This window comes from Melozone crissalis, unplaced genomic scaffold, assembly GCF_028551555.1.
Source record: "Melozone crissalis strain CALT ecotype California unplaced genomic scaffold, PUWL_Pcris_2 ptg000019l_1, whole genome shotgun sequence".
Taxonomy (NCBI): domain Eukaryota; kingdom Metazoa; phylum Chordata; class Aves; order Passeriformes; family Passerellidae; genus Melozone; species Melozone crissalis.
Genome location: NW_026535797.1, coordinates 6,761,654 through 6,905,832, shown reverse-complemented (window position 1 = coordinate 6,905,832; position 144,179 = coordinate 6,761,654). Strand labels below are relative to the sequence as shown.

The 144,179-nt window shown below is 41.1% G+C and overlaps 3 protein-coding genes across 3 annotated transcripts; 2 read left to right on the top strand and 1 right to left on the bottom strand.

Moving 5' to 3' along the window:
• Positions 1 to 15,091: 15,091 nt before the first annotated feature.
• On the top strand, positions 15,092 to 19,506 carry KCNK18 (potassium two pore domain channel subfamily K member 18). The gene is made up of 3 exons (XM_054277419.1): positions 15,092 to 15,308; positions 16,346 to 16,501; positions 18,701 to 19,506. The coding sequence occupies exons 1-3, from the start codon at positions 15,092 to 15,094 to the stop codon at positions 19,504 to 19,506; spliced, it is 1,179 nt and encodes a 392-aa protein (XP_054133394.1).
• Positions 19,507 to 48,748: 29,242 nt separating this feature from the next.
• On the top strand, positions 48,749 to 76,520 carry SLC18A2 (solute carrier family 18 member A2). The gene is made up of 15 exons (XM_054277068.1): positions 48,749 to 48,869; positions 50,616 to 50,967; positions 58,694 to 58,752; positions 60,714 to 60,797; positions 63,414 to 63,506; positions 63,915 to 64,004; positions 64,110 to 64,153; positions 64,228 to 64,288; positions 67,877 to 67,972; positions 70,972 to 71,050; positions 71,304 to 71,355; positions 71,765 to 71,828; positions 72,973 to 73,092; positions 74,480 to 74,613; positions 76,408 to 76,520. Exons 1-15 carry the CDS (start codon positions 48,749 to 48,751, stop codon positions 76,516 to 76,518), a joined length of 1,560 nt encoding a protein of 519 aa, XP_054133043.1. The 3' UTR covers positions 76,519 to 76,520.
• A 2,495-nt stretch (positions 76,521 to 79,015) lies between these two features.
• Positions 79,016 to 132,333, bottom strand: PDZD8 (PDZ domain containing 8). Its single transcript, XM_054277215.1, has 5 exons — positions 131,390 to 132,333; positions 114,190 to 114,312; positions 110,106 to 110,208; positions 84,644 to 84,806; positions 79,016 to 83,601 (listed from the first exon to the last, which is right to left on the bottom strand). The coding sequence occupies exons 1-5, from the start codon at positions 132,295 to 132,297 to the stop codon at positions 81,404 to 81,406; spliced, it is 3,495 nt and encodes a 1,164-aa protein (XP_054133190.1). The 5' UTR covers positions 132,298 to 132,333; the 3' UTR covers positions 79,016 to 81,403.
• Positions 132,334 to 144,179: the final 11,846 nt, after the last annotated feature.

Here is a 144,179-nt window from a genome sequence, read left to right as displayed (position 1 = left end):
GGCTCCATCCCTGCCCTCAGGACCTGCCCCGGCTCCATCCCCGCCCTCAGGACCTGCCCCGGGTCCCAGGACCTGCCCCGGCTCCATCCCCGCCCTCAGGACCTGCCCCGGGTCCCAGGACCTGCCCCGGCTCCATCCCTGCCCTCAGGACCTGCCCCGGCTCCAGCCCTGCCCGCAGGACCTGCCCCGGCTCCAGCCCTGCCGCTCCCCTCGCCGCCGCCGGTGCAGCCAGCTTAATTTTCTTTATTTTCGCTTCATTTTCTTTATTTTCTCCCTAGGCTCGGGCGGACAGCCATCCCTGGCGTCTCCGGGCCCGGCCGGGCGCACATCGGGGCCGGGCCGCGGGTGCGGCGGGGCGGGAGCATCCCCGGAGCCGGTGCCGGTGCGCCCAGAGCCGCCCGCGGCTCCGCGCCTCTCCCCGACACTCCCGGGTACGACAAACTGCGAAACCACGGGGCAGCAAAGCCACCCTGGCGCCCTCTCCCAATCCTCGGAGTGGAAAACTCAGAGTGGGGGACCCAAAGCGGAGAGCCCCGGCTGGCCGGGCTCCGGCGGCCCCAGCCCGAGGGCGCTCACACCGGGCAGCGGCCCCGGCGGGGGGGATGCCGAGGAATCGGCGCCTTCTTCTTCTCCCGTTCCCCTGCCGCCGTCCCCCCGTCAGGCAGGGGTGATGCTCTGGCTGCTTCTCCTGCTCTCACCCTCTCGTCCCCCCGGCGCTGGGCGCTCCCGGTGGCGGATGCTGCGGGCTGGGGACGGCACAGCACCTTCACCCCACAGCCGCGGCAGCGGGGAGCGCGGGGGGTGACAGGCAACACCACATCCCGGGGGGTGACAGGCAGCACGACATCCCGGGGGGTTGCATCCTTTCCCTCTGGCTTTCAGGGATCCTCGGAAACCTTGCTGCTCGGGCACGGCAGTGAGTTTTTACCGGAGCCTCTCCTCTGGGCAGGGTGAGGGTCCTTCCAACACCTCCCAGGTCAGTTTCTGCAGAAATGTCTAAATGCAGGAAAAGCCTCTTTCTTCCCATTACATGCACACTAAGGGTGGGGGAAGGAGGCTTTTCCAGAAGGGATGAAGCCAAGGAACCCAGCAGAAGGTCAAGAAGAGCATTTGCCCCAGCCAGCCCTCACTCCCAGCAATGAGGGTACCATGCTGCACTCTGCTTGACTGGGGAAGTAGATTTGCTGCCTCATTCCTTGTAGTAGAAACAGCCCCCTCATCTCTTCCCTGGCAGAGCTCCTGGGCTCAATAATTTTGCTCCCATTGGTCACAACCGTCTGAAAGTGAAAAGTTTCCTTCACACCTTCATGGGGAGCACTGTCAATGTTCAGTGACAGCTTGGAGGAGATGGAACCCTCTTGTCCCCACCCAGGAGGACACAGAGAGGCAAGCAGAGCCACAGGCAGGCCTTTCCCATGCCATGAAGACTGTGCCCTCTTAGCTGACCCATCCGGGCTTTGCAAGCAAACAGCAATTTTCCTCCCAGCAGGGAGCACCACCCTGCCTTGCCCATCTCAGCATGGAAATCTGTGTGTGTGTGTGACACCAGCCCCCGTTCCATCCCCATCCCAGTTGCTGGAATGCTGAAATGTCTTTCAAACCTTTTACTCCTTGCTCCTCACTTGCCCAGGCCAAGACTGTAAACTCAGATGCTGTTCCAAGGAGAGCAAACAGGCTTTACCTTCCATCCCCACCACCTGTAACCCAGTGACTTTCCCCGTGGGACCCATGGAAAGGATCAATGGGAAGAGTGGTTGGTACCTGCTGGAGCTGTCCATTGTTTGGATGTCTGTATCCCAAATTCCTGTCAAAGTGCTCATGGGCAGATACCTGAGCAGAAAATCTCCAGGAGACCTTCCCTTCAGGAAGGGCAGCTCCCTCCCTTCCTCCCCCAGGGGATTCTGAGTGACAAGGATGAAAGGAGAAATTGGGTTAATTCCCCAACACCACCTGTCAAAACATCCACAACCTCTTCCTAGCCCTTCCCACTGCTGTGAAATGATGATGCTTCACTGCCTGGAGCTGTGTCTGGCCCAGGGAGGAGCTCTCCAAGACTCAGTGGCAATCCTGGGTGTGCACCTGGTGATTTCCAGTCAAGGCACAGCCGGCCACCTCAGCAGGTCAGGGACAAGCCTGGCTAGAAGCCTGTGCTGGGTGCTTGGGAGCACACAAGGGGGCGGGAGCTTAAAAGAAGACTTGGAAGAAAAAATAAGGTTGTGATGGAGGTATGGTTTATGGACTCAGGCAAGCACCCATGATGGTAGTTTCTTACTCAAAACTTCTCTTCTCTTACACATGAGGGAGGATGTTGCAGGTACACTCACAGCTCAGAGCTGTGGAGATTTCTCAGCCACACAAATTGCAGCAGTTCCTGGGAAACATTGCTGGTTTGGGCTTGGGCTTCTCTGCTTTCCTTGCAGAGGAAAGAAAATGGCTTGAAAGGGCAGAAGACATTGCATGAAAAGAAGAGAAGGAACTAGAAGAAGTGTCTGTGTAAGAGGGAATGGTTAAGGTGCCATTCCCAGAAGACCTTGGGTAACTTCCCAAAGAGCAGAGAAACCAAACCCAATTGCCTTTCCTTCCAAAACACCTGGGAATCCCCACCAATGTTATTTAACAGAAGATTTTATCCTGACCCCAGCCCTGCTGAGTCCACAGGTACCAAGGCATTATAGGCTTTGGTTATGGCTCTTTCTGATGTTAAGCATTCATTCCTAAACTTATCCAAAGGAATACAGTGAGGAAAAAAGAGCTTGATCACAAGCAAGCTAAGCTCCACCTGCTCTATTAGGCACACCAGTGTTTTTTGCTAAGCATCAACAGGTTAAGAAATAAAATGCAGGCTTTAGAGAACTGTATTTAGATTTACAAACAACACTGTAACTGGATCAACAGGCTATAATTAGAATTTAATAATCCAAATGGAGGAGTAATATGCCCACTGCTTGAAAAATTGGAGCCTTTCTTCTGCAGTTCTGAATATTCAGCTCTGCAGATTGGACTCCAACTTGCTTGACACAATTACTGTCCTAGTGAGGTGAACACGTTACAAATAAGAACAATAAGATCAACAATAGTTTAAGTCTAATACCATAAACAAAGGAAATAATCAGAACACCTCTTGCCCCAGCGCAATCTGTACAACTGGGATGGCAAATTAGCATGGTTATTAGAAAAAATACACAAGAAATGCTATATTTTATGGACTTTTGGAAAGGCTTTGAGGCTGAAAAATATTTTTCAGGCAATCCCATCAGGTGCATTGATGACTTTTAGATTCAGTCTTTGCATTTACTTCTAAAGCCTATATGGGCCAGGGGTGACACAGCACAATTGATGGATGGGGAAAAAATAGTCCTGTGTAAGCCAGATTCCCCTCACATCACACTCAAAGTGTTTAGCCTGAGGTGTGTAATTAAGCAAAGGTTAATCCAAGAAACTCAACACATGTGTGACAAAGCAGAGACAGTCCCCAGGCTGTGTTGGTGTCACAGCAGCCTCTGACAGGACTCAGGCACAAAGCAGAGCCCTGGCCAAGCTCCTGGCTGGGACTGCTCAGTGCTGCAGCTCAGGCCAGTGTCCAGTCCCAGACATTAAAAGGAGACCTCCCCTCTTATTTTGCTTGCTAAGAAGGCATCAGAAGTGATCACCCGCCTGGCTTGAGGTAGGACTTCTTCCCAGTCTTTGGCCAAGCTGGCATAAGGCAGAACTGCTTCCAAAGGGAGATGCTGTGGTGCTGCCATCCGTGGCATCCGTGGTTTCCTGAGTGCATCTGGGATCTCTGCTGAATGAAATGTGAATGAAACAGTGGCTCAAGGGAAAGGGAGTCCTAGCAGCACTGATCCCTGGGCAAAGAGAAGGGACTGCAGAAAGGAAAGTGTTACTTAGAAAAAGTTTTTCTGCTCCACAGTTTTTACCACAATAACAGATATATTTTCCCATTAGGTTGAGAATCCTGTTTTAAAACTCATGCCAAAATCCCAAGAGTAGACCATGAAATATTACATCCATGTGGAAATAAACCATGCATTATTAACTTTCATTTTATATGGTTTCATTTCCATAGGGCAGGAATAATCAGAAAAGGGATTTAGCCCAGAAGGTGATTGGAAGGATACCCTAAGTCAAAAATTCAGTTGAGAGGATGAGATCAGACAATCTCTACTGAGACCCTTGTCAGAAAGGATCGATATTCTCTAGTCTACTTTAAAATTGTTACTTGATTTCTTTACATGCTCTGACTAATATTTGTCTTCTTGTAAGGGCTAGATGTTTGCCAAGAAAGTACTGACATTGTGAAGTGTTTAAAGAGACTTCAAGGTGAAAGATTATGCACATCCAGTGAGCTAGAGGTGACTAAAGCAGACATAGCATGAGGATGAATGTTGGGCTCTGAGCCCTTCAGGCATGCCAGGAACACCCAAATTATCCCTGGGTGCTGGTATGAGCATCCACTCTGCTGGGCTGGCTTGAAGTTGTGCAAAAATCAGCTGATGGGAAGAGCCATGGCTTCTGGCTGAGGGTGTTTCTGAAGGAAACCAGGTGTTGCCTGGGACATTGCTAGCTCTGAAACAGGCCCAGGAGCTGTCATTTTGGCTGGGGCTGTGGGAGCTAAAGGAACCAGCTGAGTATGTTTAGCTGCTGCCTCCTGGGGCAGTAAGGACTGCACCAGTTCTCCTGCATCTTTTGGGACAGAGCCATGCTCCAATTTAGGGACCTTGCAATGCACATTCCTTGGAGCTTGTCATCATTGCATGTGCAGAGCTGAAGCTTTTCTTTCACAGATGGCCAAGGTTCCACTCTTGTGTGCCCAGGCAAGACTGGAACAGCAGCATGAGAGGAGAGGTTCTCTACCACTGGCAGCCTGCAGGGCTCTGTGTGACAGTGGGGAGATCTGGAGAGAAGGATGAGAAAGGAGATGGCAAGGGAGGCAGAGCTTGTAGGCTCTCATGATGTCTCTGCTCCCCTTTCATCTCATTCTAATTTAGAGATCACGCAGTGAGTGAGATCCAGGTGAGATTCAGGGGAAGACTAATGTTATAACAAACTCCAGCTTTTTATGGTTAAAATGACACTCCTCAAACTAGCTGGATAGCTGCAGGCTATTCCCCATAGCTGTACTTCCAAACCTCTAGAGATTTTCTTTCTCACTCTCCTCCCATTGCCAGCAAAACCAGGGGCTGCTCTTTGGTGTGCTGCAAACAAGAGTTCTAAGGAAAGGAACCAGGGTGCCCAGGAGAGCAATGGTGAGCACACCAATGGCACAGTGTCTCCAGTGTACCTCACAATACCCAGGCAGCTGCCTGTCCTCTTGTTTCGGATTGCAGCAGCTGGAAATGGTCTGAAGAACATCCATCTGGTCAACTGACCCAGCACTGACAGATATTCCAGTGGTAATCCATAAAAGAGTGTGTAAGGGAGGTCCCAAGTGATTACGTTTGTGTTTGTGTGTATTTGGTGTCAAGAATTCACCAGCATATTTGTAAGAGTGCACTGACAGCACAGAATCTTAAAATCATAAAATTTTGATTTTGGGGGTTGGAAGGGACCTTGAAGACCAGCAAGTTCCAAAACCCTGCCACGGACAGGGACATCCTTCACTACACCAGGCTGCTCAGAGCTCCATCCTTGAACTCTTCCCGGGATGGGGCATCCACAACTTTCCTGGGAAATCCGTTGCTGTGCATCACCACAGCAATTTGGTGTGTAGCAATTTCCCCCCAAATATTTATTCTAAACGACTATCTTTCAGTTTGGAGCCATCCTGCCTCATCCTTTCACTCCATGCTTTTGCAGAAAATCCCTCTCCATCCCTCTTGCATTCCCTGACTCACTTTTCAAAGGAGTTTGGACCACGGTGATGACACGCTGCAGAGGCTGAGCAGGCTGCCAGAGGTGCTGGGTGTCCCTGAGCCCTCCTGTCCCAGTTTGGAGCTGCTGGAAGTGCTGGGTGTCCCTGGGTGCTCCTGGTCGCTGTCACAGACCCTTAAGAGCTGCTGGGTGTCCCTGGGCCCTCCTGTCACAGATCCTTTGGATCTTCCAGAGGTGCTGGGTGTCCCTGGGCCCTCATGTCACAGTTTGGAGCTGCCAGAGGTGCTGGGTGTTCCTGAGGCCCTCCTGTCACAGATCCTTTGGAGCTGCCGGAGGTGCTGGGTGTCCCTGGGTGCTCCTGGAGCTTGCAGACCCTTTGGAGCTGCCAGCGGTGCTGGGTGTCCCTGGGCCCTCCTGTTCCAGAGCCTTTGGAGCTGCCGGGTGTCCCTGGACCCTCCTGGAAGCTGTCCCAGACCCTTTGGAGCTGCCGGAGGTGCTGGGTGTCCCCGGGCCCTCCTGGATCTCGCAAACCCTTTGGATCTGCCGGAGGTGCTGGGTGTCCCTGGGCCCTCCTGTCACAGTTTGGAGCTGCCAGAGGTGCTGGGTGTTCCTGGGTGCTCCTGTCACAGATCCTTTGGAGCTGCCGGGTGTCCCTGGACCCTCCTGGCCACTGTCACAGACCCTTTGGAGCTGCCAGGTGTCCCCGGGCCCTCCTGGCCACTGTCCCAGATCTTTTGGAGCTGCCGGGTGTCCCGGGGCCCTCCTGGAGCTCGCAGACCCTTCAGAGTTGCCGGAGGTGCTGGGTGTCCCTGGGTGCTCCTGTCCCAGATCCTTTGGAGCTGCCGGGTGTCCCGGGGCCCTCCTGGAGCTCGCAGACCCTTCAGAGTTGCCCGGCTCCCGGCTCTGCTCGGCCCGCGGGCTTCGAGCTCTCTCTGGCGGCAGCACTCGGAACAGGCGGCCGGGCCCGAGCCCCTCCATCCCTCCTCCCTCCTCCTCCTGCTCCCCTGGCCAATTCCAGCCTTTCTCCTGGGAAACACTGCTGGAGGTGGATAACGGGCACCCCGCACATGTTTGCCGCCCCTCGATGAACTCCTGTTTCTTTCAAGGGCTTGGAAATGATCTCCTTGTCACAGAAATACCGGCTCGGGAAGTCCATGAACTGCGAATCGCTGGAGGGTAAGAGGCTATTCTGGGAAATGCCACTGCAGCTTGCCCTGCACTGCCGCCCTTTCCCGGGCAGCTGCTGCTGCAGGCGGAGGTGGGGAGCAGGAGTGGGTCCTGCTCCTACCTGGTGTGGTTTTCCATGCCCCTGTGCCAGGGCAGAGGGCACTGGCACACATTTGGGTCTTTGGGAGTCACCTTGCAACAGGATTCTGCAAAAAGAGATTTTTTTTTTGCCAAGGTGCAATCATAGAATGGTTTGGGTTGAAAAGGACCTTGTAGATGGTCTGCTTGTGACTTCCCTGCCATGGCGAGGGACACCTTCCTCTAGATCAGGTTGCTCAATGCCACACCCAGCCTGGTCTTGAACACTTCCATGGATGGAGCATCCACAGCCTGTTTCAGTGCCTAACTACCCTCAGAGTAAAAAAACTCACCCTAATATATGACCTAAACTCACCCTTCTTCACCTTAATGTCATTCTCCTTTATCCTTTATCCTATCTTCACACAGGGGTTTTTGGGCTGCTTACCCATCCCTCTGGCTATGCCACGATTCACCCTCTTTTGGGTTCCAGAAAAACTGTGTGCAGAAATCTTCTATAACCTAAGAAAGCTAGAATGTCTACAATGGCTTATTAAAAAAAAAAAAAAAAAAAAAAAAAAAGAAGAAAAGCTAATTCTGCTTTCATATCCATTAAACTTTTGCATGAGTTTAAAAGGAAACAGAATCTGACCAAATTCTGCTGCAATTCAGCTATATAAAGGCATTAAGTTGAATGCTTAATTGGTGTAAATGGCACATTTCTGCTATTAGTGTTGGACTGCAGACAGCCTCAGTTTCAAATTAATGAACAAAAATTCTGGTCATTTCAGAAGGGAGAGAAAGATTCAAATCTACAAAGGGCACTCCCCAAGATACTTTTGCTTATGTAAACATCTGACTGCAAGGAAGAAGAGAGGTTCTATGTACTGTTGGAACAAAATTTCAGTTACTGAAGCAGTCACTGTGTGTTTCCAGATGAGACCCACAACGTGTGGAAGGGAGATGATGGGATTTGTGCCCTTGCTCTGTGTTGTGCCTTCTGAGCCAGAGAAGCTGAGCTGCAAATGTGATGTGGGTCAGTTTAGGGGCAAGCATTTCACACAGCTGCTAAGGATGGCCTTCTGACAAATTATTCAGCATGGCGATCGGATATTTCCTCTGGAAAAAAAGAAAAAGGAAGTCATGGCACAGAGGCTGAGAGCTCCTGGCAGCTTTGGTGTGACCCCCAACAGCTGAAGTGAGCTGATGCCATGGGACTGTTGGTTAGAGATAAGAGCTGAGCAACAACTCTTGAAGAATGTGCAAGAAGACAGAAGAGATGGCTACCACTGCAGCTGTCCATCAGCAGGTAGGCTGGAAGAAGGAGGAAATGCAGTATTGTCCATAAGGCAGCTTGTAAAGAGATTCCATCTTGCCCCATGCTGAGGACTGCTGGCAGCTCCAATGTTTGGGGACCCTTGTTTTCCAGCCAGACCCCTGGATGTGGACACACCCTTTGGTTGAGACCTGGCTGCTGTGCTCCGTCCCCCTTCCCTCCTGTTGTTGGTGGGGCCAAGGTTCTCGGTGCTGTAGGACTCAGGAGGCTGTGCTTCTCCTCAGGACCAGCTGTGAGCCCTCATTCCTCCATGGGGGCATGCAGCCACCTCCAGCCCTGCCTGCTTCCCCCTCCATGTGTGAACCACCTTCAGGGCTCATCTGAAATCTCCTATATCTCTCAGCTGCTCAACATTTCATTTCTGATGTGTTTCTGATGTCCTTTTGTTTAGACAAATGACAAATCCCAGGAAGCCATAACCCAAAGCCCCATGTCTCTGAATAAGATGCAACCAGCTGTCTTTGGCTGCCTGGCAGGATTCAAACATTAACCCTCACTGAACTTCCATTCATCCTGCAGCTGAGCTGCCCCACCCTCACATCTCAAATTCCCAAGTGAAGGCCAATGCCATTTAGAAGGATTTCCCAGCAGCCTGAGCAGCAGCAGCAGCCTGGGTGCCAGGCAGTCTCGGGAAGAGCCCTGGGTAAATCCACAGGGTTCATTGCACTTGGGGCCCAGATGGCTCGTTTAGCAGTGCTAAAGGATTTTTCCTTGTGGAGAAAGATATAAGAAGCGACTTCATTCCACATGCAATTTTGTAAGATGTTCCTCAGAAAAGGTGGGCGGTTTTGCATGCATTTTTTCCCCAACCCAAAATATTTTGCAGGAGGAGCTTTCATAGTGTGGCCTTACTCAACAACGCAGGCAGGATCACATCATTGAGGAATTATGTCTTAAACTAATTAGATAGGTGAAGCTACAAGGGCCCAGAACCTGAAAGAGTGTCCCTCCACTAAGGGGGCAAAATGTTGTTTACTGATTCACTAAAAAGCATCTAAGTGCTATTCCCATGAGAGCTAAAACATTTAAAGGGTGAGCAATTAATGGTTTATTAATGGGTGGGACAGGATTTGAAAAGTTCATGTATTCCTGCTCAGAGCTAAAGGAAAACAGCAGAATTGAAAGAAATTTGAAGACAAGTGTCCACTCAATGTTGTCCCAAGGCACACCCATCTGTGAAAGTGTCTTCCACCCCCCAAATCCACAATGACTAAGGAGTGGTGAGATAATGGAGTAAAAACTCTTCAAAGATTACTTTACTCAAAAGGGGAAGAGAAATTGCTTAGTGTCATTAGGAAAACTGGGATGAAAACAAGTGATGGAAAATGTAGCCTGACACTCAAGAAACTCTGAGCCACCGACACGAAACTGTGCCCAGCCTGATTGCCAGGGAGAGGAGACAGAAAGAGGTGTCTGATTGTGGGCATCTCACAGACTCCTGCCTGTGGTTTATAAAGTGCCATGGATGACTGAGGGTAGAAAATGCTGTAAGCAGGATACTCTGGGGATTTACAGTCCTTAATGACCTCAGAGCTCTTCCAGATACACATCTGACCTCGATGTTATCTGTAATACTTGGCCAATGCTGCAGCCTGCAAAGGAAGACTTTTTATCTCTGCTCTCTCAGACTGAACTTGTATGTGACATTGGAAAGAAGATAATTTTAAGATTTTTTTTTTCTCTTAGTATTTTGTATGCTGAGACTTGAGAGTGTCTGTGCCTGTCACAGAGACAGTCTCACATGAATGCTGGTGGATATTTATGGCTAAAAGTTTGTTCTTGTATTTGGGATTTAAGATTCCCCTCTTTCCACCTGCTTATGTACATTTAATGCCACATTAATAGTAATAAGGAATGATCATTTTTAAGAGCAAAGTGGACTTGTCATCCTGAATCCATGTGGGTTTTATGCCAGCTCAAAGAAGTGCAGAATTGCAAATAAATGCAGTGTTGACATGAACCATGATGCTTAGCTCTCATGCAGCATATAATCTCACATACTCTAATGTTAATTAAATTCCTCAGAAGCAGCTTTCTGATCTCTCTACAGGGAGCTTGTTTGCCTTGAAATGAACTACTGTGCTGAGATAGTCTCCACTATACCAGCATTACGTTCACTACATTAACTCAGTAAAGACTTGGCATAAGACTTGTGGCTGAACATCAGTAATCCCCTTTGCTTATCTGGAAACCCAGGGCTCCTGCTCTGTGGGGTCTGGTGCTGGTGACTCGAGGTGACACCAACCTCTCTGCTTGTTCCAGCAACCTGAAATGGTGCCACAGCCCTCAGAGGAGTCATGCAAAGCAATGAGCAGGGACGTGGCTTTGTTTGCAAAGCCATCCCCACCCTGACTGAGAATTGTTGCCCTCTATCCACGGGTTTTGCTGGTGGCCCTTTAGAAAGGGTCTGGGAGAGTGTTGTCTGTCTGGAGCAGCTTCCCCTCCCAGCCCCAAGTGTATTCTGACTTGCCACACGTTTCAGAGAGCAGCAGGAGCAAAGTGGCTGACACAGAGCTCTGCTGTGTTGGAAACTTCAGCCTTGGAGCAGCCAAACCCTCCAGATGAGCTGCACCCCTGGCTACTGGGTGAGGCTCTGGGAGAGAGATGATGTTACCAGTTCCAGAGGGAAAAAAGCTAATATTTCCTCATTTTGGGGGCAGCTTGGCTTCTTCCAGGCTGTTGTGGTTGCTCAGGTTTGGGGAAGAGGAAGGCAAGGTGAAGTGTTTCTGCCCAGGGGATCAAGGGGCTGGTTAGCTTGTGAGCGACCAAAGACTGTGCTGTGTTTAATTACACCTCCCATTAAAGGTGTTTCCCTGTGACTTCATCCCTCTTGAAAAGAAAGAGGAGGAACAGAAACTAATACCCAAGCTTTGCTTGGTCCTGGGGCATATTGAGAGTGTTTTTCTCTTGTAAATTAAATTATGGGACCATTTGCTTGGCTTTGGTGTGAACAAAGAATGAAATAGGAAAATCTCCTATTCAGGGTGAGAGTCCTGAACATCTTTGAATCCACTTAGCATTCTGTGTAGTGTCAGGATGTTAGCCCTGAGTGCTCTCAAATATTCCCAGAGGTTGCAAGCTCAAGCACTCGACTCAAGCAAAAGCTGAGACTTTTAAAGATGGATACAAAGAAAACCAAACCTTCCCTGGGGTATCCAACACACCCTACTGCCAGTTTGTGCATTTCTCTCATCCCAGCAGTGTGAGGTGTAAGGGCTAAGAATGGGAGGTGTCAGGGGAATTCATATTCCAGGGCAATATGGAATGTGGGGTTGTGAGGGGATAAATATTTGCAGTGTGCCTTAAAAGCTGGTGTGGCTCATCTGGCTGGGTGCATTTGCTCTGCACAAGTGTCTTGGTCTGTGCTGGGGCTGGGTTTGGGCCAGCTCTGCTCCTGGGCTGAAATCCCACAGGGAGAGGCCTCAAGGAGCCCCAGAGCTGGGAGGGAGTGGGATAACCATTGTGGGTGGGAGGTGGGAGGACACTGAGGGCGCTAAAAGTGAAACTTCACTGACACCCCCCCCCAGCTGACCTCCAGTGGTGTGTCCTTATGTCAAATCTAATGCTCACACAGCCCTGAGATTGCTTTCTTAGTGCAGCTACTGCTGCCACTCATTTTTTGCTGTTTTGGGGTGCTTGGAGGTGATATCACTGCTATACCAAAACATTCATTTTCTGGGGGGAGCTAAACTTAATGCATTCTGGAAATACTTTCCAGGGGCCTATATTGAGGCAATGGATCAAATCTTCCATGATCCTTGTTAACATTCAACCTGGAATGGAAGGTTTTTAATTGTCCTTGTTGTTAATTGCTGCCAGGCTGAGGTCTCAGTTCCTCTATTAAACCATATTCCCATCAGAATCAATGCCAGGTGTAAATAAAAGCAAACCATTTAATCCATTGCCATTTATTTTTAAAAAGCACTGTCAAACTTCAGGTCACTTTGATTTTCTCTTAAAAAGGATGACATTACACTCTTTGTCAGTACAGAATGGTGTTTCACAGAGCAGGTAACACAGCAGGTCTTTGGCAACATAGCAGATGACTTAATGCAGGGAGAGTTTTACTGATTATTGAAAAACATTTCTCTCTGCCCAAACAAGGACCTTCTGGGTTTAACCTATGTAATTCAGAAATATCAGATAAAATAGCAATTTCATTGTAAGTATATATTTTTACTGGATTTATTTAACCTTGCAGCTGTGGTCAAAACCTTCCCTTTCAAGCAGCACCTTACAGAGCACTCACATTTGCCCTAATCAAAGAAATGGAAGTTGGGACAAGTGCAGGTTTGCTGTCCGTTAATGTGGATAGGAAATGTGTATTGCAAAAATCTCTCTCAATACAAGTACCAGTAACTCAATTTGGAATAACTTGTGGTTAGTGGGATTTGCTTTTAAGCAACTAAGTTCAAATATGTAATACAGCAATAGTGGGAAATGGTTTAGATTAAGCAAATAATGTAAAAATCATTTCTGGTTTTATTTTTATTAAATTTTCTTGTTGTCACAAGCTCAGAGCTTGATGCTGCAAATGGCTGAGAAGCTCCTGGGAATTGCTAAATACTTTGCAGCACCATGTGTAGGAGGAGGCTGAGAAGATTTTAAAGCACTTTGTGGAAAATATGTTTATATCTGAGTTGCAGATGAAAAACTGTGCAGGACAAACTGTATCAGAATTACCATACTGGCCAGTGAAAACCTTTTTTAGAACACCAGTGTGAATATGTAGCCTCAGACAGGGGCTCATTGCCCAGTACCCCATCTTATTTTTACAGCTGCAAGCTATTTGCAGTTCAGGGGGGTTGTTGAGCCCTGTGTGGTTTGTAGTCAGCACTAGTGACTGTTCTTCTAAATACCTCTCCATTCTCTTTCATGTATGGAAACCCAACAACCTTTGGCAAAGACCTTCCTAGCCATGTAAGAAACAATCCTGTTTTGTTTTGGAGCAGATTTCTGCTTTGCTCCTTTTGATGGTCCTCAAAGAGGCTGCAGAGAGCTGATCCCTCACCTACTCCCTCCAGAACTCCTGGCAGACTGAAGAGAGTTCCTCAATATTTTCCCCCCTGGCCAGTGGCTGCTCAGTCATTCTTTGTCTGAAAGCTGTCCACACCTTCAGCCATCCTTGCTGCTTTTGAAATTTTCCCAGTTTTTAACTGTGCTGCTTGAGAGCAGGGTAGCAGAGCCATGCTGACTCCTGCAGCTGTGTGCAGCCCGTGCATTTGGACAGTAATAAACAGATTTCCAATGTTTCAGTCCCCATTGTAACAATTCCCAGCATAAAGGACCCCAGATCTATGTACATTATCTCCAAGCACAACCTCTCAGGAAGTTCTGTTGCTTTGGATTAATTATGAACATTAGCAGTTTTTAACCCTGTGTTTCAGGTCAGTGGGGGAAAAAAAATAAAACAGAGATTGACTGCAATAAGAGGATTTAAAAATCTGTTGTCAAAAAGCAAGACTGAGCCAGCAAGGAAGATAACAAGAAAAATAGCAAGCACACAGGCTTATTTTTGTCTTAGCCCTAAAAATCTCTTATTTTAAGTGGAGTCTTGCATACTGGTGAACATAAACTATGTTCTGATCAAATTTACTGAGAATTTGACCTAGAATAAGTCACTGTAAACATGTAGGATTTCTGTGTGGATGTGTGGACTTCCTCCATACACATAGCTCAGTAGGTCTTGGCTGCACAAGATTGTTTCAATTTTTAATGAAAGATGCCTGGAGATAAAATATTTAATACCTCTTTCTTTAAAGTCCAACTCCTCTTACTACCACTACAAAAATTGCAAAGGGCAGTGATACTGCTTGTTGCTCCAACAAGTGTTTTAGAGCAAAAGATCTTGCTGTTCCTTTGTGTTTTAGAGTAAAGGATGAAAAGAAAGGCTTTATTTTTAAAGTTGGAAATAGTTTGCAAAGATCACTAACTCTGAACTGAATCTTGCAGTCCTGACTTACTAAGATCAGTGAGAATTTCACAATTGAAACTTCTATTTATATAGGAAGATGTTTTTCAAGTGAGAGCTAGGACTTGACTATTGACTATTTTTGACTTGACTATTTTTATTTTCTTTTTTCTCCAGAGAAAAAGAATTTAAAATTCAAAAGACCCTCTCCACAAAGAGTGAGTGGTATAGAGAGATTCTGTAAGCTCTCTGAAAGGGAAATTAATTGTTCTACTGTCTGCCTAGGGGTTACAATTAGAGCCATCCCCTTCTTTTGACTAATTTTAAGTGTTCCTGATTGTTTCTGGGAGAAATCTTTAAAGAACTCTATTCCTTACAGTGCACATTTTCCCTTCTGGGAGCTGGAAGGGTTTCTGCTCTATCAGTGGGAAGCTGCTGTTCAGGAGAAGGAACTTTAAGCACGAGTTGGCTCCAGTGGAAGCTGATAGGAGCTGGTGATCCATGTGCATTACAGTGCTGGCTGATCAATAATAATTCAGGGATAGAGTGGCGTGGCATCCACTGAGAAGTATTTCAGGGTTTGTGCTGCTTTTCCGTGGGGACTGTAGTGCAATCTTCACTTATAAAGACATGTGATCTGAAAGCCTGAGGCAGAACAATCCTTGTTTTCACAGGAGAAGCTTTTCTTGGCTGCAAAAGCTTTTACATCCTCATCTTCCTTTCTAAAAGCCGCGTCTTCTCCACAAAATTATATATTAAAAAAAAAAAAAAAAAAAGACGAGCTTAGGATGGCAACAACATCGCAGCCTCTGCAAGGTAAAACAACATGTAAAAAAATATTTTGGGCAGTGTTTCCTCATGCCTGCTTCATTGTGTCTCTTGTCATCTATGCTTTTCTTGGGGCTCTCATGTTTTCCCACATTGAAAGTACCCGGAAGGTCACAGTAAGTGAAGAATACAGAGCATTTCTGCGGGATCTGATGTGCCTCGCCAGAAAGTTACCAGGTATGTACTGGAATTTCAAAATGACTTACCTGCACAGGGAGCTATTAATTACTCTGCTTTTCGAATGAGTTTTTTTGCTTTTTAAAACATTCTTCAAAATACCAGCAGCTGATCCTGCAAACAGGATTTTCACTCTGCCTAGCTAATGACTGCTGGTTTCTTCTTTAGCTGTGATTTTTGATTGCAAGCTTCCCAGTCCTTGTGTCTCTGCCTGGACAGATTTTCCTGAGATGCCTGTGTTCTCCCTTTTTGCCAGGTTCTTAACGAGCAGCTGACATTCCTGTGGTATTTCCTGCAGTTTGCTGGGGCTGAATCCTCTCTCTCAGAAAGTTTTTCCAGCTGCCTCTTCCCTGCTCTGAGCTTCCCTGCCAGCCCTCTGATGATGGGATGCTCAGAGGGAGACAGGTGCAGTTCTGCACCCCAGACCCAGTGATTGGAGGGAGTAGAGGAGAAAAGAAGGGTCAGAAATCCTCCTGGATTTGTGATGGGGCTTGTACATAGGCTTGGAGTTTCACTCTGGTAGCTGTGCTGTCACAATGATCAATTCTGGGCAATTAAATAATGTAAATAATGTCCTTTCCAGCAAAGCCCAGGCACAGGGAGGAGGATGAAGGGTTGCAGGATTCACAGCAGGGCACTGGGCAGTGACATCCAAGTGGTTCATATTGGTTCCCTGCTGTTGAGCCCACATTTCTTGGTGTCTCTGGGTCAAAAGTAGACTAATCTCCTGGGAAGTCCAAAATGAAACAGGACATTCAGGCTGGAAGCTGCTTATTCAGTCATCTTGTCCTGTTTCTTTATATTTATAGTTTTTTTCCCTGTACTTTTATTCACCAAAGCCACTGAACCCACCTGATTTTTTCAGAGGTGGGGGTGAGAAGCTTGAAAGGGGAGGGTGAGAAGGTGAATATTTTTATCTTTTAAGAGAATATGAGCAAATCCTCAGCTGCAGTGTATTTCACTGGGGTAGCAGGCAGGCTGCTCCCTGAGTGGTGGTCTGCAAACACTCACTGTGCCTCCTGCTGTGACTGTGACAGATAACTGGACAGATAACCTGACAGAAAATGAGACGTTTAACCGCGACATCCATCAGCTTTTGAACACAGCTGACCCAGTCTGGTTTATCAACCCAAAAGAAAGATGGAATTTCTTTGGGTCTCTCTTTTTTTGCTGCACAGTATTCACAACTGTGGGTAAGTACAGAGGTAAAGTAACACCCTTCAGAATAAATTCCTGTTGCTGCTTTCTCCAATGAATTTCTTCCAGAGAATTAAAACCACCCTAAACAAGCAAACAAACAAGCAAACAAACAAACCCACCCCTACTAAACCCAAAGCCCAAATCTCTTTGAATTTTTCCCCTGAATATTGCTGATGAGTCTGCAAGTGGCTCTGCAAACACAGACTGCAGAGACATAGCTGAGTCACAGAAACAAGTCACAATTTAGTAATTAGTGGTGGTACACACTAATTAACTGCATCATTACACATATACTATAATATGTATTCATATATGATGTTGACAGAGCTATTGAACTAAAAAGAAATCTCCATTTTTCAGTCTCAAACCTTATCCTTCTCACTGTTGTGTGTCCTCTTGGGTAATGTTTTCTTCTCTGGAAAAGGTAATTCATAATACATATATTGTTTTTCAATTGCTTCTCAGTTACTTATGTCTAATTCAGCTTTGTTAATCTGTGGTTCTGTAATTAACCACTGTGTTCACATTTCTCTGGGTTAACAGCACATGATAGTGTTTAAGTCACACCTTTGAAATCTTTCAGTCTGACTTCATATTTCAAAGGAGGACCTAAATCAAATAGAAACATCTGCTCTGATTTTGGCTCCCTCTGCATTGCTAAATACAACTCCTCATGCTCATTCCCAAAGCTACTTTTATCCCTTTGTTAATCTTTCTCAAATGCTGGCAAGTACAGGCACTGTCTATCCAAATCTGTCATAATCAAAGCTGGGTGGGAAATATTCCCACAGCATTGTATCAATTTGCAAAGACATTTCTCCGCTGCAGGAGGATGTGCTCAAGATCCCAGCATGGGGATGCATCCTACTGTAAAAGAAAAACTGAACCTTAAAAAGAGCTTTCTTCTACAGTCCTTGTGTGCTGTGTCACAGCTCAAACCTCACACTCTCATCTCTTGGGTGACTGTTCAAATTCAGCTTCTTGCAGTTAAAGACAGAAGTCTGGGTGGCCAGAGACGCACTGGGGATGAGACCGAAATCCTCAGCCCTGTGAATATTTCCTGGAACAAACACAGCAGCCAAGAACTTTTGAAAGGGGATGTTTTATCAGAAAGCTTTGACTTTAGCAAGCTGATGAGAAGGCATATTGTGGGAAATGTCTTCCATGGGCGTATTTACCCACCTCCATTAACATGGGACTTGACAAATGTCCCCATACACACCGACCCAACAAATTTATTTCTAAGCTGCCAGTACTTTTTGCTTTCAGAGCACTGAGTATTAATGCATCTTCCTCAATTTTGATCTGAATTTTGATATCAGTAGAAAGCCTGGAATATTTGCTGCTAATAGATGGAATAGGTGGCTGTTTCCATTGCAGTGGGTTTGTTATTTGCAGAATCAGGAACTGATAAATCACCTTGGGATAGAATCAAATTATCTACCTTGAATTTTCTGGGAGAATTGGGTCATCTAGTCTGAAGTTTGATGGACTGAACTGCATCTCTTTGCTGCCTGGGGAGGCTGCCTAGTGGCTCAGCTGGGAAAGATTTCTGGATAGCTAAATTTAGGCTCAGGATAACTTTTAAGCCTGGAAACTGCACTAGGTATTTTTAATGCACAGAAATCAATTTTAAAAAGAGTAAATAAGATCACTCTATGCAATAACGACAGTAATCTTTCCCAAGTGCTTTGAGAGTTTCCCAGTTTGCCTGTGGGGAAGAGAGTGACCAAGAATAAATTATATTTCAGTGCCTCACAGCAAAACAGGGACTGAGGCTGGGTTCAGACCAAAAGCTGAGGCAGCCACAAGTGAAAACATGCATGGATGAAGAAAATGAGGGAAACCATATCTCAGCATATGAGCTGATAATCTGAGAGGTTAAGTACTTGGCCTAGAAGTTCCTCTAGGAAAAAATGGTCTTTGAAAGGAGAGAAGGAATACTCAATGTCTTCTGAAGGATGAAGAGAAAAATGGTTGATAAAATTTAATACAGTTCCTATAATACCAAATTTTCTCCCACCATAATGGAAAAGCACTGATTTACAGCTTGAGTTTCATATCCGATATGTTAGAGGAAGGAAATATAAATACCCAAATTGGATTTAGGGAAAAGGCATATCTTCTGCTACCAATTTTATGTATCACATCTCTCTCTTTCTCTTCTCATCCCCTTCTTATTCTTGTTCAAGGTTATGGTAATACCTATCCTGTGACACCGAAAGGGAAGTGTCTCTGTATGTTGTATGCTTTATTTGGGATCCCCCTGATGTTCTTGGTCCTGACAGACATGGGAGACATCCTTGCAACTGTCTTATCCAAGTCCTACAACGAGTTCAGGAAACTGCAGTCAAAAATTCTTGCCTCTAAACTCTGTTCTGGATCCCCATGCAGCAAAAGGAATGAACTGAAATCCAGGGAACAGTCTAAAATAGTCATCAACGAGCCCCTGACCATTATGGAAGTGCTGAGAAGTCAGTCAGGTGTGAAACAGGTCAAATATCGCAACGTGGAACTTTTTGAAATGTTAATTGCCAGGGAGAATGAAAACACCCAACCAGCAAGAAATAAAAGCATGGAGAGATGGAGTTCATGTCCTGAACTAGCCAGGGAAAAGACTGTGTCCAGAGTAATCAAGAATTTTGACAACATAGGAAAAGAGTTAGAAAAATTAGATGTGCCCATTGTGTTGATGGTGCTCGTTATCTTTGTGTACATCTCCTGTGCTGCTGCTATTCTTCCAAAATGGGAAAAAAAAATGGATTTTCAGGAAGCCTTTTATTTCTGCTTTATCACTTTGACCACTATTGGATTTGGAGATACAAAGTTAGAACATCCCAAGTTTTTCTTGTTTTTTTCCCTCTACATTATAATTGGCATGGAAATTGTCTTCATTGCTTTTAAGCTGGGCCAAGACCGCTTGATTGTCCTGTATAAAAAGGTGATTTCATTTTGTGCAGAGAAAAATATGCCATCAAAGAAAATATATCCAAAATAAGAGCAGTCATTTCTCCTTCACTTGTCAGCACTGGCCCCTGCAACGAGATGGAATTGTTTCTGTGCATTTCTGCCTTGGGCTGACAGGTGCCGTGTTTTAATCTGATTTCCTCTGAGAAATGACTGTGAAATGGCTGAACACTTCTGGAGGCACCTGGTGAAGGCATCTCCAGGGAAGACTTTGCAAAGGGGTCTCTTCTCCTGAATAATTACAATGCTGCCTGATGAAGAAGGTGAAGGCTCTCCTTGACAGTTCTCCCTGACATATTGTGCAAAGCTCTGACTTTCTGCAGCCTTTCTGTCCCTTCTCCCTCTGCAAGCAAATTCAGGAATTTTGTTTTCTGTACTTGTCCAAGCAAGACCCAGATCTCCTGTAAGGTCCTGTCCTGCCACCTTCTCTGCAGCCAGCTTGGCTGTGTCTGTCTGTCCTGACTGTGACACCCTGCTCGTCATCAGAGTGAGCTGGGGAGGAGAGGTGTGGACCCAGCTGCAGAGTGTGGCAAATATCACACCTGGCACAGATCAGGGAAGTGTCCCATGGAAAGGAAGGACAGAACATTTCCCCATCTCTGCCACCTGTCCAGAAACCAGTCAGAGAATTTCTCATCTGTTCAGGGCTGGAAGCACTCCTGCTCCATCACGGCTCAGGGTGTCTGTGCTCCAGTCAATGTGTGTCCCACAGGGCCCAGCTCCCGAGGTGCTCAGGGCAGGTTTTCTCCCTGGTGGTGTCTGGGGAAGGCACAGCAATCCTGGGGTGGCTGCAGCCCTGGAGTGGTGCTCCATGTCACTGCTGTCACAGGAGCCTGTGCTGAACACCAACCCCAGAGAGCCCCACTCCTCACCCCCATTTCACTCTGCTCCATCTCTGGGAGCTCCCTGACCCACCTGTCTCACCAGGATGTGGGGAGGATCCTCTAATTATAGAATTTTGGAGCACATTAAGATGAGAATATCATTGTTTCTTCAAGATGTTGCTTATATTATTAATAATTTAAATTGTCAGTAATAGCTTCTCATTAAATCAAATAATTTAGAATAAAATATATAATTCATATAAAAGAAATCGCTAACTTTAATTAACCATGTTTAACTTATGATGACATGCTTGCCCACTAAGTGTGAACATCTCTAGATAATAAAAAATGCTTGATTATTTACAGAATGTACAATATTCTCCATTAGCAAATTTACCAGTTGAAGCTGAGATTTTCAGAATATTTACATACCATCTTATGTCTGTTGCACTCCATGTATGTGGCAATATGTATTCAATCCTTATTTATAATTAGATGCAATTAAGCATTGATGATATGCAAGATATATAATGACTGATAGTAAATAGAGAAGTGTTTTATAAGAATAAAAATAAAAAATGCAGAACCTGGAAGAAACTTCAGTTAACTCTGTCATGTTTGCTGTGATTTTGGCCTTACATAGAAAGTCCCTCCTTTCATATCAGTATTCCCATATTACTTAATTTTGTGTCTTCAGATTAAAATCATTGTAGAGCTTTGGTACAGTGTCAGAGTTCTCAGAAATCAATGAAAAGATTTGCATGGATCAGATAACTGCACTTCCTGCCCCTCAAGGTTTTCCTTGTGATATTCTAAACCTGTCAACATTTTAAATAACTGGTCTGTATGTAATTTAATTTGTTTCTGTTACATCAGTGGGATCTCATTTATGGAGAGCAGTTAATCCTGAATTTATACCCTGTATATTTCTCATTGGCACAGTACCTTAATACCTTCCCATTTACTTTATGGATTTAGGGAATTTTGGCTGGATTTACAATAGAGATTCTGCACCAAATCATTCTAGTTATGGTCAAGGGATGGCAGTAAACAGCTTTCTTTCCTATACAACCTGTCAGTTAAGGGGAATAAAAATTGATTTATTAGGAGAGGAAACAAATCACATAACCATTACCCTCTATAAACCAATAATGCACCTGACTATTGAATATTGTGCACAACTCTGGTGCTTCACCTCCCAAAGGATATGTAAATTTGGAAAAAATTTATAGGTTAAGGGTAAAGGATGAACAAAGATAGGAAACAACTTCCATACAAGACATGTACAGGAGCTCTCTAGTCTGGAAAGAGGTGAGAGACTGATGGAGAGATGTGTAACATTACAAGGGCTCAGAAAAGGGGAACAAGGAATGATGGAATGATTTTCAAACATCTCTCATTATGAGAGCTGGGGCTGACAAATGAATCCCACGTGTGACAGGCTTAAGAAAAGAAACACAAAGAAGATAAAATGGTGCTTCACACAAGATACAGTTAAGCCATAGCTATTCCTTGTCATGGGAGGATGTGGCAATTAAAAGTTCCCATTAGATCAATGAGAGATGGGACAAAACCATGAAAGAAAAACAATAAAAACAATTAAATCCAAAGATAACAATTCTGGCTTGATGATCACTGAGTTCTAAATTGGGAGATTAGGAGAACCCTCTCTACAGATTTTGCTGTTCTTGTTTTCTTCCTTTGCAACCTGCTATGCCTCAGAGACAGGAAGTATTCTGTCCATCCTGTTCTGGCCTGATTTCCATGCCTGTAATGCATAGAAACACATTGCTACAGAGCTAAAAAGCCACTCAGCAAATGCCTGAATAGATATTTAGTTTCATATTTGTGTGCCAGGTAGGCAAACCAGTCCAGTCTGATTGTGCAAAACAAATCACCAAAACCTGTGATTTAGGCAACACCACACAACCAGTCTGCAGTAAAAGTAATGTGGTCATTTGGCTTGTGTCATGAACCTAAAGGAGGATGCAGAGTTGGACGCACATTGCATTGTCAGGTATAAAAATGTATTTATGTCTTCTGTTCAGGTGCACTGAAACAGTGATCCCACACAAACAGGAATATCCAGTTGGGAACCAGTTTCCAGATGGCAGAGCAGCAGCTTTGGGCTGACAGTGACACTGCAGAGCAGGATCTGAATGTAAATACAGTAAATATAGTCACAGCTATTGAAAATGAAACAAAGTAGTGATTAATGGCTCATTTAGTGCATAAATATTTGTGATTTGACTGTTCTTATCATGGACTAAGTCCTGGAAGAATTTACAGTCTCTGCCCACAGAAGCTTTTATTCAACAAAATTGACGTGGAGATCAGCTTTGTTTGCTTCAAAGCAGTACAAAATATTGCTTTTCATAAATTTTCCCCATCAGGATCTGCATGAGATGGCGGATTAGATGTGAGGGGCTTCATTGAAGAACTCTTCTATCAGGAAAGACGTGACTGATGGGGAAGGAGCTGCTTGATGTGTAACCCACAGCGGATATGAGTTATTACAGCCCCAGCTGGAGAGCTTTACAGATCAAATGCACTTGATGCTGAAGGATGCTGGATCAATCACCCTTGATTGGGCCAAGATGGCAGCTGTCACGAGCACTTAGGAGCAGAGGGCAGGGTATCCCTGCTCTGGGAATCACAGGGAAACAACCATGGGAATGAGTGGAAGGAGTGGAAAATAATCTTTGCGCAGGAGGGTTGGGAAATGACAGCAGCAGTGGAGGAAAAAGCCTCCACTGTGTAGACATAAATATGGTGAAGAGATGCTTGAGACTGAAAATACAGTGGGGGCTGGTTGCTGTGGCTTGGGAAGGTTTGTGCAGCCAGCTTAGTTGGAGAGCCCTTCTTAAACCAGCACAGTGGTCATGGGTGATGGGCTCCAGCACAGGTCTCACCACCAGCAGCCACAGCAGGGCAGAAAGTCTGTGCAAGGAATCCCCCTGAGAGATAAAACAGTGTCAGAAAGAAGATACAGGGTCTGGATTGAAAAGCCATTAATGAAACCATCAGAAACACTCCTCTCACCCTCTGCTTTGTCATTCAAAGGATGACATTTTGTTCACAAGCATCTTTTGCACGAGCAGTAATTCTGAGGACTCAGGAAATTCTTAATGGGATGTAGGACTTGTCATCTGTGTGCCAGTAATTCAGATGTAGTCCAGATTTTAGTGGGCTCCATTTTGATAACATCTGATAACACTTTGATGGCTTTTATGCTTTTTCAACTTGTTCCAGGTGGTGATGCACCCACATCACAAAAACACTGCCATATAATGAATGCTAATTGCATGTGTGGTGGCAGGCCCAGCACAGGCCAAGGCTGGGACTCCAGCTGGGAGCAGTCCCTGCAGTCCCCTTTGCTTCCAGGTTCCCAGCATACCTTGTGATCTGAATTTCCAGACCACAGGGAGCATCAAATGGAGCATGTGTGGCTGTTGCATGCAATCTGAGTGTTTTGTGAACCTAGAGGGATGGGTCTTATCATTTAACCTGCCTCTCTTAAATGAAACACTCTTTGAAAATTCATTATTCTTATATATAAGTAACAACAATATTTAGTTGTTGTTGTTATTATTACTATTATTAAGCAACTCCACAGGCTGCATTCAGCATATTCTGCCAGGACATGCTATATTCTAAGTCCAACTTTAGGTATTTAGCTGGGCTATATTTCCATTTCTTCCTCACCTTATGCACCACTTATAAGTAGAAAAAATATTTTTCAAGCCGTCTGACATGGCAGCCTGCATTTACATACAGAGCAAGGGAGATGAAGTTGCTCAGGATAAATTTCAATTGTTTCTTAAAGTACACAGGCACAGATAGCAGTAGAAATACGAGGAATTTTCTCCATCACTCATATAGCAAATCATAGCTATGTGAAGACAGCAGATCTCTCATATATGAAGCCAATATTTTTAGGATAGCAGTCTGAGGTCAAATGCAAACCTTCATGAGCAATGGAGTCCATGAATGCATTGCTTGTACGTGCCAATAGCTGATTGTCTGCACGTGGTTTTCATTAGAGAGTTTTAGGAAGTGCTTGAACAAATGTTACTTGGCTTGTGTGCTTATGGGTTTGCATGTAAATCTGAGCTTTTTTATTCTCTTTTTTTTTTTCTTTGAGTTAAAAAATCAGTCTCTGAGTAGTTAAAATGTAGTTCTTTTGAGATTAGTTCAGGCTTTTTCAAACTGATGAAGTTCTCAGTGTCTGGCTGGGGGCAGAATCCTTCCAACACTGATCTTGTGCATAAAACTTTATGTCTGTGCATTTTCAGGATGCACAAAACTCCAGAGGAAAAGGAAAGCAATGGGAAAGAAGGGAAAGGGAAGCAAGAAGAAAAGAGTAGAAATTCGACAGTGAAAAATGAATTTCCATGTTAAGCATCCACTGATGAGAAATCACGGTAACGATGCTACCAACACTGATTCATTACATTATCTGCTTGCACAAACCCCTGTGTGAACAGGAAAACGGAGTGAGAGAACACCACAAAACCAGCAGATAAAATTGCCAGTGTTCTTGATGTGCTGCTGGAAGAGAGCTCCTTGATCTGCTGTGCTCTGCAGACTGTCACCGTGCTCTGATCTGTGCCCTGTGGGGGACACCCACCCGCTCGCTGCCTTCTGTCACACGTGGCAAAAAGATCTGAGAAACAGAACCAGAGCTGCAGGCTGGGGTTCTCACTGTGGGTACCAGACACTCACTTTCTAATATTTTCCCCTCTTTACACTTTTCTTGTGGAAAGTAATAGGAGATGTTGCTGCCAATGGAATTTGGGAGTTTGGGGAATTTGGTTGTGTACGAATCCTTCTGCTCACCAGCTTGATAATGCACATGGTTTTAGGCTGTTTGTGTCTCACACAAGCATCCAAATTCTCAGGAGAGCACTGACTGCCTGGATTTCATTGGTGCTTAATGGATGGTCCAAATACACTTGCCAGCCAAAAGCTGCAAGTGTTTTCAAAGCAAATCTGAGTGTAGGGTGGTATTTTTGGCTGAACCACAAAATGCTGATGATGAAGAGAAGACTTTTGGAAAGGCTTTAACATTTCCACCTTTAAATAACTCTGTGAATTGAGCCATTCATGTCAGTAAGAAGGGAAGGAGCTGAAGGATAAAGCTCTTTGTGATCCTCCCATGCTGTCACTGTCACTTCTGACATGAGACATGTCAGGTCGCACTGCTTGTGAAGGAGGGCTGGCTTTCTCCAAGGCTCATTCCAAGCTCTTCCATATCCCCAGGAGAACACCAAACAGTGGTATGATCTACTTCAGACAAAGCAATATATGTAATCTTTTACTAAAAAATGTTTTTCAAACAGTTTAAATAGCCTTGTGACAAGACAGCCTTGTGCTTCCTGGGAAGAGGAAATCAGAGAGCAAATGGAGGCTCATGAATTTTCCTTGGAGTTCAAGAGCAGGACATAATTTTCTGCACTAAGAAGTCTGATTTTCTGAATGGGTCTATAAGTAGTGAATGCTTGGACTAACATTTGACAGCCAACAGAACCTCTGTTCTGTCTTCCCTGCAAGAAATGGTTTTTACAGAAATTTTCTCTGCCAAGGAAATGAACACATTTTGTGCTCAGAGAGATTAAGGACTGGCATGGGTACATGTATTTGCCTTCTAAAAAAGCCACTTATAAATGCAGTTTAAGAAGGAGAGGGCTGAATTCTGATCTTCTTGATATCCATGGCAAAGCTCACAGTGCTTTAGAAAAATCAGTTTGGAGACAAGTGACAAATAGAATATATTTTGCCATTAATCACTTTGATCTTGGTTTTAGAAGAGTCATTTCATGCCTAAACTGCCCTGGCATGGGAAGGTTTTGTTTTTCCTACCAAAAACTGCCTAAATTACTGATTATTTGTCTTTTTTTTCTCTTGAAAGGACTACATATTTTTCCAGGTCAGCAGCACTGACTTGGAAAATGATTACAGACTCTGAAGAAAAGGAAATTTCTAAATAAATCCAAGTTCTTCTTGACCAAAGCCAGACAAACATTGAGGTGTGTCTTATACATACATTAAGCAGTCATGTGGTTATTAATTTCTTTTTGTGGCTATGTTTGCCATTGGCTTTGAACAGAACTCCCTGTCTCAGAGTTTTCAGCATGTCCCTGGGTCCTCAGGAAGAGCCTGAGTGTGACATTCTCTGGGACAGGGCTCACCCTGCCATGGGTCAGAGATTTAATTCTTCCTTGGAGAAGCATGGATATATTCCCTCCTTTGGCCTTGTTTTCCATTAAAGAGAAGCAGCAGCATCAATAATAACAACACTACAAACACAGCAACTAAAGTAGTCATTAAACTCAGTCTCCAGGTGACTTTAAAATAGATTTTAGGGATGATGTTCCAATAAACACTTTGACTTGAGCTTAATTGAAGTCCGGTGTTTTCAGAGTCAGGTATTTTATTTGTTCAATTATAGCTTTTACTGATGGGAGCAGGAAACCATGCTAGAAACTGTTCTCAGCATTTCAGTCTTTGGAAAAAGGGGTCATAAAAAACCATTAGGGATTGGGTTCCTGTAAAATTCTCCAGCCACTCCACACAGAAGGATTTGAAGTGGCTGACTTTGGCAAACGCTGCTTTGATCTAAAATCTCACCTGCTTTTTAGTTTGAATAGCATCACCATGGGGCTATACAACCTTTCAGTGCAGCTCAGTTATAAATAAGGAGACCAAAAGATTTGGTCCCTGACTCTGATTACACTTCCAGTTTCAGAGGGAAGCAGCTCTATCAAAGTCAGAAAAAATAATGAAATTATAAACCCAACATGGGATTGAGGTCAGGCTCCTTGAATTCTGCTAATAATTATTATTTCTGGAGTTTATTATCTTTATTATGGCGGTTCCTTGGAGCATCTTAGACAAGGACTTTAAACCCCCATTTATCTGAGAGTTTCGAGCTGCATGCCTGCTGCAGAGTGCATCTCTGTAGCTAAAGCAGCCCTTATCACTTCCTGCCTGTCCTGGCTGAGCAAGAAAGAGAAACTCCTCATGGCACGTGCACAAATATGTGTCACTGGGTGATGGAGGGGATCTGCGCAGCAGCTGCGGCGCGTTTCAAAAAAGGGGAAACTCAGTGAAATAGGAGCTGTGAATGCAGAAGCCTCCTGCAACACCATGGAGTTCCATGACACAGGAAGTGTCTGCACTACCCATCTGCCCTGCTCCAGCTGTGCCACTTCACCCCACCAGCTGTGGCCAGCTCAGGACACTTGGGCTGGCCAATCCATCATTGAATGCCTGACCAATGCACTGGCTTTGGGAACTAGGATTTATGAATGTCTTTGTGGCCGTGTTTGTGGGTCCCCAGGATGAGGGAAGAGATGAGAATCTTGACTCCATGTTTCAGAAGGCTGATATATTAATTGTATTGTATTGTATTGTATTGTATTGTCTTGCATTGCATTGTATTGTATTGTCTTGTATTGCATTGTCTTGCATTGCATTATATTGTATTGTATTATATTATATTACATTACATTACATTACATTACATTACAGTACATTATATTATATTATATTATATTATATACTAAAACTATACTAAAGGAAGAGAAAGGAGCCATCAGAAGGCCTGCAAAAGAATGAATAATAAAATCTTGTGAATGACCAGAGTCCCAACACAGCTGGACCTGTGATTGGTCATCAAGTAGAAACAATTCACATGAGACCAATCAAAGATGCACCTGTTGGTAAGCAACCTCCAAACCACATTCCACAGCCATCAGATAATTATTGTTTACATTTCTTTTCTGAGGCTTTTCAGCTTCTCAGGAGAAAAATCCTAGCAAAAGGATTTTCATAAAATATGTCAGTGGCATATCTTTATAAATACCTCTGTACATTAATCTCTTGGATAACTCTGAATGCTGAGGAAACACGAGTCTGTCAGCCTCCAGACATTAATTTATCTTTCCTGATGTTGGATAGCTCTTTTTCAAGGTGCTTGAAGCTGCCTGGAAAGCTGGAAAAGTGGAGTAACCCAGCACAGCAATAATCTGACAAGCACAGATTGAGGAAATCACTTTTCCCCTCTCCAAAGTGGGGAAAAAAAAATGTGATAAACTTGCAAAATTTCAAATCATCATCACATTTTATGAGGCTGGACTAGAAGGCATGTGTGTCAGAGAAGTACATGCGTAGGAGTGTTTATAGTCATATTATTATATTGCTCAGATTAAGTGATTTATAGTAAAAGAATCTGCACCCAGGGGTCCATGAGCATCACTTCTTCACAAGGCAAGAGTTGCCTTAGGACTAAAATGAAGCAGGTGCAGAAAAGAGATCAGTCAGAAAAGCAACCACACTTGAACGCCTGTTATTGTTGAGAAGACACTGAGACACCAATTGACCCTTACAGGAGATGTTTCAATTCAGAGCCCTCCTGGCTCACTCCCTGAAATATTTGTCAAAACTGTACAGAAGGACGCTCAGCTGCAAGAGAACTTCATAGCAAGAAGGGCTTGAAAGAACATTATTTAATGAGAAAGAAAGAAGATCAAAGCAAAGCAGATTCTAATGTCTGAGAGAGAGCTGAGCAATGGTCTGATAGTTACAGCTGTCAAACGTGGGAGGGACATGAACTCCTGCAAGGCCCTCCCTTCACTTCTGCAGGTCTGCATGGCTCTCTGCAGACAGCAAAGCAAGAAGCATCCTTTCATCCCTTTAGCTCTACAGAGAGGTCTCTGGGTCTCTGCAGACTGGGGAATGCACCTCTGCTCCTTCCTGCTAGATTAACATAGGGATAACCTCTCTGGACTATCTGCCTTTACAAATTTAACTTTTAGTCCCAGAGAACACAGTGAGTGAAGGGATGTTAAATTTGTATTTACAAGAGGAAAGCAATATGCACAGAAAATTGTCCACTTGAACTCACATTCTCTTAAAGCCCCAGAGTCTGTTAAAGCAAATAGGCTCCTCTGCAAGGAGCACACTAAAAACAAACACTTCATGGCAAGCAGCAAGTGCTTAAATTCCTAGAAAAGCTTTCCAAGCCATGGTGTGCTTCTGCACAGCCATGACTCAAAGGCTACCCTGAGTGAAGAATATGATTTACAGAGAATTCTGTGCAGGTGGATCAGCAGGTCATGTGTTTCATAGTGGATGTGTTCTACTCTCTATGTATGTTATGCTGTCTTGAGGAATGAATCATCTGTACTTGAAGAAGTCCTCAGGCATCCATCAAACATAACCTGGAGCTTCACAGCCAAGTGCCTCTCTCTTCCTGGAGGCTTTCCATCCTCTGGCACGGTCATGGATCTCCATGGTGAGAGAACAAGGGGCTGTTAGCTTAGCTCAGGTAAATTGCTACACTCAGAGTGACTGGCAACAAAACTCTCATTTTCTTCAATGGAAAACTGTAATGTGACTCCATCCCTGAATAATGCAGCTCCTGTCATTCCAGTTGTACTTCTGAAGTCTTTGCAGATGCTTTTCTTTCCATTCACTCAATAAGAGTGATTAGACACTCTGTAGCTTTGCTTTCACAGCTCTGCTTCTCTCTGGAGGGAAGCAAATCTGTCCCTAAGCAGCTGCAAAAGGAGGGATAATGTGTGATAATGATCCCAGTCTGACCTCCACAATATCGATCCTGGCTGTGAGATTGCATAGATGCCTTCTTTGCTATTGTTGTAGAAGAACTTTCTTCCTTATTTTATTTCTTAAGGATTAAGGCTTTTCTGTGTTTGAATGGTGATAATGGTAAATAAAATTCGTGGTGGGGGGGAAGAAGTGATTAAGAGAAAATTCTCATTTTATTCCTGGAGGTAAATGTGCTTTTTTCATTCTCTGTGTTCACTTAGAGTTACCTGAAGTTGCAAACGCCTCATTTGTATTCTTATTCCTCAGGCTTGCTGGGGATAGAAAATCCCTTGCCTGAAGCCACTAGATGGTGCAAGCAGACCTCGTTGCTGCGGGAAGCCCAGCGCCAGCAGATGGCACGGCTGAGATGGACTCAAATCCTCCCATTTGCTCTTCAGCTTTCTTCTGCCTCTGTAACCAGAGAACGCCTTGGAAAATTCTGTGCAACATCAGAACAGTGAGATTGTTAGCTGGGGACTTTAAAAGCACGAGGATATGAATGAAGTTTGGGAAGGAAAGAATAACAAAATACTTCACACAGAATAGCCAATCTGTTATTGGGTTTAAAGCAAAAAGGGGCCACAAAGATGATTTGATGTGCTGCCCTACATTTATTGTCACAGAGAGAGCACAGATTTTAAGATGCTCCTTGATCAGTTCTTATCCATGTCACACCACAACAAGTTTTTATTTTAACATTCCTTTTAGAGAAAAAATATATAGGAAGTATTGAAAAATCTCAATTTCTTGATCATGGCCAAATGAATGGGCAAAGAGAGGCACAGAAGACTTGGAGCCACACAGCAGCTCAGGGCCAGAGCCAGAACCAGCAGCTGGGTCTGCAGTGCTGCTGCTCCTCCTGCCTCTCTGCAGTTCCTCTCCTGTTCCTCAGGAGGTGGAAAGAGTTTCCTGCAATGGAAATCGCTGCCCAAAGCAGGGACAGAGGAGGTGACAAAGCATCAGTTCCTGAGCCAGGCCCACCCAAACCCACATGGGAGGCAGGCAGTAAAAACTGAGACCTTGGCAATCCTTGTTCATTCAGGGAGGGTAAAAGCACTGCCCACATTGCTCTGCATGCAATTCTGATGGCAAGAGAGGCTGATGTAGAACAGGGCATTTTATGCTCTGGTTTTTATTTTAATTTGAAAAAATGACCTAAAGGAAATGACAGCCTCCCTTGGCTTTATTTGCCCTCATCCATTGAAGTGTGGTAATAATACCTTTGAGGACTGTGGCAAAGCCTAATATGCTGTTTGCTCACCATAGGATAAAAGATTTAATTAATACCAGAGGAGGAGCTAGATTCCAATTCTTTGTTCCCATAATTGATCTCTACAGGCCTTTCTAGCATTAGAAAAATGAACATCTCAGACAGAAAGACTTATTTTGAAGCTTATTGTCTTTCACTGACAAAAAATCACTGGATGCACACACAACATTTTAAAAAGTCAAACCAAACCACCATCCATCACACTGCAATTAAAATAATGGTCAAACCAAACCCTAACACAGCCAGAACAATGCTGAATTCAGGGTGTGTTGGAAGACAGGGGAGTTCTTTAAACTCATATCACCAAGCACAGCCCATGCACAGTTGGTGGTGCGAGATGGGTAATCACTTCAGGATCTCAGTGGGAAGGTGTTTGTTACAATTTCAGGGTCAGGAACACAGAAAGAAAAATGATCTGGTTGAAGGATACCCCGAATGCACAAGTTTTCTCTTCTGGCAGCTCAGTTCTCCCCTGCATTTCCCACCATGTCCATGGAAACAACCAGCAAGGAGGTTTTCACAACCACTCCTTAAACTGGTGTCACAACTCAGCAGTGCCAGGAGCTGCACTTGGTGACCCCTGTGAGTCCTTTCCAACTGAGGATATTCTAATCTGTGAATACAAAATACCACAATGCATCCTGGATGTGAAATTTATGTCTCCACTCAGGTTTCAGACTGAAAACCATCCCTGAGATATCCCCCTCAAGGCACACTGTGCCTTTTCTCCTGCTTTGGTCTTTGATGGAAGCCTCCAAACATCATTTTTGCTTCCTGAGTTATCTCTGCCATTTCCATCCCACTGCAGGCAGTGATTTTTCCTATTCTGCAGCCAGTCAATATTTGAATTGGCAGGAAGATGGGGTGTTTCAAAGGACAGATAATCTTTTATTTGTTCTCTTCCATCCTTGCTTGTACTCAGCCCAGACTTCTGCTTAAATGTCTCCAGTTATTGTTATTTTTAGTGGAATTTAAGTTCCAGTGGTGGAGGCCACGGGACTTGAGTCATTCCAGCCCCTGGTCCTGCTGGCATGGCTGATTATAAGTGCAGCAGGCAGGTCTGATGCAAACACACCAAATGTCATCTGCTGCACCATAGTCCCATCCCAGAATAGCACCGACCTCACCACCCCTCCAAATGCTGCCTGGATGCTGAACTTTGCCTGCCCTGAGTGCAGGAGGAGGAAATGCAGTGCTCAGGGAAGGAGGATGGCTGCCAGCAATGACAACCAGCACACCAGGCATGGCTGATGGGGCTGTGAAGGAAAGGGGATGCTGAGCAGTGGTGACGTGCTCCTAAGTGTCATTCCCAGGCCATGGAGGGGACTGTGTGACCTTGGGGTACTTCCTGAGAGAAGGAGGGAGGAGAATGGGTGCAGATCCCTTCTGCTGTCCCCTTCTGCTGTCCCTTTTGCTGCACCTGGCAGGGGTTTCTCTGTGTTTGCTTCAGGAGGAGAGCACAGAGCAGGGGCTGAGGATGCAGAGCAGATACAGCAACCACAGTGCCCTTCCCCTGTCCTCCCTGCCTGCCCTCTTCCTGCGGCCCTCGCCTCCTCCAGGGCAATTCCCACATCATTTCAGACACAAACCCGGGCAGAAATCAGTGTGGCAGGGAGAGGCATGGATTTACAGCCAGGGCTGCTGAGAGGGACAGGACAGGGCAGCATCAACACTGAGCCCCTGGGTATGCTCTGCAGATCCAGGGGTGAAACCCGACCCAAATCCATCTTCCCCACACAGATTTGGGCAGAAATCAGTGTGGCAGGGAGCAGCATGGATTTACAGCCCTGGCTGTCCTGAGAGGCACAGGGCAGCACCGGCACTGAGCCCCTGGGGATGCTCTGCAGATCCAGGGCTGCACAGAGGGGTGAAACCCGACCCAAATCCATCTTCCCCACACAGATTTGTTACTCTGGGCTTCCTCAGAGCTCTCACTCATGTTTGGCTGTGACCTGGGGCTGCAGCAGCCTCTGCTTTTCTGGGCTGGGGTTGTTGGCAGATAAGAGCAATACACACCACAAGGGCTGCTCACACATGGAGGGAGAGCATGGACATGGACAGAAAATAAGCCTGTTATAGGTAAAAGTAAAGTTATGTTAAATTAGGGTAAATAGTTCAATTATATTGTATTATGTTCTATTAATTGCATTATGTTAAGATTGGGGGGGGTGTTCATATTCATAACAAGCCCAAACATTCATTTTTCTGCCTGCCCAGTGAATGTTGCTTCTCTTGTTAGAAAAGACTGGCTGGAAAGCTGTAACAAAAGGCTCAAGGGTTATATCAGAGCGAACAAATTGTTTTGGTGAGTATTAAGCAACATTTATCATTTAAATTTTTTTGGGAGAAACAAATTTTAAAAGGAGCAAGATCTGTTACCTTTGAAACACCTATCACAAAAGCAGTGTGCTTTAATAAGATCATATATCCATAGGCAATTCTTGGCAAGGCTTACAGGACCCAGAAAGGAAATGTTAACATTTAAAAGATGTCTTTGTTGCTGTTTAATGATCTTTGCTATACATTTCAGACCCTACTCTCTTTCTGACTCTAGAAGTTGTGTATATAAAACTGACAAATAGAAACAGAAACATGTTATCTGTGCAATCAAATTGGACTAACCACACACAAAAGGGTTTCTAATATTATTAGCCTTTTACACTGAATGGATTATTGTCTCACAAAGAAATTCAGCTGGATTACAACATTTGATAAACAGCAAGAAGGGGAGCGTTCTGCCTGTGCGATACCCACGAGGAGCAGTTCCAGCTCCAGGATATTGTTCTGCTTTTGTAAACATTTCCGAGGCAGCCCTGCTGAATGGTTGATGGCAGCGCTGTTTGTGCTCAGGTGGTGATGCTCAGGTGCAGTGTAACAGCCTGCTCAGCTCAGGGTGCCTGATGGAGGTGCTGCAAAGGGCACTGATGAGCCCCTGTTGGGGCTGACTCTGGTGGGAACTCAGCACATCATTCCTGATGTCCAGAGTCACCGAGACAACCCTTGGGGGGCTCGGAAGTCCTGGAGCGTTGCCAGACGTGTTTGGTGGCTAGACTTTGATCCTGCACAGGAAGCAACACCTGTATGAGGATGGGAGGATCACACGGGGATAAGTGGTGAAGGGATAGATAATTTATAGAGTGAAAGCACAGGTTTTAGAATCTCGGTACAAGGGGGTTCTAGGAGACAAGATGGAGGAATTAGGGCGTGTCCTGTCCTTCTTCTTCTTCTTCTTGTCATCCATCTTCAACGGTGATGGTGGCACTTTGAGATTGGTTCTTACTGAATGTGCACTTGTCAATAAGGGTGAAAGGTATTGGGAGGAAAAGGTAAATATCTTACACGTAGTTTTTGGTATAAAAATAAGCGGCCGCCCCGAGGGCTCTCAGTGTGCTCATGGCTGGCTTGCTGTGGGGACCTCTGTTGGGCCGGGAGAAAATATTGTAGACAAGAATTAATAAACAACACTTAAGAACTGAAAAACCTGAAGACTCCTTTCGTCCTTTGGAGCGCGGGCTGCCTCAAGGCCATCCAGAGCCTTACCAGGCCATTTGAACAGCCGAGACGGGACAGGCTGTGATGTGGAGGGAGCCTGCAGCCCCAGCCAGGCACTGGGAGTGCTTTCTGTTATGTACTGCATAATTAAATAATGGAAAGGCAATTCCTGCCCTGAGCAACACCTGATTACTCCAAACAGCACAGGGAGGGCTGCATGCAGGAGTGCAAGGGGGACTGGCACTGCCTGGGGTCAACAGGCAGCGATTTCTGTGTGCCAGGATCTTTGTACTCACGGGCTGAGGGAGGACGACAGAGTTTATTTAATTCTTCTTTAGAGAATATTTTTGCTGTCAAGAACAGCAGAAGAGGAAGGGCAGTATATTTATTAACAGCATAACAAGTGTGAGATCAGCAGGCGAGCATCCTGAAGCTGGCAGAGAGGTGCCCCAGGCCCACCCTGAGCCAGGCTCTGCTCTTTGCAGCACCCTGGTTACTCTGCTGCTCCTGGACACAGCCCTGCACTTTCCAGCAGGTGCAGTAAATGCAATTAGTTGCTATGGATATTGATCCTGCCTTTGGAGTCTAACTTTGAAGTTGGTTTGGGTTATCTGAAAAACAAAGATGTAGCACGATGCTTCGCCTTCACTAGGATTGTAAATTATTTCTTTTATCTTCAAATTTTCCTTTTGTTGCTTTGCTTTCTCTCTTTTATTTATTCTTGTGAAGAGGCAGTCTGTGAAATATTGTGATTTGAAAACAGAGGCAATGGAGACAGCCTATTGAAATCTCCTTTCATGTAGATGCAGGCTCAAAGCAGAGCTAAATCAGAGTTTTTTGTTTGTTTGTTTGTTTTTTTTGCAAAGAAGTGGGAGCACTTGATTATTTTTGACAAAGAGAAATGATATGGAAAGGAAAACATAGTATTTAATTGCAAGTGAAATTCTAGAAGTGTTTCAAGATACAATTTGATCCAAACTGAGACTGCAAACAGCCCAGAATTCAGATGTCCAGCTTATAAAAAAAAAAAAGGGCTATTTAGAAATATCAAGAATTGCATTTTGAATTTCCAGAACACTTGAAGATTACAGGAGCTTGATCCTCAGATCCTTGGTTTGCCTGTATCTTAAAGTTATGAGGGATCTCCTACTATATACTTGCATGAAAATCTAAGCAAAAACAGGAAAAAGGTTTTACATTTTAAAAAGCATTATTTAATTTAGGAAATTAAAAATATTTATTTCAAAAAAATAATCTGTTACATATATACAATGTTGAAAAACTGCCCAGGACGTGAAAAAAGGTCATTGATTTTTGGTGCTTCATTTTTCTTATCAGAAGCTTTTCCTTATGGTGATTGTTCACAATGTAGAATTTCAAAAGCATGCTTAATTTCCTCTGGAAAAGGATTTTAAATCAGAAATCAGGAAAAGTTATTGGGAAGAACATCATTACACAGAAGTCAACTGGCATCACTTCTTCACCTTCTTTATTGCAAGCAATCTAGATAGTTAATTATAATTATAATTATGGTTATAGATAAAATTTGCAGCTTTCAGTGGATATATCTTACCTGGATTCCTCATGGAAAAGGCACAGAAAGTGAAGGAAAGACTGAATGAAAAAATGCTCTCCTGTTAAAATCCAGAGCCTTTTTCCCATGTCAGGGCTTTAAATAATGAATTAAGCCAAAGCAGATATTCATCTTTAGTACAAGTCAGTGTGATGCTCAGTCCATTTCCCTTTCAATCCAGAATATGTGGTCAAAATGGGATTTCTGCTTTAAATTTGCATATAATTCTTGTGTGAAGCATCTGTAATGCCTGGATTTTATCCCACTAACTTCAGACATTTCTGAAAAGGCAAAAGCAGCTTTCTTTATGTAAGAATTTCCTTTAATAAAAACCAAAAAATCCTAGCCTGTAAACCTGGGGCTGTTTATTTTTTATAAAGCTGTTCTTGTCCATAACTTCTCACATATGATGGGAGTCCCTAGAAGCTAAAAATCAGAAAATTGTGCAAATATTCACCAGCACAGAGTCATAAAACACAGTGAAGGACCTGAAAGTTGGAAGGAAGAGACTATGAACGTGGTTCTCCCTTAATTTAGCTGAATGAAGCAAACAAACCTTTGGAAAATGAAAATGAAGAAATCAGATAATGAATAACAATAAAGGCTCATTAAAACTTAGACGTGCGCCCCTCAAATGTAATTACCTTTAATATGATTTCATCAAATGTCACACTGAAGAGCTGGAAACTCATAATGGTGGAACACTTTTCATCAGCGAGGAGGTCTCACTGGGCTCTATAAATATTGACAGTGACTCTTCCTGCAGGGAAAATCTGGTGCCTGGAGATGTTTGATGTGATAGAGAGCCCAGGCGGCGTCACACGGGGGGTGCAGGTGGGGCCCCTCCACCCCACACCTGCAGGATGGAAACCTCCACCCAAATTCACACTTGGGATGCTGGACATTTGTCAGAGCTGAATATCTAACTGTGCAACCTCCCTCCCCTAGAATGTTTCAGCTTCAGAAGGATTAACTGACCTGCCCTGGGTCCAAACACCAGTTGTGGTGAGCTGCCCTGTAGAGCAGAGGAGCTAGAAGGACTTATGACTTTGGAAAAGCTGTTCCTAAATATTTGCTGTGTGATTGGCTTTGTTTACACAGGAAAGTGGAAGGAAAAATGATATAAAACTGTGTAAACTTTATAAAACTTTAAACTATATATAAACAATATGCTATTAACTATAGTATATAACTATATAACTTTTAAGCTATAAACTATATAAACTTTACATAACTTAAAAAAAAGCCAGAATTTTGTTTATTACATATGTAATACATGTTTATTATATAAACAAACATATATTAATTATATTATTATATATTATATAAAACATATATTAATTATACAATTAGATGTTATATAAATATGTATTATATAAATAGGTATTATATAATTATATGTTAATTATATAAATATAAGTTTATTATGTAGAGCCAGGATTGTATGGCAAAGAAGATAACAGAATGTCACATGTCACAGAATCCTGATTTTACATAAGTTCTCTTTCCTTTTCAGAAAGGCAGAAATGTTATAGAGTGAAAATTTAATACCTTTGATGTCATGCACAGTGGAATCCCTTCACTCCTTTTGCAGAAATACTCCCTTGCTCATGGGCTGCTCCCTGGATAAAGATGGATGTACTGAAGGTTTTTAAAGTGTTCAGCAAATCACATTTTTCGATTTCATGGCTTCTGTGGTCTTATCCATTGTGTTGCATTCTGTTCTATTAAAGAAAAAATATCTCTTGTTGCCAAACTAAGCCTTTTTAAGGCTGTCAGGAAAAGCTCTGGCTTCAGCTTAGTTTTCACAGTTCATGGCTTCTCAGTTTGAGCAAATGCATCTTTAGATTCATCACTGGCTCTGTTATTTGTAGTGAACTTTTCAGCACCCAAGGCCTGAATCTCTCCCTTTATCTGTAGTTAACTTTTCACCACCAAAGTCCTGAATCTCTCCCTTTATTTGTAGTTAATTTTCAACATTCAAGGCCTGAATCTCTTCCTCCCAGGACCCTGAGAGGAGGATTGGTGCTGACCAGGGCTCCCAGTGACTCAGTGAAATCTCACCTGAGAGCTGCTCCAAACTCCCCTCTCTAGGGGGACCCTTGCTGATCTCTTTTCTCCCCTGTGGGAAGGCTGATGGCATTTTGTTACCCCTGCACTCCTCCTTTTCCACCTGCCAGACACCACCATGGAGGTTCCTTGCCATTGTACCTGTTAATTCCTGGTTTTAACCACCTCACACCAGGCCAGCTTTGCTCCTCTGTTGTGTTACTTGGATAAAATGGCAAAAACGAAGGCATCTGAGAAAGTGCAGGTGTAAAGAGGTATTCTATTGAACTGGTTTCCCCTGGAAGATCCATGGAAACCCTCCAGCCCATGTACCAATGAGGGCTCATCTAGGGCTCCTGTGGCTCTGAGGAGCTGTCACTAACACACCAGGGAAGTTTTGAGCCTTAAAAGTGGAATATCACATAAAAATATGCAGCAAGTTCACTGACAGAGAACTTTCTTCACTGCTTGGAGCCCTCTGGCCCATATTTGCTTCCTCTTTTTCTGAATGCATTCAATGCAGCTTCATGCTTTTACTCGTTGTGTTCCCTTGGAAAATGTCCATAAAGACACCAGGAAAAGCTCAATCAATATAAATGTCCAGTTGCAGCGCGTACATTATATAGTTTTTTTTAGTAGGATTGAAAGTAAAACTGCAGATCTCAGTTTATGAATATATTGTATCCACACCTGCATATAAATACATGTGTTTATACATCAGTGTGACATTACATGTCTGAGCTCATGGACCCCTGCACATACAACACAAAATTATCTATCACATTAAGACTAGAAAAGACTCACAAAAGCTTGAAAAACTGACAGAAAACAGAAGGGAGCACAGCCAGTTTTAATGGCTTCTGACAATAAATAGTAACCTTTATTTTTAATTTACATAGCACAGGCCACACATCACATTCATGGGCAAACCCTGCTATAGCCAATGGAAATATATCCATTAACAACACCAATTTATTCCCCTTTCATTTCAGGCTTCTACAAAGCAAAATAAAATATGAAATAAAGCAGGATTTATGCTGAGGGAAATGAATTTTTTAATTTGAATGCATTGATCAGGAATGAATAATTTGCCCCGTGTTTTGGGGTCATTAGTGTGGGAGATAGTGCAGTGCAGTCCAGCAGAGTCTAAGTTTAGCAGTGGTATTTCTCATAGAGAATGAAGCTAATTAGTCCCTAAGAAAATTCCCCCTCAGTCCCTTGTGGATTTCTTTCTGGAAAACCTCAGAAAGTCAATACAGAAGTTCCTCTTGATGCTATGCAGTTCTAGTTATCTCTTTATTTTTTGGTGTAGGACCAGGAGAAGTGTGGCAGTCTTGAAGGTTGCTCACTGATAAATACACACATTTTTCTGGGCTCTATAATTGCAGCCATTAATAAGGAGAAAAAATTGGGGAGGGTTGTCCTGCTTGGATTTTCTATTGCTAAAGCCACTGCTGAAGGAAAGAGGGTGTGTAAGAACCCCAGGATTTGCACCTTCAGGCCTGGGCACATGAACATCCACCAGCACACGAACACTGCTGAGAAATACACCATGGATTTCAGTGGATCCCCAGGGAAACCAACAGCTCTACTCACAAAAAAGCAAATTATTGTACCCCAGTTTTCTGCTGCTTCCTTCACTTCCCTTCCCCTGTTCTCCTTCTATCCTGCCCTGCTTCCCATGCCCATCATTAATTCTGCCACCTCAAAGGCTTTTGGAGAGCAACCATTATGGGGACATTTCTGCCAAGGGCAGCCCAGACCAGGAGTTCCAGCCCTGTTGCAAACTCACAATGATTTCCTTAGCACTGACATGGCTCCCTTTCATTTGAGCAGCTGTAAAAAATTACAGGCTCTGAAATCTCTGTGTATTGTTCCCTCTGTGAGTGGTAGGGATGTGCTGGAGCCAAGTTCCCTTCCATATGTGTAAACTGCTCTCCCCAGGAATACTCCTGCTAACTCTGCTCTAACCAGCCACTGCCAGATTATTTCTAGGCTTTAAAAAGATTTCCTTCAACCAAACACATTTAGGATTTTCTAATAGCAATTTCAACCTAATCTGAGAATGCCTGGAAGTGGAAAATGACTTCTACATGCTGGGGATAGTGTTCCATTACCAGTAATTTATTGTCTTTAAGAGCATCACTGGAACATTTATTGACACAACAAAACACAGACATTTCTGGTTTATTGTAAAATCTCATTGTGCTCAGCCATTTGTGACTAAGCACAGCAGTGCAATTTGTACTCCCAGGCAGGGCTTCCTATTTTTCCAAGTGTGTTTAAACTCATATGAAAATTATACAGTCCAAGGGACAAAAAAAAAAATCTCCTGTTGGAAACCAGAGTAAAACCACAAGCTGTATTGGTGGAAGAAAATCAATTAAGATCTTTAGAAAGGAATTTGGCTCAAGAAATTTACTGCAGCATTTCCAGCTGGGTATGCTGGTATCTAAGAGATTGTGACTGGTTTGTTGAAGCAAAGGGTCGCAGTCATTTTAGATTGTAAATAATGGTTTTCTGTGTTAAGAATTCAACAAACTCATGTAGGATACAAACTTAGTATTTTTTCTCTTCATTGACTCTAGAACAGATATTTCAGAGAAATACAATTTCTAATTAAAAGTTACACAATAGGAAATGCTTTTTAAAAAAATACTTATATATTTATAATTATTGCTAAGACATTTTAGATCGAGTCCTGCAAAGTCACATCTCGAAGTCAGAGATTAAACATGTGGGCAACTTTTAGGTCTGTCAGAGTGCTAGATTGGAAATCTTTGAATTTCACCCATTGGCAGTGGGAGATCCTGAGTGAGTTACAGTGGCTGAGAGGTGCAGCTCACGCACCCCACATTTCACTGATGTTCTACTGCATTGTTTAGAACAGTCTCAGAACTGAATTTTGCAAGGATTCAGAACTGTTCAATGTCAATTTTTAACCTTCAGATATTTTAGAGGCTCTCGTGCATTTTTATTTTGAATATATTTATTTCTTGGTAGATTTCACCAATCAACTTGACCTCTATCACCTACCAAAGGAAAAGCCCATTGACTTCTTAGGTTTGCTCCTACTTGCAGATGTAGGTGGGTGGCAGAAACCTCTTCTTCTGCCTTCCCCTCTTTCCTGTAAGACCAGGATATTTCATGTAAAGCCTTGTCCTGTAAAACTAATGTGATTTTCTCCAGAGCAGGCAGTCAACATTTCTCATTGACTGCACTTACATCTAACATATTGCATAAAGCTCTGAAGAGATTTCATTTGTGCCAGCAATATAAATAAGGCCATACAAAAGCTTTTTGTCCCCAAGCTGATCTAGTATCTTTGTTCCTGCATTAGAGTTGTTTGTTTTCTTGCAAGCTCTGACTGTTTCTTTGTGCTCTTATCCCATAATTATTTCATTAGGACCCATGAGGCTGCTGCATCAGCAGAGCCCATTCAGCCCAGGTGTGGCTAAAATGATAATCTGTGGGAAGCAATCACAGCATTCAGCAGCCTGCAGGTCACACCTGCTCAGGGTGGTGGGCTGGTTTTGCATTATGAATTTTCCACAGGGTTTATTCCAGGATAATACATTTAGAGGTAGGTCTGGCAGGCAATTCAAGGATTTTAGAGTGGATTCACTTTTCATGATGGATAGGATTTGCAATTAAATCTTATTAAGTAAGGCAACTTTTTTGAAGCCTCTTTCACTGATGATTGTGTACGTGAGGGACTCTACTGTGACATCATAATTCTTAAAAATGCAGATGAACCTTATTTTATTTAATTCACACTTAACTTGCCCTTTAAAAAGACAAAGTTACAGCTTGGTTTAACATTCTTAAAGCCAACTGCATTAAAAATGTGTTAAAGAACAAGGAATGTTGTTCTCCACCAGAATTCCCAGGGTGAGTGGGTTGTGCAGCATTACCTGGATAACTGATCTTAGGCACACAAATCCCTTTATGTACCTGTGTCTGTGAGCACAAACTCATCCTGCATTCTTAGTGCTGAACAGTTTTCCTTATAAAAGGAGTTCACAGTTGGTGCCTGGAGGGAGCTGTGTTTTCCTGCAGAGCCACCTGGAAGACACCAGTTTCAAAGACATGTAAGCAGCCAATATAAACACAATTCATGTGCAATGACTGAATTCCTCTGAGCTCCAGGGATAAGAAGGACTTTTTTTTTTTTTTTTTGTCAGAGGCTTTTTAGTTTCAGACAGATTTCTGAAGAAAATAATTAGATTTGTAAAACTGAGAGCAGCATTTCTCCCCATTGATCACAGAGCTAAGAGTGGCCTCAGGGCTGCGTTCGCTCCAAAGGGAAAACCAGCTTGGAAAGAACAGATACAACAAGGTGTTATTTAGCCCAGTTATTTTCCAGCTTTTAATGTGCTTGGCAGAGCCTCTTTTTCTTGTCAGATGAAGCATGTCAGAGGCAGATCTCTCCATCACTAACCTGTGGTCAGTAACACCAGAGTGCTCAGACAAAACCTGCCGTGGAAATGCTGAAAATAGCTTCCCTGGGCACCTTGCAGGGTGATGGCTCTCCTGGACAGCTCATGAGCACAGAAGCATTGAATTCTCTGCCCCATGCAGCTCTTGGCAATGTTTGCTCTCAGGAATGAAAATATTCTGGGTGCAAGAAGCCAGCAGAGAAATGATGATGCTGTGGGGTGTGGGATGGGCACTGCCTCTCCTTTCTCTCCTGTCTCCTGTTCTTGAGGTCAAATTCTCAGGCAAGTCCAAAAGATGAGGATATACCTGGAATACCTCCAGGTATATCTTCATATCCTATATATATATATAAAGATATAAAATCATTGCCACTGATGAAGCATTCATGGCGTTTATTCTGTCATTACTTTAGCTACCATGTATACATGCAGACAAATATGTTCCCATCTATACCTAAACATTCTTTTCATGCTGTAACTCATTTAAGTGTCCCAAGTGATGTTTTTTCTTCAGGGGTTTAGACAGGGAGCAGGGTTAAGTGGTGCTTTTCTACTCAAGCAGTTCCCCAAGTACAGAATTGTCAAATGCTTTATTCTAATATAGATATCAAAACACTTTGAAAAATAAAGTTTAGAGACATTTTACCATAGAATACAATTTCCTAAATGTGAAATGCAATGAAAATTTCAGACCTTCATCGAAACCCTCACAATATTGTGTTTTTTGATTTGTTTTCAGTGTGAATTTTACGAAGCAAACCTGAAGGAACACCATCTCAGACTGCTACTACTATTTTGGATCAAGACTACGTGTGAACAATATTTTAGAATAAGTGCCCTAACTTGAAAATCTTTTCTTTTGAAGAGGTCAAATTATTTAGTGCATATAGATCTGCCATTATGTGTAGAAGTCCAGGATTTTGTCCATGACACATACATATATGTATGGTCTTCCAAAAGCATCACAACAAAGAATCACCTATTTATGTTCATATTTCTATCTACTCTTCCACTACAGCTTTCCTACATATTTAGAAACCTCCTGCACAGTTTCTTGGTGTATGGGGAAGTGTCTGCCCTGTATTCTGACATTGAAATTAATGTTGTTATTTCTATTCAAAGGGAACAAGTGATATTTTACTCCTTTTTAGCAGAAACACAGGAGCTGTTCAATCTCCTCCTACACCCCCTTTCTCCACCCTGAGCCTTTCCAGCTTTAAAAATTGCCCCCTCAGAGCATGTCAGACCTGGTTACCACACACACAGCTGTTCAGCCAAATAGATGCTTAGCATTATTGATGAACTGGTCAGTGATTCTCTCACAAGCAAAATTTCTGCTTTTTTTTTTCCCCTCTCCTCTGAACATTCCATGCCATAGTGAGCAGCTGTGTATATAGAAATACACGTCCACTTTTGTATATATAGAAATACACATCCACTTTTGCGAATATAGAAATCCACATCCACACATACACTTTCTGTAGGTTATGATTTCTGCAGATTAAAACACAATGCACACCCTGAGTGCCTGGAGAAGAGGAGATGCATTATTCAGTGGAACTAACTCCCACCTAGTCTCACTGCAGACTAATTAGCAGCATGACTGTCGGGCACAGAGGGGGGAAAAAAGTCTGGAAAGGGCTGCAAAGGATGAGAAAAGCTGGCTAAGTGTATTACTTGCTATTAGTAAAATATAAGCTGCCAGGTATGGCTTCCAACTTAAATGGTAAGAATTATTTATAGCAGGAATTTTTCCCCAGCAGCAATAGCTGCCAATGATTAATTCATACAGAAAGCTAAGTTAATTATGAAGTATTGCAAATTAAAACTCCAAGCACTAAAAATAAATGTAAATCTTAAAAAGAGACAGCTTCAAAAGGGATTATTTTCCCAAAGAAGTCAGCAAGGTAATGCACTTCTCCGACTGGACTGTGAGAACCACGAGGACTTTTTCCTAAATTTCAAATTTAGGCTAATGAGCAAAATTCCACTTCTCCCTGGTGCTTGCAATGGAATCACAGAATGCTTTTGGTTGGAAAGGGTCTTAAAGATCATCTCATTCCACTTGACCAGATTGCTCCAAGCCCCATCCAACCCAGCCTTGAACACTCCCAGGGATGGGAAGCATTTATAAGTCCTGAAAATTTTTATTTCTAATGCTTTTGGAACTAATTTCAGAGTTTATTTATTTTAAAATGTTCTTATTAGAAGTTTATTTCATATTAATTTCTTATTAAAATTAATATGGTGATCACATTATTAAATATGGGTCTAATAAGCATGTGTATAGTTAAAGGAGTCAAAGCAAATAAAATGGAGCTGACCAGCATTTTTCAAAGCATGAAAGCATTTGTGCTCCACTGTTCTGTTGAAAGCTAAAATAACAACAGGAAGAAACAACTCCCTGGCTTTTCTTCACTCTTTTTTGAGCAATCTTAATTAGAAATTACAGAATAGGAAAACCTTATAATCATCAACAGCTGATTTGGCTGTGGCTATTCCTTTTCTGCTTGTTCTTCAGTAGACACAGAGATGGCAGAATAAAGACAAATAGGTATTAGTGAGGGAATCATTTTTGCCTGAGTGCAGTTCACACCTGCAGAGCAGCAAACCTGGCAGGCTCTGCCCTGCTCCCTGCCTGGGGAACCTCAATTCCATCAGCTGGATGGGGAAAGCAAAATATCCAGGTACCAACAGGCATCTTCACATGCAGATGGGTGGTTTTGAGGGCTCTTCTGTCTATTCATGCTAATAGAACAGGCATGATTCTGCATTTAATATTTCAGCATATTTTATCAAACAGTCAATTAGCTGAGGGCAAGAGAAACCAGGACAAAGGGAGTGATGTGAAACTCCAGCAAAGTGAGCAGATATTGTCAGTGTGTTGTGGCACCACAGCAAGACAGGGGTGAGGAGGAGAAAAATGCCACAAGAAAGGACTGAGAGAGGAGGCACGGGAAAGGAAATGTCATTGTCATTTCCCCCCTGTCATGTCATTGATTCCAAGAGATAGAAATAAATTGCTTCTACAGTCATGCCCCTCTTTAGGAATGATCAGAAAAACATCTTATTTCTCTCCACATCTGCTTTTTGACAGGTGACAAAGCAACAGCATTGCTGTTGATTCTCTCTCCTGTGATCTGTTGAGAGAGAATCAACAGTTCAAAAATACCCAGGCCCACATTTTCCTGGTAGAATTATTGACATTCCACTGACATGCATTCCATATTAATGCTGCTCCTGCTGCTGACCAGAGCTGCTGCTGCCCTCCTCCTACTGCTATCCATGCAGGCTGTCAACTAGATAATGTCACTTTTTGACCAAGTGCCTTCAGTATCTGACACCTGAAAGATGAAACATTTCTTCTCACTTCAGTCCAGTTGATTGTATTTTTTTCTATTTCCTCTGAATACAGAAGTCCTTTTTTGAAAATTCAGCTTCAAATGTGAATGTGTCCAGCTGCTGAAGCTGCTGGTTAAAAAAGTTTAACAACCCCAAACCAATTATAAGCCACCATTCAAGAATCAATAACCTATTAATAGCTTTGGGTGATACTTGCCATGTGCTGGCATCATAGGTTCTGTATACAAATAATATGTGGTGGACATTTTAAATAAAATCAAAGCTACCTGCATGCAAACCAAAGAGTGCTGAGCTGTCAGCAGATCCTCTCCCACTTTTCACTCTTTTTAAAAAAATCTGTGTATAGCAAATAACCCACTGCCCTGAATATTTATTCCATTTCCAAGACCTGTTAAACTTCATCCAGAGATGGGTTAAGACCCAAGAGAGCAATTTAGACCATAAACATTTATCTCCTGTTATAACTGACACTGGCAGAATTCCAGTGTACATGCTTTTTGTTCCCAATCTGGGTGTTCACAGCAGGAAAAGGCTGCTGCCACAGAGGCACCAGCAGAAGTTTGAGCACTTTCCTAAGAAACCTGCATCAGCAGTGAAATCACAACACGTGGGAGATGGAAACACTAAATAGATTAAAATGCACTGCAGGCAATGCAGCTACAGAAATAAATGACCTGTGCAGTGATGATGTCAATATCTTCAGCATGACATTTGGATCTGGGGCTACTGAGCTCCTCAAGAGACTTCTCCCTTTGGTTCTTCCAAAAGTGAAGCAAAGAACAGTTCACAAAGCTCAGTATTTGGTGACTAAATCAAAGTAGTGTGCTGTGTGATGTGAAAGACAAGAGTTTTACAGAAGTGGAAACCTTTGTTAGAATGTGTTCTTGGCCAGTTCAATGTGGTTAACCTCTTTTTTAATATAAATTGAGAAGAAATTGATAAGGCTGAGTCAAACACTTGGAATGCCATGAAGAGAGGACAAAAAAAAATTGAAAGGAGACCTCATTGTGGTCTTTAATAACTTTATGAGGGGCAAGTATGGATCTCTTCCCTCTCATCATCAGTCACAGGACTCAAGGAAAGACATGAAGCTGAGTTAGGGGAAGTTTAGGTTGGGTATTAAGAGGAAGTTTTTGACCAGTGGTTGGGTATGGGAATAAATCACACGGGACTCCATTTTCTTCATGATAGAAAAATGCCATTCTTTATTCACATAACTCCTTTTTATACAGTTTTGCACACTTTGTGTGGGACCCCAATTGTTTGGTAACTTTCTTGCCAATTTCCTTTATTGGTTAATAACAAGTTGTTATTCTGCATTGATTGGTCACTCAAACCCTTGGTGTCTATGTGTAGGGACAGTTGTTTGTGAAAGATAATTTTCATTTTTCTAACTGTATAAAACAGTTTATGCAGGTGCAAGTTATTTTTTTTCCCCAGGAATAGCTTGTTATGTTAACAAATTGCTCACAACAGGATTGCTTCCACATGGGAACTCACAAAATGCTGGCTTTGACAAGGCCAGCACTGATTGCAGGAGAGCAGCCTTGATTTTATGAAGCCTTTATTTATGATTTTTTACCTTGCTGTAAGAGTTGGGCACTGAGGCTCCCCAGGACAGTGGGCACAGCACCGAGCCTGCCTGAGCTCAGGAAATGTTTGGACCAAGCTTTGGGCACAAGGTGGGATTCTTGGGGTGTCCTGCACGGGGCTGGACTCAATAATCCTGGTGGGTCCCTTCCCATAGTCTATGACTGTATGAAATTCCTAATTTTAGGCAGTTCTTTCTTGTGGCTCACCAAAGGTGGCACTGATGTGCTCTGGTGTCTGAGCACAAAATCTGAGTGACTTTGCTGGGCACACAGAGGTTCCCTGGGCATGCAGGGGTGTGCTGGGCACACAGAAGTTCTGGCACATCCCATTGGGCACACAGAGGTTCCACTGGGCACACAGAGGCTCTGGCACATCCTGCTGGGCACACAGAGGTTTCACTGGGCACACAGAGATTTTGGCACATCCTGCTGGGCACACAGAGGCTCTCTGGGCACACAGAGGTTCTGGCACATCCCGCTGGGCACACAGAGGCTCCCTGGGCGCCCGGAGGTTCTGGCACATCCCGCTGGGCCCACAGAGGCTCTCTGGGCACACAGAGGCTCTGGCACATCCCGCTGGGCACACAGAGGCTCCCTGGGCACACAGAGGCTCTGGCACATCCCGCTGGGCACACAGAGGCTCCCTGGGCGCCCGGAGGTTCTGGCACATCCCGCTGGGCACCCAGAGGTTCTGGCGCGGCCCCGCCCCGGCTGTCCGGAGCATCCCCGCCTGTGCTGGGGTCGCACAGAGAGGAGGGCAGGGCAGAGCAGAGGAGCGCCCCGCGCCCCGCACCGCTGGCCAGCGCTCCCCGGCTCTCACAGGGACCAGAGGAGCCGCCCCTCTCCTCCTCCTTTCCTCTCCTCCTCCTCCTCCCGCCGCTCCTCCTCTCCCGCTCCCGCCGAGCAGCGCCGGGGTCGCGCCGGGAGCGCAGCGCGGAGCGAGCGGGGCTGCAGGAGCGCGGCTGCCGCCGGTCCCCGCCCGTGTCCTGCCCGTGTCCTGCCCGATCCCCGCCGGTCCCCGATCCCCGCCGGTCCCGCGTGTCCGCGCCGGGCCGGAGCATGGCTTGGGGCGAGCTCGGGCTGCTCCGCTGGCTGCGGGAGAGCCGCCAGTCCCGCAGGCTCATCCTGCTCATCGTCTTCATCGCGCTGCTGCTGGACAACATGCTGCTCACCGTGGTCGGTAGGTGAAGCGGGCTCGGGCTGCTGTCCCTGCCCCGGCTGCTGCAGATGTGCTGCCCGAATGCCCGATTAATGCTCTCAAACCCAGCGTTTTCAAACTCTGATTAATTTTGTTTTTAACCGTGAATTACACTGCGGGCATTGCAAACGCGCCGCCGTGGACATCAAAGTCTTGCTTTATTTCCATGTTAATTGCGAGATAAGGAATGGTATAAAGAGGTCTTAATAACTCCTTTTTTCCTCTTTTTATTTTCTATTTTTTTTTCTTTTTCCTGCTAAACGCCACTGATACTTTGTAGAACGACAGATAACAGTATTTTTAGCTCATCATCGTTTTTTCTCCTGTGGTCGTGCAACTGAAACAACAGGCTAGATAACATTGGAGGTGCCTGTTTCCTTGTGATAGTTCTGTTTCCCCCACATTGGTCTTAAAATGATAGGTTAATAAGAAAACTATCTAGGTCACTTTTAAGAAAAGCACTTCCATGAGTTAGTTTAATAAAATAATAAAAGTTTTGATCAAAGTCTAAGATCCAACTTTTAATGGCTTCAGTGGCACAGTGTCAAGATTCGGAAATCTACTCAAATAAAACAATTGAGTGTTTTTTACTGGTAGACTTAGAACTCCTCATATTCAAATGTTTATGTGAAATAAAAGAATATAGTCCAGAGGAACCAGTGGCTCATGGAAGTGCACACAAACACACCTGAATGCTCATGGTTCTCCTGGAAGTGACTTGGTCTGTGCAGGGCTCAGCTCTCAGGTGATGCTTCAGACTCAGCTTCTGAATCTGACTCCTGAATTTCTTGAAGGGGTTTCAGTTTAAAAGTTGATGCCACAAGGTAGACCTTAGTTAAGAAAATATCTATTTTTAGCAGTTGATTTTGGAATTTTTTTTACATTAATATATTTCCTTATAATATTAGTAATATTTAATTGTTTGTTTAGTAATAAGTATGCTAGAGGCCCTAGAAATTATTATAACTTGCAGATTTGGGAGGCTGAACTTTTTCTGGATGAAATGCAAAATGGGAAGGGATGATTCTCTCACTTGTGTTAAAATGAATGAACTTGACATCTGTTTTTACAAACTCTAAAATCCTAATGTCTGAGATACATATTAATGCAATTAAATTGCAGCCAAGATCCTAAAACATGTAAACATGGTTCCTTCTGGATGATCTTTGCAATGTAAATTTCAAAATAATGAGACAATTATTGCCAATGCAAATATAGGCATATTATTTCTGATTCCTTGATATAGGTTTGTTACCATTTTTCCTTCTTATGCCTGGTACCTATCAATATTTTGGTTTATTTTAGAAATGTTTTATATAGTATTTTTTTATAGTTTGGTTTAATAGTCATTCCAATGCTCTTCTCATTATTCGTGCTTTCACAGCCTAATAAAAGGACTTGTGCAGCCACGTGCACCAAAGAGGCTTCAGACATGGGTTTTGATACTTTTGATATTTTGCTTAATGATGTATGTATAGAAAACCTTATGGGAATCTTATGAAAACTGGCAAAAAATAAAGATCAGTGTAAATGAACCTTTTGTTTTAAACTGCACTTCTGAGTTACGGGTGTGTTTTTTTTTCCCATGAGCAAATTTCTCTTTCAATTCTGTGTTTCTGAAATACAAAGCCTTGTATTTCCTCATCAATGGCACAGCAAGCAGCTTGGTGATTCCACTTCCAAGTAACCTGACAGTAAGATGCCAATGTATTCTATTTGTTTTTCCAGTGCCAATAATTCCCAGTTACCTTTACAGCATCGAACACCAGAAAAACGCCACAGAAATCCAGACTGCTAAGCCCAACCTCCCCTCAGCAACCATGGACAATTTCCAGAGCATCTTCTCCTACTACGACAACTCCACCATGCTCACTGGAAACGAGTCTGACAGGACACAGCCTGCAGAGCTGCCTGAGAGCCAGACAGAGCCCATGGCTGTCAGGGTGACCGCGGCCCCCTCTGACTGCCCCAAGGATGACAAGGAGCTGCTGAACGAGAACGTCCGCGTCGGCCTCTTGTTTGCCTCAAAAGCAACAGTGCAGCTGATGACCAACCCCTTCATAGGGCCCCTGACTAACAGGTATGGCATTGCTGCTGCTCCATCCCACACTGCTGTTTTAGCCCAGATTAGTGTTTCAAACAGATTCTTCTTAATTCTCCCTGGGTTGCTGCCTTCTGGAGGAATATGTTAGTGAAATCAGTTTGGTGAACACTTCTAAACGCTTACGCCCTTTCCAAAGTAGCTGCACGTCAGCCATTAGTATCTCACACTTTTCCCCCAGCTCCTGAGACCTTGGGTTTCTATAGAAGCCTTTGCAGAGATGGTGTTTGCAGTTTAGGAAGGATGTTGAGATGCGCATCCAGAGGAGGCAACAAGGGGTGAGGGGCTTGGAACACAAGCCCTGTGAGGAATGTTTGAAGGAACTGGGGGTGTTTAGCCTGGAGAAGAGGAGGCTCAGAGGCGACCTTATTGCTCTCTGCACCTTCCTGAGGGGAGGCTGCACACAGATGGGGTCGGTCTCTTCCGCCGGGCAGCACTGACAGAGCCAGAGGGCACAGCCTCAAGCTACATCAGGGAAGGTACAGGTTGGATATTAGGAAAAATTTTTTCACCAAAAGAATAATAAAGTACTGGGATGCTCTTCCCAGGGAGGTGGTGGAATTACCATCTCTGGATGTGTTTAAAAAAAGAGTGGACATGGCACTTGGTGCTGTAGTCTAGGTGAGGTGTTAAGGCACAGGTTGGACTCAGTGATCTCAGAGGTCTCTTCCAACCTCATTATTCTGTGATTCTGTTGAAATATCTCCCATATAGTTATAGGAGGCCAAAAGACACTGCAATTCACAAAGATTGTGAATTGTCAATAATCCTGTGGCACCCACATGAGGCAAAGATGATATTGAAACTGTAGGCAGGGCTCAGATCCCTTCCCTGCTCTCACTGAGATGAGCATCTCTTGCTGTGTGGAGTTGTCTGAGGAGAGAATCAATGGGAAATTTGTGTGGAAAAGTGAACAAATATCCAACTTTGCTGATCCATGTTCATCACCAGGTTCAGTGGGTCCCACATTCCCATTAGTACATGACATTGCCCAGCCTCCTAATTGCTCCCTCTAAATTCTTGCAAATATACAATGTCTTGAACCAAATATGTTTAAATGGGACTTTACAGAAAATTTATTTGGGCCAGGATCAAGCTTATAAACACCAATATCAATGACTTAAAACTCCTCTCCAAATCAAAGTACTGATGATGTTAACATGAAGATTAAAAAGTATATATAGTATTCAAATTTTTGGTGTTAATAATAAATTTGATTTCCCTGTTAGCGTTTTGTGTAACCACTCCCCAGAGAAGTAGCTTCAGTCCTCCCAAATATTCTGTGAGATCAATCTCTGCAGGAAATAAACTCCAAATTGTATTTAGTTGGGTCACTGATTTGCATATTTCATATGTAAGCTGTTTTCATAGAGAATTATTCCTTTCAGAAAATAACATGCAGCAGAAATTTGGAATTGTAGAACACTTTGGTTTAAGCAGTCAGTATGTCCATCATAGGTGGCAATATTTAAAACAACCAACACAATCCAATGACAGGTATTTAATGTTTTGAAGCCAAAACTACCTTGTTTAGGTTTTATGGTGTATATATACATATATATATACATATACATATATATATACTATATATATATATATTTACAGTGGGTGTATATATATACACTATATATATATGCTATTAAATCTAATATATATACTATATATATAAATATTGTCTGAGTGTTTCTTTTCAATCTCATAAAAAGTATCCAGCTGAGGGCTAAGCAGCATTTTTGGACTCACAGTGCTGTGTATGCAAAACCTGTGCTTTATCTGTGGAACTGATCTAAACATAAAAGCTTTAAATGAGGGAGACAGTTTCATTTCTCTCTCATTTCCCCTTATCACCAGTACATATCACCTCCACAGATATAAGTACACCACCACAAAATTACTTTTGCACAAATATTGCTGCAAGTTGAGAAGGATTTTTCTTACCTGTATTGTTTAGTGAGGATGCCACAGCTCCTCTGCAGGTAAAGTAACAAAACATCAAATTATGTTTTTATAATGGTTCTTTGGCTGTCCTTCTAGTTCTTCCTAGCTGCCTAAATGGTTGCCCTATTGATATTTGCTGTTTTTGTGTTATCACTATCATTTCCAGAGCCTGCCACATGAGGAGAAAGGTGTGTGGTCACACCTGTGCCCTGGAGCAGCTCCTGGTGGGTGTGTGATGCATCCCTGGGTTGGCAATGTCCTTGGAGCATCCCCCTTTCCTGCTAGGGGCAGGGTTGGCACCACACCAGAGTGAATTTCAGTGCTGGGAGCTGAGGTTCCCTCCTGGAAACATCCCCAGGTTTTTCCCTGGGGCAGGGGGTGTGACTGCAGGCACCGGGGCAGGTTTGCTCACACGGGTGGGAGAAGGAAGAACAAGGAGCACTTCATCCCATCATCCCACACAGCAAAACTCTTCCCTCATGCAGCTGAAGTGAGTGCCTTAATGGCACAGTGGCCCTAAATTAAATTTTGGGTTCACTGGTTTTCTTTCATGCATTATTTGTATCTTGGTACTGGTATCTGCCTTTGTTCTGAGAAATGTTTAGTGGGAAATATCAGTTAACACATTTATCAACTAACTGTAGAAGTTATTGGGTACCCTCCCCCTCTTAAGCTGACAATTTCTAATAACAATGTATATGATCAGCTGGAATGTGTGATTGTATAAATCAAACAGAAAATATCTGGGTTATCAATAGAAAGACTCTTCCTTACCACTGATGAGCTCTTTGGTTACTGTTAAGCTTTTGCCTTTATTACTTCTACAAAATTCCAGCAATATATCAAAGCTTAGGGAGAAATGATTGCTTCTTTCAAGATCCGTGTTCACAGTTGGTTAAGATGCCCAGTAAGTTTCTTTTTCAGATGAGTAGCACACTCTGTACAGGGATTTTTATTTTTCAATCCAATATAGCTGTACAAGAGGGGTTTAGAGTTTTGGTCAAGTGCTGGTTTTCACCAGGCACTGGCTTTGAGTTTGTACAGCCAGCAACAGGATATTCCACTCATACGAGTCTGTGCAAATAATCACTGTTTTTTAGGTTTTCTGAAAGTTTTGGAGCTTGTTTTCCTTTCTTTTATAATTACTGAGAGTGTAGATTTTCAAAAACCAATTTCGGAATTGGTTTCATTCAAGGAGTATGCTCTGCAAAAACAATTTCTTATTCAAAGCCCAGCTCTTTTCACGGAACACCAGACACACCTGGCTCAGAGAACAGGTTTGCAGCTCCTGAAACAATACAAGTTCCCTCTGCCCTAACAAAGTCCTGGCAGAGCAAACACCAGTGATGGCTTTGCCATAGGAAGTGAACAGTTCACTTCCCACCCTGGCTCACTTTCAGGGCAGAGCTGATAAGGTTTTGTGGGTCAGAAGCACATTATTTTTCCTGATGGTGAAATTTGTGAGGAGCTATCCACAAAGCACAGCATCTGACACAGGGCTCTTTGTGAGGAGGATGCTCTGGGAGGGGAAGAGTGAAGGGTGGGCAAAAGGCTGTGCTGTGAAAGGGTGGACAAAAAAAAGGCTGTGCTGTGAAAGGGTGGACAAACAAAAGGCTGTGCTGTGAAAAGAGTGGGCAAAAGGCTGTCCTGTGAAGAGGGTGGGCAAAAGGTGCCCTTTGTAACCACCTGCCTTATCCTGGCACAGGTGCCCAGAGAGGCTGTGGATGCCCCTGGATACCTAGAAGTGCCCAAGGCCAGGTTGGATGGGGCTCTGAGCACCCAGGTCCAGTGCAGTGTGTCCCTGCCCATGGCAGGGGGTTGGAAGGAGATGGGGTCTAAGTTCCCCTCCAACCCAAATCATTCTGTGGTTCTGTGATTGACTCCAGTGCTTTTATCAATCTCTCTCTGTGAGCCCAGCTGTGCCAGCCCCTCAATCACCAGAGCCAGTCAATGCCTCTGCCATGTGTGTCCCCTTCTTTTTTTCATTAGTCTGAAAGAAAATTTGTAGTTTTAACCTTGTTTTTCTTCATATCAGCCTAAAAAACCATAAAAAAATAACAGCTATTTTCATCATCACCATCCTGGCTACAGCTTTGAACTCCTTAGCATGAGACAGAGAGAGTACTAGGACCAAAATGTGTTCATGCCCAAGACACACACAGAGAAGGAAGCAGAGGCATAAATAACATTTATAACTACGTATTTACAGTTCAGTTCCTGTGTGAGCTTTCCTTTCAGGTTTTGGCAGAGGTTGAAATGACCTGTTCTGTCTGTTCAGGTCACTCTGTCCCTGCTGACCCTACATGTTCTTTTTGAACTCCACACATATTCAGAGGTTCATTGGTTCAGAACCTCAAGGAACATATTCTTGTCATAAATCCTCCCCAGTCCTCACTGGCAGGGAAGAAGAGAGCCAGAGTTCCAGCCAGGACAGAGCCAGCAAGGGGTGCTCACATGGAGCTGTGCGACAGCAAGGTTGGAACCAGCGGATTTGCAGCACTCTAATTGGTAATTAGGCTCTAATAATCCACAGCTGCTCACCTGGTCAATGTAACCTTTATTGTGCTGCTGCACAGGACCAACAATCTGTTGTCTTAGTCTGGAGTAATCTTGTTAATGGGCATAAATCATTTCCTGAGAGCCCTACAAGATGGGGCCACAGGGGCTGAAATGGAGCTCATCTGGGCATCATTCTCCAGCAGTGGCAGCCTCTCCTTTCCCTCCTTCAACCAGTGACTCAGACTTTTCCAGAGATCACAAACACTTGTAATAAGCACTTTTAGCTGCAAGTAGCCTTGGTGAGGCGTGCTGGACTCTGCTTCAGAATTGCTTGGAGGGTTTTGAAAGGAGTGCCCAGGAAAATTATATGTTTGGCCATAGTAACAAGAAAAGATAAGAGAGAGGACAGGCTGTAATATTCTCTGGTGCTGCATACATGCAGAGGAACAAAATGCAGAGGTGATTGTGATGGAGGGTGCTGTGTCATGGCTGAGGACACTTTTCACATGAATGGCCCAGCACCAAGGGGCAGAATCACTGAATTGGCTGCTGCAGGTGGTGCCTCTCCTTTTTATGATTATTTATAGTGCACTTGTTCAGCAAAACCTCCCAGTCTGTGCTCTCCACATCTGTAGAACAGACCAGGGAATGCAGCTGCAGGTTGGACATTTGTGGCAGCACAACTGCCAACTAATTATTGCTGCTATTTCAGGGTTTGCTAAGAGGCAGGGTGTGTTGGGATTGCCCAGGAAAGGACAATCTGCATGTCTAAGGAAATGTCAGCTGGATGTGAGCAGGATTGTCCCCTGAGAAAGCCCAGCCATGGCTTCTAGGGGCTCAGCAATTCCATGCAGAACTGTGCATCTCCACATTTTGGGGGATGCTCTAGGCAATATTAACCTTCCAAAAATATTATAAGTACTTGTTTAACTCCCATCCTCTGCTATGTGTCACTTTCCACCTTGCTGTGGCCCTGTTTGTCCAAGGAAAAGGAAGAATAAGATCTTCAACTGCAAAAATGAAAGAACAATGCCTGAACAGTATTACACTGAGCATTAGAAGTGGCTTCCAAAATGTTTCTTTTCTTCCTGCCTTCAACCACCAGGAAGTTCCCAGGTGCAGGAAGCCCACTGGAAGAGTTGAAATCTCCTTTATTTAGTATGACAGCACTGCTCTGTGTTTAACTTGTGAATGTTTGTGGAAGATCTCACAGCTCATGTGACATTACATTGCCTCCGATATAATGATGGCAATGTGAATGTGGGAGCCAATTTGGATGGCATTTCTCTTCATGCAATAACTGAATATTATTTCAATGTACTTGTAGCAAACTGCTATCTCACAGGCCCTGTGTCAGGTCTATGAATTCCTGTACTGAAATCAGAATTATCCCTCAATTATCCATCCTAGACACATCTGGGATGGCCCTGACAGACCCAGCCCTACTTTACTTCGCAGTGGGGAAAGGCATGAGGACATTCACCTTCTGTTTTAACACTCCAGAAACAGCTGATAATGCCCATCACTAGCAGTAGCCATACCTGCAGAGTTTATTTATTTTTTTGTCTGTACTCCTGTCAGTGCTTTATTTAATTGAAAAACTCAAAATCAGAGCAATTGTGATCAAACTCTCAGTGGCCTGGGCCCACTGGGAAGTGCTCACTTCAGCTCTGAGGCAGGTAAGAATTTGGCAAGAGGTAATTTTTTATTTCCTCATGTACACAGAAACACCAGTGGAGATCAGCACCCCATTGTGTAATCCCTATTACACAGCAAGGGAAAGGCTGGCTTAAAAAAAAAAAAATCATTCACTTTAAATAAAGCAGACAAAAAAAAATATTGCTCTTTTATATAGCATGTGTGAAGGTGCTGGGAGATTAAAGTTATTATCCTAAAGCCACGGGGGAAGTTTGTGACAGGGATTTAATTTGCTTTGGGGACACCAGTTCAGGTGAGTAGCACATGAGTGACCAGGCTCTGCTGGATATTTACAACACCCACTTACGGATTTCAACTGGGAGAATCTATGTTAAAATGTTTTATAATATGTTTTTATCATATTTTAATGCAGTGGTGATTTAAGGCAAAATACCACGTGGAAGCTCAATTTATTTCATTCACAAGAATGAGACAAACAATGAACATTGAGCTCTGCATTCTAGGGAGTTTTCCATTATCAAAGGTCCTTGACTGTATAAAAATATTAATACAAAAACAAAGCTCAGAATAATTATTTTGGTCTGTGTCATGGCTACTGTTATTAATAAGGGCCATTTTTGACCTTTCCATTATTTGATTGACCTGCTTTAGCCAATACTGCCCATTTAAATGTGCAACACTGTCAAATCATTGGAAACTGAAATCCTTTGAAAGTACTCCTGAATTTGGCCATTAAATAATGTCCTGGCAAATACATTTGAGATGCACAATCCTACAAAAAATGAAGCTGTGAACAAAGTGTGTTGGATAGAATGTGCGCTCTGTCTTCAGAGCCACCTAGGTTGGGACTCCAGGGTAGATTTTTATTGGTGTGGAAAATAATATGTTGTGATTTTTATTATTTTTTTGTGGTCGGATTTTCAGTTTTATCTGCTCAAAAAATATAATTGCTTCCCAGCCAGGAAGTTCTTTATTTCCTGGAAACTTGAAAATACTTGGATCAACCAGGCATTTCTACAGGCTCTTTGGAGTCCTAATGAAGAAATGGGCTGATGAAGAAAGCTTTGATCAGCTCCATTTCTGCTCCTAAACCCATGGAAAACAGAAGTATTATTCTCAGGCTCTTTGGGACTCTTCCAGTGCTCCTGAGGCAAAACTCCCAGAAAAGCTGATGACAAATTTTTCCAGTAAAAAAGCCATTGGCTTGACTATGTCTCATTATAATCATTGTCTCACAAGGATGGAAACAGATGAGCGCTGAAACACGACTGGGGTATTTCAAAATTCAGCACACTCATGGAAATCTTCCCTTGGCATATCTTTGGCAGCCTCATGGAGCCCCAGAGGGGTTTTATTTGGAACAATTAAGGCAGAATGAGAACAGGGCAATCAGGGCAATCATGAGAAGGATTTTTTCCAGGGATTTCAGATAAAAAGTCTGCTGTGTCAGATGAAAAGTGGTTTGTGATGTGGAAATATATGGCCATGTGGTCCACAATAAATAGTTCAAAGCCTGCCAAGGAACTACAGGTTGGGTTTGTGTGGTGTGTGAACTTGTGTAAGACTAACTCAAAACCTCAGCAATGTGAATATTCATTTTGTTTTCCAGAATAGGCTACCAGATCCCACTGTTTGTTGGCTTCTGCATCATGTTTGTGTCAACCATCAGTAAGTGTCCATGTCTCACTTGGTCTGGCCTAGGCACAACTTTTAAATGAATGGTCCACAATAATTATCACTAGGAATTCTTCTTGTTGGTGATTGGGGACTGATTCCCAAGGAAAATTTTAGGGGAAATTTGAGGGAAAATTTGAGTCAGCTCCACATTGATGGTGGCGCTGATAAGATTGGACAAGGGAACCTGATCTGAGGGGTCACAACCCTTCATCCCACCTCAGCAGAACCTTCCTTAGCTGAGCCTTTCAGGTATTTCTGATCTGCAGCAGTGCTCAGACATTGTAAATAGCCATGGGAGAGCTGCCTTGCAAGGCCCTGTACAGGCAGATACCATGGGGGTTTATCAGGAAGATTGTGAGGCTGCAGTGGCTCATGAGTGGGGTATGAGTCAACAGGATCAGAGTGTTGCTAAACATCTCTGTGGGATGTGCAAACAGCAGCACAGCCTGCCAGTCAGCTGAGATAATTTCCCTGCTCTAATGGCATTGATAAGGCTTCAGCTGCTGGTTTATGTTTGGCTTTGGCCTGACATTTAAAGCTGTGGTCCAGACAGAAAGAGTACAGAGAACATCAAGGTTCATTAGAAGCCTGTGAGGATCAGTGAAAGAACTGTTTTTAACTCAAAAGGCAGATGTAAGATGCATTACAGCCTGTGACAAAAAGAAAGGAAGGGGACAAACAGTTTTCCAGGTCCTCTGTACATAAAAGAAAGAATAATGAGAGGATTCCCAGAGGGGATGTGGATGGCACTTCCCTGGAAGTGCTCAAGGCCAGGTTGGTCAGGGCTGGAGCAGCCTGGGATAGGGGAAAGTGTCCCTGGCCATGGCAGGGGACTGAGCCAGGTGATCTTTCAGGTCTCCTCTAACACAAAACATTCTGTGAGTCTATGATCCTAAAGCTGTATCATCAAGGGGACTGAAGTACTAGAGAAGATGATCTGGTCCTAGAGCCACTGACAACTCTGTCACCATGTTAGATAAATTCTGGTTGGGATGTAGATAAGAGTAGGGAGCCTAACTCATGGCAGGGAACTGCTGATCTGCTGAAGTCCTTTTTTTCCTTTATTTTTATGTGTTCACACTGTAGGGATTTTTGTGAAATGTGGTGAAAAGCCCCACAGGGCAGGTGGGAGGAGTGGATCCCATGTTTGGTTGGTGCATGACACCTTCCTGCAGCTACAACCTGCCCAGCAAACTCCCTTAGGTGGCCAAGAGATGGGAGCTGAAAAAAAAGCTTTGTAAACTCACTGTAGAGTCAATGACAATGACATGGGCTCTGCAAGCAGGGATGTGGTTGGGTTTCTGAGAAACTCCTGTTTTCCAGTGCTGTGGGTGGAGAATTTAGCCAGGCTGAGGGCAGCACCCAGGGGCTCTGTCCCAAAGGACAGGGAGTGGCTGAGGGTGAGCCCTGGGGTTGAATCTCCTGGGGAAATAAAGTGGCAAATTTCTCTGCTAGAAGCAGGAGAGGGAATTTGCTGAAGGTTTTGAATGGGGGGATCTGCCTTCCCTGCACCTTCAGCCAGCTGTGCTCCACACATCTGGCAGCACCAGGGGAAAACCTCTCTCCACCCGCTCGTTACTGGAGGCAGCATTGGTGCTTGCAGCAGCACGGAGAGGTGAGGCTGCAAAGAAAACTCTCATTACTCCTCCTGTGTGCAGCTGAACCAGAGCAGAGGTAATCAAATCCTGAGTAATTAGTTAAAACTGCTTGGGCTCCTGCATTCTGTGTCACCTGGAGGCTTAGACACCTGGGAGCAATTCAACACTGACACATCCAAATGCAATAAGGGAAAATAATGCAGTTAGCATTGAAAGTGGCACAAGTCACTGTAAACACTTCACTGAATTGTAGGAAGTTTTTGTGATAGTTTCAAGAAATCTAACTTTTTAACCTAGTTATCGTTAACCTAATTTTAAAAATTACCTCTGTTTTTTATTTCTTTTTTCTTGCAGTGTTTGCCTTCTCTGGAAGCTATGCACTGCTATTTATTGCCAGGTCCCTGCAAGGAGTGGGTTCCTCTTGTTCTTCTGTGGCAGGTAGGAGATGATAGAGGAAAATGCAGATAACTTTCAGTCTTTTTTTAAATTGAATTTTATCAGCACATTCAATAATCAATACAAAATATTATATAATTAATATACGCAACATATTTATTATATATTTGTATATTAATTATATAATATTTTGTATTAATTATTGAATGTGCTGACACATTCAATAATTAATTGAAATTATTATATTTATAATGAATATACTCTCTATAAACAAAATATAATTATATTATATAAATATAATAATAGCTATTTATAATTATATATGTATATAGAGTATATACTCTATATATACAAAATATATAATTAATACAAAATATTCAGTTGAATCAATTTCTTTTTTTGTTTTTCTGTCTCTTTCATATGAAGTAGCTCAAAAGCAAATGTCTTTTAAGACTTCCTTGCTATTTGGGTTGCAGTAAGGTAGAACACTAAATGAACTGCACTCTCCCTGGGATTTCTGCACCTGTGTCTTCAACATTTTAAATTCATTTTTAGCCATTTTAAAGGTCACTGGGAACTTATGTTGGTACTTATTACAGTTAGAAAAGCAGCTCTGTCTGTTATGGAAATTTCTGTTATAAAATGTTGTTTTCACGGGCTTACCATGCTGGCTGCCAGTTTAGGTACCAGAGTTCCAAAAAAAGTGTCTCATTTTTAAATGAGTAGGTAGAATGGAGTATGGGTTTTCAGCCCAAATTATTTGAGCATTCTTGAGGCTGAGGCTGGAGAAAATACATTTTGTTCATGCTGAATATTCCAATCTTGGAAAAATTTCCTGCAATGGCAGGAACTGACATCAGTTAGGGCTGCAAGTGAAGCTTTCCCAAGGGAAGACATGCCAGAATGAAAATTATTGTTCAGCTGTAACTCAGCCCCTGTGCAAGGGGGCACCTTCAGCTGTGGGCTCTTAGGTGAGCACAAGATTTTCTTTTTTCTCAGCCAATGAACACAAAAGAGCAGAAAAGGCCAAGGGACCATCTATTCCACCCCTTCCTGAAGGCAGGATCAGCTTAATATCTGTCATTCCTCATGCACACTTGACAGGCCTGACCTCAGAAGCCTCCAGAGCTGCCCTCAGCATCCAGCTCAGTGCTTAAGCGCCTTTATGGCCAGGAAGGTTTTTTGTTCCTGATGTCTCATCTAAAGGCTCTCTGCTGCCATGTGAGCTGATTTCTGCTTGCCCTCCTGCAGAGAACACAAAGATCAGTTTCCTTTCTTTATCTTCCTGGCTCTCTTTTGTATTGCGAGGCTGTTACCACCTCTCACATCGGTTTTATCCTCTGGTTTTGAATTGGGAGTCCTGTGTTGTCCCTCACAGATGTTATTCTGAGCTATTGCCATTCTCTGCATGGTCCCCAGGCAGCCCCAGATTTCTCCCTGTGCTGCACCAGAGCCAGACCCAGCTCTGAGAGAAGCTCTGGCTCCTTACAGGGCCCTCACCCTGCATCTCAGAGCAAAGGAAATTTTGTGAGCCGTTGCTGGCAGTCATTCCCTCCCCTGCATTTGTGTGCACAGTCATTCCTATCCATGTGTGACAGAACACATGGATATACATCTGTGTCCTAGAACTTTGTGTTATGGTCTTTGCATTTCCCCCTCCTTTTTTTTTCCAGAATATTTCCCCAAATCCCACATTCATTGTGAATTTTAATGCAGCTCTCCAGCTGCTCATGCAAACAATTTGATGTCATCCACTCTTTTCAATAAACGTGGTGATCCACTCAGGACCTCTGCTCTTTTGGTGATGGATGGTATTTACTGAGTGATCAACCATGCAATGTATTGTTTTCCTCCTCTGTGTAGCTGCAGAACTTATTTACTGAGTCCTATGTAAATCTTGATTTGAAAACAGAATTATTAATTTCTATAAGGACTCTCCTGCAGCATTTACGTCTGCGGTGTCTGAGTGCTCCACAAAAAGACAAGCAAATTAGGCTTCATGTTTCCTTTTGTGAAATGAAGGCTCATCATCAAGTGCAGAAATAAGGCATGTGGAGATAAAGGTCAAAAGGATCCTTTAATTTTTTTGTGCTGAACTTGAAACACTCATTTACAAAGCAATCAGCTCTGCATAATACCTCATGCCCAGAGCACTGTCCACAGTGGGAGCTAAGTGGTCACCAGACCTTTGTGCACTCTGAGTATGAATAAATGATGGTGAATACTTGTCAGAGGCTTTGATTCTGCTCATTGGAAAGCATCATCAAAAAGCTCTGTGACAAAGAAAATAATAAAGAATCTAACAAATAAGGGCATCACTAAATTACCTGACTAATGCTGCACAATAGAACGTGGTCTTGGGGACCATCAGTGCTGCCAGAACCATTTTTGCTTGGAAGTTGATTCTATGGGAAGGGAGTATACATATATATATATATACAAAAAAACCAAAAGCAAAAACAAACACTTGGCTATTTCTGTATAATGTTTAGTAGGTGTGGCAAATGACGACCATTAACTGTAGCACACATGTGCCTAATTTTGTGCTGTGCTTTATTCTTATGTCTATTTATTTATTTATATTTATTTTATATCTCTTTATTTATTTTTATTTATTTTCTTATGTCTCCTTATCTATTTACTTATTTTTAATTGTAGGGATGGGATTGCTTGCCACTGTTTACACGGATGATGAAGAGAGAGGCAACGCGATGGGAATTGCCCTTGGAGGCCTGGCTATGGGAGTACTAGGTCAGTGAGCTGGAGGCTCTGCTGGCAGAAGAAACCATCCCCCAGCCATCCCAAAGCTTGTTCTTGGGAGCTCTGGAAGCAGCAGAAAGGTCTCCCTTGGGTGTTGTGGCATTGTGTAGTCTCCAGACTGGGTTCATGGTGTATGTGAGGAAGAGCTTTTCCCACAGCAGGCATTCCCTGAGTGTATTCACATGCCAAGCAGTAATCTCTGAGATGTTTGGGTTTTGTTTACAGTGCACAGTGTTTTGGGGAATGGAGAATATGGTTATTGCCATGATCAATGATCTTTGTGGGGATTTTCAAGCTGCATTTTTGGTCGCTGTGTGCCTGTAGCAGGATGCCCGAACGCTCTCAGGGGTTTTGTTGTGTCAGAGTTTTCACAAGTGTGTCCTTTCCTTTCCTTGGCAGTGGGCCCCCCTTTTGGGAGTGTCATGTATGAGTTTGTGGGGAAGAGCTCTCCCTTCCTGGTGCTGGCAGCCCTGGCTCTGTTTGATGGAGGTCAGTAGGTCCCTGCGTCAGTGTCCCCCTGAGGCACAGCCCACTCCTGCTCCTGCCATCCGTCCCCTCCTGCAGGAGAGTCACAGCTTGCCTTTCTTTCCACAGCTGTTCAGTTACTTGTCCTGCAGCCCTCCAGAACACAGGCAGAAGTGAGTATTAAGGTAAAACACTGCAGCAATGGGTGTCACTTTGCCTTTCCTAATCCCAAGTTTTTGTTTCACAGAGTCAGAAGGGGACACCTTTGCTGACACTCCTGAAGGACCCATACATCATTATTGCAGCAGGTACCAGACCTTTTTTTTCCTTCTTTAAACCAACCATGGGTGTCATTCCTACCCTCTTGGCATGCCTTGGGCTGAGCTGCTTTAACAACGTTGTCATTTGCTGGTTTACTTTATGCAAATTTCTAATAAGAATGTGTTGGTAATACAGGATGAATGAACCAGCAGAAGCACAATAGGCAGAAAATCTGAAATAAATGTGTCTTTCCAACTGAGAGGCCACTGATGACTTCCAGGTGCCTGCTGGGGCAATGAGATGTGGCCAGGAAAGTTCCTGTGAGGAAAGTGACTTGGGCCAGGGCCTTAGAGTGAGGGATTGCCAGCACAGCACAGGGAGGCACAGGGAATAGCACTGAACTTTGTTCCTGTTTGAAGAGGGAGTGAGTTTGGTCTCTTGAGTGTGAATTGTTGTATTTCAGAAAAGGGCTGGTGGAATGATGAATGCTGTTTGGTATTATATATTTTTTCTGATGAGCCTTTCTGTCTCAAAAGAAGTTTGCCTTTTTGCATTGCACGTTGCTGAATGTTTATTCTGAAGTCTGTAATTAAGCCTGGCCCTTTCTAATGTTGACAAAACACCAGGAAACAGATAATTATTTTCACAGTTCTGTTACATCATCCTAACTTGCTTGTCTAACAGTGCAATTCTTCCAGACATTTCTGGAAATTTTCTGTTTATTGCTGGTCTTAGGGAATTATCATAACCTTAACTCTGTGACTTGGTTGAGCTGTGACTGAAATTATACAAACCCTTTTGCTTGAGAAATTCTTGCAGCATGAAAAAACCACTGAATAAAAGTATAGCAAAGACAGTTCTTGTGATAAGAGATCAGATTTGTCATTCAGCTGATTCAGTAACTTCTCCTACAGCAGTTAAAGTATATAAAATATGAGAAATCCCCATGGATTATCAGTGGGATTAAGGGGAGCACTTGGGGTCTCTGTCTCCCAGGACAGAGGCTGCTCAGTGCTGTGACAGTACAGGTGATGTTCTCTGACCTCAGCCTCTTCTCCTTGCTTAATTTCCTTTGCAGACCAAATTTGGTTCTGTCAAATGCCCAGGTTTGTGTCAGAGGTGATGCTTCACAGCCTGTGCCATCAGTACCCTGACCAGGCAGAAGAAATGTCCCTGGCATGTTTTGTCCCTGCTGGTGGGAGTGAAATCAGTGTCATTCCTGAAGCCCAACCTCACTGACAGGGATTACAGGAAAATCAGGAAAATCAGTGCTGCTGCCTGACAAAGCTGCATGGACAGACAAGTTGGTTTAAATGATCTAAAAACCAGAGACAGACATCACCATGAGCACACCTTGGGAAGGCGTGGGACAGCTCTGCACTGGGTCCTGCTCTTCCACAGGGAAATGCCACTGATGTCTGTGGCACTCTGCCAAAATCTGGGGAGGTTCTGGGCCCTGGAGATGGGATTCAGCTGGAAGGCTGCAATTTCCCACCTTCTGGCCAACACAGGTCATTTAATCCCACTCAAGGAGGAAAAGATGTAGGATTCCTGCCCTTGACTCATGGCACTTAAAAGTAAGGTCAGCTCCAGGCAAGACTGAGGGAAAGAAATAATTTATTTTCTTTTGGGGAAGCTTTGCTGAGGTAGCAGGCTCTTGCCCTGAGATTGCAGAGCACAGCTCAGCCTCTCACTTTTCTCTTGGGGCACGTTCTAGGTCTGAAGCACCTTTATCAACATATCCCTGAGCGCTTTGGCAAGCTCTGGTGCTGCTTCTTGGCCTAAAGAGAAGCAGGTGCCACAACCAAGTGCAGGCACACCTGTTTCTCCTTCCTTTGTGAGCTTTGTTCAGCATGGAGTAAACTGAATAGAATAGAAAATTTAATTAAATAGAATATTCAATTAAATAGAATATTTAATTAAATAGCAAATCCTTTGCTATTGAAGCTCTCTCAGAACGGTCCTGCTGCCTCTGCCTGCATTTTGTGCAGCCTGAAATGCTTTTTCCAGCATCAGGGAAGCTGTTTGAGCCTGGCTGGTTGTGGCTTGGGAGAGCCCCAAGGAGTTTAACTGGGGCTCCTTGCAGACCCACTCTGGGAGCTTGCACCCAAGTGGAAAGGTTGGCTTTTGTCCTTAGGGCAAAGCAGTGCTGAGCTGTTGCTCCTTGCCTGGGGAAGGGAGAGAGCCAGCTAGCCAGCAAGGTCGTTTTAGGAATAGTCTAATGTATTCTGACAGCTTTGAGCAAGGAATGACATCAGCGCTCATTTGGTTTTGAACCTTGTGATGAGGAACTCCCTCTGAGAGAAATAATGCCTCTCTGACCTCTGAAAAATATGGATTTTTTTTTTTTTAAGGTAGAATTTGTATAGTAAACGACTGGAAGAGTCTAGAATATTTTCCTGAAATTCAGAGATTGTAAATATTAGGAAGAAAGGGAACACAAGTCTGAGGTTGTCACTTGCAGCAGTGATTCCCAAGAGCCATTTTAAAGGGATTAGCAGAGGGGACATGTCCTGTTGCCCTGCATTAAGCCTCGAGTGCCTGAGGGTTTTTTGAGTAAGTGTGAAAGGCATCTTGAATCCCAAGAAATACCGTGGGGTTTCTTAATCCCTGCTCTGGAGCTGAAGTGCAGCACTGAGAGAGATGAGCACCACCCAAACCCAAACTGGATTCTGGCTCTGCAGGCACTGGGGTAGGGCAGAGCTGAGCAGGCAGCCAGGCTGAATCAGCACTTCCACCCTTGTTATCCTTTGTGCTGGGTTATTGAGGGTGCAGGGATTCAAAAGAGATTTGAAATTCACAGGGCTGTGCAAATCTTAAAAGAGATTTGAAATTCACAGGGCTGTGCAAGCTCAGAGCCAAAGCCACGTTTGCTGCCCCACTGCTGCCTGTAGGATCTCCAGATAAAATCCCCATTTTTGGGAGCAGCCATCCCTGTGTTTGTACCTTGGTATTTCCAGGATCAAGCCTCCACTTGCTGCCATGTGGGGCAGGATGAGCTCTCAGGTGGCAGAGGCACAGGGTCAGAGCCTGAGCCTCTTGCACAGCAGGGCTCTGCTATTGCCCCAGGAGAGCACGTAAAGACCAAGTGGTTGTGGTTTTAGCTAATCATTTGTACAACAGACCTCGTGAACTTTCCAAATGTCATCAAGCTCACCGCAAACTTTCACATTATGAAATAGCTTAACCTTTATTGTAGAATTTCTAGGAGAATAGAAACATATAAAAAGTTAGCCTTCGGTGATTTTACACTGTGTTCTATTTAATGTTAATCACCATCTGACACATGACAAATAGGGCTGGGAAATAAGCCCTAAAAGTGAAATATTTTATGTAAAACCAGTAAAAAGTGAAAATATTTTACGTAAAAGATTTTATGTAAAACCAGTAAAAAGTGAAAATATTTTATATGTAAAAGATTTTACGTAAAACCAGTAAAAAGTGAAAATATTTTATGTAAAAGATTTTACGTAGAACCAGTAAAAAGTGAAAATATTTTATGTAAAATATTTTATGTAAAACCAGTAAAAAGTGAAATATTTTATGTAAAACCACCCATTCTTTGCATGGTGTTTTGTTTCTAGTCAAAAGAAATAATTACTACTATTTTTTTCCTCTCCCCTTCTTTCTTTAAGGCTCCATCTGTTTTGCAAACATGGCTATTGCTATGCTTGAACCAGCTTTACCCATCTGGATGATGGAGACCATGTGCTCAAAAAAATGGCAGCTTGGTAAAGTACAGTGCATTGTTTGCATCTCTATATTTTGTCTATTGAGTTCTGGTCCTGTTAAGGATTATTTGCTTCAGGGGGGTAATTTAAATTATTTTTTTACAATTTGTAAAGTGTCAGTGTTAAACCTGTGCAATTATGAACACTGAGTATATAAGAAAAGTATTACACAGTGGGGTGATGTTGTTGAAACAGAGGTTCCTGGAATGGGCTACACCCAACTACTGAACTATTTGAACTATTTTTCAAGGAAAAACAGTTGCAGGCAGCCTCAGGAGTGGTGCTGATCCACCTCCATTGGGAATCCCAGCACTGCTCTGGCTGTGGATGTTGGCCAGGGCAGCTGCAAGGTGCCTGTTGAGCTGCAGAGGAGCCTTGCACAGCAAAACCCTTTGGTTTTTTCCCTGCAGGGAGCCCCTCCTCAGTCCCTGGTTGGAATTGCACAGGCAGGCAGGCACAGGGATGTGCAGCAGGTGCTCTGTGCACAGGGATGTGCAGCAGGGTCATGGCAGCACAGCCTCCTCCTCACACACACGTGGGGGAAAGATGGACTGCTGCTTACAACGTGGACACGAGGAGCCCTTTCCCTTGGGATTTACATATTTGGCTTCTTTAGTGGTCGCTTAATCATCCCTTTCAACAGAAAGCAGTGGGGAACCCCACCTTGGACCTTGTCATGAGTTTTAGCAGGGACACAGCCTTGGGAAACCAAATCCATGAGCAAACATGGAATGTGCTCCATTTGCCCTCCAGAGGAAAGTGGGACAGTTACTTTCTCTTTGAGAGGAACAGGAGCAGGAAAAAACCACCAGAAAGTGGATTAAATTCTAGTGAGTGATGAACTATGTGTGAGAAGTTTATGTGAATCTTCTTAAGTGGGCAATGCTCAGCCTTCATCTATCTCTGATTAATTTAATGGTGTGGTCATGAGGGTACTTTTTAATATCAGTGTATAGTTTGAAAGAAAAAGAAAAATCCTTCATGAAAATGATGTTCAGCTGATATCCCTGCTGTGTTAATGTACACATTGCATCCTATAGAAAGCACAAATCTTAGTTCTAATTAATGCAATTGAGATTTAGAGTGGCCACAGATGCAGTTCTTAATGAGTGAACCTCTTATGAGTTCTTAATGCTGAACCTGGCCATAACTTCTAGCCTGCAATACAGCAGAATGAACATGCAAACTTGGGTATTTTGAACCTCAAAAAGGAAAAATAAATATTGCCTATCTACCTCCCTCACCAGTTTCATATTGCTGCTGCAATAGAAATGAGATTTACAAATATCTTCATTGAACAGAGGTCACTAGAAGGAAAATATCTATTTTAAATTAAGACTTATTTAACCCCTTAATGATACAAGTAATTGACTCCCTTTTACTTGGTCTGATTTGACAGCATTAATTGAATTTTTTTAACCCTCTTAAATTATAAATTGAACTGCAGGGTTTTAAGCAAATTATTATCTTATGCAGTTGGAAGCCAGCTGTGTGAGGCATGATCTGAGGAAGGTATAAAGAACCTTGATTTGACCAATGAATATTACTGTGCATAAAGCCCATTTAGAAAATTATAGTTCTGCCTCAGTACACCACAGCTTACAGACCAGCCTGTTCCAGTCTTATTTAACAAGATTTTGCAGTACAATTTCTCTTTTACAGCTGTCAAGGTCTGCTCTGTGTGACCATTTGGTATAACCAGACAGCTCCAAGCAGTACTGAAGTAGCTGTGGTTACACAGGCTGAAATTAAATATTTCCCCAGCACCACCACTATAAAACCCACAAGGTTTTTAATCACAGGATATTGCTGTGCTAAAAATTACCTCTTGTTTTTTTTTCTTATGAATATATCAGAGAGATGGGAAGGAAGATGGATAGGCAGGAAATGAGAAAAGCCCTGTTGCCCTGGTGGAAGATGAGGAGCACACACACGAGAGGCAGGGCTGGGATTGTGCACCCTGACACCACAGCTGATTTCTGCATCTCTGGCTGGGTCCTGCCCTGGGATTCTGTGCAAGGAGAGGAGGAGTCCTCCAGTACAGACTGTAATAACTGGGTTTTAAACCAGAGGTGTCACCAGACAATAGGATCTGCTCTAGATACAGCCACTGCTGTGGCAACCTCAGGGATGGAAAAGCATTGCTGGTGCCAGAAATGTGTTTTTCCAAGTGGAGGTGGGAAATGAGAGAGACAGAATTTACTCAGGTGTCCTCATCTGCAAGCTATCACAGTTTCAAAATTTGTTATTTTACTTACAGCAATATTTTAAAAATAATTTTTAAAGTTGTATTACTTATTTTTTAAAAGTTTTATTACTTATTTTTTAAAGGTTTTATTACTTATTTTTTGAAGTTTTTAAAGTTTTATTTTACTTTAAATTTTTAAAAGTTTTGTTGCTTATATTTTAAAGTTTTATTACTTATTTTTAAAGTAATTTTTTAAAAAGAAATTAAGAAGATGTTGGCTAAATAATTTTAATAGTATTTTAAAAGGTTTTTTATCCTTACATCATTGATACGTGCTTGGCCAAGGGCAGTATCAAGCACTGCAGACCTGCCTGTGGCAGGGGGCTCGGTGGCATTGCCAGGCTCAGAGGGGCACTGTCACTTGCAGAGCCCTGCTGTCCCCTCCTGCAGGGGATTCACCCACCCTGAGCACCTGCTCCACAATCCTGGGCTGCTCTCCTTCACCCATCCCACAGCTTATTGCAGTCAGACATAAACTTTCTGCTCTTTGTTGTTCTGTCCCCTCTCCCAGAGCACTTCTTGTATCTAATGCTGAAAAAGTCTTTTTTTTTTCCCAAGGCATCAGGTTGCTGCTGCATTCCACAGATGATGTCCTTAGATTTCACGGGGAGGCTGCAACAAACCGGATATTTGATTCTTTGGGCTCCATTAGATGTGTCCAGATGAAAATTGCAGTGTCTGGCATTTATTAGTTTCTTCGAACATGTCCCTGAAAGCCTTGCTGATAAAACCTCTCATTCATATTTTTCAGGCGTCGCTTTTCTTCCAGCCAGCATCTCTTATCTCATTGGGACCAATCTTTTTGGGATACTTGCACACAAAATTGGAAGGTATGCTTAATTTAAAAATACTAATCACCTCCCAGTCTCTTCATGTACCATTTCCAGTGTTTCCCTGGGCAGTTTATTGATAGTGGAAATTATTAAAGCTTGTTCTATAGGAGCAAAATTGTTTTTTTTTTTTGAACACATTGCTACTTTTGCTGTTTAACTCAGCGCTTCAGACATGGCTTTGAAACATTCATTAGGATCAGCTCTAACATCTCATTATCACCATCTCTGAGTGATGTTTCTTCTTTGGTAGGTGGCTTTGTGCTTTGCTCGGGATGCTAATCGTGGGAATAAGTATTTTATGTGTAAGTAGACAATCACACATCTTCTAAATCATGTGAATGTTGGGGTGCTCGTCTTCAAATATGTGCTTTTCCCATGAGAGTTCTATGACATGTTATTAAACAATGTGTGGTTAATAGGTTCCAGATCAGGGTTTTGAGTGCTTTCCTATTTCAGTGCTTCAATTATTTTTAGAAATGATGACTCTGAGAGGAGCATGCTGCTCTGTTGAGCTGTCACTCAGCAGTTTATAATAGTAAGTGTGTCAGTGGTTTAATGGCACAGTTGTCTGAAATGACGGCTCAGAACAAGGATCAGACTCCCAGATCTGTACAAAGTGGGCCATAACTACTTGGAGAATTTATCACAGAAAAAGATGCTAACCACCATGTGCAGTATGGTGTAATTAACTGCCTGAAATTTCCTTTGTAGGTACCGTTTGCTAAAAACATTTATGGGCTCATAGCACCAACTTTTGGAGTTGGATTTGCCATAGGTAAGAACATTTGCAATGAGTTCTTGCAAGAGTTATTTACATGAGCTCTGTTATTTCTGTAAAAATGATTTGATATGAAGTTACACAGAAAATCAGTTTTGTTGCCATTCTGATCTAACAGTGGTGCACCTGAGCTGTGGCCCAAACTGGCAGGCAAAGCAAGAAGGAATTAAGGGACAGTGCTTGGGGAGTTTGAACCAGGCTGCTTTAGACCAGCTGGAGCCCCAGGCCTGTCCAGAACTGCTCCATCCACCTAAACAGACCTTTCAACCCATCCATGAATTTAAATGTTGTTTTTAGAAATGCAGCTGTGCTCTGCCCCAAACCCGCAGCCTTTCCTGCAGAGGAAAAGGATTTATGTAGACATTTCCACTGGAATAAAAGGCTTAAATTGTACATAAAGAGGAATTCCCAGGCTCACACACATGTATTCTTCAAGTGACATGTGTGACTTTCCTTACCCTGGGCTGTGCACTGGGGACCCTGCCTTGTTTTCAGCGCTTGGTGCTCAGCAAATGTCCTGGGGCATCTCCACACCAGGGATGTGCAGTGAGGAAAGAAGCTACAGGAACAAATTATCTCAGCACTTTTGTGAGCTGTCTGTGCTGTTTCTTGCCAGAAATGAGGATGTGTGCAAAAAGACATGATAAAAACACTGTCAATCATTTTGGTTGACTGGGGGCTAATGTTGTCTTTTAGGCCTTCAGCCAGGGCAAGTTCACACCAGATAACTTTGCCCTAATTACTTGGCAGGGAATGTGAGGTGGGAGCTTTGCTCTGACACTTGGTGGGAAGTGTGGATACATCCTAAACTCACATCTCTCCTGTCCTTTAGCAGGTGCCACCTCTATACATGTCCACACATGACTCTGGGCACAGCAAAGACCATAAAAAGCAAAGCTAACACAGACTATTGTACACAAATCTTGCTGTGTACACCTGTACACATGTCCACACATGACTATGGGCACAGCAAACACCATAAAAATCAAAGCTAACACAGACTATTTTACACAAATCTTGCTTAGTTATGAACAAGCATCCTTTTAGCTGCTTTTGCACCCCTTCTTGGCACATCATTCACCAAAAAAGGGTTAAAAGGAGGGGAAGAAAAGGCAGCATTTTCCTGGGACGTGTTTTGCAGGGATGGTGGACTCCTCCATGATGCCAATCATGGGCTACCTGGTGGATCTGCGCCACGTGTCAGTCTATGGCAGTGTGTATGCCATAGCTGACGTTGCCTTCTGCATGGGTTTTGCCATAGGTAAGTCCAGCCTCTCCCTGCCTGGAAAGCACAGCTAAGAAAAGCAGGAAACTGCTACAATGCCAGCTGTGAATCCCAGTGGTGCCTGCAGGTTTTATGAGGGGAGGTTCTTATTTTCTGCAAGAAATCAGAGTTAGGGGGGATTGCGTTTGGCATCATTCCCCTCCCCTGCTGCAATTTGTGCTCATTTCATGAGCTGTGAGAGGCCTGAAGGTGTCTGAGGGCAGTGAACACAAATGGGATATGCTGAGGAAAGAGGCCTTGGGATACTTTAATACCACAGCTGTGCTCCAAGGGTCTGTGGGGGAATCACTCCCCCCTGACCCCCTTGAGAGCATGACAGAGATGCCCTCAGGAATATCTCTAATCTCCCCAAGGAATGTGGGCTATGGAGCCAGGAAAGTTTTATGATTGTTTAATCATATTATATTTTAATTTATATTTTATATAATTATATATATTATATAACATATATATTAATAGAATATATGTTTTACATATATAATATAATATACAATATATATTATATATGATATAAATTATATATATTATATATATTTACATAAATTTATATACAATAACTTTATTATAGATAAAATTTACAAATATTATCTATTATATTATATATAATTTTATAAATAAATATAAATAATAATATATAATATGTATATAATATATATTATTTATAATTATATATTACTTATATAATATATATAATATTTATATATAAATATATAAAATTATATAAAATTTATTATATATATAATTTATATAATTTTATATAATTATATATATTATATAATTAGATATATTTATGTTTAATCATATTATTTTAAATTTATATATTATATAATTATATATAAATTTATATATAAATATATATTATATAACATATAGATTAATAGAATATATGTTTTACATATGTAATATAATATATAATATATATTATATATTATATAAATTTTATTTATAGAAATGTATATTTATATAAATTTATATATAATAACTATTATATATAAAACTTATATATTATATATAATATATAATTTTATGTATAAATATATAATATGTATATAATATCTATTATTTATAATTATATATTATTTATATAGTACATATATTTATATATAAAATATATAAAATTATATGAATTTTATTATATATAAAATTTATATAATTTTGTATATTTATATATCTTTTATATAATTACATATAATTATGTTTAATCATAATTATATTTATGTTTATAATTACAAACACGTCTTTACATTCCTTAAATCTGTTTGTAAGATAGGGGGTTAGTATGCAAAATTGCTTGCATGCAAAATATGCTGCTGCAAGTTTTGTGTCAGAGCAATCTGCAGAAAAGGGTTTTTGTCTGTGCAAGGTCCCTCTGCTGGTGGTGCCATTGCCAAGGCCATTGGATTCCCCTGGCTCATGACAATTATAGGAATTGTGGATATCATCTTTGCTCCCTTGTGCTTTTTCCTTCGAAGTCCACCTGCCAAAGAGGAGAAAATGGTAAGTGGAACTTGGTTTCTTTTTTATAAATTTTGGGTTTTTTCAGTGAAACAAATGATAACTTACATTTGCATCTTTGCCTCTAAGTTCCTCAAAACAGGACTAGCTCAGTGTATTTCATTCTCAGGCATTGACTTTGGAATGAACTCCCCCTTCCTTCTATGTCCAAGATGTATAAAGGCAAACCCTTTATTAATTAGATGTTACAAAGTCACAAATTTGATTTCTATGAAACAGGGTCCTACACACATTCCTCTGCACCAGCATATGCTGTGGTGAAGTCAGTAGAGAATTCATTTCTCTTTTCCTTGAAATTGGCCAGAACTCTATTTGGCCAATTGACCAAATTGTTCCATGGTGTGCCTCAAACTGTTTTTTTCCCCACAGTCCTCTGGGGAAAAAAAATAGAAAAATATACCACAGTGTGTTTTGAATCATCTTTTTTCCTCCTTCTCCTCCCTTCATACAGTTCATGGATCCCTACAAACCAGTGGTTTCTCTTGTGCAGTATGTACCACAAGGCTTCTCTCTTTTCTGTTTTTTAATAAATTGCCAAAGACTTTATGATCTGGAGCACTCAGTGCTCCCCAGACACTGTAGGGTGTGTAAGAACAGAGTCACCATCTGTAGGTTGAGCCCACTCAGCACTCCATCCTTCCTGAAAAAGGCTGATCTGGGCTCAAAATGTAGTTGCTGGTTGTTTATTTGGGTGAAAAGAAACTAATTTTGCATGGTCATGGTTTTATTCTGCAGTGGCACCTCTCCGCAAGGTAAGGACAGCACCTGATGCTGGTGCTGCTCACTTTGTGCTGGCAGCAGGTGGAAAATTGAATCTTGCTGCAATAATGGTGTGTGTGAGGCCAGAGAGCTTCTGTTTGGCTCATGTTTGGACTGCAGAATCCCAGTTAATCCCTTGTCATGACCTTTGCTGAATGCACTGGTTTCGTTTGTTTTGGTTTTTGTACATTAAATAAGGCTGAGGAACAGAAAGGAACAAAAACTCAGCTGCTGTTTCTTGTCAATATAAAATTTCTCAGGTACTTCCATGGTCCCTGACTGTTTGATTTGTAACATCACAACCCTGAAGGGACAGGATCTCTCTCCATGGCTCCAACACCTTCCAGCATCTGCCACCTCTAATATACCTTTAAATGCAAAACAGCTCCTGCTCCCAAGTGGCTCATGGCTGTAAAATGATGTACCAGTTCTTTCAGGTTGGAGGAGAGTCAAAGGAGGGTCCCAAAATTGTGGTCTTTGCATAATTATTAACCCCCAAGCTTAATTACACTCAGCAGGAAGAACACTACACAGTTGCTCCAAAGCTCCTTGGAAAATTTCAGCCCAGAGAATTTAGTATTTTATCTGGCCCTTACCATGATTACCACTTTTAGTTTGCTGTGGGTGTCAAAGCACAGTATTGGGACCATCACTCCTGGCATCATCCTCAGTTTTGCTGTTCTGGATCTCCATGGAAAGAGGGGACAAAGGCAGTAAAAGAGAATTGGCTTGAAGCAGTAGGACTGCTCTTGACCATTCATCCAGCTTTTAATAGATGGAAATTAACTCTGGGAGGGGTAAACTACTGTCTCTGCAGAGGAGGTAGATGTATTTCAGTAACACCCAGGCTGAAATACTGGAAATAGAAATTTTCCAGAGCTGTCTTCAGCACCAAAACCCCCCTCACACAGACGTGTGGACTCAATTTACCCTAATTGCAATCAGTTTGGGCTCTGCCTCAAGGGAGGAGAGGTGAATCCCTGAGTGCAGAAATACTCACACTCTGTTCTCTTCCAGGCAATACTCATGGATCACAACTGTCCTGTGAAAACAAAAATGTACACCCAGAACAACATCCAATCCTACCCCATAGGTGAAGAAGAGGAGGAATATGAAAGTGATGAATAACAGAAAAGCCATATAACATATTTAGGTGTACAAAATGCTGTGGTTCATGTGAAACATCTCATCCAGAAATAGGTTTTAGCTGTACTGTACATTTAATAGTGAAATGGTCAGAAAAACCAAAGGTATATTATTTATTGGTGACTATAAAGCAGACTGCAAACCGCCTTATGGGGGGAAAGAGCTTTTATAGACCATTTGTATAGTGTTACTCTTTGTGTATTTAATTTTATTGAATATTACACTCTATTTTTTATTAAATGTGTAGCATAAATCTGTATAAAATGTGAATTTTAACTATTTGGTTTTTAAAGTCACCTCATGGACAGTATTTCATATTTTATTTGAAGTCATAGGTTACTGTCAAACTTGAGTCTTATTTGATTGGAAATTTTAAAAAGCAACCCTCAAAGAGAACCCATCCAATTTACATCCTTTTAAGTGACACCCTCGTAAGTGCATTGAGAGGAGCTGGAATTCAGAGTGCGGGCAGCACTATCACTTTTTTCCATCAACTTCAGGTCCTAATAATATATACAAAAAACTAAATAAGAGGCACAACTTCTCTGTCAGTTTAAATACTGAGTTCTCCCTGAACCACCAATGTTGAGGAAACCATGTTGTTAAATAGATGAGTGTATTGCTATTATTGGTACCTAACAAAGTTTTAATCAAGCAGTTGTGCAATGTGAAGCCCCCAAACACTCAGCACCAGGCAAACAAGTGGGTGTGAACATGCACTGTTCCTGTCCCTTAGCAGGGAATGTAACAGCATGAGGACACTTTTTGTATTTCTATCTTTTGGATCTTTTAACATATTTCAACTTTATTTTAGTTGCATCTTCAGTGAGTGTTTAGGAACAGCTGCAGTATTACAGTATTCAGTCTTAGCATGTACTGAAAGTGAGCTGCTACCTGGAGCAGTTCAAACAACTTCTACATGCATTTACATATACATCTAAAAATCCAATGTACAGTTATTTTTTTAAATACACTTTTGGCTTTAAAAAATGGAAGAAACAGCCAGTTTGTTGCCAATCTCTCATAACATTTGGGGACACAGCCCAGTACAGGTCAAGTATTGTATTAGGCAGTCCCTGCCTGCACTTAGAAAAAACAAGACTTGGAAAGAAAGCATTTTAAAAACAATCCCCATGTCCTTCTCAGCCATGGTGTATCATTTCATTTGTAATATGAAAATCTTGATGTGCCTTCTCTCATGTAATTGCAGATGTTTTATGTACTACAGCATAGATACTATGTTTACATATAGTTTTGTAAAGCGTATATACTATGGTCAAAAATATGAAAAATATAGTGGATCAAACTTCAAGTATTGCTCTGTCAATAATTATGCATTCAGAACGCATCAAAATAAAGTTATCTGACAGAAGTTCATGACCTACTGTAATAAAGTGAAAAAAGGATTAAAAAAGAACAACCCCTCTCAGGATTTGCCTTATGCAGTGTGCTTTTCCAGTGTGGGGAAAGCTGGCATTTCTCAGAGCTCCTTCAGAAACCAAGATTCTGTCACATGATGAATCCTTCACCAATACCAAGTAAGTAATAATTGTGCAGATCAGTGGCTTTTTATATCAGGCTCAGATTTTACTGTGATTTGAACACTGAAACTTTGTTCCAAGAGATGTTATTCTACTTACTGAAGTCTTCACTGAAGTCTTTTGGTCAACATTAAATTGCTGATCTGATCAAATCTGAGACTGAAATACCAATGCAAGAATTCTGAATTATTACAGGAAGTGTTCATCCTTTTGCCAGCTGATCAACCAGTGTATTTCTTAAATTCACTAATATATGATTCAAACATAGCAACTCACATTTTTTTAAAAGCACAAAAAGGCTTTCTTCATGGCTTTGCTTTGAATTTTTGAGCACATCAAAACTAAGGAGGAGTTTGCATTAATGTGCAACATGAGTATGAGGAGGAGACCCAAGGGGAGAGAAATGGATCACATTCCTTTTGTACAGCTGGTGCCAGTTTCTGCTGGCCTGAGGGAGCAGCATCTTCCCAGGATTTGCTGAGCAGATCAAGGCAGTGGCTCCCCTTCTCTTGCTCCACTCCTGCTCCACCAGAAGAGGAAGATTAATTAAAATCCACATCGACACTCATTTTTGTAATCTCTGTGCCACCTTTCCCCCCACTCCCAAATAAAAACTTAGCAGTTGTTTAGGATTTTTTCTGTCCTGGAAAAATGTGGATTTTTCCTATTTTGTATATTTTGATCTGTGTCAATTCAGCTGTGATAGATGAAGATACTTTATTCATTTACTCCCACTATTTATTCCTTCTCTGCAGTTGTAAACTTCCACAGATGCTTTGTTTCAAATTTCTCACCCCAAATAATCCAGTTATCAGTAGTTTTATATAATGCAAAATGTGCTTCTCCCCTGAAGATCCCTCCTTTAAGTGGTGGCTTTAGATGATAAGCTACTGCAATAGAAGTGCTTAAAAAACATTGACACAATGCAAGAAAGTTGATAATTTAGCAAAACTATTTTATTAAAGCTTATTTTCATGATAAAATAATAGCCAACAAAATCATATTAGGCAGGTCTTCTGCAAATGTGTGTAGCTGCCACCTATTTAGATATCATTAAGTCAAGATATTCTTGTTTTCTGTGGTATTCTTTATTTTCAGCTATTTACAGTCAAGCACGAAGCAAAGATTACATCAGGAATGTAGTATTACAATTTCCCCCTGGAGATTCACTGCTTATTGTAAATAATGCCAGATAGGAATTCATGTTTTCCTTCTTACCACTAAAATACAACTATTTTGCCCTTTTTCCATTCAGTATATTTAAAAATATTGCACTACATTTAATTTACCTCTTACAATCATCATCATTAGCAACACTTATTTGAGGAAAACGATACCCAGCTTTTCTTACCCACTGTGTTACAGGAGTCAATTTGAAACCATGAATGTGTATTTTGAAATCAGTATTTGCATTGTTTTCACAGCTCCTTCATGTGCACCAGGGCTTAAATGAAGCACTTGGATATTTTTGAAAACCTCTGTAGTAGTCTGTAAGAGCAAACACTGATGGCATTGAATGCAGATCACCACCAATGGTAAGCTGCTGAGAAAATGGAGTGGGGAAGTCTTAATATGCATCTCAAGCAAGTACAGGTTAAATAACTTTCAGACAAGAAGGGAAGCTCATTTTGTGCGATTATTTGCTGAAGCTTAATTTCAGAAGTGTGTCACATGCTGTTTTAGCATGGATAGTTTTCCATACATCAACTAAGTAGTATCAACTGCCCAGAACTCACTAAAAAGTGCAAGTAGTTGCATGACTGGCAGTAACCATTTTGCTTAGAAGCACAAGCACACTGTCCCATGATGAAAACCACTGCTTCTTCATTTTGCCCATCACAAACCAAACCAAGAAGCAAATTTAAAGGAGAGGTACATTACAGATGACCTCAAAAACTAAAGGAGTTATTTTTACCATCTCAAATGTAACTCCCACAAAGGCTTTTTTTTTCTACTACCGGCAATACCAGTGATAATGATACAAGTACCTAGCACAGTACCTAAAATAAAGATGATATTTTATACAAAATTTCTATACACAGAAGATGAAACAATGTCTACAGGAAATAAATAAGAATGATGGCCTTAGCCAGGTGATGCTAAGATCCACAGTTTACACATAGCACAAGACCAGACAGTTCTTTTCAAAAGCAGCTGGCTGAATTTCTTCCTCATCTCTACTGGACTCACAAATTGACTCAAATAAAACATGTTATATACACTATAAGACATTTTGCTGACAAAGGTGATCCTTCTGCTCAGACTCTTATCTTCTGTCTGAGAAGCTGAATGCAACTTACCATGCTATGATTACTCAAAAGTGTTGAGAGAACATCGGTTACTTTGTATTTTGCACCTTAAGCTTTCCAAAATGATAGTCTGCAGCAAAATATTAATTTCTTTATATTACTTACACCATGATTACATGCTTTTACACAGAAGGCAATGAAACCTCCAACTCTTGTGAAGAACAACTTTCCTTTATCAGGCTATCAGATAATACAACATCACAAACATATGATTTCATTCTGGAAGGCAACGAGCCTCTTACCTTGAAAATATTCCCAATTAAATTATTATGAGATATCAGTTTATACTTTGACATCTAACAATAGTCTCAAGTTCTAAGGAGGATTTTTTTAGCATAGCATTACTATATTTCGTGTTAAATACAAACTACAAAAAGTTCTTGTATTTAACAAAAACATGGAAAACAAATGATATGCAATGGTAACTTCAGTAAGTATTAATAACAGACAAAATGAAAGACTTTTTGTTTGCTTTCATGATATGTTTGGCAAAAAATATACAATTACCTAGAAGACATACAATAAAACTGTGATTAACACTTAAAAGCCTGGCCCCTTGGTGACTTCTGAGTCAGTCATCAGCTTAGGCATGCAACAAGCTTATAATGTTTTCATCATACAATGGATACTAAACATCTTGAAAACCCTGCCTGTTTCCCATTGAAAACACTAGCTAAAAAAACAAACCAAAAAAAAATACAGAGAGGGGAAGTGGGGTCAAGTAATGCATTAAGGAAACCACACACATTGATGTGAAATGGTAAGGTTACATAATTAGAAAAAATAAAAATAAGTTATTAAAAATAAATTTCCAATATAAACCCCAAAGTGTAGTTTTAACCAGCTACTTTAACAAAATGATGGTGCTGTAGCTGGAGAAGAACCACTATTAGCAATTAACTGTGGAGAAGCAGGACACGCACATTATACCAGTGTTTTAATTTAATTTGTGTGTGTTTGGATTTAAGTGCAAAGTATTCTTTCAGTCCATTCCTTCAAAGACTAAATATGTAAATATCAGTCTACTGATTGAGGTGGATCAACAGGTTCTTCTTCTGATATGATGTTCAATGTCGGAGCCTCTGTCAGACTGCCATCTTCGCTATCCACTTCTTCTGCTATACTGGATTCCTCAAAATCTTTAGTCAGTTTTTTGGATTGCTTCTCTAAGAGCATGTTCTCCAGGGACTCTAGATCCTCAATGCCTGCCCTGTAGTGGATCATCAGTAGCGTGAGGGCCTGCAGTCTCTCACCCGACTTGGCCAGCGCAGCAGAAATCAGGGCTTTTTTCCTCACGTCGCTCATCTCTTTTTCCTCTTTAACCAGCGAATTATTGTTTTCCAGCTCTTGGTCTATTTCATTCTGCAGCTTATCCAACATAAACTCCAACTTCTGAAAGCGCTCCTCTGTGGGCAGACTCCTGTAGAGGTCCCGGCCGATCTCCTTGACGGCGATGAAGACGCTGTCGTCGAGGCCGCCCTCCTTGCGCACCAGCTTGATGCCGGCGCCCGTGACGCGCTTGGAGGGGCTGCTGGGCCCGCTCAGCTCGGTGTCGCTGCTCTCGTTGTCCGACGTGTTCGGGGTGTGCTTGGGGGAAGGCTCGGCCGCGTCGGGGCCCTGCTCGGTCAGCCGGGCTTTGGGCACCTGCCGGAGGTTCAGCAGCCGCGTGCTCGTGTTGATGATGTGCCTGGTCAGCCCCGTGGTTCTGGTAGCGGACTTGGCCTCCGAATCCAGCCGAGAGGAGGCGGCTGCAGGAGCCTCCTGGCCCTCGGCTCTGCCGCTGCCCCCAGTTCGATCGAGCCGCCTTTCGGCTCCTACACAAAAGGGCGTCTCGGTTAAACATTTCTCTTGACATTTTTTATGGCAAACGTAAGCGCAGAACATGCACTGCGAAGCTGCTTTAGTCCACACTTTCTTTTTGCAGTAATCGCACCAAGTTGGATTCTGAAACTGAGTATCTTGAAAGCTATGCCTATTCTCTGTGACAACTTGTCCAGAGAAATGATCCTCTTTCTGAAGGGCATGAGCTTCTTCTTCTAAGTGAAATTCTTTCTCTTTCTCCAGAAATGCGCTTGAATCATCAATTTCGCCTTCTTTTAAATATTTGAATTGTAAAGTTATGTCACCGTAACAAAACTTTTCATTGAAACCTTTATGGGTTGTCAAACTCCTCAACGCTGTTCTGGTGACTGCTGCCTTAGGTGTAGGAGCAAGCAGCTGAAATTTTCTAACAAATTCCATCGAGGATGTAGCTAGACAATCTAAAGCAATTTCTTCAAGTTTTATGCTTGCATATCCTAAGCAGATAAAACCACCTGCTTTGAAAGGGTCTCTGCACCACAGTGCAACATTAAGGTACTTGTGGTATTTTTCTACTTCAAATAGACAGGAGGATGTTCTCGCCATCGGCCATCGGCCCTGACGGGCTTTATAAGGAATTTCTGGTGACTCCCACGTTTGATGATCATCACTATCTTTGCTGCCACGTGCATTTTCTGTAAGTCCATCTTTTAATGTATCTTGCTTTGGTGGTGTTACTACTTTTGATACTGCTGGATCTTCTATCTGATCACTAATTTTAATTAACTTCTCTGTAGATTTTTCTCCATTATTTGCAGGGGGAGGTGGCCTCTCTGGTTTATCAGGACATACATTTCCAGTTTCTAACACACTTTGGTTATCATTAGTAGACAAAGGAGGCTTAATTTGGGGCCTAGGTGGCACAGGAGGCTTACTACTAGATCCTTGTGACTGTTTACCTGACGGCTGTGGTGCATCTGAAACCTCAAGAGTTTTAGGTGCTGCCACTTTAGCCCCATCTTTTTGTTGCGTTTTGGATGCTGCCTGGTAATTTCCTAAATGCAGTTTTCGATTCAGGATGGGTGATATAGTTCCAAGAGGTTTAGCAGCAGCAAGAATTACTACTGACCGTTTGGGACTCTGAGATGTTGGCAGATCTTCTTTTTGCTCAGGTGCATCACAAGCTAAGTCTTCAAACTCTGAATCAAAATCTCTGCTATCAGTATCAGCTGTTAAACTATTCTGGTCATCTTCTGCCTGTGACAAGAAAGCTGTGTCCTCCAATTGTCCAAATCCATCCTGCAGTGCTGAGCCATGCTGATTATACCCAACAGGCCTTTCATAAAAGACTAAAACTCTCTCCCCAGCTTGTCTAATCAGCTTCAACACTTGGACAGTTGATGTGATTTTAACACCTATTAAAAAAAAAGACAAACATTATTAAGTTCTAATTATGATAATAATCTAAGTGACCAAAAATAGTCAACACACACATTGTTGCTCAGTAACAAAGGAAGTCAATTATGAAAGAAGAGCTTAATTGAAATGTAACAGATGGATTCTCTCGATTTTATTCCTATGAATGTGGAGCTTGAAAAAATAATTACATAAACACTCCAGTTTGCTGCTCGCAATAATACTGTAATCTTACACAGTAATGTTGATTTGATATGGCAACAGTTTTAACCTTGCTCTTACTGTAAGTTTGGACTTTTCAGCAGTAGACATTCAACAAAGAACTCAAAAAAGATGGGTATCTTTAAACACAATTATAATTATAACAGAAGCAGGCTAAAATGAAAATACATGCAATATGTTAATGAAATAGGGGCATATGCTACATTAGCAGTGTGGCTGGAGTGAGCTGAACCATCTTTCTGAGCAGAACTTTCAGAGCCATTTGATATATCTCCAAACTACATGCAAGTTAAAATATCTTAATGAGCATGCAAATACAGTCATGCAGAGGATCACATAAAAATGACTCTTCCTTTGTTCTAAAGCAATCATCAGCAATCTATTCAAAGGAACTGAAAATCCTTTTAAATTACTGGAGTATTACAATGGGGATTTATTTAGGCAGTACCTAAGTAAAAGAACTCATTGTAGATTTTAAGCTGTGGTCTTTAAAACCTCTGTAAAAGGTTAAACTTCCTGCTAGCCCAATCACATTAATGTTTTGGCTTGGTTTTTTATTGTTTTGTTTTGTTGTTTGCTTGTTCTGTTTTTAATGTTATTGCCAAATGTTTATTCAAGCTTCTTTTGCCTTTCACCTAAGAAGGAGTAAATAAATGTGCAAGGAAATAAATCAAGCAAACAAAGACCTTAAGTGACCATAAATACATTAATGTTAGCTTTTGAGTGCCAAGCACAACTGTAGCTGTTAAGAACGGGAGATTGGCTGAACTGCATACAGGACAAGAGGACCCTCATTGTGAAAGCTGACATATCACTCACTGCCAATTGCCAGCAGTCTGTCTCCTCTCTGTAGATCAGCAGCTGCAGCAGGTGAGTTTGGAGTCACAGTTTCGATGACAACGTGCCCTGCATCCTCCTCCTTGGACTGCACAAGGCGCAGCGTGAGCCCAACGCTCTGCAGATTCCCCTTCACAAGTTCTGCCTGCAGAGAAAGAAGGGAAAAGTATCTCAGTAAAGCTAACTGCAAGGATTCAAGGCTACTAACAATAATTTAAATAAAAATTAAATTATACAATTTTATTATTAAAAACAAATTATTATTTAAAAATGCATCAGGACATCCATTGACTTCACCTAACTGATTAACTGTCTGCCAACTAATTTTACCCCTTTGGAGATATTCACAGAAAGTCCCAGTCCTAAATAAAATACTACTGTTAAACACAACCTCATTATCCATTTTATTAGGAGCACTGCACCATCAACCCTAGGTATCACTTTGTATGTAGCCCATTTGTGCTATAAAACCTAACACTATGAGCAGCTTTCCAGTAGTCTGTGCAAAAGGGTGTTTGCAGTGTCAAAACTCTTATGTACTTACAGATTGCTTAAGTATATTTAGAACAAATCTCAATTAACAGTAGCCTAAAAAGTTTCTTCAAACAGGCAAACCCTTTTCTCATACTTATCTTGCGAAATAAATAGAATTTAAATTTTAACTTAAATAACTTCAAATACCTTTTTAAAAACAAACAAATGAAAAAAAAAGGACATCTGAGGTGCAATCCCTGTAGCTGACTTTTGCATGACAGACCTAGGTAGGGATCAATTATTTACAGACCTCAGTGGCTGAGATCTTTGGCAACTTTTTTCCTAATAAAAGCAGCCCTTAATGAATTTAACAATATCATTTTTTCCTCTAAAGCACATTCCTTTTAGACTATTCCAAATGACTGTCTACCATCATTCCATCAACAGATATTCTATTTGAAAGGAGAACTCATATGTTTCAGCTTCAAGGATAGAAATTTAATTTGTTTTTTTGATTCTCAAGAAGAGAGAGGCCGACAGTGCAGAAACCTCCACCGGAAATTTTATATTTGGTTTCAATTTACTGAGTTCAGGTAGACAGTCTTCTCCTCCAGCCTTCTGCATTTACTTTGTTGCTGTTCAATTGTGGATGTTTGAACTGTCTGGAGCTGAGGCTCCTCTTTGGAGGATGTGCTCCTTTAGTCAGTCCATGGCTCTCTCCTTGGCTGCATGGCTGTCACTCCTCTGCCATAATCTTAATAGCACTGCATCTTGGTTCTTTTTTAATTGTAGTTCAGTTCCTTGCAGAAATAAAAATGGTGTGCTGCTCAGCAGTTTATTGAGTTTGAAGAAGCAGACTTGTATTAACTTTCAAAGCTTTGTCACTATTTTCTGCATTTCCCACAGGCACCTACTCTTTTTTCTCCAACTTCTATTGTAAATCCCCAGTAATGTATGTAAGAATAACAAGACCAATATAAGCTTAATTGCAGTTCAAAGACTTAAAGGTTATTCCAGAATGAAACAAGTAAATAGTTGCCTACAAAAACAGCCCTGATGGAGCTTTCTGGTTGATTTTTGTTCATTTGTTTGTTTAAATGCCATCCTCATTTACACAAAAACTACTGCTACATAATTAAATTTAAAAAAAAATTAAACAATAAAATACTAAGCATTAAGAAACAAAGAAGTATTAGAAATGTCTGTGGAAGAAGACAAACTATTTTTTTTTTAAAAAGAATTGCTCTTCTGCTTTAGCCCTTTATTTATATGCAATATAGCTTTAAGCTAGCACTTCACAAATGTTGCAATCTGCTGTATGGAAACAACATGAACAATTACTGCAATTTCAAACAACACTAATTGAATATTTTAACTGTCAAAAACACAAATGACACGAATTTGCTTTGGCAGCACGCAAAGCTGCAACAAAAACAACATCCAAAGATCACAATACTATAACTGCACATTCTTATCAAACAATGAGGAAACCATTATTTCTGAGCTTTGCTCGGAGTCCAAGTACTCAAATCTCAGTTTTCCTATGCTGGTTCCTTTGTAAGTCTCACTCTAAGTGATTAAGCTCAAAAAAATACTTCCAAATCATTGCGTTTGAATAGAAGAGGAACTATCATAATGAAGATCAGGAAGTAAACTCGCATTTAAGGAATGCTGACAAACATGAAAATTACAAAGGGCTGAAAAACAAATTATAACCACTTTTCCCCCTAATTTCTGTTAGTGCACTGAAGTAGAAAGCTGTTTAGTGAGAGAATTCCAGGAAAGAAATGGATGCTTAGAACAGTGAAAGGAAAAAAAAAAAAACCCAACAAAAACCTCAAGATGGTTTTCCTTTGAACACTCTGTTATTCTGGCCATTTAATTATACTCCTTTAGGAAGTCATTTACTTTGACTGTATATAGTTTCTTCTGAAGTCTTACATTAGCTCTGTAGCTCACAGCCCAGACTGGAGCTCTTTAGCAAGACAAGATGTTTGAGAGCCAAGGCCCATCCAGGCTGGACACCCTGTTAGCTGTGCATGGCAGCAGAAGAAACATTGCTGTGAGTTTGTTCTCAACGTGAGACAACTCTTGTCCACTCAGTCTCTGAGCAGAGGAGTAAAACACCCACCTACTGAAGGAAGGGAGGTGGCCACCACAAACCCGTCACAGGAGTTACCTCAGGCCAACCTACTCCTTCCTTTTACAGTTGGTATTTTCTCATCTCTTCAAAAAATGGCCCAGTGTTAAGATTTCTCCAGAAAGTCTTGTCTCAAAGAGAATGTCAGGAGAAAGAGCTGGTGTTGCAACATCTGACTGTTTAAAGAAAGGCAGCAATGACCTCTAAACTGTTGGTACTTGCAATCATGGCAAAGTGCAGGATAAGCAGATATGGAGACAGGGCATAATTAAGCAGTAAAAATTAATAAAAAAGTTACCAAAAGCTCTTTTTTAAAGTGCTTGTCAGTACAGACTCTGATGCTCTTGAGTTGCCTTTGAATCCAAGAACTCCTTTGAGCAGAACTACACAGTGGATGATTTAACAGTGAAAATATTCTGGAGTGCAAAGACGAGAAACTCCTGAGGTGATCCCCAGCATTTCACCCTTCCCTCCTCCTCCAGGGAGAGACCACATGAAAGAAATGAGGGACAGCTGGGACCCAAGATATGTAGGTATCTCTCAACATTTGGCTCCCATGCAGGGACACAGCCTGCAGATTACAACATGTATGACTCACTGATGGCAAGGAGACTTCCCATATTCCAGCAGTATCTGATGGAAAGCTGTTTTTGGAAGGAGAGCGCCTTTGAACATAACAAGCAAAGTTCATCTCAACTTTTTTATTAACTTTGGCACAGCCACAAGCTTTCTCATGAAGTAAAGTGGTTTTATTTATCAACCCAAAACAGATGAATTGTTTTCTTGATTATTCTTTCTGGCACCTGCAAGAAACACCACGCTATATCTCAGGCTAAGATGAATGCAGGTGAAGACCATTTGGAGCTCTCAAACATCCCTCACCCCAACAAGTTCACTCACAAACCCAAACATCTTTGTATACCCAGAACAGCTACTTTCTGTCTCCCCCTCAAATTAAGACTTGATAATAAATGTGAACAGCCAAAGACTTATTGGAACACTAAACACAAGGAGGATGAAAATCAGCTAAATGACAGAGAGGTTGGAAGAAAATTGCTAATAATGAAAGGACATTTATTATCAAGAAACCTTGCTGCAAGGGAGAAAAACTAACAGCTGCACCCAGGAGAAAGGGAAATTTTAACCAATTAGCTATATCATATTAAAGCAAGTTCATTTTAATTTGCTCTAATTAATAGCTTCATTTTACTAGTTCCTGCAAACCTTAGTAGTTATTTAAATAAGGAGCAAGACAAAGCAGACATTAGTACTTCATTGTCAGTGACAGGCATACATTCAATATATTTTATATTGAAATAGTTAGAGCTAAATTGTATCACAGAGCTTAGAAAATGTAACTTAATAAAAAAAAAAAAAAGGCAAGCAATCCCCAGACTATTTATTAAATACTTGTTGAGATTAAGATGCAACAAAACAGGAATGACTGTCCTAGAGAGAAAAAAAAAAAGGTAGTAATTTCCTTAGTGTTTTATTATTAAAAATATCCCCAAATCCAACAACAAAACAAGAGAACACAAGATGCCAATTAACTTGAGAATTAATAGAACATTTTGATGTAGAGCTGTGAACACTTGGCTTTTACAGCATGAAGTCCACAAGCATCAATTCCACAGCACAATTTCACTGCCACGGTCAGCTCAATACTGGATGTGTGCTCTGGAAACACAATGCAGGAGAAAATCATCTTGTGTCTCACAGCCTTTCCTTGCCTCAGCCCTGCTTGTTCTAAAAGCCCAGCAGTTGAATGTCAGTAAAAAGAAATTTTTCAAAACCTTTTCAAACATACCAGTACTGAACTCCACAGAGATTAATCAGAAGTTTACAGCTTGCTAGTATCGTTTAAATGGCCAAATATTTACATGAATGTCAAAACATGATGTAGTTTTAATCTTCAAATGCTTCATAAAATTATCAGTCTGAAATAATTTACAAATGCAATGGGATGATAAATAAACATCCCTTTTAAAGGCAACAGGCAGATGTGATGCCCTCTCATTTACTATTTACTCTAGAACTATGTATGAAGTTAGATTATTATTTGATTCAGAGGTAAGAATGCCAACAGTAATACTGTAGTCTCATAAGTAGAATCTAAGTTAACATTAGATACAGCACTTCCATTCAGAATTTCTCAGACAAGACATAATAATGTCCATTAGTAAATATAGAGATTACAACATCTAGGAAAGTGTGCATGACAATTTCTTACCAGCAGTGCAATCTCATTCAGCTACACTTTAAAAATTATTAGGTGCATACAAAAATAGAAAATGACAAAATTAAGCCCTGGCAGGATAACTGGAGCAGCAGAGCTTTGCTTTTAAACTTAACTGCTTATTTTCAGGAACTAAAAAGGAAATAGTTGTTTTTGAAAGTTCAATTTTACACTGTAAAATAATTTCTAATAGTCCAAATTTGCTTAACTATTTGTAAGCATTAACATCATAAATCTTTACTAGAATTTAGTAAGCATGTCACATTCTTTTGAATAATTGCTAAAAAAGCTTGATCACCCAATCACAAATAAGAAATCTTTTTTTACTGACTTTACATCAACTAGAAGAATACTGTTTTTCCAAATTGTTCGTATTCCCCATTAGGTGTGTGTAACACTCCATGTAGCAGAAACTGAACCCATGTCAGTGCTGTACTGTGGATAAAAAGATTTCTTTTTGGCCAAACCATCGGCGTTGTTAAAGGTGATATCTTAGGTATTCTTGCAAGGTATAGTCCAATGCCTTCTGAGGAAAAAAGTGAGAATGTCTGTAAAGTATTACATTCTCCCAGACAACCCTGCATGCCGAGAGGAGAGGAAGGAATATTTCATGTCAAACCCCCCAAAACATTAAAGTAAAAACTGGGAAGCAGTTTCTTCTCTTCAGAAGATTCAGTTCTTTGTATTATTGAAAAAACGTTTTTGGCAAACATCCTTAAAACATTGACTTTAATATTATTGCTTTTTTCAAGCCTATTACTGAATACAGTTATTATGTATGACCTGCACAGCAAAGAGGCTGAGAGATTATTTACAGGGAGAGGAGGCACTGAAAGGAAACGCATATCACCAAACTCATGATTTGCTCCTTAGAAACCCTGGACGCAAAGGAAATAAAATAATTTTCTCGTAATGTTCTGAGAGGATTTCAATCTATGGTTTAGAAAAGGTGTAGGTATTTTTCTTCTCCTTGTGTCACAGCCCTGAAGCCTAAAAGGAGAGCTTGTGGCAGTGTGGCACAAGTCTTTTCCAGCCCTCCTGTCCACAGGCACGGTAACATCAGACGTGTTCCAATGTAAACCAGGACTAAGGAATCCACGATGACAGAAACACTTTCATTTCCCAGGCACTGAGAAAACTCCCAATTACAGAAAGAGAAATGCTTTCTGAGCATTCAAGAGCTACCCCTGTTCTTGGGATGTTTAAATAGCTCAGTATCAATAAAGTATCCCTTAATTATCAGTTCTGCACTGTATTCACTGTTAGGTATTACACGTGCACAGGTGCAACGATGCACACATGTGGAAGTGCCTCCATCTCCAGATTTAACCTGGGAATTTCCTTTAGTAGCTTCAGAAATGTTGAAACACACTGACAGAAGGTTTAAATAAAATAAAAAGCTGTAGTAATACTTACCGAATAACTACACCATACAGTACAACAGTGAAAGGAAGGAAATAATCCCTGCAATCAAATTAAATCTATATAGAAAATTCACTTAAGTTCTTTTCCTCCCCACTAGAAAGAGGCATTAATTACAAATCACTCATTAGAAGAAGACTGATGGTAATGTAATGTAAAAGATAATACATTGGCTACTTAAAACAGTATACACTACAGCTAGAAGCAATACACCATTCTAAGAAACCAACACATACTAGAAAACGCACTTACAAACTTGGAAATTAATTTAATGATTTGTGAATTTTTTTTTCCAAATAATTAACAAAAGATTGCTCAAATAAAAATATGCATCAATTTTTTTTTCCATAATGGAATCTAATTATTAAATCTAAAATTGCTACTGTTCCACAATTTGTATCAAGACTTCTATAACAGTAACTAACATACTCTTCCTTGCTATGTGAGCCTTCCTCCATGCCAAAGATATACACATCTTTAGTATCAATTTAAATGTATTTTTCTACCATTCTCAGGTTTACATTGATTCAGTTAATTTTAATAAACAATTTGATTTGTCCTCTCCATTTTTTTAATATTTTGACAAAACATATCAGACAAATACATTGAGTGAATATGTATTTCTTCTAGATATACAGAATGGTAGGTGAAAGGGGGGTGAAATAACTAAATTTATTAGTACACTTAAACATATATATGTGTGTGTGAGAATAGAACTTCAAAAAAGAAATCAAAAGGAAACTATCTACTGCTTATAAAAAAATTCCTGTTGAACAGCAATCCTAATTATTGTTTTTGCACAATTCCTTATACAGTCATAGCTGAGCAACTGCTATAAAGATATTCATATGCTCATTTTCCCTGGAAGAAGTAATTTGATAAAACTATTAAAAACTTAACATGCAAAACCAAATAAGTTTGAAAAAGCTACTAAAATGGACTTTTACCACAAGGAGATATCACCAAACAAAAATAAAGTTTCAACCATATTTTTGTAATTTCTCTTTCTGTTCTGTGCCTCTTATTTGATAGCTAAACCATTCCTTACTTGTACCCAACATTCACTCGAGTGTCTGTAGTGGGTTTCTGGACCAAGCTGATCAAATTTTAGACATATTCAAATTTTAGACAGTTTTAATTAATTGGTTTTTTGCTTAACCTGGTGTTCTGCTTTCCTCCACTGCAGCTCTGACCGTATGCTGAAACCCCGTGGGTCAGGAGAGCTTTTCTGTACTCACAGCTGTCCTGAGCAGACTTCCATTTGCTTAATCCCCTAAAAAAGTTAACTTTTCACACTGCTCACCTTTCTCTCCAAAACCTCTGAACAACACACTCTGTCCTGAAAACAATTTTCATCAGTGAAACAAAGGAATCAGCCAACACTCAAAATCTTGAGATTAATTATTCACAATTTGTCTAGTACAAATATCAGAAAATATCTAGTGCAGTATCAGAAAATAAGTTCTTCAGTTTCTTTCCTTTGATTCAACACTGCCCATTTTGTAATTTCTGCATTTTGGACATATATTAGCATTCCACACCCCATCAGGTGGAGCAGCTTTATAGGACTGGTTACACCTTGGTGTCTCCTTGAGTGTTACTGAATGAACAGGCACCAATGTTTTGTGGAATATTAGGAAAACCAAGTTTTTCATGACTATAAGACAGTGAAAAAAGGAAATGGGATGTTCTACCTTTTGCTGTTAATCTTTGCAGGTTTTTGAACTGTGGTCTGTGCATGGGCAGATACAATGATCTCAGATGAACACTGCATTTTTCCTGTTTGGTTTCTTTTACTTTCAGGAAGAAGTGTACTTATGGACAAAGGTCCATATTTTCTTACTAGTCATCCTAAATAGCAAACCAGTGGCACTCATTTAACTTCTAAAAGCCAAAAAATATAAGTTTAAAAATATGACGATAATTTCATTCTGAAACGAGTTACATATTGGGCCAAGATCATATTTAAAATAGCAATTCATTAACACCACAATATGGCAAATGTTATGCACATGTCTAACTTCACCATCATAAACTACTTGTCTGAAAAGAAATGTGACAATTCATCGTAGGAAAATGAAACATCTGCATGTCTGCCTGATGAGCACTGAAAACTTTAGACATCAGTAAAATCCAGAACAGGCTTGTTACTGAACAGAACAAGGAGCTGTACCTTATTTTCCCAAATACTTCTGACACATTGCAGGTACTCTTTGGCTAAGCTACTCCTAAAAAATTGCACGGTGAAGCAGGTTACACAACATGTAAAAAGCAAACTGTTTGGCAATTACCATGAATTGCTGGGGCATTCTTACAGCAATTACAGGACTTGAATGGAGGAGATAAAGACAAGGCAGCAGAAAACCTGCATTTAACTTTGAAGTGTCAAAAGCAGGTAAAATAAAGGCCTTCAGTCTTAGGTGGAGCTCTTCTTTGAAGAGCAATTTAGCACAAACACCAACATAGCTGTCTTTTAGTGCTCTTACTCACTGACATCCTTTTAGTCTTTATTAAATTCAACTTTGATGATTTCCTCTGGCTCTGAAGAAATGACAAAGATCAATTTTTGTTTCTCTAATGTTATACAGCCATATAAGCCTTTGATAGGAAAAAGGCTTCCTCCACTATCGGTTAAGCAGTACTTGGTCATCATATAAATATTTTGTGCAAAACTCAGGTAGTCTAATAAGAAATACTGAAACAATGTTACTAAGTTCATTAATAATACCATGTGTGACATCAAAACAATAAAAACTTTACCAATCACTGCATTGCAAATCACAGATAAAGGAGACTGATGAGAACCTGTGAGATGGAAGCAAAAAAACTGAAAATATTCAAGTCTATGCATTAAAAGTAAACCCTCTAAAATACTAATTATTTATATGTATCTTGGAAGTATCTAATTAATGGTGATATGACAGCTACTATTAATCTTCCTGCAATAAACTCAAAATATTGGACTATGAGGTGAAGTTCTTTATAATGGAACTAACAGACACAGTGAAGAGTTTTCTCCACACAGAGAAACTGCTGGGCAGTTTTCACTATCAGACCCAGCAGCATTAAATATCTGAATACTGACATGGATATTGCCATCAGAACTAAAAATATGAAATGTTATTATCCACTGTGATTACAATAATATGCATTACAGATGCTAGTCTCCATGGAAATAAGATACACAATATAATTTATATGCACTAAAAAGTAGTAACTCTTTGATTTCAATAATGGGCTTAAAAATCTCATTTTAAAAGCTTAGAAGTTACTCTCTGTCAGAAGTTTTGTGACAGAAAAGCTACACGCTCACCAACAAAGCATTAAGATTGCAGGTAATACAAATTACACTCTCATCAATAACACAGTCAAAGGAATAGGGACCTCACGTGCACCTAGAAGCTCCATAATCATACAATTTGAAATATCATAGAACTTAAAAGAATAGTTTGTTTTTTCAGCAGAAACACTATTTTCTTGGCAACTGGTACATTTCTCATCAACATTAATGGCTAGATGGCTATTAAAGCAAAGCCCAAGCCTGAATAATATCCTGTGTGACCCACAGAGTGTTCAGACTCCCACATTCCCACTGAACGAGCTAAGCCCAAAGGAACTAAAGCAGATGTAGCAAAATGATTCGTGATCTTAACAGCTCCTCAGAGATTAAATAGAAGACCCATCTGTATCAAAATGAAGTTCCTGCTGCATACAAGCCCCAGCCCCACCCTTTGCCCAGAAAATCCAGACCAACACTTTTCTGAAATTCTATGTTACCATGGCCAGAAGGAATGAGGATTTATATTTAACTTATTCCGAATAATTGCTGCAAGAAGGCCAAGGTTTTGTATATAATAATTTTTTCTGTACCTAGAAAGGCAGCCAAGCCACATTGAGTTGTTTTCAATTAAATTCTGGACAAAACACTGCAGTATAAACACACAAATATACAACCAGTAAAGGTTTCCACAACCATACATCTATTTCTGGTTATTTTGTTGAACACATCACATCAAATCAATTTATTTATGGTTATAGGGCACAAGTCCCTGGCAGGCAGTGAAACAGCAGCTCAATGTCACATCTAATTAGCAGCACCAAGACAACAGCACACCTAGAAACCAGATTTTCATTCTGTTACCGACGACCACCACTTATAAAAATTGTCACAACTATCAAACTGAAAATATCTTTACATCAACGCAAATACTGACAATTCACTTTGAAAAAAAATCAATAGCCAGCTCTATTGCCTCTGCACTTGAAAAATAATCCAGATTATTTTTTCATACACAAAAAGATCAGTTCCCAATACACTCAAAGAATGCCTTAGAAACAGAATGTTAGCTGTAAATTGGAATGCACATACCAGCCAGCTTTGCAACCGAGCTTCTAAAAACGCTTCACGAAAATCCAAACATCTGAACTTTTCACAGAAGGGATCTTTGTCTGCAGTGCTCTCTCCACACAACCAACGTGACTATAAGGGCCTAATAAAAAGTAGGATTTCCTTTCCCTATAGTCAGCTAGCTGAATGACAAGAAAACAATTTGTGTTTTCTCCAGAAACCAATTTTAGATCTCTCTAACACTAAAGCATGTAAAAGAGATAAAAAGAAATATTCTTCCAGGAACAGCTTATTAAGAGTAAACCCAAAAAAAGTTACAAGAGAAGCAGAACACTACCCAGATTGGAAGTAAAAGTTCATTCCTTTTGACCTTTTTTTTTTTCAGTATCTTCTGGCACAGGGAAATAACAGATACCATTTCTTCATCTCCCTTTTGTAAGGTAAGTGAAAGAATGAATAGGAAATTATGTCAAGCTTAAAAACTTCTTTTACTTCAGCACTCACTATAACTTCATACACTCTGGTTTTATGCTCTATTATTTTTAAATTAGCAACATATTTTATTGATAGTTGGTGAAATATATATGAAAAATACCCACAGGATTTCATAAAGAAACATCTTTCTACTCCCCTTTTCCCCTTCTCTCTTCTGTCACCAGAAACCCAGCTTGCTTGGGACTGTGACCAATTACCTCTTCCACAGAATTCAGAACTGACTCATTAAATTGAAAATTGAACAAAGGATTAGTCAATACCATACAAGGCTTGAGAAATAAATCTAAGTTTAAAAAAACCTCATATTGAAGAAGATAGGAATAATTCAGCTTACTTAATAACTTCAATGACCCTTATAATAAAAAAAAAGAAAATTGCATCCAAGAAGTTGATGAAAACTTGTGAAGTTATTTGAATACTTGGTTCAGACCATGGTACTATACTTGTTTGATCACCACAGTAAGGGCATTGGGGAAACAGCCCAAAAAAGGCACCATTCATAAACGGCACATTCAACACTAAGTATTCAAAGTCTGAGGTTTCTCTTTTCAAGTGGTACTTGTAAAAATATTTCATTTGAAACCTACAGGCTTAAGATATTACGACTCCATAGAAGAAACCAATGTGCAATGTGATGAATGATGAAATACTTCACAGTAAAAAAGAAGAGGAAATCCTACAAAATTCCCCATAGCAAAGCTTCAGGATACAAAATTACAAATTTAATCATCAGCTCGCTCTCAACGTTATACAGCCACTTTCCTCCCACTAGAGTTCAATATTTTTTATAACCTCTATGACATACTAAAAAAAACCTACCAGAAAATGATATTTAGTCAGGGTTTAGGGGAAAAAAAAAGGGGCAAAAAGATTGGGTGATGTAGAGATGGGAAGGGAAAGGAGATTGGAGATGGAAAAAAAAAGTCAAATCTGGACAGGGAATTAAGTTGCAGTTTGTAAATCCATGGCTGCACTATGACAGCAATACACTTCTAATTTTCCCATTCCCATGGCCTCTTATTAATAAAACTTAATTAATTCACATTAACTATAAGAAACCAAAGGATTTAACCTGAAATTGATAATTTTCAATTATTTGTGTACAGTGTTACATTTCAGTACAGACATCCATGCATACATTACAATATATTAAGAAGGGAATTGCCTTTTTCTCATGAAAAAGGGGAAAAAAAAGACAACTTGGGAGCAAAGAAAGCAAAACTATCAATGCTTTATTTCTTTACTCAGGAGTTCTACCAAAAGAAAAGAATAGAAAATAATAATGAATAAGAAAATAATGATGAACGTGTATTCATCATGCACAGCTTGCCCTTCTCCATGAACTCCTGAGGTCCAAAAATCCAGCCTGTGACTTAGATTCTTTAATACCATTTGATCAAGAACATTGCAAAGTAATTCAGCCTCAGGTAAATCTATCCTGTTAAGTCAGACAAGCATCAAAATTAACTGTAATTTAGATGCTTTCAGCAGAAACATCATTGATTCTTTGCCATTTTCATACCAGGACACATTTCTAAGTTGAAAAAGTATTTTGCACAGAAAGCAGTCCAAGGTTAAAAATGGTATGCAAGGATCATAATCTGAATATTATGATAACATCAACTAGTGAGCTGTTAGTAATTATTGAAATTATTGAATTAATAATTTTTGAAAGAGCTACGGTTTTATTACACAGACAGCGAAGTGCTTGCTACCATGGAGAATATCTGGGTTTTTTGCCGGCTCTCTTCCATAGCAGCTGCCAGAGCTGTGGTCACAGGGGCAAACCCAGCCCTGACGGGGACAAGTGGCAATGGTGGCAGCATCACCCATGCCCAAAGGTGAGTGGAGAGGGACAGGGGGTCCCACAGCAGCACCTTGGACGCCCATGGCAGCAGGACCCTCCTGGCAGCCAGGCTGCCCTGCTGGGGAGGTGCCAATGAGTGGGGGCACCTGAGAGCCAACCCACCCCACAGAAACACCGAGCTTTCCACCTGGGCTTGCTGCAGCTCTCTGCAAAGCACTCACCCAGTTTCATAACCCAACATCTTTTTATTTCTCTTTCCCTCTTCTCTCCTCCACCACCACAAACCCAGCTGGCTTGGGACTGCGGCCAATCACCTTCCCCAAAGAATTCACAACTCACTCATTTAATTGAAAATTGAACAAAGAATTTGTCAACACCATACAATGCATGAGAAATAAATACAATTTAAAAAAACTCATACAAGTAGCAAAGCTCTGAGGACACAGGGCCAACAACACTAACAAGGACTAGAGCCAAGCTAGGCCACCTTCTTGGTTTAAGTCTCTGCCTGGGTAAATTTTTCTTCAAAAAATAATTCTACAGGTATACAGACACTCAGAAACATCAAAAAAGGAGACATGGCTAAATTAATACAAAGATGAGATTTTTCCAGTGAGTAATGAGACACTTTGAAATGGATATCAAAGTTATGCCTGCAGATTTCAGTGACACTCAATCAGTTGACTTACCTACCTTAAAGCAGTGTGGCTAAAATATGATTTTTGAAATTCTCAATAACAAAAAAATTAGACTACTAACAATAAACAATTTAAAAAAAATCTATACACTAGATAGATTCTAGTGTATAGATTCCCTAGATTCCCTTGCCAACATTCACATTACAGAGTATTAAAGACAAATGGGAGCAATACTCAAAAAATGGAACTGAAGATATGCTGGGGAAGAGGTGAAGTGATAGAAACTCAAAAAAAGCTTGTCTGCATCTACAGTGCACATTTTCATATCAGTCACACTCTCTGTCTTACAGAAGGTGTTGCTTTAAAGTATTTCTGACCAATGGTTACTTACTGGCTGCCTGCTCATGCAGCACTCTCAACTGCTATTCCTTCCTTAATAAATGCTATGCAGAAATGCATGATACCTATAGATTCATAAAGAGATGACTGTACACTTCAAGTTCATGACTTATTTGCAAAATTTTAACTTTTCAGTAACGACAAATTAACCACTGCTCTGCTATTCTGGGTTTATGCTGCTGTCTCAAGAGAAATTCCACTTTAAAAAAATTTCGATCCGTTCCATCGACAGTAGAAATTTATACTCCTGCAGTTTGCATTTGTCAATACAGAACACTTGAAACTTACCTAGTAAATCTGTAGAACTGCTAGACACCAATCATCAGGAGAGCACATTGCAAGAAAAAATAATCTAGCTTTCATAAGGAAGAAGAATCTCTTTCAGAAGCTGGTTGGTAAAGTTACTTCCCAGTAAAATGCAAAAATAAAAAATAAGAAAGAGTGACAAAGTTCAATGTCAAAGATTTATTTCTGATATGGACAGAAGAGAAGAAAGAGAAAGGAATTTGCTTGTACCTCTCCCATTCTACCACTGCTTTGCTGAAAAGGAGTCCCAGGACAAAAATCTGTCAAGACCCACACAGCATCTTTCCCTACATTGTTCTTCCTGCAGCCACAGCAGCATTCCTTGAGTCTTTTCTCTTGCAGATTTAAAACATCTACCTCAGCATTTGAAGAGTTATACACTAGGTTGAGGATTTGGCAAAATCAAAAAAGAACCCTTTGCTCCACTAAATTATTTCTGAATGTGCAGAAAAGTGTGTGCTGTGTCCAGGACACATTTCCAGCATCTTTATAAGTTACTACTTCCATCTGTTAAAACAAATTCAGAAACAAAACTAATCTCTGCAGAAGTATTTTTTTTTCTTCTTAGTGAGAATCAGGTTCTTAATTTTCTGGAAAATCTCTTTTATTTTCATTACAATTACTAGATATGAGGGAATATTGCTTTAATGGCCTCTCATAAAATCTGTTCCTCCTAGCAGCTATTTTTAAAGCTCGGAAATTAATTACAACTCTTGGTTACCTCAATCATATGCAACCAAGACTTTTGGTTCCTCAACCACTTCTACACATCAGTTGGCAAGAATCTGAATGCCTCTGCTCACAACAGCAGCCAAGAGTTTGAGTTATTACAAACATTTTTAGAATAGTCCCTATTTCACATTCTCTTCCAATAGCGAAAGCTTCAACAACTCCAGCGGAAATAAAAATGTTTATCGAGATTGGCAAAAAAATTGTTTAAAAGAATGAATTACTTTCTCAAATATTGTTTTGCAAGGAGTAAAAATCCATCATAGATGTTCCCATGTTTTGGCTAAACATCCATTGTAGCCAGAATGAAGACATTTAATATTACTTTCTCTCTCCAGCAGGTCTGTACCTCAGATGTAATCTTGATGCGATTTAATTAAGAGTTTTTAGGCTAAAACTGCCTCCAGCCTGGACTGTCTGCTATGCAAAGAAAGTTTATTCCATCTCAAGTCATCCCTACAGATATATTCTTAGGCTGGTCTGAAGACTAAATTAGTATTTTTTGAATTATTTTTATTTAACTAGTTGAAACGAGATAGCTCTGCTGCCCTCCCCTCCCTGTGTAACAGCATAGTCTGTCATGTACTATTTACCAAAAGTGAAAATATAATTTGAAGAAAAAAGACTCTTTTATCAATGAGCAGGAAGAGGGTCTGAGCCAGCTTGGCACTGACCTTGCTGGAGCTGGGACCAGATTACTTCCAGAGGTCCTTTCCATTCTAAATTACTGACTCCACTCAAACAGATACCTTGTCCAGATACCATTTTTCATCTTCTTTTGGACTATATATAATTATAAAGAAATGCTTGGAATCAAGCCAATTGTTCTGCTGAGTGTTTCTGGTGATACAACCACATATTTCCTGGGAGTTTCTCAAACCTGTAAATAACATACATTAATCAGGCACTTTAAAGATTCCACACTAGCTAAATATTGTAAATTTCTTTCATTTATTTATATGTACGTGTCCATAGAGAGAACCTGATCTACAGTCTACACACAAGTCTTGAATCCAGAAATAGACTAACTGTCATATCGGTGTGGGTCATAGTCCCCAAGAACAGACTGTACAGCTCAAACAGAACTGGACTCCACATTTCACAGAAATACCATGGCACTGAACAGCAGTTTGTGACTTAAGCAAGTTACTTGTTGCACACTTAACTAGTCCAATGAAATGTGTAAATGTGCATCTGATTGAAACCAGTGGAATTCACTGCTTTGAAAGGGGGAGATTTACAGTGGAGATGAGCCACATGTTTGTTTGCACTAGAAGTTCTGGACACTGTAATCCTATACTCCCTTCACATGTAGATTACATTATTATGTAAAGTGATTGTTTTTAGTTTACAAGCTGCTGTGCAAGCTATTCCTGATCTATTCCCACAGATGTGTGATTTACCTACTGTGGAACCTAGAAGCTGATTTCTGCAATTGCTCTCTAAAAATCAACTTTGTTATTTCTTGACTCTGTTGATAAACTTTGGGTGAGTCAATTCCAGTTTCTCAAGGGTAGCTTATTGTATTTAAAAATATCAACTTTTTTTTTTTTTTTAATGAATGGTCAACTTGTTATCCATCAGACTTCCATATATATTCAACTGAAGTAGAGCAACTGATGTTTTTCATTATACATATGCATAAGTGCGTGCACTTATATGCACAACTTATACATAAAAAGTGAATATGCATTTTTATAATATATATGCTTTTAGATGGCTTTTAGAATTAAAAAAAAAAGCCAACAAACAAAACACACAAAAATATTTCTGCATATCTCCCTCAGGTTTCTAAGGAATTAGGCTTCTTTCCTTCAACCAAAGAAAATCTAAAGCTTTGATTAATATCAAATGGATCTGAGGGTGCACAGACATGATATTTGTTTCAAACTAAGCATCTAAAAATGGAAAGAGATGACAGAAGCATAGATCTGAATATACTGACTTTTGGTTAAAGTATCTGTGAAGACACTTCTAGTTCCTAAATTCTATTTATCTCACCCAAACTCTGACAGAGACAGCCTTTTACCAGATTGCATTAAGGCAAATGCTCCATTTTCTAATGATTATTTACTCCTGATCACTCCTGATCTGCAGGTGGCCTTTGCAGAGCCTCACTCTGCTCCCTCTAACCTTAATACACCAGGTGACCTTTTAGTCATTTCATTTGTGTGACGGGAATTGGCAATTCCAGCTTTGATCCCCAAGGCTTTTCCAGGACAATTGCTGCACTGCCCACTCACATTATTCTCTTATTGCTCTCTGCCATCATTACAGAGCTCTGGGAGAACATGCACTGCACTTCTCTGGGGAAATTTTTGCTTATAATTTTTTTTTAAATTATGGAAACCACTTTTAAGATGCTTGGTCACCAATAAGAATCACTTATCTTGCACTGATAATTATCTTAATATTCACTTTTGCCTACAAAGTGAGATTCCATTCCTGCTATTCTACAGATAGAATAGCCATAGTAACTGGTAATGCAGTAACCATTGAAAATTATAACAACAATATAAGTATACCACTGTTCTCATTCACTCTGTGTGGCCTCCAAGTGTTGAGCTCCACCAGACCTAGAAGAGACTTGTAAGACTGAGACAAGCACCTAATTTCTGGTTCAGCTTGTGATTGAAGAAGGAGAAAGAAAGAAGAAAAGATAAACAGTTGATTTGAGATAACGTTTAGTTAAATAATTACATTCTAGGAAGGCAATATGTGACACATGTAACCACACTGCATTACCCCGAGTTCAAGAATCTGAACTACTAAAAGCATTTGACTTCATAAAAATAGTTACAATATATTAGACTGTACTCAGAATAAGGAATTCCTCCCACAAAATTAAAGGCTTTCTTTGCAGTCACTCAGTACATTTTATGCCTGTATTTTGACACTTGAACCATAAAATATAAAATTACTAGACATCAAGTATTTGTGGTGTACGGAAATTCATTTCTATCCCATTGAAGGACACCAGATCCCTACATTAAAAATGGTAGGTTTATTAGTTAAATAATTAATATAAATAATTATTTTATAGCTATTAATTAAGGATAGTATTGAAAATCTCCATTCTGAATTTCTTCCTGGTATGCAACCTGATGATGCTTTTGTTTAAGCTAATATAATTGTTAATTCAGCCAGTGCAAACCAAACAATAAGAACAGAACCAAGCAGCTGAGATTTCTTGTATGGTCTTCCCAGCAGTTACTAATGCACTCCAAGTCTATAAACAGGTGAGATATTTATACTCAGAAGCAAGGACAATATCAGATTCCTGAAGGGCAGAAGTTAAACATCAGCTGTTCTGTGACAACTACAAGCACTTGCCTATCCTTTGACAACTTGCAGAAACTCCAAAGTCATTTTCTCTTCCTTAACTGCAAGATGAACTTGTAGATGATGAACTGCTTGTGGCAGTAACACTCAGACAGGTTCTTACTGAGCAACCTGCAGTCAGGAAAGAACAACTCTGCAACTCTGTCATGTCAAACCTGCACACATCTCACACAGATGTTGGGAGATAACCGGTTTTAGGAGAGTTTGTGAGCACCAAGTGCCAATACCTTCCTATTTCTTAACAAGATTTTTACTCACAGCCATGGGCCCCTTTTTCACAACTTTTTACCCACTCCCAGGCTTTCTCTCTGGAAAATGTTTCTGCTCAGTAATTACACATTCAAGCACAGACTCCCCTTCTTCATTATTGGAGACATAACTGTTCACCAATGGAAGGAAAACAGCTGTCAACCTGCTCAACTTAAAGAGGTCTTGATTTGGTAGGAAACATTGCAATATCACTAAAATCCATACACATGAGTAAATTAGCTCCAATTAATCTGAAAAAAACCCCTACATTAGGAAAAGGCTAACTATTATAAAGTTATCAGAGAAAATATATTTTAAAAGTAAACTAGAGGGCTGAAGAGGAAAACAAACTATAAACCAATGAGAATAGAACCAGCTTATTTTTCCAAAGCTGGCTGCAGATATCTGTGTTTAAGTAAGTCCCTCCCCTTCCACTTCAGTCATGTGAGGCAGTCTCCAAGCTGCCAGCTCATCTGGCCATGCAATTTTGCAATAGGATGTAACAGAATAATTGAAAAAGCCATTCCAGAAATACTGAATTAGCCAGGAACCACTTTGTGTACTCTGGTCAATAAAACACTGTTATCTCTCTTACAATAAGCCATACTGTTTACACAAACAAAGTTAGCTTTCATGCATCAGCCATCTATTTATTTAGCAAGATCAGCTATCACTGTAAATCAATTTCTTTGCAAATGAGAAAGACAGCTGCTGTAAAACCTACTTAAAACTCTTTACTGCATTCAGTATTTGGACCTGTTACAGAACAGGCAACAAGTATAAGGGGAAAAAAAATAGAGTCACCAGCACCACATCTGGTGACACTCTGAAACAGTCATCACTTTTACAAGCATTTCTAAGGAAAAGGTATAATTTACTGTAAATAGTTACATATCTTTAAAAATGAACCAGTACATTAAAATATGACAAGAAAAGCTTACAACTGACAGTCAAACTGGGTACCTATGTATCAAGGATGATACATAAAATAGTCAACTGAAAGGTAACTCATAGAATCTGTACTTCAGGTTGGCTATTCCATGAGTAAAAGCACAGCAAAAATGGGTTTCTTTTCAGATCAGCTCTGTAAAAAAGAGAACAGGACTAATCCTGAGTAAGCCTGAAGTTTCATGCAGCTTTTGTCCATGAACTGTCATAGAGAAAGTCTCACTAAGGACAATTCACCCAACATACCCAACACTAAAAGGCTGGAGCCTCTTCCATGACTCTGATAAATCAGGAGGTCACTGCCACATTTTCAGAGGTCAACACCTTGCAAAATATCAGCTTGGAAAACCTCAGCTGGATAGACAGCATCACCAATGGCATCTGCAATACAACTTGGCTACAAAATCTAATGAAGATTTCAACTGGAATTAGGTGGCTTCAAATCAAACTTATTTCACTATACAAGATGAGCAGCTGGTTGCAGAACTCCTAAGTCCAAGGAGCATGGATCAGCCTTGCTGGCAACTCAGAGTAAGAGCTGGGCATGGGGAAGTGCAAGAACACAGAGAGCACTAACAGACATTGACTGCTTGCAACAAATCTGACTTGTTGAGTCTCAAATTGAAAATAGTAGATGAAAAGATTAATGGATAAAATAACTTGAGTGAGAAGCTGTGCTGAGCAGCGCTTAGTGCTCTCTGTGTTCTTGCACTTCCCCATGCCCAGCTCTTACTCTGAGTTGCCAGTAAGGCTGATCCATGCTCCTTGGACTTAGGAGTTCTGCAACCAGCTGCTCATCTTGTATAGTGAAATAAGTTTGATTTGAAGCCACCTAATTCCAGTTGAAATCTTCATTAGATTTTGTAGCCAAGTTGTATTGCAGATGCCATTGATGATGCTGTCTATCCAGCTGAGGTTTTCCAAGCTGATATTTTGCAAGGTGTTGACCTCTGAAAATGTGGCAGTGACCTCCTGATTTATCAGAGTCATGGAAGAGGCTCCAGCCTTTTAGTGTTGGGTATGTTGGGTGAATTGTCCTTAGTGAGACTTTCTCTATGACAGTTCATGGACAAAAGCTGCATGAAACTTCAGGCTTACTCAGGATTAGATCTGGACACAGGGAGAGAAAGGAGCAGGGAAGGGAAGCCCCAGCCTTGGATGCACATGCTGCATTTGGAGTGTCTGCTGCCAAATGCCAGAGAGGAGCAAGCTCTACTTTGTGCCTGCCCCAGCAAGGGTGCTCATGGCCAGGATGCAGCACAGCTTCTGATGAGCAGGTAAGATGTTCCAGGTCAGGCTGTGACTGAAATAATGGCATTGGGCTCTAAGGAATTATCTGAATATACACTGAAATAAACCCCTCTGGCAGTGGGGTTTTGGTGGGGTTTTTTAAATGTTCATATTGAACAGTTACTAAGTAATAAGGAACTACAGTGCATTTTCACAGAAGGTTGTTCATTAAATCACAGCAAAGCTTTCTGAAGCCCCAAGTCAAAAGACTTAAATGTTTAGGATGAGACTGAAAAAATCCTGATGGCCTTCAAGTTTATTTGAAAGACAGATTACAGAATATTATGTAAGGCACAAATCTCAGAACTATTCCCCATTGTATTTACAAATATTACCAAGTTTTACAAGATCATGAATTTTCATAAAAAGTGACATTTTCAAAAAGCTTTTCTTGCTTTAATCCTCCTTCTTTCTTTTGATAGGATTAAATACTGAAATGGCAGGCTGTTAAATAAGCACAGTGAAATGCCAACTGTGAGGCATTTAACTCCATGTATTCACAAATTAACATTTCACAGTTGCTTTAAATTTTGACATTATAGTTTAGTACCTCCAGGCAACTCATTTCAGAAGGTGCTGGATTTGATTTACATTATTTTTCATTTTTGATTCATATGTTATGGTACTGGAATACCTTGAAGTTGTCCTTAATCCCTGATAAAGGAAATTTAGTTTTATGAAAAGCTGAGAAATATTGCTCTTTTTTTTTATAGTGCAATATTGAAAGGTGGTGTTATAGGTCCTCCCCCTGAGTTACTCCAGTGCTGATCACAATGCTCAGAATGAACTGCAGAAAACACCAAGCAGTATTCATAAAAAAGCACTGGGATGCTAATCTTGATTCTTTAATTCCTTCTATTATTAGATAACTTCAGGAGATATTTTTGTGCTTCTGAGACAACTGCTGCCAGAGTGAATCCTATGGGCTACCAGACGTGGCATTTTAGATGGAAATTTCTGCTTTTCAGAATATGAAATCCAGTTTCAGTATTGCCAAAGTTAATATTTATAGACAGGATTTCAAAAACATAATAATGAAAAACCCTACCAACAATAAAAAAGCCCTAAGACTTACTGCCTGTAGAAATAAGAAATTGCGGAGAAATATGAAGCCATGGCTATTCTTACAGTACCACCTCTGACAACACAGTTGACATCAGAGTTTAAAGGTGCTCCCTCAAATTTTTCTTGGGTTATGTAACTTATTTCATGATCAATAATGGTTCTCTTGTGCTCCTGAATTTCTATTAAAAAAGACTTTAACAGAAAATTTGGAACAGATATATTTTTGGTGTGCGGTGGAGAACCTCTCCACATTACTTTGAATTCTTACCACCAATAAAAAGCACAAACCATTTACAGTGTACATATGTATAAGATTATCAGAAGACACCAAACTCCTTGCAATAGTTTCTACAACTTCTAGAAAACTACTTAATCCTTATCAGAAAAATCAGTATGTAGATACAAAAAATATGACTACAAAGATTTGCAGAGCAGTTCATAAGAGACAAGATTCTCACTTCAATGCAACTGCACTCTTGAGTCATTCTTCTCCACAGAGGTGGATCCAGAGAAAAGCACCAGCAAATACAGAGCAGTCAATGCATAGGGTACTTACAAAGCCAACTCTGGTTTCTGCTACTCATATTTCAAGTTCATCTCCATGTCCATCCTTCTGCCAGTTGTACAGAAAGCAGGCTGTATTTTCCTTTTATAAATAAAGACATTTTGATTTTTGCTGAAAAATCATGTTATTCTTTCACAACATTACACAGGAAATGCTGGTAGTGTAAAGAGTCTCACCAAGGGTAGAAACGGCACAGAGTTCACTCTGAACAGATGTGCTCCAAGGAAAACAGAACAATTCTTTTTGTTTGTAGAAATCAACCTGGTACTGCTGACTTGCAGTCCAGTGGACACACCAATCCACATTTATGACACAGCCTCCACTTCATATCTACAATCACGTATTTCATTACTCAGAGATATCTCATTAACCACAGAACACCTGTCTGCCAGTCCAATGCTGCTAATGCTAATTACTGCATCCTCACCATACATCACTTTTACATAGCAGGGCACTCATTAACCTTAATTCCAGCAGCATGTACTGCTAATTAAAGTATTTAAGGATGTTTGCATGTTTCACATGGGAATGTGCCAAAACACTCTCTGAAGTCTTACTCCTGTTTCAGATTTGACAAACATAAGCCTGAGACACCTTTGTATTGTAACAGACACTTCAATAATGCTCCAGATATATTCAATAACACAGCATCTTTTTCCAAAATCAATTGTGACATCTACTAACGTTCCATAAATTCTGGGATCAGATTAAAGTCTTGCCAAAATTCATTACTAAGTATTAAACCTGTCTAATCTTTTATCACTACTACTAACACAATAAAAGGAATGAAAATGTCAAGAAGTATAGAAAGTTATGAGAATTTTCCTCAGGACTATTGTAGAACATAGTCTGAATCAGGGGATGTATTGTCATGCCTTTGTGAGGCTTGTATGAATTAGATCCTGTTAAACCAGAATGTACCTTTAACTTTTCTGCTATTTCTCTTTTGTAGTTTCTGAAATTGTTATTCATTCTAACTTCATCTTGAGTAAGTATTGCAAATGTGATCATTACAATCAGGATTTAGTATTAAAAAGATTTTAAGTATTGCCATCAGCTGCTTCATAGTTAATATTGCAATAGTGCTAATAATCACAATTAAGGCTAGAAGCAAACTTTTTGTTTGGAAAAATAACACAATTTTTTCATTATAACTTACTATTTAACTACTCAAACAGTTAACATTTCTAAAAATAACTAAGTTCCAGTGCTAAATGTGTAAGCAACACCTCCTATTTTGTTGAGGATCTTTGAAAATACTCTTACCACTCAGTGAGATGTCCTAACATTTTGTAATTTATCTTGCAAATTTAACTGGATTTCTTAAGGAAAAGAGATTTCCATGATTTTGCTACATCTGTTGAATAAAAAAATCGTTCTGCAAGTTGGAAATTTTCAGTTTCCATATTGTCCCATACTGAGATTTCAAAAGCAGGAGTTTTAAACCAGGCCACCATTCCAGAGGCCTCAAGTTCAAGGTGGTTGGGCACAGTGAATTCTCCAGTGCCAGCTGAGCTCGAGATGCAGCAACCCAAACTGAGGAGTCTCTGCTCTGGCAGTGTTTGAACCCACTGAATGAAGGACTGCACCACAGATGCACAGAAAACCCTCTGTACATTGAGGGCCAGATTTCCAAAAACTTAGGACATTTTTAAAAGCTGCCATTTCAGTAAAAAACCTGCCATTTCACTTTAGATACTGACACAGTAGATGAGTTTTTGAGAGCCTCCCCGGGAGTACTTTTGCATAGTTTTAAAAGAAGCCATTCCACCCTCACTCCTTTACTCCTACTGCCCTCTGCTGTCACAAACACATCAGTGCCACAGTGTCTGCAGAGCGTTTTTCCTTTCCTCTGTGTAAAAGAATGTGTTCTAACACTGCTACTCAACCTCTAAAAATAATCACATGTGAATTTGTCTAGAGGAGTGCACTGGTGAATCAATGCATTGCCAGCTCCACTGCCAGAGCATCAACCCTGCAGATCTGTGCATGTTTTCAGACACAGCTGCTGCTCAGCCATATTCCCCTTTTGGCAAAACATAATATACATAAGCTGAAAACAAGGATCACAGCATTTGCTACAAGGATTTTAGACCCAATGCAAAGTGGAATTTAATGGTGGAAAACTGAATGAGATGGTGAAATTCTGGATTCTTGCTGCTCCAGTGGAAAATGATGCTGGTCTCCAAACACAACTCCAGTCAGATGTAACAAAGGCAAAGGCTTAAGTTAGTGGCAGTCAGCAGAGGGTAAAATTCAGGGCAAGGATTTTTGTTCCAGTGATTTCTTTACATGAAACCAACTGTTAACACACAGACTTGTTAAAGCATTGGGGGGTTTTCTTCAATAAGCACACTACTTAATGCTCAGCACAAGCCCAATTCAATTTGATTACTAACACAATATCCCTCTAATGTAAAATTGAAAGGCTGTTTCATACATCACACCTCTTCTTTGATGAAATAGAAAAAGGTCATTCTCACTCTCACAAAAAGAAAAAAAAAAGGCAGGCAATCTGCAGGCTGTACACTGCTAAATTCCTGTTATTAAGTGCAATAATTAGTAAAACACAACCTTACAACACTGGCCAGGCAAAGACAGGTGAATCTTACTCACTGCTTTCTAAACACTGCCCCACCCAAATATAACCCAAATATAACCCAACTCACTGCTTTCTAAACACTGCCCCACCCAAATATAACAGGACTATAAAATAAGTATTTTCCACTATTTGTTTTAATGCATCTGGACAGTTGGCAGAATATTCAAACCAGGTATAGTTTCAAGCACAGCTGTGAGAACTGAACATGATGTTATCCATACATGGTAATTTGTCAGTGGACTAAAAAGTAAATAACTGGTCTGCTATTGTTTGGGTTTGGTTTTTTCTGGTCTATCACCCATTTGATTACCTAAAGACACTTTCTAGACCATGTATCAAGTGCAGAAGACAAAGTGCAATATGCAAAGATGACACCCTTTGTTTTTTACCGTTTTAATAGAACTTCTTGATTTTTCTTCCCAAACATTATTGCTCAGCTCCATTGTGCAATGAACATTTGTTTCTCTTTCATAGGATCCAAACACCAGTAACCTGAAATAGAAAAGCCTATGGTAAGAACTGTAATACCATTACATACATCCCAGATATCACATTAAATTCCCTATTCTTCATCTATACATGATTATTACCAATGTGTATACACAGAAGTTCAGAGAGAAGAGATTGCACAGGCACAGCCTTACACTAAAGAAAAGACACTGCCACCCTCTAGTGGAAGATCTCCAAATATAAAATATAACAGAATTTTTTGCTAAGGGTTTTTTTTGGGATGACTTTTTTTCCTACAGTGTTGTTCTTTTTTCTTTTTTTTTTTTTTTGGAGGAGAGTGGTTGGTTTGTTTTTAAAGAAAGTGTTCAATTGGCATTTTCCCATAAATGGCTTTTGTTTTATTTTAGGAAGAGCAACCAGAGTCTTCCACTTTAATCCTAAACATCACAATGTGAAGCTCTTGCTGGTTTAAGAGAGTGCTACTGTAGATTACTAATTATATTTGTATTTCACTAAACTGGGATCCTCTTATCTATGATTTTTGTAACATTTATAACAGAGTAGTTCTCCATGCATGATACCCTATTCCAGAAGGCTATAAAGCTTTTCAGACAGATATTAATACTTGAAAAAAACAAAACAACCCAGACTATAAACTTTAGGCTATAGAACAGCAATCAAGTTGTTCATAACTTATCTCACAGTAGCTGGAAGTAGATAAATATTTTGGAATATAAAAATTCAAACAAACCTTACTCATTCAAAAGAGCTGTTAGATTTTAATTCCCCCCTAAACTTTCTATACACATTTTACAAGAACAATTTCTAAGTTTTCATCCCAAGTATCTTATTTGTGATTGTGATGTGTTATACAACTCCTTAGATGATACAGACACAAGCTGTCAGAAAAACATCAATTTTCTCAGTTTATCTTGACATTGTTAAATAATGTTTCTAGGTTAAATATTTATGATCAAAAAGTCTCATCTTTCAGATGTGGAGATTTGCAGTAAATATCCTTTGAAAATTAAGTAAAGTTATTGAAGACGACTTTCACCAATGATCAGAACTGGTAAAATTCAGACAACCCAAGGGTAAACACCTCTCTGACTGTGACAGCTCTCAAGCTTCCTTTTGCTCACTTAGACACACTCTTAGGGAATTTCTCAGGGGCACTCATGGTCCTCCTCTAAAATATCAGCCCAGGAGCTATTCTGCTGTACTGGATAGAAAAACAAGCACATGAGACAGCTCAAAAGAGGAACAGAACAATTTTTAGCCAAGGCACAAGCAAAACCAAGAGGCATGTTGAGATTTCACCTTACAGCAGGTTAACAGCAAACCTGGTGTCAGGTGAACAGACACACCACAAGGCAGCCAAACTACACATTTAAATTTTAAAGAGCTCTTAGGAGCTCAAACTCTGCTGGAGTTTGGAGCTCCATTTCCAATTTCAGAAAGACAAAGGCAAAATTGTAACTTCTGCTACACTAAGAAAATTTTTGTTTGAACAGTATCTCCATTAATATGCAAAGAAAGAAGCTTTATCCTGTAAGACAGCTGCACATAGAGACTGACATTATTATATATTACTAAATATTAAATCTATATCCTACAGATTGAGAAGTGCCCACTTTATGGCACAGTTTTGGAAGTGTATTCTTGCCTAATAAAAATCAGAGTTTATTGTCTTTGTTACTTTTTTCAGAGTGTTTCCTGATTAAAAAGAAATAAAGCCAAAATTTAACAGTGTTGCTTCGTTTTTCCCTTTTTCTTCAAAGTTTTAAGATAATGACAGATAACAGCATTTTTGCAACAATTCAGTTCTTTGAGGGCATTGCATTTTTTGAAAACTTCAGTTTTTTGTGCAGGTCAGATAAATATTTGCAAGATATAATTCCTTTTTATTTCTTTACACCAAAGTTCCCAACTTTTCATTAATTTTTAACAATTTTAATTTTTCTTTCAACAGCATGACAGCAGAAAATTCCTATGATCAAGCTTGCAATTAGAAAAGAAGTGTGAAAAGTGCAAGTACTTGGTCATGTGAAGAGTATAATTTAATTAAACAAGCCATTTATAATACAGAAAAAGTTTGCTAAACATTTTACCACTATAGTTTCACCACTGATGTCCAAACTTATATGGGAGAAGCAGCAGAACAAAGTTACTTGATTAGATGGGAGAACTCTACTTCCAAATTCTGTAGAGAAGTCAGAGATCATCTACTGAGAAAATACAAAACCTTCTGGAGCACTGAGCAAAACTGAAAACCACACAGAAATTAAAGTGATCCTTCATTCTGGAATGAGAATGAGAGGATAAAAATGTTTAGGCTCCTATGGCAGATATAAGTGCAAAAGCCCTGGATGTCAGCACCCAGTGCTGCACTGGGAATTGGCCCAGCCAAACTCACACCACTCACAGAGGGCTGAGGAAAAAGGGAAACTTGATCACTGTTGTTTTTGTGTATATAGTGTATATTGCTTCTTTCACTACCAAAATTCTCTGTTTCTCTTTGTACCTCATCAATATCTTCAGATGCAAATGAAACAAGAGTGTTTATCACTGGGGGGTTCTATGGACAGCAGTTGTAGCTGTTCAGTTCAAACAAAGAATGGACAACTGGAAGATCTGAGGAATTACTGTGGGTCCAGCAGTCAGGCATCTTGCCTGAGAAGTGTCTGCTGAGACAATTTCCAAGCGTGTGTTGAGAAATTCCAAGCTGCATAAAACACTTGGATTATGTCAGACCTGACAAATCAGCAACTGCATCCTCTCCCAGCCATCTGATAAGCATCTGTGACAGCTGAAATCACAGAGCTCACAATGATGTCAGACTGAGCAACCTGAGCTCTCAGTGCAAAGAAACTCAAGAGTTGGTGCTGCTCAGTGTTTCAGATTCAGGAAAGACAACTTTGAAAGATTACTTCCCAAACCAAGAACACTGCACACAGTGCAAGGTGGTCATTTTGGCCCTCATGATAAAAAAAATGCATCAATGGGCTGAAATTGTAGAATTGCTGTGAAGAGAGATCAGAGTTCCTTTACTCAGTACAAAGGGGAAATGCTCCTGGTGGCCAAGGATGCACAGTTATTCAGTATCCTTGGATCATCCACAGAAACCACCACAGAGAGGGAGACAGGTAAGCAGGAATTTTATCACAAAAAACATAACCCCTGCTGCCACCACAGAACCCTTAGAAGCAGAAGAATATCTTCAGGAAGTCCTGACCACCACGTTAGTACAGCAAATACAGCTCAAATGTTGTACAGTGTTGTTCAGTGCTACAGAAAAAAAAAAGTGCAAAGAGAATTTGGTACAAGCAATGAAAGAACAGGCTAAAAAAGAGTCTTTCTGCAGAGCAGTTTAGTTCATAAAGAGTAGAACTGCACATGACTACATCAAAGCCTTAGCACTACTTGGATAAGATCTAACATAAACCAAGAGCCTGACAAAAAACCCCCAACAAACCAAGAGCCCACACACCTTTTCTCCAGCTTTGAAGAGAAAAATATTCTCTTCAATGAATGGAGGAAATAGATTTTATTTCTTTCCACTGTTTACTCAAGACCAAGACAGTAAATAATGCCTTATAAAAGTGATTTGGATTTATCTAAGTAAGACTGAGTGAAACCATCATTTCCCTTTGGTTACATAACACAGTAATATAATTACAACATTTATATTGTCCTGGAAAGAGACCCATAATTTGGTGTAGCAGAAAAGCAAACCAAGCAAATAAGAGGAGGCACAGAACTTGTAACCAGGCAAAATTCAGAAAGGCAAAGGCTTGCCCCCACACAAACCCAAAGTGCCTCAAGAAAGTAACTGCAACTTTCATTTGTTCATTTTTACTTCAAGCAAAGTACATTTTGTGGTTAGAGTGCAATCATAACACCAAAGCTGCCACTTTGCACATCAGAACTGCCCTACAACAATAATAACTACAAACTGAGGAAACACAGGTCCTTGCTTAGTCAAGAATAAGCAAAAGTGCACAAAAATATACAAAAATATACCTTGTACATTCAATTAATGTGACCCTCAGGCGACCTTCTATCAACAGAAAATCCTGTATGCAGAGGTCTCGATCTTCATATTCATCAGTTGGCAATAGCTGACATGGAAAAAATGGCTTGAACCTGAAAAATACAGAAGAAACTTCTCTTAATTCACATTACACAGCATGAACACACAAAAATATAAAAAAGGTAACAGGACAATAATGATCTTTAACACTCTTTAAAGAGAGAAACTGCCATTCCTATGTATTCATTGGTCAAAATGAATGAGTAGGAGCTACTAAAGTTTTTTGAATGCAGCAGACTGGACAATACAAACAAAAATTGCTTCACAAGAATAAATGGAGTAACATTTTCTAGCACAGATAATTTTTAGGAAGTGGGAATTTTGTAAAGATCACACAGTATTTTTACAATTGCAAACGTGATTTAACACAAGAGTCCTACTGCAGTAAATATCTTAGCAGGTCTTTAAGTTTATCTGCATAAACATCACAGCATAGAAAGATGAAAATGTGCTATGACCTAAAGCTTAAACTTTTTATGACAGTACACCCTAATGTACAGTGAACAGAGGTTCACTGCACCACCTATGTTGGTGCATCCTAATGAACAGCTCACTTTAGTTACACAGATTGATTCTTCTCTCACTTTGTAAAAAACTTTAAGTGGTTCTTCTTAGCCAGCCTTCTAGAATAAAAATAAAGATACAGGTATTCTAAACATTTGCCCTTGAGCTTTATTTCCCTCACTGCAGCGTGTGATTCACAGGAAAAGCAGTTCATGTTCAAGATAACTGTGCAAAACACCAGCTATCTCACCACATAGTTCTGTCTCTTTGATTAGAAAATGCTGAGTTATAAATACCAATTTGGTTTTTAAGTGATAGTGCTCTGGTGTCGGACACAGCCCTGATCTGAGGGAGGGAAGGAGGGGGAGAGGCTGCACAGCTGCAGCCCCATCACACGGCTCACACACACAGAAAATCCCAACAGCAAGGGCCACAACCCTGCACAAAGAATGATATCACAGCATCTGTGCTGAAGTTCTTGAAAAAAAACCGAAAAAAACTCTTAGAGGGCTATTCCTTCTTTCTGTCTTTATTTATTGCTCCCATCTCCCAGCACTGCCTTGTGCCTTGGTTTCCATCCTCTGTCACTGCTGCAGCCTCCCAGCAAGTATTTGTGTGGAGAGTCACAAAGAGCAGGAAAGGAGCAGCAGAGGCTGCAGGATGGCTCTGCCATTCCATGAGAAAGAACTCTTTCTTTCATAAGCACTGCTTGCTCAACCATCAGAGGCATCTGCTTGTCACATTCGGAGATCACAATATATTCAGGAAACAGTCACACGGAGCTGAACTGAAGAGTTTCAGAAACTCCAATAAATAATTAAGCATCCTTTAACTGTCAGCACACACTTTGGGAGGGAGCTGCATGCTCTGATTCCAGACACTTCGGTTCTGTGCGAGCAACAGCCTCGTACAGAGCCATGAGAAAGTAATTTCTTTTGTTCTCTCTGTCAATAAACACAACTCAACACTCCAGCTATTCTCCTGAAATCCAATTCAACTTCTAACTTTAATTTGGTTCCAAGTTTCTCCCTCATTAACTCCTTCATAAAGAAAACCGTTTTGAAATATGTCACATAAAAATACTCACTTTTAAATAATTTTTTTTAAAGGTCTTGTGCATGAAAAATATGAGGCTATTCGATCACTCTGGCCATGGTTTAGGTTTATGAGTATAACAAAAATAACTAACTCAAAATATGCCTTGTTCAAGTACTGACTGCTCTGGTAGTTTATTCATAATCCTCCCTTATAGGTCTTGAATCACTAAAGTAATAGCAAACATCATAATGGTAGGGAAAAAACCACCAAGGTGACCCCACTGTTTCAATTCTGCAAAACTTCATCCCAGTTCAGGGCCTGATCACCTCCCCACCCAGACCCACCCCACGTTTCTCACTTCAAGTACAAGCAAAGGCACCCTGTTCTTGTTAGGAATGATTTTATCCCCTCAAAAGACAGACTTAGCTTGGATTTTGTCAGGCAGAAAAGGATGAGTTAGGCAAGCACACTGGAAAACAATAATAAGTTTTGAGTGAGTAGGTACTTGCAGGTTTGAGGATTTTTAAGCACTAATAAACTGCTTTTCAGTCAGTAGCAGCAACTGCCAGTAGTCCTTCTCCCAAATCTAACATAAAGATAGTTTTCCATGGGAGCATCAACCTAACAACAACCATTCTGAGCTTCAGTGACTTACTGAAACAAGATTTCTGGCAGGGAAAAAAGGCAAAGGAAGAGGATTCAGTAGGTTACCATTAGCTCTCCCAATTTCTGCAAATACCATGCCTAAGAGTGTTGGCATTTTGAAGGTCTTTCACAGGATGATGTATTCACACATCCTGCAGGACATCTACAAGAACACAAACTTGGACAAACCTATTTTAAATCCTAAAAGTAAGAACAGGAAAGCAAAATAACACTGAAACATTCCAGTAAGGATGCAGACATATCCACCTACACATTCAAACTAAAAGCATCATCCTCAAGTGACTTCAGAACAAATGTTGGTACAACACACACTGCAAGCCTTTGCTGCAGCACAGAATAATGAAACAATCCCCAGGAAAAGCTATTTTCCTTGCTAGATTAAGACTATGTTTATTGTAATTTTGATTTCTATTCTCAAAATCCTTTTAAAAATTTATACAACAATGAATTAAAGAGGAATTAATTCTAAAATACCAATATAGTTATATACGTGAATATATAAAACACTTAGCAGTGTTTGGGGGACTTTGTGCAGTACTACTGAAATTTTCTACAAATACAGGACTAAAAGGCAGTCTCAACATCATGTTTCATTTCCAAGAAGCACTTCTGTTCACATTCTTATCACAACTAATTTGCAAAATCATTAGCAAAAAAAAAGGAACACATCACCTATTTCCATTGGCACTAGCAACGCACAAAGAGCTAAATATCTCACATTAAATGCATTTTTAATGTTTTAGTGCTGCTCTGGAGCCTTCCAAATTTATATCACAGCACTTACCTATTTAATTTACAGAGTTCGTGCATTTCCAAAATTAAACATTTGACAAATTACTACTTCCTGTAGATTTCAATTACAAACCAGGGAATTGAATAGGTGTCAGAATATTTAAGCAGAAAACAACATTATTTATTGGAAAGACTTTCCCACTGGGAGTTGGTGAGCTAACACAGACCCAGATGGGGACTGCTGGTACCAGGGTGGGCCCATCCCCTCGTGTTGTGAAACCACCCACAGGAAATCCATGCTCCCAAGGCATCACAGCTCTCCCACCTTTCTCCCCATGGCAGGAAAAGCCTGGGAACTTCCCTGCTGGAATCCATAAAGTTAGAGGGTTTTAAGGAAATGGTTAAAAAAGTATAGGCCTCAGACTGAAGTTTTGTTAGCATTGCAAATACAGCAGAAAAGTTTCCTAAGCAGTAGAGCATACATGACAAATAACAATAGGCCTCTGTAGAATTGGCTTATGCATGGCAACAAGGTTATTTAATGTATATCTTTAGAAGGTTAGCATGAATAGAGCTCTGTTCTTTGTCTCTTACGAACCAGTCTTTGTTTTAACTACCATTACGTGTGTTTTATAAGATTGGATAGAATGCTTGTCAATATGTGTTGTTCTATGTATGACTGGCTGAAATCTAGACTGAGATGCTTTTATGTCATTCTGTAATATTCCACCTCCCTGGCATTCCCTGTGCATCAGCCAGCTGTTAACATCCTGTCTCCATTGTCTAACAATGTCCTGAGACTGATGTGCTGAAAATAAAAAAAGGCTCTTCACTGGTCTGGTTTGCCCAGTGTTGTCCATATCTGGGTGTAATTGCCGCGGCCCACGGTTTCCTCACTAATGTGTGGGTTCCTGACACAATTGGACAGATATTCTCCCATATATACCTGACCCCCACACTTGCCCACCTTTTAAAAGCAGGGCACACCTTCCCACCAAGCCATCATCCCTCTCCTTGTGATGGCAGGACTGCAGCAGGCCAGCAATGGATGCTCCCTCTGCAGAAAGGCTTTGAAAGTGCTTCATTTGAAATGCTTATCAAGCCTTTTCAACTTTTTAAATTATCAGAGTCCTTCCACAAACTCATTTGTCCAAAGGTCTGAAATTCAGACAGCACACTCTTAAGAAAAAGCTAGCTAAAACTTAGTATTAATATGAAGAGGAATACTCATCAATCATGTGATATTTAAGCAAATGAAAAAATTCCAACTCTACAGAAATAATATTTAAAAGAAGCTGTAGCACAGTGAGTGTTTCTTAACAAATATTGCAAGATACAAACAGCAAAAATTGCTACTTCACAGGAGGAATTAGTCAGATGATTATACTGAAGGTAATGAAGATAAAGTTACTGAATTAATACATAGGATTAAAGGTAGACACTAAAATAGCACAACACTAAGCTCTTCCATACACGAAGCACAGCAAAAATGTTTCCAGGCACTGCAGGCAGTGTCTCCTTGGCGTGAAGGACTTCTGCACTCCCTCCATGCCAGACTTCAGAGTCACTTCAGGGGCTCATTCCCTCTTCAGTGACTCATTCCCTCTCAGCAGCACCTCCCCCCAAGTCTACATCAAAAGTGTATCCAGAAAAACCCCAAGCACACGAAGCTTCTTCCCTTCCCTTCCCTTGGAGCGCTTCCAGCCCCAGAACGGCAGAATTCTCCCTTGCAGCTGGCAGCTCTTGGAGGCAGAACTCATCCACTTGGAACAAGTCTGGATCTGGGGATTTCATTTTAAAGATGTCTGACCTACATTCCCTTTAATTTAAATTCACCATTCTGTGATGGTTTTGTGTCCTTTAACTTTTAACAGAAAAGAGGACAAAAGTCTTTTATACCTTAGTTTAATTAATCTAATCCCCAAATGAACTGCTCACTCAGTACCTATTTAATGATATTTTTACTTGCATGAGGAAATCTATTGAGAAATAAAAAAAAATGATTTATCTGGTATGATAACCATATGCTTCTGTGTCTGCTCATTGCTTCAGTTAAGAATATCCAGAATCACAGTAAAAAAACCAACAATTGTTCAGAGCTAAACAGAGCCAGAAACAAAATTCAAAAGTTGTCAGTATTCCATCTTCTACTTGGAGAAGTAGAAAGTCTTATGGTTTCCTTGCCATGGGCATGAGAAGATGGGATTTTGTAGAGCTTTTGCTAAAAAGTGAAAATATTTTTCTAAAATAAGTTATAGGAGAAGTTTTAACTTATTCTCTGTTTTAAAAAGGAAGTTTGGTATCTAAAACAGTATTTAAAATTACTGAATATCAGTTTCAGACCACATTAAACACTTGAATGATATGAATCCCAGCACTACTCTATTGACATAAAGAGAAAACATTTTCAGGTTTGGGAATTTTGAAGTTACACTAACTGAACATTTGAATTTTAATAAAGAGCAAAAAAGATTTTAAACCTCAGAAGAATCAACCAACCAAAAATGCAAACATCTTCAGCATAAAGCAACTCTGAATGCATTGCAAGTCTTTATTTTCATCTTGAATGTTAAGCAAAATTCTATCACAATCTAAAGAGAGACTGTATTTAGATTTCAATTTTGCAAGTGCTACTGTATGTGAAGCTTATTTTATCTAAAGTACTGTTGAAAGAATAACTGCTGGATTTATTCTCAGTTTGGGGATTAATCAAAATGTTCAACTAATTATGCAACAGACTTATGCAACAAAATACAATCTAAAAATGACTCTAAGAATTGAGTAATTTTTAGATTGTGTTTTTCACCTGAGTCACAGAAACACAAGTCAGGCACTAGTAAAGCATGTAAACTTCAAAGAGGGATTGGAAGCAGATATTTTAAGATATAAAGAAGTCCTCTATTCTTACACTGCATGTAATTCAAGATGAAGTTCTACTTCTACAAAAATTCTAAAATATTACAATCCACTCCTAAAATTACATGATCACCTTAATAAGATTTTAGAAGTGCTTATCAGCTAACATTTACACTTGCCAGGTATTATAATGTAAACAGCTTATATCATTCTTCACACTGAAGATTTAAGAATGAGGTTTATCTTTATTTTGAACAAAAAAATAGTAGCAGTAATGGTTTCTCTACAGATTTTGTTATAGATTTTACTCCAGCTTTCATTAATTTCTCAAGGAATAATGCTGCTGCTGAACTCTATCAGTATTTACACTCAGGGATTGAACAATTCAATTTAAGGTAGATTTCTATAACAAATAAGACTTATTTCAGCTTTACTCACATCCATGAAAATCTGGCTTACAAGCAGCCTGAAAAAAACCACTGCAATAAGATGGTGCTTATTTTCTAGGAAGTTTTATGGTAAAGAGCAAATCAGACCTAGTAATCCACCCACTGTCTTACAGGATATTCTGCCACACACATGTAGGAGGCTCACACACACAAGGTCTCAATAGATGAACAGTCCCTTCTTTTTTAAACCAAGACCTCAAAAGAAAAAAAAAAAGATTTTACTAGTCTTTTTTTTTTCTTCAAAGAAACTTCACACATTTCCAGATTCTTAAAATAGTTTTCTTTCTTCTCAGTAATTCTGAGGTATATCTTGAATCATACATTTGAGACAAGACACTTCCCAAACTTCAATTTGTTCTTGACTTCCCAAGAACAAACAAAAGAAGAAATGTAAACAGTCTAGTAGCTTATTCAAAAAAGATCATAGATTTTTTTCTTGCTTATATGACAGAAATTGCAAACACAACATGGACAGTCCTCATGATATGGTTTTGCTGCCTGCATTAGAATAGCCACAGGTAAAAAAAAAAAAATCTAACCAAAATTTCTTTCTAATCACCACAAACCAGATCAACTTGACCATGTGCATATTCTTTTGTATTTCAGGAACACTTCCCAAATTCTAAATTGCAAAAATATTGAAACAGCTTTATTAACTCAATGTAATCAATGTCTGGTCCCTGTTTCCAAGTTCTGTTGATTCAAATTAAGGAATGAAAATCCTGCTGTAATTCTGACAGGATGAAGACAAATTTTCCCTGTCTAACCAAAAAGCCTGAATTGTTGTGGCATTGCTCCAAATGGGACAGAAAATACAGAATGTGCTTATGTTCACGTAGAGCTGAAAGAGAAGTAGGTGTGGTTTAGCAACCAGCTTTTAGGCATTCAAGGAAAACAGCAGCAGGAAAAAAATAACAAAAAATAAAAAGCACACACATAAAAAAAAGCAAATAAAACCCAAGCCAGCCCAAAGCTCTGCCTTCAGCCAGCTGGTTTAGAGGTTGGTCCCAGTGACTAAGGCAAACATTTGCTTTTGCTCACTTCAGCAGACTGCTCTCCCATAAGGAAGTCTCGAGTCTACAAACATCACCTGTCTGCAATCCTGGTTACAGCAAAAAAGATGAGGATGTTCTATGAGAGGTCTGAGCTCTGAACATCACTCTCTCATTGAGCTGAAGAGTTTTAATCCTCTGCTCTAAACCCTAGCCTATACCCATGTGAAATAAAGTGACATAAAATCTCTCAGGCTGCTGAGCCAGAAAACAATGTCTCACTGCTGAAAGCAGTCCCTGACAGCTGTAAACCAAAAGTGAAAAAATATTTTTATCTGCTGTGAATTCTAGGCAAGAGCTTCCCAAGGTTTATCCTCACTCCTCCAGTTAGTTCTAGAAATGCTCAAACTGCAGAAGCTTCTCCTCAATCTACATTTATCAAGTCACTTCTGACAAGACAGAAGATGCTCCAATTCACAGCCTGAGAGCTCAGGCTCAGCAGGAGCATTTTCAGAGCTGAGCTGACTCCCAGCTCACCCTGCAGCTGGCTGGCAGAGCTCAGGGACTGCAGGGCTGGGGAGGGCACAAAGGGACCCAGGGACACACCATGGCCATGCACCTGCCAGCTGTCCCCAGGCAAAGCCAGCACCCCAGGCAAGTCACAGCAGTTTATTTCTAGAGCCACAGGGTACACAGGATCAAGTACCACAGCAGCTCAGCCTGGACGTGACCTGTGGCACCACTGATGACAATCAAACACAGGGAGGGTTTGGCAGGTTAATTAACAGGAAGGATTCCTGAACTTTCCAAATCCTGCAGCACCCATGGCACATTACAACTTGTGATTACATTTGATAGAAGCAGCTGCTCAAATGATGAATTTGGATACTTTCTCTAATTTGCCCTTCATTCAGAGGAACAGAGGAATAGAAAAAACCATCTGAGTTTTGAATTGTTTTAGAACAATACCACTGCCTAACACTGCTGTTCCCACCCCACCTCCCTTTCTAATTCACTCTTTGCTTGGAAACATCAGGCTTGTTTTGTTTCTTTTAACACATTGCATCAAGTTTTGTTAGCAAGTATATGGTTATTCTTTAAAAAAACACCAAACCAACAAAAACCCACACAACTGTTAAAGTTTTTGGAGTAATTTCCCCTGGTTAATTCCTTAGGAACTATTCACCAAGCCAGATCATTCAGAGGTGATCCAAACACCACCAGGAACCCTGGTGCCATGTCACCACCAAACTGGGACCTTGCATTTCTACTCTTCCTATTTGAGCTCAGGCAAACAGGAATAATGGTTTAATCATGGTTTAAACCATTTATTACAGAAGTGACCTCCATTAAAAAGTCCATTTTAATTTTTTACTACTCAATGGGTTACCTTTAAGATACTACACATAAAACTTGTGACAGGATATTTTTCACAGGTTTAAGAATTATTCACAAAATTAAGAATTAATTTAAAGCATTTTACCCACCCATGAGGTAGTAGTTACTGCCAGTATTTCTTCATTTCACTGGCAAACACTACAATCTTGTACTTAATGCCATTACAAAAGTGAATTTTAATATTTGTACACATTTCCTTCTGAATGAGCATTTTTCATAGCAATGTTGCCATTGACACTGATGCAGGAAAATATCCTGCTTAGCATTAGTCTCAGTAAAGAGAGTCAGGAACAAAGTATGTGAGTGTTGATTTCCATCAGATATCATCAGATAATTTCTAAAAGACAGAAAGTAAGAAATAATGATTTTGAATTTACATCTCAAAGTGTCCCTGTAAGTTTTTCAGCCAGAGCAACAAAAAAACTGCCAAAAAATTAATTCCCAAGTGATTATCCTAATTTAATTTTATGCTCATCATATCTGGCAATTAATTACTGCCTTTGAGTGTGTGTAACAGTCTGATTAATTATCAGTGGCTGATCACTGTAATACACTCTATTTCAGACAGAGTTTTATGGCATGTGGGAAGCCTTCAAAAATGGGTGAACTGTGCTGGTGTAGCAGAATTCCTCATGGAAGAGCTTTAATGGAGGGGACACTGCTGCTCACAGCCCGTTCTGCTGAGCTCAGCAGCACCAAACAGCAGAATTTAGATGTTATGAAGGGAAGTTGTACCCAGTAGCTTTAAGGTTAAAATGATTTAGAGCAGTTAGTAGGGAAAAAAAAAAAAAAAATCAAACCAGGCAGCTCTCCAGAGCCCAGCTCAGGGTTGAACATAATTTCTGTGGGTTTTTTACCTCATAAAACTTAAGGTTTTCCCCCTCTTTCTTTTATTCTCTGCTCCACCCAGCATCTCCTGGCAGTTTGCAGAGCTGTGTTTGGCCACAGACAGGTCCAGAACCCTGCCAGCCCCCAGCTGGGTCCTGCAGGAACGTCCTGAGGGGACTGAACTCAGGCAGGGCTCCACAAGGTAGGGTGTGCTTAGGGAATCAGATGGACCCAAATGGCTTTGGGCAGGTGTAGGAATCTTCATCATCACATTGGATCATTGCTTGTTTTCTGGTGAAAGATGGTTTGAGACCACCACACAAAGTTTTCTGTAGTTCCACAATTCAGGGATTTTAACAGACTGGGGTGACACAAATTATCTATTAATGGAACCTACCTATGTGGGTTGCTAATTCCTCTCCATACTCAGTTAAGAAAATAAAGCTTATTAATCCTAGAAGTGTTATATTTAAAGTCTTTTACTATACTCTAAAAAAAAAAATAATATCAAGAATACCCAAATGTTGCAACAGTTTCAAATCAAACAAGTGTGAACATGAAGTGCAAACACAGGAGCACACTGGGTGACTTTAGGCCATCCCTGCAGGAATGCAGAATCAGCAGTTTCCCACAGAAAGCCACAACATGGAAGGATCAGCTGCAACAGTGAATGCAGCAGCTTGAGGCTGAGCTTCACCAGCACTGCTCTGCTCTACCCCACTAAAACCCAGGGTCCTCACCCAGGCTGCTTTAAAGAGCTTTCTCATCAAGTGCCATTTGAATAAAAGATTAACTGTTTCATGCATTTAATAGATATAAATAGGTTTGACAAAAAAGCCTCCTATATTTTTACACCCAATGAACTACTGAGAGCTGTATTAGCTACAGATCTTCACAGGTAAAATCTGTGTCCTTTTCCTTGAATTAATCTCCTTCAGGAAAACCCAGTGCTCAGTTACACGTGACAAGTGAGGGACACTAATCATACTGTCTATTACAGAGTCTAAAAATCATAATACAGCCTGTAGAAGGTGGCTCAGAACAGCCAAATTCCAGAGCTTGAGCACATCTCCCTGCTCCAGCAGACAGGCTCAGAAACTGTCCACACATTTCTTACCATCCACACATTTCTTAGAATCCACACATTTCTTACCATCCTCACATTTCTTACCATCCTCACATTTCTTAGGTGCCCACAGCTCAGTGAAGTGATTAACTCCTATATGATCTACATTTTGAAATAAGTTACCCTTAAAAAAATAAACACTACTACTGCTTAGTTAATATTTATTTAAATGTATTGAAAGCAACACAAATGAGGACAACTGAATAAAAAGATCCATATTTGTGCTCACTGAGCAGCATGATCAGTTCAAGGGCAGAGTCCAGATGAACAGAAATGTGGTCTCAATGCTGGTGCATGCAAAACACCATCAAATACTAAATAAATAAATCTCAGCAGATTTTTCAGTCTTTATTCACTATCCACATGAAAGTTCACTGCAGGACTAAGATCAAGTGACTTCTAACACAAACCAGCAAAGGATTAAATGAGGTAATTTTCTTTACATTATTATTGTACAGTGGTTTACATACTGTACATGAAAATAAGGAAGAAAAGCTGAAGGAGGTCCTGTTTTCATGTCAGACCAATTATCTTATTGGATTTCCATCTGCAGCAAAGGCAGATGCTAATGACCAAAATGTGTTCCTTTATCCTGTACCTTCATCCATCACTCTCTCCAACTGAGATTTTCTCTTTGCCCCACACCTCTGTCTCCCAGTTTTTTCACTAACCCATCTCAAGTCATGTGTTAGTTCCTCACCCTTGTAGGTAAGAATAGAAAATGCAGGATTTGTTGACTAACCACAGAAAAAGGCTCACTCTTAAGCTGCAAAGAATGCCACCTGTGTGCTGAGAAATGCCTGGTATGTAGCTGGGCACTCATTACTTCTGACTTTACCATGAACAAGTTTCAAACTGGCATTCTTTCAGAATTCAATCTTTCCAGAGGGAAAACTCATGAAGTGCTAGCTACATAAGATTTACATACAGCCATTGTACCACATAATTTCATACACTCTGAAGAAACTTGTATTTAGTGACCCTCCAAAAATTATGTAAGCCTGAGATGGAGCCCTCCCAAAAAAAAAAAAAAAGAGTAAAAACTCTGCAGTACCAAAATCTTCCTTCTACATGCAGCACCCTTGGGGGAAAAAAAAAAAAGGAAACATTTTTTTAACATTTATTTGCTGTTCTGAGGTTTGGTTGTGTTCATTGTGTGTCAGGTTGCCTACAGACCCACTTATCCAATTCCTGTAAGACAAAGCAAAGCTGCCTGTCCATTATTAAGATGATCTTCCAAGCATGGAACTCTGACTAGAGACAGATCCACTGAGTGAAATTATCTCCACTTTGCCATGAGCAGAACAGTCCGTGCTGCCATCATTCAGGGCAGTGTCTCTGGGACATCTGAAAATCACAGTGCTGCTTTACCATCAATTTTTGCAGAGCAGAAAAGGACTCAAGTCCTGCAGGGGTTTTAATGCTTTTGTACAGTAGATTATTTTTGTACCTAAAACAGGCATAGCATTAAAAACCCCAATAAACAGAACCACAAACAAACCAGTCTTCTTTCCCATCAGCAGCAGCAGGAATGAGAACTTCAAACAGGGGTGTCTTACAGATTTAAGTAGTGAGAGATTCCTATCAACTGCTGTGGAAATCCACTCAAAAAGAAAAACCCTCCCTTTGCAGCAGCTACAGAGAAAGGTCTCTGAAGCAAAGACATGATCACAGTCCCAAAATCTGATTATTTCTGTACTCCTGCCTCATCATATGAATAATACATGCTTTTTTTTTGATTTTATACTTTTTCCAATACCTCAATTTCCTCATTATGAAGTAATTTCTATTGTAAAACACATTTCAAATCAATATCTATTTAAATTACTTCTAGGCTTAAGTTTTGCCAAAAATAAGAAACTACTATGTAACTCTCAAATTGCATTCTATAATGGTAAATAAAAATAGGCTTGTTTAATTGTTCTTCCTAGAGAAATTCAATATAACCTCAGCTTCCAAATAAAGCATAAAACTATTTAACATGTCTAAATATATTGCAAATGATCAGTTCTAAGGACAATTCATGTTGACAGTGGCCAGAGGAGGTCCTCTAAACACCCAACACAGAGATGGTAGAAGCAATGCTTTATGAGAATACTTACAAAGAAAAGAAAGTTATTCCCCTCAGTGGTAGCATGCATTAAAACAAAGCAAACAGATTTTCTCAAAGCAGCCTAGCATCAATACAAAATAGTTGGGTTTTTTAATGTAACAGACCAAGAAACAAAGTGTTCCTATATTGGAATATGATCCCAACATTCCTAAAATACACAGAACTGACCTATTGCTTAACCAACACCTGGTCTGCCTAGAATGGATGAACTTGTGAGATGTTTAATTCAAGAAAAAAAACAACAACTGTCAGGTTTTTTACATCATTGCTTAAGAAACAGCAGGAAGTGAAATTCTGGCAGAAGAAGCCTTTTACATATACACAACAGGCTTTGGATCTTTGTCACGGCAAAGTGTATTTTTATTGCCTAGAAACAACCTGACACCCAAACCTCTCCAAAATCTAAAAGCAAGATCAAGAGCTGTGCAAACCAGCAAAAATACACCCAAGTATTAAGAACATGCTGGCCACAGCATAATCAGTGTACTGATAAGCAGAGGTGAGAGAGGGCACAGCAAGGCTGTCACCATAAGCAACTTAATAAAAGGTTAATGAGCAAGGTAGAGCTCATTAGGGAGCTAACACAGATGAACCCTGGACTACTGCAGCAGCACCATCAAGCAAGGAGCCAGACCCTGAAACAGTCCCTACTCTGTGCCTCTAAATCCTATTAGCCACCTTAATAGCCACTGTTACAGGGACATGATAAAGTTAAAACCAACATGAACAGTGTCCACAGCACTAAAGAACTGTTGGAGTGCACACAATGACAAACCAAAAGCTGGACTCAGGTTACAAGATAAACTCCACTTTGTGCTGATAGCATTCATTGCCCTGGTCTATCAAAAGAAATCTACATGAAAACAAGGTTGTATTAGGTTTTCCCCACATCTGAACAAGACACTGCTCTGACATACCAAAATGTTTGCAGAAAAAGCTGCTTGCATTTCTATAATAAAGCAGCAAATACATTAACATTAAATACAAACATTTAACTATTGCTATTATCAACAGAGTTGCATAAGTCCTTTATCAATTACGACCGAAAAAAAACCCCAAAAAAACAAACCTAGCCTACATTCACTGGATTTTACCCACAGCCTTACATCCAGGGATTTCCTCAAATCTACTACACAAGACAGCAATTCCCATTCAATAGCAGAGCAGCTACAGAACAGGGGGTTTGGCCAGACACAAACACATTTATTAAAGGGACAGAGAAAAGTGATTACATGCTATTAGAGTAAAACACAAATTACTACTTATTAGTTTAGACATAAAGCACAACCCTTCTTTTTCAATTGGTAGACAATTGCTTTTATGGAGAAAAATGTGCATAAAATGCTAGACAAACTTTAAATGCACTAAAACTAGGCTTCACTGCCTCTCCCTAGACTCTGAGGAGTGCAGCAGGAATGCAAGATACCTTTTCCTGCTTTCAAGGTACAGTTCTGCAGATCACACAAAGCCTGTAGAAATGGATGATACAAAATACTCATCGCTGCTGTGCTGCATAAATTTTGTGCCTAACTGGAAAGAATACAAAGTACTTGAGTAGTAATTTGGCTGTAGTAACAGACAGTACATATATGAATATATATTTTTAAAATAAAAGTGTTTTGTAACTAAATAACAGAGGAGGCCAGGATGTGTAACACAAACTTAGTTATAACATGTTCAAAATCAACTACTGGCAAAAGTTCTCTTTGTATGCAATTCACCACGCAGTAATAACCTCTAGAAGTTGCCTAATACAAAAGACAAAGAAAATGGCATATTTTTTTTTTGCTAATTAACACCTTGAAGCAAGATAAACTCTTTTGTGATCGTCAATGTGGAAGCCAACAGAGTAGCAAAGCGCCTCTTTTGGCCAGATAAAGAGAGAATTCCTCACCTTTGTTTACAAAGTTGCAATCGCTGTTATCCAAAGTTTTATTTACAAAGTTACTTGAGCAAGAGCAGGGAGACATCAAAAAGGTTTTGAACTACACATTGAAGCAAATATTATGTACTTAAGGACATGTGGGCAGTAGGGAAAAAATAGGAGAGAATAATCACATTTCACGTAGATGAGAAACTTTTCAGCTTCAGGTAAGGTAAGAGGTTATTAAGCAGCCGTGAAACTTCTGACTTTCTCCTGGATATTCTTTGCTAAGAAATATATTATCATACCATAATCCCAAATCCAATGTAATCTTACAATTTAAAGCCCCAATTTTGCATCTTATCAGCAAGGGGCTTGATTTTCCAAACCAGCTTTCAGTGACACCTGAACTCTCAGCTGTGGCACCCATAAGAGTGCACTGTGACTGCTCAGCTGTTACCAAGAGTGGGGATTCACCTGCCCAAACCCAGCCTGGACACACTGAGCAAGAATTTGTAGTTTTAGTCTGAGTTCCACAAAACCTTGGGCCCCTGTGGACAGCCCAAGGCTCCCACCTGAAGCTGTAAATGCCGTGGTATGGACAGCTGGGACACCAAGGAGCCAAACTTCCTCCCTGAGGACAATTCCATTCACGTGCATTGAGCCTTGAAGTCCCCTTCACAACAGGGGGATTGGAATGATACCTTCAGTGCATGGGATAAAATGTAAAAGTCAAAAGCACCAAGCAGGGTTGGACACTTGCACTGAGCACAGCAGGCTACCAGCCCACTACCCAGTGGGAAAATCAGCTATGATATTGCTTTTTCCTCTGAAGCATTCAGAGATTCTCAACTCCTTCAACCACAGAGAACATTTTAAGTTAACTGTTAATTCTTCTTAGTTTTAGAATTATTTATGCTTCATATATCATTCTGAGTGTCAGTTACCTTCTATCATCACACTTCTCATTCCTGTTTCAGGCTCTGCACTCTGCTTCTCTCTTTATTTGCCCCTCCAGTCCCTCATCACACGTGCCTCATTCATTCTTCATGGGGGCAGAAAATTTGAGAAACACGTGGAAAATTGACTGTCTCCAACTAAATGATGAGAACACCTCACTGTCCTCTGTATATCTCAGAGGCAAAGTGAAGATGTCTGTCCTCATCTGCTGGAGGGGAGGGAGCACATCACCCATCACAGGTTGCACAGGAACCCCAAAAACTTGTCTGGAGTGCAAAGTTCATTTGTTCTGTCTGGGTGTGCTGGGAGCGCTGACTCTGCACCACGACTGTGCAATCCCAACCTCTCCACTTTGCAGCTTCACCCTTTCCAAAACAGCAACAGAATGGAGGCAAACCTGCCGTGACAGCCTCCCTGCTGGCCAGGGATTGCTCTCCTCTGGAGAGTTCAGCACCTCAAAACTTGAAAGAATCACTACATTACTCAAAAAAACTTATTGCTCTGTCAGGGCTATCCAAATCTTGGATATTTTAAAAATCCACTTTCATGAGAGCACTTACACATTCAATTGCAGGGGAAGCAGCTGAAAAGTCTTCAGAAATTACACCACTACAAAGCTAATTGCACTTCAAAACTCAAACAGGCATTGTCAGTTACTCATCTCTCATGAATTTCAAGGAAAAGGCTTATTGCAGAAGAATGTTGTAAACAAACCTAAAATCCTTACTTAACGCATAACAAAAGCTCAAAAGAACAAACAAAAGAGAAGGGAAACGTGGTGCCCTGAGAGTGGTGAGACACAACAGAAAGGAAACACAGTACCGTACCTGAGCAGGGGTAAGACGTTCAGTATCAGTATCAGGGGATAGAAACAAAGCGAACACGTCTGTTGCCACTTCTGCTACAGAAGTATCAGGGCATATTTCATTATATTCACTATATAATGCAGTCTGTGCTGCAGTGTGTGCATTTGTAAAGGAAAACTACTACAATACAAAAAAAAAAAAAAAAAAAAAAAAAAAAAAAACCCAGAAACCCAGCAGGTTTAGTTACCACAGCAGTGGTGATAGTTCTCTTATCAACTTTCAGACTTCGTCCAAAATTTACTGAGGGAATTCAGCAGACCAGAAAAGAAGCAGACTGCCTTTATCATGGGATCTCAAAAATATTCCTTAGACAGTGAACTCTACCCTTTCTTACATTAAGCAACAACCACCTCACCTCTAGAGGTAAGCAGCAGCCACAAGCCTTGCCCTGGTGGCTCACACCAAGGGCAGGAGCTTGGGAGGACACCCCAAATGCACACACTCTCCATGGAGCCATCCTCCAAAGAGGGACATCGTGGTCCTATCGTCACACACCTGACAAGACCCCCAAACTTTTCACACGTATTGATTCTGCCACTTAGTTACACCCAGATGAGGGCATGGAACAACCCCACTGTGCAAGGCTTCTTCACCTGTCATAAATGGAAAATGATCCTTCCTTTCAGGAAAGCTCCTACTAGCAGACAAGCAATGCACCGTGCTAAGCACCCATTAAGAGCAAAACAGCAACTCATCTGCTCAGCAGCCAAATAACGCTGAGGACGCAGGCCAACTCACCTGATTTTATAATTGGGTAAGGTGTGCTTGCGCTTAATCACTTTCTTGAACTGGTTCACTATGATGGAAGTGAGCTGAGGCATGGGCCTCCCTTCAAACTGAGACTTCACCTCAAAGACAATCACGGGGTCGTCCATAAAAGAGAAGGACCAGTGAGTGAAGGGCAGGCGTGTGAAGACCAGCTTCAGCCTCCCCATCACCCGGGAGATCTTCACGAACAGGTAGGCCGACTTGCCGAACACCAGGTCAGCATCGATGGCCAGGTGGAAGCCACCATTGTATTCCAGGTCTACCTCAAAGGCCAGCTCCTCGGGACAGCCCTCCTCATTGCAGGCCACCGGCCGGATCAGCTTCACGGACTTGAAGACAGGCAGGACATCGCCGAGAGACACCTCCCTGAGGCTGAGCCCCTCCAGCACCTTCCCTGTCATCTTGGCCTGGAGCAGCTCCTCGAACTCCACCTTGATCTTCTTGATGACCCAGTCCCTGACCAGGGCAGTGTCCCTGAGCTCCCTGAAGAGGAAGAGGAAGATGGCATTGAGGAAGTGGCACGTCTCCTCGCGGGAGGAGGGGGCTGGAGGGGGCTCCGGCTGCTGCTGCTGCGGCGGCTGCTGGTGCTGGTGCTGCTGCTTGGGGCCGGGATCGGGGCCCGGGGCGGCGGCGGGCGCGGAGGCCGGGGCCGGGCTGGGGGCTGGCTCCGCGGACACCGGGCCGCCGGCCAGCTCCGCGCCCTGCAGGTATTCCCTGAGGCCGTACTCGGCCGCCACGCGGGAGTAGACGATGCCGCAGTAGGCTCCGTCCGCCCCGGGGGGCTCGGGCTTCCTCCTGTAGACGAGCAGGAGCTGCACCAGGAGCGTGAGGCAGCAGCCGGCCAGCGCCGAGAGCAGGATCACGTAGAGCAGCGGCATCCTCGGGCCTCCGCGCTGCCCCGGGCGCGCCGCCCTCACCGCGCCGCCGCCATCGCGGGGGTCGCGCCCGCGCCCCGCCGGCGTTTAACGGCCGCGGCCGCCAGGGGCCGCCTCATCCGGGTCCCCCCCGCCGCCGGCCGCGGGGCGGGGCGGGGCGGCGGCGGCAGCCAACCAGCGGCGCCAGTTTCGCCCTCCTCGCGCTCCGATTGGCGGGCTCAGAGGGTTACGTCATGTCGCCGGGCGCCGCCGTGGCGTCACGGCGCGGCGGGCGCGTGCGCGAGGGGAGGGGGAGCTGCGTGGGCGGAGCGGGGCGGGCGCGCGCGGAGGGGTCACCCGCGGCCGTGAGGGGCGGCGCGCGCTCCCGAGAGCCGGCCCGGGACGCCCTCCTCAAACTCGCTCCCGAGGCTCGTTCTCGAGACCCGTTCTCAGGGCGCGCTCCCCAAGCTCGCTCCCGAGACTTGTGCTCAGGGCGCGCTCCCTGGGAACACTTCCAGGGACTCCTCTCCCAGGGCGCGCTCCCCAAAGTCGCTCCCGAGCCCCGTTCTCAGGGCGCGCTCCCGGGGAATCCTCTCCCGGGGCGCGCTCCTCGTACCCGCTCCCGGCGCACCGTCCCAAGACCCTGTGCCCGGGCGCGCTCCCGAGACCGCCCCCGGTGCGCGCTCCCCTGATTTGCTCCGCGGGCAAGTCCCGACACCCGCTCCGGGCGCGCTCCCGATGTGGCGGTGCCCGGTGTGGCCGTGCCCAGTGCCCGGTGTGTGGCCGTGCCCGGTGTGGCGGTGCCCGGTGTATGGCAGTGCCCGGTGCCCAGTGTGGCCGTGCCCGGTGTGTGGCCGTGCCCCGTGTGGCCGTGCGGGCAGGGGGACGCGCCGCCCGTGGGAAGGTGACCGGTGTCGCTGGCACTTGGTCGCCTGAGGAGCACCGAGGGGCGGTGACAGAAAAAGGACATTGAGCATCTTCAAAAATCGGCGGGTGGGTGGGGATTGCTTCGGTGAAATTGCTCCGAAGAGGGGCGATGGCATAAAGTCTGTTTTCGTGGGCGTTGTGTGACTTCCTAGAAACCTCCGTGTTTCCTGCTGATGAGAGATACTTTTAGCACATTAAAAAAAAACCCCAAACCCTGCCTAGATGACATTTTATCCAGCTCTGCTATTATTGGTGATGAGATATAAATCTGTTTCCGTCTCCTCCAGCTATCTACTTGTGCTTAAAAGTCGTCATTGAGTGCATGAGGTAAAAAAGCCCTACCAAGCCTGTGGAGAAAAGGAGCATGAAGAAAAGAAAGCTGAGAGCTTTGCATGACATTTCAGCCTCTGATGTGTGTGAGGCCGCTGCTGTCCTGTGGGTAGGACAACCAAGGACAGAGGTTTGTTTTAGGACAAACTGGCTTCGATGAGCTCACAGAGGAAAGCAGAGGAGGGATCTCACAGCCCAGGCTGCTAGAACCATTGCAGGGAGGTGACAGATGTGGGCTGTGCAGGAGGCACTGCCAGTGACAGCCCATCCAACTGGGGACATTGGACACTACAGGGAGGATGGACATTACAGCACTGCTTCAAAACCAGTGAGCGAGGAGACAAAGAAGAAACGTGACATGAGGCAGGGCTACAGCATGCACAGTAATTTTGAACATTCTGAGAGGTTAACTTGGAAGAGCCATTCAAATTCGGCTTACAGAATTGTCATAGGAAACACCCATATTTTTACTGGAAAATATAAACATATATCCAAAAGACGCTCCTGTTATTTTAGTCCAGCAAACTCATTTAACGGCCAGATCAAAGATGTATATACTGCTAGAGAATGTACAGCTGTACACTGTTTTTCCAGGTGCTTCCTTTTGTCAGGGGTAGTCTCTTCTATTCACTATTTCAGAAGTTTTATGATTTCTGAAAGGCAGCAACAATTGGGACAGAAGTTACTTTAATGATTAAGCTTGTTTTTTACACTGTTTTGCACTAAATACCTAGCTAAAAGTTCTTTGATTATGTTATACTGTAATAGAATAAAACTCATGCTCACATTGTTGGTTGTTCTTTTCCCCAACCTCCAGAACTGCTTAAAAATGCAAACAAGAGGAGAAGAAAATGTGAAATATTATTGCCAAGAAGATAAAAGCTCTCTTCCCCATCCCCCTTCGTAAAGTGTGTGGGGTGGGAGGATTGAAAAGCTCTTAATGATGTAGTGCTGTGGTTTGAAACTAGAGATTCAGAGTATGAATTTTTTATAGGTCTTGTGACTGAAAGTTGAAATGCCTGGGTGTTTAACAGAGCTCTCCTTTAGAAATGCCAGAGAGGTCATTAGTCCAACATTTGAGCTGCTCTGTTACGGGCCTTCACCGTGGCTAACACAGCCAAACGTGGGAATAATGGAAAGGTTTGGGATTTGCAACTAAATGGCTTTTCAGATAAGGACTAATCTATTCAAAGAGGCAACAGCAGCCTTGCTTTTGGGTCAGGAGGAACAGCAGGAGGATGAAAAAAAAAAGTCATGTTGCAGATGTCTCAATTGAGTATTTTCTCCTGTTAGACAAGCAGAATAGGGAATTTGGCACATTCTGTGCACCTGATGGCAGCTTAAGAGCCTCTGAAATGTTCAGCTCAGTAATGGCTTTTCTCCTTCCCCGGGAACATTTTCAACAGGAGCTGTGTTATCTTAAAAGCCACGTTCTGAAGCAAGAGTCAGGCGCGTTTTAGAGTTTTCAATGAGAGTGGGAGAATGGAGGGAAATAGCAAATGTGTTAACGTGAATACAAAACCATTGTGCAAAAATGTTATATAACATGGGATTGAAATAAAAGGAAAAGATATTTAAATTTGTCAGGTCGAGGAGTGTGGAGAGCCTGGTTCAGTTCCCAGGCTTGATTTTGTAAATAACTAGGTTCTCAGACACCTTTCCTATAAACAATAAGATTCTCAGACAGTCTTCCCATAACAGGCAAAACATTCTGTCCTTGGGCTCTCTGGCTGTTTTGGGAACAGATATCGAGGTTTTGAGAACTTTTCATATCACAGTGAGAACGCTGCTCCTGTTTTCAATAAACAAACCACAGGTATTGTAAAACAAAAGGAGGGGTTAGAGTTTTCCTCTGTAACCTATCGTGAGCTCGAATTTTGCAATATGCATGAAGTTAATTCACACTGTTCTATAAAGTGGCTGATTTGGTCAATAAATCGGAGTCGATGCTGATCAAAGAACAACAAGATGGGTCATTCTCCCTTCGCTTTCAACAGAGGAGAAATTGAAGATTCATTTTAATGCTATCTGAAAAGGGCCTTTAAGAACATATTTTACTTTGGCTTCCATTTGGAAGGTCTCATTTGCACTTTCTGGAAGTCTAGATGAATAGAAAGGTTTATGTAGTCTCACCAATTTCACCTGGGTTACACAGAGCTTGGTAAAACTGTGTAGAATGTACTCAATTGTTTACTCTTTGAATAGCTGGAAATTATTAAATGGGGCTCAAGACATGCAAAATAAAAAGGCCTGTATTTATACTGATCTTTTTAAAAGTACTAGGAAATCGTTTATTAAAGGGATATTTTACCTGTATTTAAACAAGGGATATTTTACCTGTATTTCATTTGTAAATCAATTTATTACATTTTGGCAGCAAGTCACTAAGTGTAGAGCTTCAAAATTAATTTCAACACTTTGTGGGAGATTTCAACAATGATAGTGCACAAAGATTGCAAAATATGCAGAGTTCCATAATTGATAATACAGAGCAAGTAACATAAATTCACAGAAGGGATATGTTTGAGGCAATTGTCCTGTTCTAAGCAAGGAGTGGGGGTGCCTTGGGAACATTTGTCTCAATCCATCTCCCTCCTGCCTGATCCAAGGGTCACTGGGCTTTAGGAGCATTTTCTGTAACCCCAGGCAGCAGGAGCAGGCAAAGCTGCACACTTTAAAGTTCATGTTGTGGAACCAAGGAAAGAAACATCCACATCACAGTCTTGGAAAGGCAGTTACAGATGGGTGGGTTTTATTTTTTTTCAGAACTGCAAAGTAGTCTAAATAGATTGTTTTTCAAAGCAGGATGTTTTGTAATGAGTGGTTTTAGTAATTTTCTTCATCACTGGAGTGCAATTGTTGCCTTCTTTTGTAATATCTGTTGGCAAAATGATTTCATTCTTTCCTAGACCTCCTATTGTTTTTGTATTACATCTCTTAGAGACCAAAATTAGATTATCATTCTCATGGTGCTGCATGAAACAGGATTTAGAAAGTGATTAGGTAAATTCATGAGGAAAAAACAATCCATTGAAGGCTATTAAACACAAAGATTGCTGCAAGTTGCACTGTGACAGACAGCTGGCGGGTGTCTTTTCCCTTTGACTGTCCTCAGGCATCTACAAATTCAGACAGGATATGCTGCACAGGGAACAGCTGCTCTGCTCCAATGCTGAAGATGTGTTAAAACCCAAAAAAAAGAAGGAAACACAGTGATTGGTACTGCTTCCAGTTCTGATTCTGAAATCTGCCAAGAGCAGTGTTACCTTAATATCAGGCAATTCTGCGTTTTATAGGTATAAACCTCTTTAAAAACACTGGGGCTTCGGGTGAGATTTCCTTTGATGCCGTCTAAATTCCTACTTTTGTTTTAATTCTGCCTTTTTAGGGGCAGGTTGCACTGTGAGTCTACTCCCAGAGCTGGCAGAAAGAGCTCACCCTATTTCTAGCTGGGCCCTGGGGAGATTTGTTCAAATTTGTCTCCTGTGACCCCATTCCTTGTCCAGAGGAGGGAGAATCCATTGATTGAGGCTCCATATTAATTTCCAAATCTCTCAAGTACATTTCACTATTATAATCTAAATTCCCCCACTCAGAATTTTGTGGGAAAAAATTCCAGTTTGGGTGACTCAATCATATTTAGGCTGTGTTAATGCTGCAGTGAACCACCAGCATTTAGTCAGCTGGAAAAAATCATTGGCTCTCTTGCATTAATGCATCCACTTATCCTACTAAAAAATATGACACATGCATCCCCCAACCTCTAGTTATTTTTAAGGATGGCAACTAAGAATTTTGGAAGGTTTTATTCCTATCTTAGAAATGTCTCACTGGAAGACTTATTTTTTTCAAGATGGAAGTGCATATTAGATATTGCTTTTTAGTGGATCCTACCTGACATATCCAACCCTCAGTTTTCAGAGATAAAGAGAAACTATAGCATTTACTTTGAAATTGTGAATATTGCCTGCAGCAGGAGGAAAAAAAACAAAAGAACTCCATTGGCTGAGTAAAGATGTGGATGCCCCAAACTGACACTTCTGAAAAAGAAGAGGTTTTTAACTCTGTGTCAAAATTTGCAGATCTGGTATAATCTGTCTCACAACAGGGATGCTGTCATTTATCAATCTTACCTGCAACAAGTACAACACTTGAGTTATTTGGTAACAGTGACTTGGAGCCCAACCACTTTGGATCTGAACATGTTAAAACAAAAAAAGACAGTGAGGGTTTGCATCCAAGATTTAGTTTGGCCCAAATACAAACCCAGTATTTTCACTGAAGCTCATCTTTAATTATCTTTTAAAGTATGTTCTGCTTGTTTAATCAAGAGCTTAACATTTTGGATGTAAAGATGCTTTGGATATTTACTTCAAGAGGCTCATCATACTCAAGCTTAAAGTATCTGGGTTCTTAATTAGGGATTCTGTTACTATCTTACACAGACTCTGGTTTTTATTATATCATGAAGGAAAATACTGCACTTAGGAACTGTAGCTCTCAGATAACTTTTCCAAGATTAAAAAAAAAAATTAAACCAGCTATTTTAATTGTAAATATAACAAATTCAGGTTTTTAGTATTACCAGAATGCAAGGCAAACTGAAGATTTCCTTTATTCCCTGTCTGCTGTTACATCTTAAGTCCAGAAACTGTTACTTAATTCACAGATGCAGTTGAGACTTGTCACACGTATTTCGCTTTTTCCTGCATTTACTTTGCTGACTTGTGGTATTCATGTAAATTCCAGCTTGCTTAAGCTCTGCAAAGTGATATGTTTGGGACAGTGATGATCACATTTGTCATTTAGTGTTCACTCTGGTACCTTTGCCTTACATGCTCTGAAGCACATTCACATCCCTACTCAGAATTGCAGGCACCCTCCCCAAGGCCCTCTTGCAAGCTCCCAAATTATCTTATTCAGAATGGAGATTGTTTTAGCTTCTTCCCCTAATCCATTTCAAGTATAATTACACTATGGTCAATATGTTTTTGATGTTCCATAACCTCACATTAATTTTTTTTAATTCTTGGCTCATTTCCTGGATTAGCCCAAAGCAGCCTCTGGCTGATGGAGAGGCTTCAGGAAACTGCATTAAAAAGCAATTTTGGTTTGCACAGGGATTCACTGGCTAAAGGGTTAATACACACTTCAGGGATGAATGTGGGGTTTGAGATGAGGGTCCCTGGGAGGTTTTGTGCCTCACTTGCCCTTCATTAAAAGTGTAATTCCCTGCATCAGGCCACAGGTTGTTGGTCGTGTCTGGCAGCCGCCGGTCGCGGAGCATCTGCTGTGTCTTGTCAGCCTCCAGATCAGCTCAGCCAAATCAGGTCATGGCAGGGAGCTCCTTCCCTCCCTCCTTCCCTCCCTGCTGCAGGAGGTGATCACCCCTGTGGAAAGGTCAGGGCTGCACACGTGGCTGGGCTGCAGTCCTGTGGCTCAGAGAGGGTCTCTTCATCTGTCTGGATGTCCATCTCTTCATCAACCTGTATGTTCAACCCTTCATCATATATATATGATATATATCTATATCTGACTCTTTATCTCTTTGTCAGCCTCTGTGTCTGACCCTTTATCAGCCTTTATGTCCAACCCTTCATCAGCCTCTATGTCCATCTCTTCATCAGACCCTTTATCTGACCATTTATCAGCCTCTGTATCTGACCCTTTATCAGCCTCTGTGTCAGACCCTTTATCCCTTTATCAGCTTCTGTATCTGACCCTTTATCAGTCTCTGTGTCTGACCCTTTATCAGCCTCTGTGTCAGACCCTGTATCCCTTTATCAGCCTCTGTATCTGACCCTTTATCCCTTTATCAGCCTCTGTATCTGACCCTTTATCACCTCTGTATCTGACCCTTTATCCCTTTATCACTCTCTGTATCTGACCCTTTATCAGCCTCTGTGTCCTGCAGCAGGGAGGGCAAAGGGCTGCACTGGGGGCAAAGAACCACCTGGCACTGCCACAATCCCATGTCCTGAGGAGAGCGATTAATTGTGCAAATGCTCGTTAATCCAATTCCAGCAGCTCCAGCCCGGGGATTGGTGACAAGCTGTGGCAGGTCCTGGATTCCTGTAGCTGCTCGCAGCCTCCATGGATCCTGATGCTGGCTCTGCTGGAGAGAAAAAAGAAGCAGGGGAACAGGAGATTTGGGGGAACCTGCTCCAGCTCTTCAAGCTGGAGGGAGTATCTCAGAAATTTTAGCCCATTTTGAAGTTTTCTCAGAAAAGGAAGACTCTGGGATTTCTTTATTATTCACCTTGGCATCTCTGCTAAGTTTCATACAAAGTCTCAAGCTATTAAAACAATTAAAAAAAAAAAAAAAAAAAAGGAAATTACTGAAATTACTGATCAGCTCATGTACTTTGTGGGAAAGGTGTGTTAGGTGTAAGTGCAGTGGGCAGGCATGACTGTGTCCTGTCCCCCTGTCATTCCTGGGACTTCTGAGGCACCTTCACAGGGCTGTACATAAAGCTGTCCATCTCAGCATCTGTAAATGTGTGTGAGGAGCTGAACCAGTGAACAGATCCTTGCATCTCCCTTCCTCCCCTCAACCCAGCAGTTTAAACTAAAATGAATATAACTTGTTCCAAGCACTCAAAAGTAGATCAGTAAATAAATCTGAGGGAAAAAAAATACCTTTTGTACTGGTAAGAAGCTCAGGGGGTAAATGGAAAGATTTGTTTACATATTCTTACTTCTATTTCATCCTACTAACAGGATTTTACAACAGTTTTTCCCTGCCTGTATTGATGCTTCTGTGTTCAGAGAATGAAAATATGCATGTGGGTTCCCAGGGCTAATCTATACACATGTAGTTTCATTCCCTTCACAGCATATTTCTGCACAAACTCCAGTAGATTTTCTCAGAAGCTGTCCCAAAGGCCATGTTTAATGACAAATTATGATCATTGCAACCATATCTGAGCTGTAATTCTAATATATGTACATATGTTTGTATTTTAATACATACACATATCAATTTGGGCTACATATTTGTAATAACATGAGTTACTTTGTTTAACTATGTAAGACAAATAGCTATATTTTTGAAATCTCTGTAAATACCATTAATAACACATTTCAGCTGAGAAAGCATAACATTACAATTCCTGCATTCTCCCTTTAGACTTTATTTAATACTCTGGTTTCATACTACTCTGTCTGTGCTGCTACTGTTCAGAGCAAGACAAACATTGGCCAAATTTAAATTCACCCAGAAGCACAACCTCACGTTTCACACTCAGAAAGTGATACATTCAGAGGACTGAAGCAATTTGTAAAGCCACAAACATTTTGCAAGTTGGAAAACTGTATTATCTCTGTAGTAACAGTGAAATCTGGCCTTATTCTTTGACACAGAGTCTAGGCCATGAGTTTTTAACACTTTTTTTAACACTATTTTTTTTTTGTCCAGAAGACATTGCAGAGGAATGGGCTGAGTGAGCTGCCTACACAAAGGAAGTAACAACAATAAGTAAGAAAAAGAGTAAGGAAAATCAGCAGATTGGGGAGGCTGCTCTAAAATTTGGATTATCAGTAAAAATAGGTGGAAATCTCTGGCAGAAATGCAATTTAAAACAAGGATCTTCACGTTCACTTCCAAACTTCTGACAAGGGAAAATTTCCAAATCCCTCTTAACTGAAGAACAATTTCCCCCTTTTTTTGGACAAACTGTACTCCTGTAGCATCATTAGGCCAGAAGAAAAAGCTCATGGGTGTTTGCACAGTTTTGGATCTGTTTGATTTCCTCTCTCTTTTCCTGGGCACTCAGTGATGCTGAGGATGCTGAATCGAGTGAGAAGGTGAAATTCCAGTCTGCAGGCTCAAACAAGTGAGGAACCTGTTTGTTGTCCTCAGCATCACAGCAGATTGGCATTTCCTCCCACTACCAGCCTACAACTTTTCAGTTATTTCCCTAATTTAAGAAGCATGTCTCTAAAACCACAGCTGCCTGAAATGCAGCCTATAGACTTCTATTTGAATTTACTTATTGAGCTCTACATCTAACAAATGGAAAAACTGAAGCAAATATTTTCAATATGAAATTCAAAACTTCTCTGAAATAAGCCTTAAAGAAGCTTGGGTTCCTGAATAATTTCTGCTAAAATTTGTCATCCCCACAAAGTTATTTAATCCAAATCAACTTTAAAATTAAAAAAATAAAAAGCCAGAAAGATGAAAACTGTCATCTAAAAAGTGAAACTGAAGTTCTGTGAGGGCTGTATTTCCAAATAATGTTATTTTTATTGGAATGAGTAAAGCTTAGAATATGGTAATAAAAACTTGGAGGTTTTTGCCAAGATTTTGACTTAACTGCTTTTGATCAGCAACATTTTCTCAAATCTTTTAAAAAAAGCAGCCCAGGTAACTACATGAGTGCCAGCAATGCATTTTCTGCCATTGGTACTGACCTGATCAGCTCAGCTTAAAGACAAATAAAATCTTTAATGCAGTCAGTGCAGTTTTTATGTGAATGCCATGTGTTGAAACTACTCACATTTTACTGAGGGAGCTCCAAATGCATGCACTGCCAGCCATGTGAATGATAACCCTTATTTTTATAATAGGATTGCTGCATTTATCACCCCAATTACAATGATCCTAAGCGCTGATCCTAAGCCTTTCTGCTTTAAAAAAAGGCAAAATGTGTTAAACAAGAGATATCTGCAAAGGCAAGGAGCTGTTAACGGAGTGCTGAAATTGTACATCTGCAGATTTTTAAGGGTTGGAAAACTGAGTAAAGCTCCTCTCAAGTGCTGTTTGGTTCCACAGCCTGTGTACTCCCTCCCACCACCTCCTACAAGTGGGAGTATTGTCAGTTCCTAGTAGTCTGAGAGAGAAATGTTACCTTTGAGGAATATAATCAATGCTCATCACGTACAGTGGCTACAATAAAGATCTCCGTAGCAACATCAAGAACAGATATTTTTAAATGCTCTTACTCTTATGTTCATGGTTTTTTAAAAATACAGCTATTAACTGCTTCCTATGCAGATGTTGCTGTGAGCTAATCATCCAACAAAACTCCTTTGCTCAGGCTTGAAAGGATGATCCCTGCCTTGTTTTTCTGCAGATCACCACAGGCTTGCTTTTCCCCTGCAATCAGTTAATTTCCACTAAGTATTGCATCATTATTTATCAACAGGCAGCTGGTCTGAAAAATCAACCTGTCAGAGCTTTCTCTCCTCTGAGAGGAGTCAGAAGAGCTGTGGGAATAGAAAAGAATTTAAAAAGGAGAATTGGAGCGGGTTATGGCAGACAGTCCGCCAGAATGGCAGAAAACAAGAGTTTGGGGAGGCTCATCATGCCTGGGAGTGGGGCTGGGGGAAGCAGACTTAGAAGGTAGGAGGGTGAGGAGGGTGAGGAGGAGGAGGAGGAGGAGGAGGAAGAAGAAGCTGGAAAGCTCCTCACAGCCCTATGAGCTCTGTCAGGTGCTGCAGCGGGGGAGCTGCTGTGGGAACAGAGCTTGATTAAGAGAGAAATAACAACAGAAACAGTTGGGTTTATCTCAGGGATCCCAAATGGCTGTTTCTGGAGGAGGAGCAGGAACAATGCCAATATTTTTTTCTGAGAAATGAAGCGGCGTGTGAGGTTTTCTTGCATTTTCTTGCTCCTTTGGACCAGTGTCCCCAGAGATTCACCCCCTACTGATTCCAGCATAAAGACTGAGTCAAGGCAAGCATGGATTTCCAAACCTCCTTGAACCCAGCATTTTCCTTTGTTATCTCAGAGTAATCCTATTGTTTTCCCCTGATTTCCTCAACACTACAGTTTGAGAGGGAAATGTTGATTTAGAGGCAGGTAAAGCAGGTAGAAAAAGGCTGAGCTCAGCCCTGTGCTGAGTGATACTGGGGCTTCATTTCTGAAAGGAACAGAAAGATCTTCCTTTCCACTGTAGCTTCTTAAAAGACAAAAGCAAGGACCAATAATAGCAATAATTTATACACTGCTGTACACAGCAGGGATACAGGAGTGATAGAGGCATGTACTGCAAGCCTTAGAGTTCATTAATTATATATAAATACACATACTGGGTAAAAAAACAACCCTCCTAAGTTTGTTAATAGACTTTTGAGAGGCTAATCTTTGCTTCATCAGCTTAAATTCTTAAAGCACAGTCTGGCAATACTGTTTGTACCATGCAGAAATGATCTGCTTTGGAGGGAGCACAAACCAGGCAACATCAGAGTGTAGTCATCCATTATCCACTCTATTTTGTACACAGGACTCTGTTCCATCTCTGGAGCAGCTTGGGCACAAAGGATGTCGAAGGCAGGGGAAGGGAATCACAGGAAAGCATGTAAAAATTGTGTGTTGAGAAGGAAAAAAGAAATGAGTGGGGGTTTAAGAGCAGCTCTTGTCAAGAACAGGGTGTGCAGAAGGGTAGGTAAAAGGATTGAATTCTGTCCCATTATAAATCTCTTCAAGGGACACCAGAGGTCTTTAACAGGGATTCACAGATATCCATTTGTGCAACAGAATTGCCTGGGCTGGGCAGAGCTTGTTTATTTGAGTGTTCCTCTCTCTTCTATTACAAGAGCACAGATTTCTTCAGCTAATTCAGCTGTGCTCCTAATGGCAATTACCTGGGAAGTTCTCCTTCTTCAGGACCATATCCCCCCTCCACTCATGCTGTTTTGCTGGG

What these genes read in the sequence shown, in the direction of transcription:
- KCNK18 (XM_054277419.1), top strand. Translation starts at nt 15,092, where the DNA reads ATGGCAACAACATCGCAGCCTCTGCAAGGTAAAACAACATGTAAAAAA. An exon ending in CCTCGCCAGAAAGTTACCAG is followed by an intron (nt 15,309 to 16,345) that starts GTATGTACTGGA and finishes TGACTGTGACAG; the next exon opens with ATAACTGGACAGATAACCTG. An exon ending in CACAGTATTCACAACTGTGG is followed by an intron (nt 16,502 to 18,700) that starts GTAAGTACAGAG and finishes TTCTTGTTCAAG; the next exon opens with GTTATGGTAATACCTATCCT.
- SLC18A2 (XM_054277068.1), top strand. Translation starts at nt 48,749, where the DNA reads ATGGCTTGGGGCGAGCTCGGGCTGCTCCGCTGGCTGCGGGAGAGCCGC. An exon ending in CTCTTGTTCTTCTGTGGCAG is followed by an intron (nt 60,798 to 63,413) that starts GTAGGAGATGAT and finishes TTTTAATTGTAG; the next exon opens with GGATGGGATTGCTTGCCACT. An exon ending in CTCAAAAAAATGGCAGCTTG is followed by an intron (nt 67,973 to 70,971) that starts GTAAAGTACAGT and finishes CATATTTTTCAG; the next exon opens with GCGTCGCTTTTCTTCCAGCC.
- PDZD8 (XM_054277215.1), bottom strand. Translation starts at nt 132,297, where the DNA reads ATGCCGCTGCTCTACGTGATCCTGCTCTCGGCGCTGGCCGGCTGCTGC. An exon ending in ACATTAATTGAATGTACAAG is followed by an intron (nt 110,209 to 114,189) that starts GTATATTTTTGT and finishes TTTCTATTTCAG; the next exon opens with GTTACTGGTGTTTGGATCCT. An exon ending in CAAGAAGTTCTATTAAAACG is followed by an intron (nt 84,807 to 110,105) that starts GTAAAAAACAAA and finishes CTTTCTCTGCAG; the next exon opens with GCAGAACTTGTGAAGGGGAA.